At 40.1% G+C, this 121,896-nt stretch overlaps 4 protein-coding genes across 11 annotated transcripts; 3 read left to right on the plus strand and 1 right to left on the minus strand.

Moving 5' to 3' along the window:
- Window positions 1-3,197: 3,197 nt before the first annotated feature.
- On the minus strand, window positions 3,198-103,559 carry LOC121901407 (dedicator of cytokinesis protein 2-like). Of its 2 annotated transcripts, none has more exons than XM_042418175.1 (51): window positions 103,094-103,559; window positions 99,369-99,452; window positions 98,767-98,807; window positions 98,522-98,577; window positions 98,329-98,425; window positions 98,089-98,237; window positions 97,707-97,842; window positions 96,876-97,033; window positions 95,170-95,251; window positions 94,761-94,893; window positions 94,021-94,096; window positions 93,768-93,847; window positions 91,789-92,039; window positions 91,349-91,447; window positions 91,039-91,111; window positions 90,637-90,740; window positions 88,782-88,980; window positions 86,779-86,876; window positions 86,603-86,692; window positions 86,227-86,327; window positions 83,479-83,613; window positions 79,007-79,115; window positions 78,483-78,553; window positions 76,369-76,475; window positions 58,257-58,399; window positions 53,617-53,712; window positions 21,149-21,247; window positions 20,879-20,973; window positions 19,693-19,771; window positions 19,466-19,566; window positions 19,032-19,090; window positions 18,484-18,632; window positions 18,139-18,224; window positions 17,656-17,812; window positions 15,572-15,607; window positions 13,289-13,384; window positions 12,259-12,369; window positions 11,582-11,671; window positions 9,608-9,712; window positions 8,905-9,046; window positions 8,490-8,571; window positions 8,258-8,342; window positions 7,804-7,890; window positions 7,362-7,538; window positions 6,602-6,685; window positions 6,361-6,498; window positions 5,707-5,834; window positions 5,263-5,470; window positions 5,006-5,111; window positions 4,158-4,306; window positions 3,198-3,434 (listed from the first exon to the last, which is right to left on the minus strand). In XM_042418175.1, the coding sequence occupies exons 1-51, from the start codon at window positions 103,134-103,136 to the stop codon at window positions 3,372-3,374; spliced, it is 5,523 nt and encodes a 1,840-aa protein (XP_042274109.1). In that variant the 5' UTR covers window positions 103,137-103,559; the 3' UTR covers window positions 3,198-3,371. The 2 variants fall into 2 exon arrangements, with proteins under 2 accessions (XP_042274109.1, XP_042274108.1); XM_042418174.1 differs by having other exon boundaries at window positions 13,289-13,379; window positions 15,567-15,607.
- On the plus strand, window positions 41,759-53,458 carry LOC121901409 (hyphal wall protein 2). Its single transcript, XM_042418176.1, has 4 exons — window positions 41,759-41,974; window positions 42,014-43,341; window positions 46,164-46,238; window positions 51,043-53,458. Exons 1-4 carry the CDS (start codon window positions 41,759-41,761, stop codon window positions 51,224-51,226), a joined length of 1,803 nt encoding a protein of 600 aa, XP_042274110.1. The 3' UTR covers window positions 51,227-53,458.
- Window positions 99,382-102,145, plus strand: LOC121901412. Of its 7 annotated transcripts, none has more exons than XR_006097285.1 (5): window positions 99,382-99,684; window positions 100,499-100,536; window positions 100,647-100,711; window positions 101,034-101,105; window positions 101,234-102,145. XR_006097285.1 is itself a non-coding variant. In XM_042418181.1 (5 exons), the coding sequence occupies exons 1-5, from the start codon at window positions 99,501-99,503 to the stop codon at window positions 101,474-101,476; spliced, it is 627 nt and encodes a 208-aa protein (XP_042274115.1). In that variant the 5' UTR covers window positions 99,387-99,500; the 3' UTR covers window positions 101,477-102,145. The 7 variants fall into 7 exon arrangements, 6 of the variants coding, with proteins under 6 accessions (XP_042274117.1, XP_042274115.1, XP_042274116.1 ...); XM_042418181.1 differs by having other exon boundaries at window positions 99,387-99,684; window positions 100,499-100,564; window positions 101,037-101,105; XM_042418180.1 differs by having other exon boundaries at window positions 99,389-99,684; window positions 100,499-100,564.
- A 4,094-nt stretch (window positions 103,560-107,653) lies between the features above and the next one.
- On the plus strand, window positions 107,654-117,557 carry LOC121901410 (histamine H2 receptor-like). The gene is made up of 5 exons (XM_042418177.1): window positions 107,654-107,770; window positions 113,176-114,754; window positions 114,936-115,107; window positions 115,398-115,571; window positions 116,867-117,557. Exons 2-4 carry the CDS (start codon window positions 113,749-113,751, stop codon window positions 115,405-115,407), a joined length of 1,188 nt encoding a protein of 395 aa, XP_042274111.1. The 5' UTR covers window positions 107,654-107,770; window positions 113,176-113,748; the 3' UTR covers window positions 115,408-115,571; window positions 116,867-117,557.
- The last annotated feature ends 4,339 nt before the right edge of the window (window positions 117,558-121,896 follow it).

A 121,896-nucleotide genomic window follows, 5' to 3' on the forward strand; every position in this document is an offset into this window, starting at 1 on the left:
TCACCTGAAAATAAGAACGGTTGTGTTTTCGTTAGCTTAGAATGAGCCCTTTATATCTACATAGGGAGCTGGTCCCTTTCAACGGAGCCTGCCATGTTGCACCACCATGTTTCTACAGCAGCCCAGAATGGACAAACCAAACACTGACTCTAGAGAGGGCCTTTTGCATTTTTTTGCATTTTTTGTGAGTTTCACAGTGACTGCATGCCCTCCTACATGCTTGGAAGGGGAGGTGTATTCATTTGGTTGAAATCTGCAACCTCACTGCTAGAAGCCACTAAATCCTACACACTGGTCCTTTAAGGATATATTCTGTATTTATAACAGCTATTACAAAGTTGAACTGGATCCTTCACTGGATCACAGTCTGTTTTCCCCCCATTATACAATCAAAAGGTTAAATTATCCTTCAAAATACAATAAAAAATGCTACGGCAGCTGACATGATAAGTCCTCAATATACAGCAGGCAAGATGCCAACTGAGCACACAAGTAATGCCAGTTAGTATGACATTCAAGAAACATCACTAAACGACAGCTCCAATAAAAGCTTCAACCAAAATGAAGGAGTCTGACGCACCTTCAGAGGCTACAAGTAACATTTAAATAACTTCAAGGGCTGTGTGTCGAGTTTCTGACAGGTTTTCCATCTGAAAACCAAGAAGCTGCTGAGCAGGGCCATTAACTTTGATATGAATATGATGAATATAGCCACGAGCCATTAATAAGGAGTCATATTTTTGAGTAAGTATTCACACAAATCTTTTTTTTTTCCCTAATGCAATACCTTTAAATTCTTCCCTTCACCCAAACAAGATTTTATCTATCAGTATTTTGGTGTATTTACAAACTTGCACATACAGTCTCTGTATTTTTTTATGGGAATCAATCTGCTAATCAGCCGAGCGATGCAGCTTCTTCATTCCTGGTGAGATATACACATATCATTTAATTTAGCTATCAACCCAATCCTCCATCCTTTTCTGCAGAAGTGAGATAGATGTCTGAGGGCTGAAATCACTCAGTGGTCACAGAGCAATGGTTTAATCAGAGGATCCACACTCCAGACTGAAGAATTGCAGTACAGGACTTTGCATGAGTTTTAAAAGGCTGGTCCGCAACTTTAAATTGGCTCTCGAGAAACCTGGTGGTCAATATGGCACCAGATAATGGCAGTATTAATAAAGCACAGGAGAAATGTCTCCATTGTTCTTAATCACCTTCTGACTGTCTGCATGCCAGGAGTACAGAGCGCTGAGAAAACCATGGAGAGAATAAAATCACCACTGGGCAAAAAAGAGATTTTCATTCACATCTGTGAATCATTAAAAAAGCTTAATTTCAGATTATATTTTTCCAACGTAATGACCTTTTACCAATGTAGGTGATACATTAACTCCCCCATTGACTGCAATAGCTACTAATTTATATTCATCATATGCTGCAGCCTGTCTGCTCTTTTAACAATTTATCTTAATATCTTTATTAAAATGTCACTAAAGTCAATAAAGCAAGTAAGACTTAAACTACCCACCTCACTATCTAACAGGACTTCATGTACTCAGAGTGAAGGTTGCATAGATTCAGAATAAGTCCAGATGGACTTGCAGGAGATCATATTTGAGAGAATCACCACCAAATAGAGGGCAAAATCCAAAACTGAAGCTCCGCCACAAGCTTGAATATTGCAATGTTTCTCCTCTTCAGAGAAGTTTGTTTTTACCTCTGGCCCACTACAGTTCCTCTGATCTATGGAGCTGTATATGCTGTACACTGTCCTTGCAGACCTGCCTAACCTCAGTTGTTTTCTTCCACACACTCGCTCACTCTGCAATCAATCAGAGAAGAGATTCTTCGGGGGACAGCTTGACTGATATCTAGCAATATCAACAAAGATTATATAAATATATTATAAGTTATACAGTATTCTGTAACTTTATAAACTAGCTCTCAACAGAACTCGCAACAACCCTAGAAACACAGAGCAACACCCGTCTTCCAAGATTCATGTGTTGTGAGAAACATACCCGTGTTTGTAATGATCAGGTTCAAGGAATAACTTGACATTTCAGAAAATATGCTCATTCATTTCGAGAGTTAGATGAAAAGCTCAATACCACTCTTGGTTAGCTTAGCATAAGGTCTGGAAGTAGGAGGAAACAGCTACTCTGGTTCTGTCCAAAGTTAATAAAATTTCACCTAAAAAAGGTGAAAAGGACAAGTTGTGGTCTTGCAGCGGGTTGCATGTTAGAAGTATTTGTCTCCGGGTACAGTAACAGAGTGAAGCTAACTGTCTTTATGCTATAAGAGTGGTGTAGATCTTCCCATGTAACTCTCAGCACGAAAGTGTATTTCCCAAAATGTCAAACTATTCCTTTAACTTAATATTTTTACATTATAAAGGAGCCAATGGTTGTTCCAAATCATGCACAATATGCATTATGATTTAGATTGAACATACTAAACATTGTTGTCTGAACTCTTGCGTTCACACAACAACTCTGATGTTGTAGCATTTGCACAGTAGCCTCCACAGTTTGTTGCACACTATACTATTTGAATTCATTGGACTTTCTTTGTTGTATCAGGGCAGCACAGTGATGCAGTGGTTAGTACTGTCGCCTCACAGCAAGAGGGTTCTGAGTTCAAACCCACCAGTGTTTCTGTGGTGAGTTTGCATGTTCTCTCCAGGTACTCCGGCTTCCTCCCACGGACCAAAAACATGCAGGTTAGGTTAATTGGTGACTCTACATAGCCTGTAGGTGTGAATAGTTGTCTGTTTCTATACTACATGTTAGCCCTGTGATAGACACAGGGTCAAGGGTGTACCCTGCCTCTCGCCCAATGTCAGCTGAGATCTGGCTCCAGCTCTCCTGCAGCCCTCTACAGGATAAGTGGTAAAGAAAATGGATAGATGGATGTTTGTTGCATCAGTGCCAAGACTTTTTGGCAGCGTATTCCTATTGAAAGTCCCTTGAGAGAACACTGTAACCTTTCTGCTTTATCAAATGATTGTTTTCCCATTAACATAAGTCAGTTACAACAATGCTGAAAACGGTATAATAGGAAGCTTTTTAATCAGGTATGTTGGTGGGATAGTTTGTGTTTACTCGATCTTGTAGAAGCAGAATTGATTGGAAAGCTGTAAGATGGCATTTAGCCTCATTGGGAATCATTTAAATTACTAGGAAAAAAGGTCACTCAACAAAAATAGCTTTTATTGATAGGTAAAATCAATTATATTAAGGCAACAGCAATGCTGAGACTGACAAGTAGAGTGAGTAAGTGCATAACTTTAGTTTAGGCTGAATATTTGTTTGGAACTGTTTGTAAAACAAATGCATATAAATCAGTAAAGGAAATGAGAGATTTCAAAAATGACTGTCACTTTCTTTGGCTGGATCACTGGGCTTCACATCCTCTGATTTGGAGCTCTGTTGAAACAAACAAAAATGTATACTGTAAAATACAAGGTGCATCTTTGTTAGGGGTAAAAAATAACCTAAGATATGTTCATGATGTTAATCTGGACAATTGTGTTGGTATAAATATATACAATACAATACATATAAGTAGATTTTGATCATTTAGACATTGCTTTGAATAATCTAGACTAATGTTGATGATAAATCTGCAATGCTGCCTTTTACCTTACAGGAACAGTTTGACATTTTGGGAAATATTCTTATTTGCTTGCTTGCTGAAAGTTAGATGAGAAGATCTATACTATCATATATGTACATTAAATACAATGCTACAACCTGGAGACAGTTAGCTTAGCTTAGCTTAAAGACTGTAAAGAGGGGGAAACAGCTATCCTGGCTCTGTCCGAAGGTAAAAAATCCACCTACAGTACCAGTACAGATAAAACACGATATAATGTGTTAATAAGTGATCTTAAAAGGTGCTGATAGGAGTATTTTTTTTAATCTTTGGATGGACCTGGGCTAGCTGTTCCTCCCTATTCCCAGTTTTTATGCTAAACTAACTGTCACCTGGCTGTTGCTTCGCGCACAGATGTGAGAGTGGTATCGGTCTTCTCATCTAACCAATAACCAAAATGTCAAACTATTCCTTTAACTGTAGTACTCATTCTTGAATGTCAAATGTGTGTTTCTCTATCATACTGCATTAAAAGTGTCGGTCTTTGTTTCTACCTTGGACTTGAAGAGGAGGTTGATGACGCCCTTTGAGCGTCTGTCTGCTGTTCGGTCAGAGGTCGCACAGACAGACATGCTCTTACTGTCCCTCCTGGCTCTGGTGGTGTCGACCTCCTCTGGTCCCCCCGCCACCACCAAGGAGAGACCTACAGCCAGTGACAACAGAGTATTTATTGTTTGCAACTCACTGATTACCCGGTTACAACAAAACATCTACCTCTTCCTGCAGCCAGACATTTTTTTTGTGAGTAATTGTGTTCTCACAGCTGTTCTTCTGATGAACTGTGTACTCTGGCAACACTGGTGGCACTCTGTGTATGTTCAGTGAGGCAGTACAGCCTGTAGTCAGTGGTGCTAATCAGAGGTAGTGTATTAACACTACAGTCAAGATTGGCTCAGCTGGCCATGTCCAACATGGCAGGATGCCAGTGAAACGTCAGTGAATTGTGGTCTGATGCACTATTTTAAAGTGATGCGTTTTGTAACTGCAACAATGAAATATAAACCGAATGAAACTGCTGCCCATTTCGGAAAAACTACAACTGACATGACTGATTCACTAATTTGCCACCTTACATCAGAGTTTGTGTTAGGTCAGGCTACTACTGCAACACTCCCCAGCATACAGATTTGTTTTCTTCACACACTAGACTTCAGAGGCATATTCCTGTAATGACCTTGTGTGTGTATCTTTGCAGTCAGCTAAAAAACACACAGTACTTCCTCTCAGGACATGACTTTGTATTTTTCACTCTGTAGGCCTTGGGCTATAGGTGTACCTAAATAACTCTATGACTCAGTGATTTAATAGCAGCACTGTGTGGATTGATGTGTATGTTTGTCACCTGTAATGGCAGGCAGGGATCTGGAGTTTGCATTGGTCAACGAGACAGTTCCTTCATTAGGCTCAGACAAGTTGGTGTCACTGCGGAACTCCTGTTTCTTGGACAGCTAGAGGGAGACAGAGATCACACAAAAACTCAGCATCAACAACTCAAGAGAACTCAGCATCCCTCATCATGCTGTCTTTCCAGTTCTTCTCTTCCTCTCTGTCTCATATTCCTCTCTCTCTCATCTTCCTTCCACTAACACTCCCTCTCACCCGTTTGCAGTCCAGCGTACTCGTCCTCTCTCTCTCCTCTGTAATGAAGATCATGCTGCTCCTCTTCTTCTTCTTCTTACTTTTCCTCAGCTTGACCTCTGCATCGCCCACGGTCACCACGCCTTCCTCCACTGTACTTATGCTCACGCTGCCGCTGGAGCGCTGCAGGGTGGGCCAAGAAGACACTGGCGACTCAGGGGGGAGGTCCCTGAGAGGAGGAAGGGGGTGAGGAGTAAATTAAATGGGTTGAATAATGATTGTTGTCCTAAAAAAAATGTTTCATGACAAATACGTCTTTACAGTTTGAGATGAGTTATATGCTTGACCTTGTGCCACAAATTAAGACAAATTGGTGATCATTTTATATACATTTTATATACTATAGTGCTGTGATGTGTCATTCTTGCAATGAATCTGGTTTTTAAAGCTACATCTGTATGCTACCTGTCTGCATGAGGCTTGGTTGGAGTCCCACATTCAGATCCCTGCAAAGAGGAAATTGAGATGACAGACTGACGAAAGGAGCGCAGCATGGAGCGAGGACGGGTGGACTTCCTCTCATCCATGTCTGGCTGGAGAGAGAAAGATTGAGATAGAATTGAACAATAGGTAGAAAAAAACAAAAAGAAAATATCACAGTGGTAGTGCTGTTCATAAACCGTGAAACTAGGCAGCAATACATGCTAGAAAAGCAATAGTAAGTGAAGTCCCTCTTAAAAACAGTGCATCATAACTCCTACTCATCATTACTTTAATCTCTCCTGAAGGGCTCACCCAATTTACAAGTTAATGACCATATTTAGCCCCAGTCACCACCATCCCAGCCCTGTTCTGGTTGTACAGATATTTAAAGGTACAAATCCCATATCAACACTCTTCTCAGAGGCTTTTGTGAGTACTTTGATCTTTAAAATTCGCCTGGGTCAGCTCATTTGTAGCTTAATTAAGCCAACTCCACCACAGTAACTCTGAATACAGCTTTGCAGAAAAGAACATGTTTTGGATTACAGAGAAACACCATGTTTCGGTATAAAGTCTTTTATTCCCCAACTTTTTCTCCTTTCCCTCTTTCATCCTTCCCCCCCCCCCAGTTCTTACCAGCTCTCTCACTCCATACTCCTTCTCCACTTTCTTCCTGAGCTGTTTGAAACACTCCTCCATGCGGTCGTGGAACGGACGCAGATCATCCATCACTCTCTTCCCGTGGAGAGAGATTCCTCCACCTAGTAATGGAATCTAAAAAAGAGTGTTTTGTGTTAATTAAAGTATCAGAACTTCCGCATAAAAGTATATGAGGTGTTATGAATGTGCAGGGAGTTAAGAAATGTGTGTTTGGTACCTGCCATGCGATGAGGTCTTTAAGGCGCAGCAGTTTGTCTCGGTCCTCTGGGTGCTGCTGGGTGTACTCGTCAGTAAAGAACGCCTAAGACCGAGGAAATATTGAAAACTCATTTAAGGAATGACGGCTATAGGTTTCACTTGCTCAGGCAGTTTGTAAATTAACAACTGACTTCTTCACCCCCCGTGCGCTTTCTAAGCACACTGATCTCATCCTATGTGGGATATTAGAACACTGAATGGCGTTTGAGTGTGAATACTAATAATATTTCAAGTTATGAAGACACCAGGCTTTAATAGGTTCATTGCATTTGATGTCATTTAGACAGTAAAATTAGCTTCAGATAATATGCAGAGCTTCAGGAGGTGAAAGTGATTTTTGATACTAAATGAAAGTCAATTTACCACGAGAGATGAGTCTCACAGCGACACAGTCTCTTAAACTCAGATAACTTTTTATGGGCTTACTCTTCACTGGAAAATTTGTAAAATAGTACTGATGTGGTGAATCTTTGTCATTGAGGGAAAAACAAATCAAAGTGCAATGAACATGATTCTATAGGAGCACTACTTAGTCATGATGACACATGTTTATTATAAAGAACCATTATCAACTGTTCAACATATGATTAATAACTTAATTGAATAATTAATTACAGTACAAAGGTCATTCATTGACCCAGACAAGGCTATTTGCTGGCAGCTATAGATTAGATGGATTGGAGAGGGTTTGATTCAAAGGCTGATCCTGGACAGTTTACCTTTTCATACTTGGCAAAGCCACCCATGACAGCAGGGTCCACGATGCCGTTGAGCAGCATGGAGAGGGGGTTGATGGGAAGGGCACTGTCGGCCTGATATTGGTTAATCATGGTCAGAATCTTCTCATTGGTGGACTCCATGGTCTCAATAGCATTCTCCAATGGAGACAAGGTAGTCTGGGGACAGAGGCCCAGAAGAAGCACAAACAGAGGGAAGGGGGACAGAAATAAAAGAGCGAGGAAAGAAGGAATGGACCATGAAGTAAGGGTGGAGGGATGTGAGGGACAGATGTGAGAGAAAAAGAATAAATAATGTAAAATTAAAGAAGGACAACGATTTCAATCGGTGGTGGTGAAATGTGGAACATGTTACACTGGGGGCAATCGTTCACAGCAAACATACAAGTCAAACATGGAGAAAAATACACCCCTACAGACTTACATGTTTCATGTCAGTAGCCTCAAACCAGCGCAGGATCCCTGGCAGTTTATACACAGTGGTGAAGGTGGTGCGTTCGATCCACATAGACTGAAACGGAGGGACGTAGAGGAGAAAACAAGGAAAGCAGTTAGATCAATCTATGACACTTGTGAATAATGTGATATTATATTGCGTATTAAAGTCTGAACTCTTACCAGGCACAATGTGATATTTAATATCACTCTAAAGTAATATCTGAACCTGATTTCACAGAACAAGTGCTCATCAACCTTAAAGCATAACCTGATGTCTTATCATATTCTACACTCTGCTGTAAAATCCTATTATTATAGACAATAGGACCTCATCTTTTCAGGTGCCAATAACAATGCAATACATTGTGTACAATAGCTTCTAAAGACTTTCATAGTCCCTATGGTCATAAATCTTTTCATTTTAAAAAATAGTAACTCACAGCAAACTCGTTGTTTGGGTCCACAGGTCCTTTCCTCACAGGTCTGGAATAGTGAAACCGCTGCACGTAGTTGGACTTGTAGAAGCTACATTGTCAAAGACGGAGAAAGAGGTAAATGTTAAACAAAGAGAAGAGGGATAAATTAAATCATTTACAAAAGAGGGAAATGTGTCACTATAAAAATCATTTCACAGACACTTTATGAAAATGTGATGAATTAAGCGACACTGACTTGATAATCTGGTCAGGGACCGGTTTGTTCTTCAGGCGAGGAGGGATCTCGAGGACAGGCTGCACTGTGAAACACTGGATATCTGTTTCGGATCACTCAGGAATAAAACATCACAACATAATGAGAATATCACTCTATCCCTATGGCCGAGTGAATTACATTACAAAAAATTACATTTCAATCTATCCATCCAGACAGTTTTTGTGTGAATGGATAGATCTAGAACGCACAGATCTGATGTAAAGAGGAAATTTCTGTGTTTAAGGCATTTTTGTTTTTTGGAAAACACTAGATTGAATTTTAAATAGTTTACTTGTGTGCTTTGTGTACACCATGTGTGGCGTTAACATTAATGTGTCTTTCCAACTGTTCATTTGTTTATTTTTGTGTGGGTTTTATGCTGCCTGAAGGATACACTGAAGTGGAGAGTTCATGATATCCTCCCCTGGCATGGTGGTGGTGTTGAGGCGCACGGAGCTGGGGAACTGGCTCATCAGCTGGTTCTGGAAGTCCTCTCTACGCTCGTACTCCTTACCGCGGTGGATAAACACCTTGTTCTGAAGCCATGGGAAATTAACTGGTGTTAATGATGATGAAAATGCACCAGTTTATCCTGTGATCTTCATTGGGAAAATCTCCTTTTATTTTGACCTCATACAGAAGAGCTTGTAATGTAGTTACTGCATATTTTTCTTAAGCACAAAAAGGTCGGCCTGTGACTGTCTCTTCATCTACACTCTGCCCTGCTCCCCTAAGAACTGAGTCACTGACTTCACTAATGAATACAAGAGCTATAGCTGAATATTTTACTTCTGCAGCTTGCTGAAATCTCCAGATCCACAACGTTCCCAAAAGGTTCTTTTATGTCCCATTCTGTGCTAACTATCTAGCTGGTGTGTTTAGAAACTTGCCCACCTCTGCAATGTTAAATACCTTAGCTTCAGTGCTGATAATGGAAAAAAGTATTTTTGAACCTATTATACAAGGAAAGAGAGCCAGTGTTACTTTTGTGTCTGGTGAGTGTGTGTGTGTGCCTTCAAGTCTATGACAAGTAAGAACATTATTTGTAATAGTGTTCATAGATTCTACTCTCACCAAACAGAGATGTAAATACAAACCCTGAGGAATGGAGGGTAGCCCTGTCCATAGTAGCCCACTGCAAAGTAGTCCGGCTTTGGCCTCAAGATCTTCATAATGTTCTCATAGAACTTTGCTTGTTTCTCCTGCAGAGAGAGAGACAAAGAGAGCGACAGAGGATGTGTTCAGGGGAGAGTTTCAGATGTGCACTGTGTACAGCCGTAGCAGCTTTATCAGCTTGGGTCGATGACAAAGCTACGCTCAGCAGAATGCTGGGCCTTCGACGGTGATAGATGTATAAAAAATTAGAGTGCATGCCATCCAAGGGCAATGTCTGTCATTTATATAACCACATAAATTCAGAATTAGCTGAGAAAGCCACTGCTGAAGTCATATAAAGAGATTTTTTTACATGGTTGGGAAAAGTGTGGTTCTCTTTGAGGAGGGGAAAAGAAGAGCAGAGTGAAGGGGAGATATAGGGGAAGGTGGTGCTAAAGCACAAGTAAGGATTTCGGTGCAGAGGGAATCGCTCCTGCTGTGGTGTCTGAGCAAGAGATGAGAGAAACAATCACACTTTGCGCATGGGGTCATATACTGATTATGGAAGCCCAAAGCAGAGTTCCTCAGAAGAAAACCTGATTTGTAGGGAGGATTCATTCTTAAACAAGGACGTTGAATGCTGAATTATTGGTAATGTTTGAGAGTGCAGATGACTAAATTGGTGGTGAAACTGCTTCTTGGGAACACTATGTTCAGATGTTAAGAAAACTTATTACTCCTTGCAATTTAGAACTTGTAGACCGGCTGCCTGACAATTTGCTGAAATTTAGTTCTGTATAAAGGCCGAAGACAAAACCAAATTATATGGCCAGTGCACATATTTTATTTATATCAAACATGTATTAATTATATGCTGCCCCAGGCTTGATCTCATGCAATCTGCATGCCGCCCAAACAGAGCCACAGAGGACGCCATCGCCCACGTCCTATACAGCACCCTCTCCCACCTGGAAGAGAAGGACACCTATGAGAGGATGCTGTTCGTGGACTACAGCTCAGCGTTCAACACCATAGTGCCCTCCAGGCTTGTCAGTAAGCTCAAGGATCTGGGCCTGAACACAATACTGTGTGACTGGATCCTGGACTCGTTAAAAAAGGCCCAACAGCGCCTGTATGGCCTCAGGTGCCTAAAGAAATTTGGCCAGAGGTCCCAAATCCTCAGGGACTTCTACCAGGGCACCATAGAGACCTTGCTGACAGGCTGCTTCACAACCTGGTACGGCAGCTGCATCAGCATGGACCACAGTTCGCTGGGGAGGGTGGTGCACACAGTCCAGTACTTCACCAAGTGTGAACTACCCAGCCTGCAGGAGCTGTCAGACACACACAGAGACATTATCCCCCCACACACAGACACACATTCTACTTTATGTTTATAATTGAGGTCGTAGTGGGTGGCAGTGGTGTACTGGAGTGCATTATGTTGGTTGGTGTTCCTAATATTTTGCCCCCCTCTGGTATGCTAATGCTTCGTAACAGCAGAATTTATGGCAGAGTTGTTGTATTGGATTGCATTAGATTGCACAGCTGTTCCTAATGCAGTGGCCGGTGAGTGTATATTTATATATTTTTTATTGCTTTTTATATTTTGTTATTATATGTCTTTTTATATATATATATCTACTTACTGTTTTTCTGTAATGGAGACTCCCAGCCAAAGTATTTCCCACGATTGTACTTGTATAACCAGAGTGGCAATAAGCATCTTGAATCTTAAATCTTGAATCTATAATAGGGGTTCAGCACTGAAAGTGAGCTTAGTTGCTGCTGCTATAAAAACTTGAATAAATTGAATAATTCTCTTCTTTTTCTTTAAACACCCTCTAACATTAAGGAACAGCTACAGTAAGGAAAGAATTCAAGGCAGAAGGCTGAGAGAAGAAAGTACAGAAACATTGTGAGATAATGATTATTGTGGAAAGGATATGGAGGTTTGAGTTTGTGTCATGTATTACCAGTCTCTTGCTGAGTAGCTCGTAGTCAAAGATCTCATTTTCGTATTGTTCAGCCAGCTCCTTACACAGAGTGATAGCCTCTTCCCACATCTAAAAACACACACCAAGGAAAGAAACAGAAGTGTCACTCATTACACCATCTGCTGATAAATCAGCAGCAGCTGTTGTGGTGGGAATTCATCTCTTGAAAATCTCTGTTTCCAGGTCTCTGGAGAGTGGAGGGAAATGTCTGTATCACTGCTTCAGAGAACATAAAGCAGTCATGGAGAATACAAAGTGAATGTGACACCAACATACCGCACAGAGGATATGACTGCATAATTACAACACTGTCTGATCGTCAAATCTTCTGAATGTATCATAATGAATTGGAGAATTTAACCAAACAAATTGTGCATTGCATGCTGATTTTAATCATCTGTTTAGCCCCAAGTAAAGGAATTCCTTAGCCTCAGGTACTTTAACGTGTTTGCCTTTTTGCAAAAGGAATTCATAAATTTAATTGAAAACAGCAAAACTTTACTGTCTTGTAAAAACAAATTTCTAAAGACAATATTTTCTCCAGAGTGAAAAAATCTTACTACAATTGATTTTGGAGCATTGATTAACTCTCTTTGAACATTAGCCACCGTAGGCATTATTATGAAAACAGAGGCATGATCTAAAAAGATGCTGACCTTGCCCTTGTCGAAGTAGTCGATGATGGTGTCGTAGAGCTGTTCTTTGAGCTGCCGCTGGGTTTGGGAGCCATGGAACTCAAACTGGGGGCTGCACATATCATCTGACCACTGGGATGGAGACAGGAGGTAAGACAAAGATATGGGGGGGGTGGGGGACAAAGACAAAAGATGTGAGAGATACTGTATGTAAAAGTATAGATATTTCTTATTGCTGAAACAAAAGAAAAAGAGTTGCAGTCAAACCAACTCGCTGTCCCATTCATCATTATGCTGAGGAAAGGAAAGGAAGAACTTAGAGCTAAGAGTTTCTTTGCTCTAATAAATCAATATTAGTCCTGAGCAACGTGTACACACAAACAGTTGCATAGTGCTCATTTATTATATAAATGAGACAATAGCTCATCTTCAATTATATTAATTACACAGAAATGTAGTTAGAAACCAAACAAAAAAAGTACCTAATGATCTCCGAAACTGACTTATATTATTCTAACTTCTTTATCTGGCATAGAGCATGCAGTGTGTTACAGGCCCACTCTTTCTATTTGTGTGAAACAAGCATGACATGATTGACATTGGTGATGAATGGAGATTATAAAAAACGTTATAGAGTTCAACTGCTTTGATGTAATGATACTAGACAGAGAGAAGAGGAGACATAGAGCGAGAGGTGCCCCTATTCCTCTGTCCCTCTCTATGAGCCTCCGGGTGTCCCATAAAAAAGATGAAGAGACAAAAGAGGTCAAACGCACTCAGACACATGCATACACACAAACACACACACACACATACGCGTGCACACTGCATCAATCACTATAGTGATGCAGCCACAGTGGCCAATGCCATGCCATAAACTAACCTCGGAGTTTTATCATTTGGAGGCAAGCGATGTAGCAACCATTTATCAGCTCATAAAAAATGGTCTCTCTCGTGGCAGACAGACAAGTGATTAGGCAGAACAAGACACTGGATCCAGCATTAAATGACGCCATTTCACTTTATGTGTGTGTGTGTGTGTGTGTCGTACCTTGAGCAGGCGAGAGTGGAGGAGAAGTGTGTATGCTGCCTCAGTGTAGTTTTCACCCTCCAGGTGAAGGTCCCTCAGCTTGTAAAGGTACCTGATTACACACGTTTACAAACACACACACACAGATAGTCACAGAGGTCAAATTAATTTAATATGCCACTTATACATTGTTCCACCAGATGCCACTGTTGTGCAACTTCACGTCCTGCAAATGAAGCATTAATCACAAGTGTGTCACCGTCTTGCTCACTCTGTCTCTTTCATACACACATGCTCACCCGCCCCTTATACATACCCTGAAATATTCACACACATACACACTCAACAGCATAATCCAACATGTCTCTTTATGAATAAAGCATTGCAGTAGGTCTGATGGTCTTACAGCTGTTTTGTAGCCCAATAACGTTTTATTGGCATGAAGAAGAGGAAAAGGGAACATTGGACTCTGAGCAAACCAACTTACACTTTTACTGAACAGTTTTTAGTTTTGATCTCACTGTGTATCTATCTCCCTCAGTCAGGAGAAAACATTTTGCCACATAGTCAGAGGCTGGACTTTATTGCTAAGGTACTGAGGACAAAATAGAAAAGTGGCAGCACAATCTCTTGACTCTACGATCAACTGGTCAGTCTGTCTACCTATAATATTCTTCTCACCCCGTTCGACCTCATCCTAACTCCTTCCTCTCACTTTTAACCAACTCAATCGCAAAATTCTGGCTGGAGATCTTATTTGCCTGTTCTGGTGGTTATGAAAGTCCAAGTGCTGTTGACAAAATAAACAAACATTCAGTTCTTATCTTGCTTTCCCAAGTCAATCTGCAGCTTCATCTACTTGTTTGACTGACCTTTTTCACTGTTGTCTATTTGTCTCTTTTGCTATTCATTCCTCTGGGATTTTATTTTTCTCACCTTCTCTGACTCCATCCTTCCCCCACTTTCACCCTCCATCTCTTTGCCCGAGCCAATCTTTTCACCACTAATTCTCAAGAGCCAAACTCAGCCAAATGCAACTAGGAGAAAGAGATTTCATTCATTTATACCTTTCCATACAAAACTCATTGTATGGAAAAAAGAAAATCTTAGTTTTGTAGAAATTGGTTGTTCAAGCCGATAAAATGAAGTAAAATGAAGATTTTCGTTATTATTATATTTCATTAATGGAGATATTGGCTTCAAATGGTTCACCAGACACTTTTCTGGTGTATAGTCTATGATTGTAGAAAACTGCAGTCTTTACTTCCTGCTTTTCAGCTACAACCCTTGGTGGGTGTGATGTGATCTTTCTTCACTGTTTAAAATTTCTGTATTCAAAGAAAACCTTGCTGAGGAACACAAGCAAATCAGTTCAGTGCAGTAATTCTGAGACAATAAACAGCCATTTTCCTTTTGTTGGATTCTGTAACACTGATGTAGAACTTTGAATGGGTGAGTCAGAAAATTGCCAAAATGATTTGGATTCTGTTATGGACAGCAGCACAAAGGGGATTTTGAATGAGAGTGTTGTTAAGAAAGTTTTTCTTAGTCAATACTGAGTTTCTGAAAGTGTTTCAGCTTGAAATAAACATTCAAGCATTCAAGATGAGATAGGATTCATAAGTTATGTTTATATTAACTGTTAATATGATTATCAGTGTAAATGAGAGTAATTCAGCTGCAGATTTTAATCTTCCATAATTCACAAAAAGGACTTAGTTTTGGCTTCTATTGGCATTTATAGTAATATAGCTAGATCTTGCTGTAAGATAACATTTTGGCATTTCCATAACATATAAATAGCACTTAAATGTATGTTTGCACTAGACTGTGTTTGTTTGCTAACATCAACTAGTGAGCCAGCCAAATGTTACTATATTCATCTCAACAGAATAGGCGGAGGCAGCTGATCAACCACAGAGCTGAGCTCATATTCACATATACAGATGACTAATTATGTCTATAAACTATTGCCAGAAATGCACCATGGGACCTGACGGGATCTGTATTCTCTTTCTCTCTCTCTCTCTCTGTCCTGCTATCATCCTGTCTTCCTCTGTCTCTCTACCTCTTCCTCCCTCATGTCTATCATGTCTCTCTTTCTCGCTGCTCTCCCCCCAGTCAGACCAAGAGCTGATCCTGTGGATTTTGACATTAATTCAGTGGGACTCATATAATCCGCTGTCAGATTATGGAGCCACACACACACACACATATATACACACATTCAGACACACACATGCACAAACAAAACAGACAAGTACCATTTCAATGTATGTCAGTTTCAGCATGTAAATACCTGATGTACATCCCCTCACGATTGATGTCCTTGTAGAAGTTCTGCAAAATCGAAAGGAGAACTCAGGTTAGTATTTGTCCGCACTGCAGTGACTGTAAGTATGTAAGCAATGTAACTGTGTGACTGTTCCCGTGTATTTGTCTATGTGGCTGTATGTGCATGTGTGTGTGTTACAGTATATTATTTTGCTTGTGTGTGTTAATGTGTGGGAGTGTGTGCATGCGCATTTGTTAGTTAAGCTGCACAAACTCCCAGTTTAATGAGGTTTAATGACATCTACAGAGAACAGAGGAGTGGAACGAACTGATGTAACCCCACCTCCCATCACTAGCATGAGCCAGCAGACACAGTAATACACACAAAATACACAAGAGACACACACATAAACATGAAAAAAACTGCTCAATTACTGTGAGCTTCTCTGTGAAACCAAAGCATATCGTATGCATATTTATATCTCCTTGCTTTATTTTCGCAAAGGTCAGATGCATCAATGTTTGCATCAATGCATTTTAGCTTCAGTAAGCTGATTTCCTGCTAGAGGCTGCCCATCTACATGAAGGTCAGATGTTTTAGCTCAGTGGCCCTTCACAGCGGTCGCCTTTGACAAATCTTTTGAACACAGACGACATAACCTACAACTAACCTACTTCTCACCTTTTATACATCTTTCCTAACTGACAACACAGCAAAGTGGCGGCTGTTTAAAAAACCCCATACCATCTTATATGGGGGAAGTGATAGCTACAATACGAACATGATTCTGTGAGCAGCATAAAGACAAAGTTATAGTGGAAAGTCTTAAGTTTGTGGTTAGCAGAGGTTACTTTAGCCTGAGATGTGTGAGTTTTTTTTTTTTTGAATGTGTGAATGTCTGGTAATGTGTCAAAGTGCATTTGTATTTCTGTGGAAGTGCATCTGCTTGAGGAAGCATAACAAATACTTCATAGGTAAAGTTAACCTGAGGGGGGGGGGGGGGGGGGGGGTGCATGGAGAAGAGAGTGCACTAGTGTCTGCTAGCCAACAGAAGGGATTTTTTTTAGCTGGCCAAACAAATGAAAGAGAATAGTTAACAGCCAGCTGCCACAGGCTACAAGCTAAACACCTCTGCCACGTGCCAGCAGCCTCCTTTCTTTAGGAGAACAAAACACATTATAAGACCCAAACACACACACACACACATCAATTTATCATTAACTGATCCTCCGAATCATTAGCATCTCAGAAATGTCTTCAAAAATGAAAACTCTAAGAAAGGATTTAAATTAAAACTGTAAACATAAAAGAAGTGTTTGGGGAGGAATTATATGATTTAATCTGCGGTGGAGACGATCGTATGGCTGTAGATGAGATCCATTACTAAACCTGAGAATACCGTGGGGGAGAATCTGATTAGGAGATCACATAAGAGAAAGGATGTGGAACAGACAGGAGCTGATGCAATGCTCTGCAAGCAGTCAGAGACCATACACAGAGATGAATATTTTCCTTTAGATCAATCAGCACACAAATTAAAAGTGGAAAAGGAATACAAAGACCTTGGCATGAAAGACATGACATAAAATCAGTGTTCCATAATGAACCCGTCTTCAATTAGTTTGGTAAGGATGAGTTTATTGATTGAGTTCTGTATGGAACAAACTTGTTTACTAGTCTCTTCTAACATTAGTCTTTCAATTAATAATGAGTTTATTGATGTGTGTATTTGTGTGTTGGTGTGTATATGTGTGTGTGTGTGTATCTGAGATCGGCACCCTTTTGCTGTGGGCTTCAATACTACAGCTACAAAGTACATTACATGAATCACAAGGTTAGTGTCAATAAATGCAAATCCATGGTGACGCATGCCGGATTCACAACTTATGGGAGATTTTCAAAAGCTTCACCGAGCATCAACAAAACAGAATGAAAACAAAACTGATGAAAATTCTTGAGAGGGAAACGCTCAAAGCAGTCTGGTGAAATTCTAGGACCCAACATCTTACTTTCTCCTGTACCAGCATTGGTTTCTGCCCTTTAAGAAAGCCCACTTGGACATTTTTTTCAAGGAGAAGGGACCTGTAAAGCTGACAAGGACCACAGTACTTACCAGAAGATTGACGGTGCAGCTCATGCGGTTGTTGCGGCTGTCATCGCTCATCACTGTACGGTAGTCAAGGAGACGAATGAGGAGTCCCTTCACCAAGGCGACAAAGTGCTGCACCTGTGGCCTGAGCGTGGGTTTCTCTGCAGCACAGTCCAGCAAGCTGGCAGACAAGCATCCACAAGTTAATTACCAGAGGTGTCTGAGAGGATTTTGCTTTGATATTCAGTGCTTGGGTGTTGCAAGTTTTGTCAATATATTGCTGTGAAACCAGTTACATGTGTCGAAAATGAACTTCTTAAAGGTTAACAGAAACTCTGCAAGTTTTGGGGACAATAGCAAAGCTAAGACAGTCAAAATATTTTAAATTTAGCCCTTTATATCCGTGGTATACCATATTCGTGCAATACTATCATTTTAATTCTTACATGTTTATCTAGTATACAGGAGTATTATTAGCTCCTGTAACCGTAGTACATTCAGACCTACATGGTTTCCAGTAGTTGCATGTATCGCTCATCTCCTCCTCCACCCTCCACCTCATGGTCCAACTTCAGAATGATCTCATTCTCGAACTGCAGAAGAAAAGATAGAGGGAGAGAAAGCAACAGGGGAGACAAAAGGGAGATGAGAAAGCAAATCAAAGGAGGAATAGAAGGAGAAATCAATTATGCAAGCATAAGTAAATTGATGGAGGAGCACAATGTCTGTGTGCCAGCATTTCTGTGCAAAGGTGAAGTTATGTACGTGTCCACAAATGTGAATGTCTTTACACGGTTGTGTGTTTAATTGTATACTATATTCACATGATTCTGTATGTGTGGGTGTAACTACCTTGAGGAAGTTTCCAGAGTGTGAATTTTCACAGGTGATCATGTCGAAGAAGATGGGAATGGTGGCCCTCCTCAGCTCCTCCTCTGGGATCAACGTCATCTCCAGGATGGGACCCACCATGCCAGGGATGAAACAGATCTTATGACTGCCTAAAAGAAACACACAACAAATAGTGCAAATGTTTTCCCTTCAGAGATAAAAAGGCTCCACAGGACTCTGCCACACTTAAAAGCCAATTATTTCCTTCTGCAATAAGGACTTTGAACTGTGCTTCCTAATTTGAGCATTTAACTCTGCTTTTTTTTCTACATGCAGCATTCTCTGGCTGCCAAGAAATACAACGAATTCTATTTATGAGGTGATATGTTACGGTATATTGATGTCTGTCTAGGTGAAATGGTGCTGACACTGTCAACCTGTGAATGCTGTACTGCAAACAAATTCCACTCTGGTCGCATCAACATGAAAGTAAAGTGAAGCGAAAGTGAAATGCACTCACCCAACTGCACACATGCACACATACACACACACACGCACATCTTTCTTACCAAGTTTGTACCAGATGTCACGTATAGCAAAGCCAATGAGACTTCTCATATCTCCATATCTGAAATAAAAGAGAGAGAGAGAGAGAGAGAGAGAGAGAGAGAGAGAGAGAGAGAGAGAGAGAGAGAGAGAGAGAGAGAGAGAAAATACACAGAAACAGAGGCACAAAGTGAAATCAGACCCTCAGTTTAGAACAATGTCCTGATCAATACTGTTATTTTCACCCTCAGAAACTGAACAGTCCACTGGGACAGATAATGCTGCCCCAACACGAACTAAATTGAATGTCTATCTACCGACAACATACAGTTTTAATAGGCAGTGGGAGTGTAAACAGTAATGCAGATACCAAAATAGATCACAAATCACTGAGTGTTTCATTAGAGCAGGGAGAGTAGGTGTGGTAAATAAGGAAATTATATGGCCCTTCTCTCACTTGGCCAGAATCTTGTTCCTCTTGGTTGGCGAGAAGTGCTGAAGCTGCAGAGACTCCTGGGTAATAAACGCCACGGCCAAATGGAAGTAGTTATTCCACAACTAGACAAGAAGGAGGAGTGAGAGGAGAGGATCAATGTAGAGACAGATGATAGAGATCCATTTTAAAAGCAGCAAAATACACAGACTGCTAATAAGAAAAAAAAATGTTTGTAATTATGCACTCACCTGTACTTCAAAGTCATCATTATTGAGGAACTTTTGGTTCATAGTGTCGGCATAGGTATTTATGGCTCTCAGGAACACCCTAATTGACAGAAACACACGCGCACACACACACACACACGCGCACACACACACACACACGCGCACACACACACACACACACACACACACACACACACACATCGAGTACACACAAACTAAATATGTCAACAAAGTAGCATTGAATCAAGTGAAATGGAAATGAATACTGAGAATCAAATGATGCAAAAAATAACTTCCAAACCTAATGTACTGGTTTGATTGCCGACAAATAGTTATTGAATAAAAAACAACCTTAAGGAAAAAAAGTAACATCTCAGAATAAAAAGATGACATTCTGTCAGTGATCACAAATGGAGCTTATTTGTTTTTGCTTGCTATTTTTTCTGCTGCTTTCAGACAAGACTGTAATATTGTTTCAGATTCTAAACTTGTTATCATGATCTAACACAGTGTGCAGGTATATCAGTGAGTTGTGACTGTGCATTTCTAAAGTTAAGTAGCAAATCTGCTCCCAGTCTTTTTCTGATCCAATACGATCTATCAATGTTATCCAACAGTCAACTGCCATTACCTTTCCCTCCCTAACCTTCTTTGTTTTCTTTTCTGTGGGACTTTGTCTTTCTCTATCTATTTGCAAATCTCTTTCCCAACCACAGTCTGCAGACTCCTTATCAACCTGTCTTTTCCTCTTCCTCACTCTCACTTTTACCTATTTTTTTTTTTTTTTTTTTTTTTTTTTTTTTTTAAATCGCTGTCTGACACAGCTTCAGCCTCCCCTCTAGCTTACATCATAAAAAAAAATACGCCGACAACTTTCACTCCATCTGCACACACACACAGACACATTTGTCACATCAGCCTTTTTTCATCATCATCGCCTTGATCCCAGCTTTACTATTTCTAACTTATCCCTGTGTGGGTGTGTGTGGATGCAGAAGTCACTGCAGATAGCAGCAATCCTTTTAAATTCACAACCACCAAGCCTCATGGGCCTAGTAGCAGGTTGCACCTCAGCAGTTACAGTTACACGGGTTAGAGAAGCAGACCTGGGACCAGTAGGCTGATGGTTAAATTCCACTGACTGTGTGAGTGTGTGTGTGTGTGTGTGTGTGTGTGTGTTTGTGTGTGAGTGCGTGCAGTACAGTACCTGTTCTGTACCATGATCATGGCCATCCAGTCAGAGGGATACACATGTTTCCCAATCAGGTCTTTGAAAAGTAGGAAGGACTCCATCAGAAAGTCCTGCAGTGAAATGTACAAGAGAAGAAGAATGAGTGTGTATATAAGTAGACAGACTGGGTTTGTAAGAAATAATGTCACCATATACAGTGATACACGGTAGCTTGTTAATAATGTATTTTAACTCTATGTTCATCAATTCACCTGCAGAAGTGTGTGTGTGTGTGTGTGCACTTACCACGAGATCAGTGGTACCAGTGAAGGTTTCTATGTATGTGGAATAGTGACGATCATCCATCTGACTCAGGATAGCTGTCATGCAGGCCACAACCCTGGACTACAAAGGTAAAGGATGTGTGAGAGAGAGAGAGAGAGAGAGAGGGAGAGAGAGATGCACCATTACTTTTTGGGCACTCAGCATCTGCTTTTAAACTGAGTGCTATACATCTAAAGCCAAATATATTTAAATCTCTTAAGGTAATTGTGTCTAAAGCTGCCTCAAGAGTACTGTAAAGAAAACATCAGAATGCATGCATTTTCCCATTATAAATCACAATCAACTTGAAAAAGGTGCACATGTGGATGAACCTCATATCCCACCCTCTACACTCCCACAATTAACCATAAACGGTCAATGCAAAAGCCTTCATGACTATTGATGTACATGTTGTTCCTGTGGAAAACAGCAGCAGTAACAGAAGAAAGTTTGAGAGGCTGACAGCTGCAGCAGCTGTCAATGCAGTCGGTGTGACAAACGAGACAATTTCCGAAATTAAATAAAGTGATCAGACACGGAGGTAGATGCCAAGAAGCATATTTCTGCACACTTTCAGGGTGTGGAATAGTGGAGGCACGGGGACACCTAAGCTCACTGCCTGGTATTTGTTAAGCATCTACTCTATATAGACACATGCGTGACTGATGAGACCACACACTCAATATCTAAAATACAATTAACACTGTATTCATTTATATTTACTCCAAAATCCACCATACAGGTGTTTCTCTAATTTACTTAATCCATATATAAGTACAAGTGGTGAAGATATACTGGGTGAGGTGACTGGAGAAGGCAGAGTGTGTGTGGCAGCCATTCTGCAGCGATTTTACACACAAAAACTATATGAAAACTAAAATCGTACTACTACAATCTGGCTTCAGTTCAGCACCTCACCATCTACGTCGCCCATTCTCCTATCAGGTTTGTTTTTATACATTCCAACTGTTTCGTGGAAAGTGACGTATATATCTTCCAAGCCCCATTTTGTGCGTACACAATGGTTATAAATGAGGCCCCAGTACTGTGACTTGCTCGTTTGGGCAACAAACAAGTCCAAACAGCACCAACATAATCACATACTTCCTACATGACCTGAAACAAAAGGGCAGGGCTCTGAACAAGGGAAATTGTTGTGATGTTATTTTTAAATATGCTGTATTCATCAACATGTCATTACCACACAGTTAAATTAGCATAATTACTATAAACAAACAAAACTATTGGCAAGAAGACTGGCAGCCTCTGCAGTCTGAACCTCATATTCTGTATTTCACATTGTGGCTCACTGCTATTAGGTCATGAAAAATATATATATATTCTGAATTACACTATGACTCAAATCAAAAGACAAAATTGAAGCTTTTAGAGTTTATGGTTACAACAAATAATGAAAGTTGCAAAAGCTTAAGGAAAAATCGTTTAACATGTATATTCTAACGTTAACTTTTATTAAAGCAAAAGAGAAGACGCTCAAAATGTGTTTTGCTTATTGTTACTTCACTTGACCTTTACTGTGCAGAATGATGTATGTGCAGAGTTTGACACTTGAAAGCTGTTTTCACATTCCTCTCCTGAAGGTCAGATGCTTCATTGTGCTCACTTTAAATTTGAGTTTCAGGTTTGTACCTACCAGCAAGATTTGTGAAATCACAACTATAGATTCTGGATTTTTGAATGAGGGCCAGAGAGTGGATGTCATTTTGAGGATGTTTACTTTACTTTAATGAAGTAATTGAACCTTTTCTGTGGAAAAAACATCTTAGACACAAATTGTTATTCAATCCAGAGTATTTTTGCATGTTGTAAAACATCTCTGGATGGGGATCTTCATAGAGATGCAAGATTTGGTCAATTTCAATGTAAACACCAAGATATTAAGCATCTAGTTTCCCAAATATATGAATATAACAGCTATGAACAACTATTCCACTTTCATTTGATCCTAAATTTACATACTGCAGGTTTTCAGTGTTGGAGTTTTTAATGAGGTATTTGTTGGCGTTTTTAATGAAGTGTTAACTCCTCATTATGTCCACTTAACTCTGAATATGGCCCAAGGTGAGTACACAAAAACACACAAAGAGATTAGTAGGCGGAAGAATTACAGTTAGAAGATGAAAGAGAGGAAGAGTTAGAGACTCAAGATGAGGAAGAAGGAGCAAGCATTATTATGACAGAAAATAAGACAGATTTGAAGGATGAGGATAGGCAAAAAAAAAATAATTTTAGACAAGTTTGAGGAGAAGTTACTGTTAAGTGTGTGAAAACTACTTATGCTGAAAAAACCCCTCCCTGAGCTTGATTAAAACACATTTATGGAAAATTTGACACAAACCTTTCCACAATCACTGGCTGATTGAGGAAAGACACTGAGAAGGGCAGCGGACAACAGAGTAAAAACTGAAAAGAAAAGAGAAAAACTGAACTGCACCGAGCAGCAGAGAACAAAGGCATGAATGTAAAAACAGTTTGCATATATTACAGACAGACACACAGTCTCATCAACGAGAGTGTGTTAGCGTTGATTGCCTTAGTTGAGCCAAATAGTGGTCATCTATCTGAAGTTGTTTCCACTTTCCTCTTCTGCATATGCTCCAACTGTTTCTTTGATATTACTTTCTCAATCCTTTCTCTCTGTGATTGGTCCTGAATCTTTTCATTTTCTGTGTAGACAACATTTCCTGTTGAGAACCTAAAATCGAACACGGTGCATCTTTTATTAAATGTTTCAGTGGAAAGCTCAGAAAATTAGAAAAAAGAAAATTGAAAAGGGAAATGGACCTGCAAAAAATATGTCTTTTGTTATTTTCCTCTTTCATTTTTTTATTTCCTCCAATCATTATTTTGTTATCTTGAGCTGTATGTTAAAAAGGAGACCCTCTCAGTACGGGCCTGAAAGGCGCCAAGGCACCTAATAGACAGCGGGAGGAGTCTGGCTAGTGAAGAGCACAATGTGAATGTCCAGTTTGGAGCAATGTGCCTTTGCTTATGCCCTGCTTAATGTGTCGTTGTTTTACTTCTCCTGTATAGAACTGTTTTATGTCCTGCATAAGGTTGGTCTACCCACAAAAAAAAAAAAAAGGATTTGCAGGTGGTTTCCAAATCTGCTTTGTGTGTCAGCTCTGTCTTCTGTGCCACCTGCAGCGTTGGGCTCATTTGAACTCTTTGCCCGTTGTCTTATGATTGATGTAAATTTTGACCTGTCACAGGCTGTGATGCTCACAGTGTCACATCACTTGACTCGAGTTTTGAATTAAGTTGGCAGGTTGAATTAGCTAACAGCTTCAACAACAGAACTGTCTCTCCTGCTGCTAACTGGATCGGACCACAGCATCCCCCGCAGCGATCAGTAGCCCCAGATGACCTCGGTGGTAATAAAAGGTAAAACTGGACACGTTTCCAGCTCGAATGATTTCAGGGAAGAAATGGATTTTTGCAAGTGCGTGTCCTGTGCCCCATGCTATTTTCCCCAGTGAACCACTAAAAGTGGCTGCTAATTCAGCCCCTAACTGACCTGCTTGCACCAACTTTCACCGGAGTATGCAGGACATCCGGCAGTTTAAGACAAGTTACAGGAGAGGGATTTTCCATCACTTGTTGAAGTAACTTACTGGACATCGTTAGAGGTGTCCCATGGGATAAAACTTACATCAGGACACCAAGGTGACACACAAAATGAACTCTCAATTATTTGACTGATGTTACTACGTGACTCAGGGAGATGCTTCGCTGTTTCATTGTTTTATACAATGACGATAAAGATAATTGGACTTGGTTATTGGGATATATTTTCATTGAGGATGTCAAGGGTAAGCTACATTATTGTGCATATTTTGGATGAAAACTTAATGGGGTCTGTTACTGTTTCTGCATCACTGGTTTGATAGCTACTGCTTGTCTTTTGGTGCCTGCTCATCTCTATGTATGGTTTAATGCTGCTGTTTGGTCTGCCTGCTCTGTGTGTGGTTATCAGGTGATGCTGGAATATTTGTTGCTTTGAGTGTAGATAGATTTTCAGTTTATGCCTATTGATTGCACCCTGGTGATTGGCAAGTATAGCTATCATTGAAAGCTTACTGCTGGATGAGGCCACCAATTTAAACAATACATATAAAAAGATTATATAGCCTAATTCAGTCTGCAACTATTATTTTACATACAATTAATCTGCCGATCTTGATTAATTGATTAATCATTAAGTCAAAGAAATGTCAGAAAAATAAATGGCCTGCCCATAAAAAACGGGTACGGTATTGCAGACCTGCGCTGGACTCTGTTTTGTATTACTAAAATTACAGCTTCATTGTTGGAATGAAGTTCACAGACCTTTTTTCAGAGGCATTGCAGATTTACAGGTACTAGTGCTTCATCTTAGCAGCCGAGGTTTGGGTGAAATTCTCCTCCAGAGTTGGTGGCAGAAAAGGGAACCGTGAGAAAGAGATGAAGAATGATGGATGGCTAATTGAAGATGAAAGGTAAATGGCATCTGATGTGGAGAAAGCTTTCATCTTATCAAAACGGGCAGTGTGTTTGTGCCTGCATTCTAATAAAAATGCACACTTTTTCATTCATGTACGCTAACTAAAAAATACTTTCACTGTGTACAGTTTTCAAATAATTATCGAGTCAGACAGGCATGTACAAAATTGATACATTACTCTTTAAAGGAAGGTCAAAGTGTTTTAGTGAACTTCACTTCATCACATGAACATCTAACCGGGCATGAATACTGTGCATGCTTTGATGCGTGTGTTTCAGCACAGTGCATAACCACCCCCACCCTCCACCTAACTTTCCTCTTACAGTTGAGCATGACATCAGAGACCCTGTCAGCGCACTTTCTTTAATCTCTTTTCCCTACTTTCCCCTTTTCTCTTTTTCTTGCTCGTGTTCCCATCACACATTTCATCCTTTAAAGTGCCGGGAGATCAATTAAGTGCAACACTGCTGTATGTGAATACATGTGAGGACGTCCAAAGCACTGACTCAAGTCCTGAGAACATTGTTTGTGAGATATTATTGTTAATTTGATCAAAACAATACAAAAATAGTCAGTGTGTTATAATGTTATAATCTAATGTGCACTTACTAAAACATGGGAACAAGGTTTACCTTGAAATTAAAACTCAACATGAAAAAATACTGTTATTGGCATCCTTACATGACAGCCACATTAAAATTAATGTAATTATACTACAGTGTATGGGACAGTAACATACAGACAAGCGTAGCAGACATTAAAAGACAGGAGCTAATGTAATAGCAAAATTCACTAATTCTGAGTCTCTCCTCGTAATTCCTTCCTACCTCTCAACATCTCTCTTTTTCTTCTTTGCCACCCTAGTATGTAATGGTTCAGTAACAGGATTAAGAACACACACACACCAAAACTATCTACATTTTACTACTTTCTGGTGCCATGTTCACTGTGTTTGTGTGTGCCTGTGTGTGTGTGTTTGTGTGTGTGTGTGTGTGTGTGTGTGTTTGTGTGTTGAAGTGTAGGTCACATGACACATTGCCCTACTTCAGTGTAATTGGTCTTCTCTAAGGACTTATGCTCTCAATGTTCTCTAACACCATCTAAAACACAAACACACACACACACACACAAATGCTCAAAGGGCCAAATATCCAACCATCAGCTGTCTGTGCACTTGTACGTGAATGTGTTTCATCAACACGTTTTATATAAATGTTATGACATGCGGAGACATATGGGAGGTGTGCTGTGTATTTTAATAAAAATACTAACAAGTACAGTGTGTGTGACAGATAGGAAGGGAGAGAGAGAGAGAGGGAGCTCAGGGCTTGCTCAGGCGAAGGCCTTACGCAACAGTGAAGAGATTACTGACAAAACAGGACACAGATGCTGGCGAGGTCTGGGATTTCTCTCTCCCCCCCTCCTCCTCTTCTTCTCTCCTTGACTTTCCTTCCATTTATCTCCCCATTCTCTTGCCACTCTTGTAAATGATGTATTAACAGCTGTAATTTCCTAGTTGCATCAAAAGACAGTTGCTTGGAAATGCACCTGCATGACATGAAATAAATCTAAACTAAGCCATGCTATGAACCCCTATAGGCTGCAATTTTCATCACACTCCACAGTACGAAAGTGTCGAGTTTAACAACAACAAATTGACGATTTTGCTGTTTGTGCACCCTGGGGTTAAAAGTATACAGTTTGTTAAAAAAATACAGTTTGTCCTGAGGGTAGTGCTAGAAAAAAGGTGATGTGGTAATTACAATCAAAAGGGTTCAACACTTTGAGCAGCAGCTTGAATTTCACTGCATATCATCCGCTAGCTGATTTGTGTGTTGTGTGATCTAGTGATGCTGCCGTTACTGCGGTGACAGAATCAAACTGAACACTTTCACCGACAATAACAGCAGTGATGTTTGGGTTGATCACGGTTGGCAGTCACCCCCTGTAACAGATGTAAATGTAGAGGTTTTTCAGTCTCACATCATTAGTTTGAAAATTCTTATGATAGCTTTGGAAACATGAATGTTTTTGTCAGAGCTCCACAGTCTGCATGTGAAAATTCTGTGTAGTAATTAAACACAGCTGGCAGTACCTGCTAGCTTATGATTATAAATCAACAAAGCCGGCAATCCATGATGTTTTACATTGTAATCAGATGAAATACACTATTTAAAAAAACCTGAAACATATGATATTGTAAAATTGGAATTTCAGGCAGGAAACACATGCAGCGAATACCCAGCCAAGCTAGCATACAGCAGACAGACATCAGTCTCTTGGGGGTCCTTTGGTTGATCCATTGTCAATATGCCACTCAAGATGCAAATGTGAAGATTTACAGAGGCTTGTGGATATTAACAGCACAGAACAGTCTGTATGATTTTGTTGATTTTCATGTGAAAAGAGGTGAAGCTATCTATTAAAACTGGACCCGATTTTGTTGAAAACTAGCACAGGTTTACATTGGTTTAAAAGTGATGTGCCACAGCCTTGATGGCGGCTTGTTTACTTCAGCCCTCAACCTGGATTCCTCTGTAGGTATGTAGGGAGCATTCTCAGTGATTGTAGCACACTGGTTCCAGCAAGAAAACCGTCACACAACTGTCACAGCACAGCAATGAACACATTGATAAAAGCTTTGAAATCTTTATCTGTGACAACATACTGTACAGTATCACAAATAGAGAAGAGTCATAAAGTCAGCAAACTGACACAGAAATATCTTTCTGAACTGAAGTTTACTAACATTTGCCACCATAACTGCTCATGATAGCACAGCAAGTAAGGCTGTAGCAGCAGCAAATACACTGAGTGTACTGAGTAGAGCAAGAGTTTATTTCATTGCATATAAATTTAACTTTGTAAGAGAAAGATGTGCTGATTCTTCTTTTAAAAGTTACATAAACTCACTTCACTTTATGTCACCAAGTAAAGCTCTGAGTGAAGTTCATTATCCCCATGAGATGCCCAGTGGGATAAACAGGGAAAGACGACTGATGCAATTAAATATAATTAACATATCATTAATTTTAAATTAAGACAGAGCATTAAAGCATTAACTTTGATGGCTCTTATTAGATTACTTAAAGTGGTAGGGTTTGATCATTTAAGGGAACAGAAAGAAATGTTTCCGACATGTTGCATGTCGCAAATGTCACTGAATAGTGTGAAACACTGGTGTAAATCCACCAGGTGCACACGGATGATTTTAGTGTCTACTTTGTATGTTCTCTCCTATTGCCAATATCTACAAAATGCAACCTTTTTTGAGGTCCAGTGGATAAACAGAAAGGCATTCAAGCAGCAAAACAGACCCAACACAGGAATAAATGAGTTTCAATTAAAATCATAGGAGAGCATTATAACACCCATCCATTCAAATAATTCCACATCAGGTCTATTGATGCCTTTCACAGCAATTAATTTAGGTCCGCCTCCTGCCTATATACTCCAGATTTTGCATTCCTCACCAGCATTTCCTATTTTCATCTCCCCTCCCCTCCCCTGTAGTTCCTTTTGTGGCATCCCCCCAGGTGGGAAGTCATTACACTGCTCTAAACTGCGATTTTTCATAATTTTTTTTTAAAATACAGCATCTAAAAAACACAATCTCACTGGAAGCCGGAGGCGTTCCTCAATGTAACATCACAGATACACACTCATCCCTGACCCCCCTCCATTACACACACACATTTTTCCAATACATGGGAGTTGAGGTGGAGAGTGGGGGTGTGTGTGTTTGTGTGTGTGTGTGCGTGTGTGTGTGTGTGTGTGAAAGAGAGAGAGATGGATTGTGTGGAGGTGTAATTAGAGTTGTTGTGTGTGTCAGGGTGATGTCGCTGTGTGTTTGTCAGAGACAGAGAAAGGAAGAAAGAATGACAGAGAGCCAGTATGGGTGTGTGCATACCAGTATATGTTTGCATTTCACTGTGCATGTGAACTTGTGCGCCAGTTTACCATTTAGAAAACAGATCAATGTGTCCTCAGACACCCATTTCTCAGTCAAGTACAAAGACACACAATCATTTGATGTTAATGAAGACGAGAAAGCAAAGGGAAAAAGGGGAGTCGAGGGGAAAGAAATAATAAGATGTAAAGCAGTAAAGACAGATGCAAAGGCATACAATCATTTAAATATAAACAAAATTTACAGGGGGCAGGACTTAGTCTCTTACTCAAACACTATACTTTTCCTCCACCCTCCTTTGAAAATGCCGTGCTTCTCTTCTGATCCTCCACCCTATCTAGTCTCTGAGACCTTACAGCTTTTACACGTCTAGCTTATTGTTTGTGAGCCTTGTATGTTCTTTTTGCACACGTGTATTATTTTTGAAGGACCCATGTGTTGCACTGCACCCTGGCTGCTTATGTAATGTGAACAAACACATTCACATGGTCACACGCAGACACATCCTTTTGCTCTGCTCATCAGAGGTCAATTGAAACACAAGGTGAGTCAACCACTTTGCAGTGGCGCATACATCACCAGTTATTTTCAGATGGAGGAGGGGTCAGGAGGGACATTCACGTGGATGCTGCATCAAGGGGCCGCTCGGGTAACACACACACACACACACACACACAAGCAATAATTAATTGTCCATACACACATACACAAGCACTTCACTGACAATCATAACTAAAAACACAGTTACATAAGCACTTGCACACAAAAGAAACACAACTGTATTATGTGAGAACCTCCACTCCACATTTATTCATTTATTTTCATTTACATATCAACTGTTAAACGTATCTAAATCCTTATCTAAACAAAACCTAATTAAACCTACTTGTACTTAAACTCTAAATCTTAAACTTTTCCATAAAAGAGAAGAGAATACCAGCAAAATATCCTCACCCCCCTGATGAATGATAAATGAGGAAATTCATTTGCAAAACACAATTCCTGCCGTGCACAAGAGACAAAGCACTCATAATTAAGCATAATTAGAACCTGATGTCGTACAGCATTCAAGCTCACTTTCTTTTCAATCTATCGAATTTTTTGTCTCGTTTGTCTCAAAAAAAGAAAGCAGCGTCATCTAAGGGGTATGAATGAGAGCAGAGAAGGAATAAGAGACAGAGAGAGAAAGGAGGAGGGACAGTAAATAGCCAAACACAGAGGGAAAGGTAACTGTGAGAGATGGAGGCATGAAGATACAAGAAGAGGAGGAAAATGGCATGTAGAGGGTAAAGTGGGGCAGAGAGAGGAGAGAGAACAGTGACAAAACAGCTCAAAGTGGGGGAGTGAGGTGAAGCTAGCAGGGACAGGACAAGACAGAGAGAGAAAGCCAGGCGATAGTAGACCGTGTTCACGCAGAGAGACAAAGATATAAATAAAGTCACTGTTAGAAGCAAGAGTGTGTTTCTGTGTGTGAGAGTGTGTTTGTGTTTGTTTGTGTCCTGGCTCCACTCCCGGGAGCAGACACTTCTGTGCTGCCAAAGTTTCACTGGGTCTACCACCATGCCAGGGTCAATGCAGACACACACACACACACACACACAAAACCAGGGCATGGCATGGGATTAGCCAGTGAGAAAGACAGGGAAATGGAGAGGGTGAAAGAGAGAGATGGTGGAGGGACCAAAATCAGAGCGGTAATATTTGAGAAATTGGTGAGAGCTAAAGAGAAGGAGAGAGAGACAGTGAGGATTGCAGTGGGTATAGAAAAAAGACAGAGATAGATCAAGGAAAGGCAAAAAGAGAGGGAGAGAGGGACACAAAGAGAGAGAGAGAGAGAGCGAGAGAGGGAGAGAGGAGGGAGGATCACTGGGCTCCGTGAGCATGCGAGGATCAACAGCAACAGAATGAGACGGAGAGAGAGATAGAGAGCGGTAAAGAGTCAGAGGAAAGCGCTACTGAGGACTAAAGGATTATCAGAGACGAGAGAGAGCGACACCGAGAACAAGGGAGAGGAGAGGCATGCGGACCAAAGAGGAGGATAAGAAAAGGTAAGTGACTGAGAAAGCAATGAAAGACAGTTGTTTGAAAAGATTAGTATGTGTACAGTAGGCGTGGAAGATGCTCTATTATGACCCTCTGAGGAATTTTTGCAGTCTCGTAGCCCACAGCTAGTACTTTATTTCCAAAGCAGCTCATTTAAGATTTAAGACATTGGCCAAAATATGAATAGAGGTGATGCTGATTGTATGGAAGCAGGCACCAGAAAGCCAACTGAACTAATAGACAAAATCCATGGATTTAACCTCTGGACCACAAAAATCAAACAAAACCCACTGAATCTGGCTTTGGCTGGATGTCTGGATTTCTTCAGACTCAGTAGGTTTGATAAAAGTGTGCCTTTACTTCTGGTTATATCAACTGTACATGTGTGTGTTTCATTTCAGGATACAATGTGTGCATTCGTGTTAAACGAAGTAGTCTGATCACAGCGTCAAAACTATGTGTAGATGTACGTGTGTGCGTGTGTGTGTGCGTGCGTGTGTGTGTGTTTGTGTTGCAGGTGAGTAATCCTTTCCATCTGTCACAGTCGGCTTTGATGCATATGAATACGTCTCTGTGCGTTTGTGCACGTGTGTGTGTTGCTTAAATTGAGTGTGTGTGTTGCTTAAATTGAGTGTGTGTGCGTTTTATCATGAAAAATTAATTACAACTTTTGCTTTTGCATTTTATCATGAAACATTAATTACAACTTTTGCTTTTGACAAGGATTCTGAATGTTTTTGACTATTTATGTGTGCGTGTGTGTGTGAGAAAGAGAGAGAGAGAAAGAGAAAGGGTGAGTGCAGGAGAGAATGTGCAGATCTGTTGCCCGATTGCTATTAAAAGCCTCTGAACCAATCGTCAGAACAGCTAGTGTAGCTTTAATATGGGATTATATTGCAATAACCCTTCTCTTATAAACTAATGCTGCCCCTGTGGATCTGTGTGTGTGTGTGTGTTCATGTGTTTGTGTGTGTTTGTGTCTGTGTGTGTATGAAAACAAGTGTGTGCAAGGATCTACAATTGAGGAAGTGTAGATATATGTGACCTGTGCACTTAACATTTATATAACCTCATGAGTCAGTTAAGAACATAATCTAAAATTACAGCCTGTACGTGTGTGTGTGTGTGTGTGTGTGTGTGTCTGTTACAACACCCACTGTCTTTCACCGGCACAGACAAGCACATCAACAAGTCAAACACTTAGTAGGCAAATCATCTTGGTCTCTCTGTCCTTCTTTTGTCACATTTCAATTTATATTCAGATGTGTTTTAAGTGTCAATAAGCAACTTGTCCGTTCTAAGATTCATTCAAAGATGATAAATAAATTATTGTTTGAATCAGATTAGAGATGTTGAAGTGCAAGGTCAGTTTTTTGCTTGAAGAAGATAAAAAAACCAAAAAACAAATAAATATTAGATCTATAGTGATGGAATTTGATGAATAAATGATAAAAAATATAAAAAATGCTGCATATACAAAGAGCTTGTTGTGGTTATGAGGCCATTAGTGATGCATCCAAATATTGCTGAGTGCATTTCTCTGTTTTCATCCTTGGATGCGAGAATGATGCACAGCCAACATATGCCAGCAGGAAAAAGCCTGAACATTTGATTCAGTACTAATCGAATCTCTAAAGATTCCTTCAATTTTCTCATGAAGGTGCTTTATTAATTTAGATCTTTTAATACTTTAGTGTTCTCTTTTCAGTATTCAAGAACATTGTTTAATGTTTCAGCTGAGAAAAAAAGTTTTGGTAACATTTCAAAACTTTTGGTAAAATTTGCTTGAAAGTTGCAGTAATAATTGATGCCAGTAATAAATATTGTACATGCAGGCACGGATACCAAACACATATACTGGAGGACATAAAGAGGTAATTTGAAGGAGTATAATGCAAATTACAGGCTAGAGAAACCTAATCAATAGGTTATGACATTAAACTTTAATTACATCCCTTTTCTCTAGAGAATGACAGACGATGGAGAGAAAGAGAAATAAAGGTTAAAGGAGATTGACAGGAAGAAAGACAGAGTCAAAAGAAATGTGTGTACTCACACGCGCATTCCTCTTTGTGTGTTGTGTGTGTGTGTCACTGACGCTCTGCTAACCAGACAGATTGTTGAACAAATGATGAGATGCGGTGAAAGAGAAAAGGACTAGAAAGTCAGAAGGGCAGGAAGATGGATGAGGGAGTCCGAGAGAGGGCAGCGGGGGCAACAGGATGGAGAGATGAAAGGAGGAGAGATAGATTGGGGGTTAATGATAGAGAGATTGGATGGGACGTGCGGACAGGATGAGTGATATGGCGAAGAAGAGAAAGATGAGATGATAGAGGAGGAGAGCAAGGAGAGAGAGTAATCAGAGGACGAGGGCAGGTGGGAAAAAAAGGGATAAAAAAATGAGGTAACAGGAAGAAAAGGCTAAAAGAGAGAATGGGAGAGCGCACAGTTTGAGCAAAAATGCAAAACCCAGACTATATCACACTCTATTAGCCATGCTGATAGGATGTATGTGTGGTCATGCATCTGCAGCTCCTCCTTTAATTTGAGGCAATTTGTTTTCCCCTGTTAGCTTATAGAATCTAAATTTAAACTTTATCACGTAGCTCTTTGATCATTACATATTTGGTGGCAAATATCTCAAATATTCTGTGCAACTAACACACATCCTCCGGCCAAATACAAAACAAATGAATTAAGCTGGCGGATGGATTTGTCAATAATACACTCTTTGTCTATATTTCACCCCTTTCCCTGTTATAGGTACCTAACTGGTTGTAAATATGCTTACACCATAAAACAAAATAGCATTTACTTTTCTTTTTTTTTTCCTCTGAGGGCCCTCTGACTGGAACAGAGCATAACTTGAATTATGGCCCATTTACCCCTAATAAACAAGTATAAAAGGATTCAAATTTCTTTTTTTATAAGCTGGAGTCTGAAGTCTGGAGTTGTATTTTCTGCCTCTTTTATACCTTGTGATTGGGGCTGCGGAAAAGGAGCCTCGGACAGGTTTAAACACGTCTGCAAATAAGTAATTCACACGTGTAGAGGTGCAAATGAACATGAACGTTCATTTATATTCTGACATTTCCTCTGGAATCCCATAATGGTCCAACGTGCAGAAATGGCCGACAGTGCTGTATCTACGACCATATTCATGCATTCAACATGTAACTGAACAGACTATCTCTTTAAATAAATATAATTATTATCATTATCTGAGGGTTCCTCAGTCCAGGCTAGTCTTCCTCATGTCTAGTGAAGCATTAGATATTAATGTTCTGCGTTTGTCTGATTTGTGCATCACTGATTCCAAACACACACTTGCATAAAGTACATATATAGAGAAGTTTGTCCAGGGGTAAGGTGCTGGGCTAACAAACTGTAGCTTTTAGGGTCTCCAGCTTAAACCAGCACCTTCAAATATGACCTCAGTCAGCGATTAGTGACGCTGATCACATCACTGTGCGCTACAGGGAAGAAACAGAAGCCATAACTCTGAATCCTAAAACTCATGTTAGGTGCAAAATTAAATTCTCATTGGTATAACAAAGACGGTGAGCCAGATTGGAATGTAAATTTATCATGAACACACAGTACACGATGTGCCGTAGAGCACAATCCACATGTACTATTCTGTTGCTCATAAAAATGTTCTCATGGTGCAGGTTTCTCAGACAGCAACAGTTTCTAATATTTTGCCCTCGCTGCCTTTGAAAACACACTTAAGTTCTTTACTATCAGTGAAGCACACACAACCTGCCCCAAACAATGCTTCAATTAGAAGCTAACTTGAATTATGCTGGGCTGGCTAAGATGTTTGGCTTTTGTGATATCAACATTAGCCTTTGTGACTTCTGGCTCTTCAGTGGAAACGCTGATTAAAGTGCACTGTTCCTGAAAAATGCAGTTGCACCCAATTAAAATGAACAACAAAACTGAAGAAACAGCTGAGCAGGTTTCCTGGTTGTTTCGAAGATCATTAGTGAATTCTTCCCTCTGTTGGAGGTGCAGGGATACATTTTATACCATGACACTTAATGAAAGATGAAACCTGTAACCAATTATGGAAACAAAAGCGAAACAGATAAACAGTGCATACATTCTGTATGCAGTGTTTCCCACAGGTTGAGAATTCACTCATAATGGTGGGTGGCGCGGGCGGCGTGTGACCGATGTGCATGCAGATACTCACGCAGTTTAGAGGGGGAGAGTTTAACCCTGGTTATTTTGTGTAGCTACAATTTACAGATGTCCCCTAAACGCCCTGCATGCATCGGTAGACACTACAACTTACCAATGTTCCCTAAATACCTCACATGTGGGCTGGGTGGGTCGTCCAAGTAGAGCCTATGTATGGGAAACACTGATATGTGTGCAATGCAGCATGCAAATATTAGACATCTGCAGACATCTAATATTAATTTCCAAGAAGAAATGAACCAAACAATATGGTACAAACTTAGAAGAACAGATTCAAGAAGTGGAACTAATACTGCCACAAAACAAGCCTGCTTCTCAGACAGTATCTTCACTGAACTGAACTCAACACACAGAAACACACACTATTTATAAATTAGGGGTAAAACACAAATTACCTTTTATTTTCTGAGGATCCTCAGTAATTCTGCTGAGTTTCTTTTCTGTCACAGCGCATGTTCATTGAGGAGAAGCAGTAAACTCATACCTGTAACGAGCTGATCAGTCCGACTGACCTGTCTGACAGCTTGTCAGCTGATCGTGTCAGCAGACTCTTTCATCATCAGTCACATTAAAAGAAATCAGAGAAGACGTCTTAATAATCTAACAGCTCACACTTGTACTTAGCAGATCATTCTGGCTACCTCTGCTGAAATCATTCCAACTTACTCTTGAAATTATTTGCTGACATACCAAAGTGCAAGACGCCTCTGAATAATGTCTGAATTTGTGCCATGATTTCATATTTATAGGAGTATAAACCCTTTTATTGTGCTTGCATACCTGTTTGGATTGACTGCCTTCAAGAGCAGAGCCTTCTTTCTGCCAAGTACTATTGTTGTGATAAATGGTCCTTAATTCTTAGACACAAGTGTCCCTTACTGTATTAAGTGTTTTAGGTTGTACAATCTTAGAAATTGTGGTAATGAAAAATAAAAATCATACAGTAAAATGGATACGATTTCTTCAGTTGCTTTAAACGCAAAAAAAGTGAACATGAACTCTGGGACAACAGAAAAAAAAACTGACTACATCACCCAAAATGCAATGTGTGCCCTGTCTCAAAGGGCCAATAAAGTGCTGCATTTGTTCTGTTCTGGAGGTGAGTGGGCGAGAGATAGTGAGCGAGAGAAGCAGTGTGATTACAGAGCAGTAAAGCGAGTCTCAGCCTCCCTAAAACAGACACACACACAGGGCCCGTCAATCGGCGGCTGAAAAATGAGCCTCACCTTGAAACGACAGGGGACTCGATTCGCTGGAGCATTCAGTGCTCTGTTGCCACTGCAAAGGCGTGGGTGCGCACCCATTCGCGCACATACACATGTGTACACACACACACACACGCGCACACAAGGCCTTGCTGAGGCTGCCTACGTTGAAGACAATTCTTGAATAGCCCAAACCCACCAACTGGTAAATTAAATTCATTGCATGTATAAACAGATTTCAGAAAAAGCTGCACCCTGTCAAGAAACTCCCTGTTGTGTTTAAAGGCTGTGTGTGTGTTTGTATGTGGGGTGACAGATGCTCAAGCACACTTGCGGTGCGTATTGATTACTGGCAAGCAGTGTGTGCGGCTTCTCAGATCCCCTTCTTCTTCTTCTCTTTTTATGTCTCTATACACATCTCTCTCTTCTAGTCTTCTCTCTTTATTCTTTAACAGACTATCAGACACTTTTGGAGATTTCAACTTAGGGAAAATGGGCCTTTACATCTCTTCCTCTGACACACACACTCACGCATTACTTTCATCTTGTCCGTGATCCCTCTCCTTCATCTGTTCTCTTCCTGTTATCCCTCCACCTTTATACATCTCCCTGTGCTGCTGTCTCCCCTGTTCTCCTCTTTTGTTGCCTCCCCTTCATCCCCCCAGCCAACAGTGTTACCTCCCCAGCTCCTCCCTCTTCATTTTGCACAGCCAGAGGTGTGATGTGGGCGAGAGACTATGATTAAATATAGAGACAGGGGGAGGGGAGAGAACGTGAGGGGAAGAAACACACAGTAAATCAAATACAGCGTGACAGAGATGGAGAAGGGGTTGGTGATTGGAAAAGTGTGACAACAAACACAAGTACGACGAAAAATGAGAGCGACAAGAGGAAAATGGTATCCAATAAGAGTTAGAGAGAGAGCGAGAGAGCGAGAAAGTGGGAGAAAGACAGAGAGAGAAACAAGTGTGAATGAGAGAAACTGCTTTCAAGCGGATACGGTGTCACTTTCTGCCTGACAGCCTGCAGGTCAGTGGTGAAGAGTAAGACTTAATATGATAGGCACCGACACACATACTTACAGACACATAAATAGATGGTGTCAGCAGAAGGAGAAAAAAAAAAAGAGAGAAAGTTTGTTGCAGCAGGTGCTTGGGCATCTGGTGTGGCTGCTGGTGGAAAGACAAATGCTTGGAATTGAGCTGCAGTGAAATTACCTTCAATTGACTTAGTCTGAATCCCAAGGCAAACTGCTTGACAACACACACACACACACACATACACTTATTAATGCATGCACATCTGCAGTCCTCACTCAAGCACAAGCAAACACTGTTTCACTCGCTCCTTCGTTCTCGCTTTCCCCCTCTCTCTGTTTCTCTCAAGAAAAATATCATCATCATCTGCAATTTCTTCTTGCAAATAACACATCTGAGTCTGTTTCTCATCCACCTGATCGCTGCTGTTTGCTTTGAAAATAGATTTCTCTCTCACACACACACACAAGACATCATACACAAACACCAAACACCAAAAAGACACAAACCTGGAAGGATAGGTGAACTCTGGGTCAAGACCTGTGTTGTCCACTCCAAGACAATAGTTGCCACAGTTACCATGGTAACCAATCATAAACAGTCTAAGCTGTCAATTATGTGTGACCCCCTGCTAGCTCCGAGGCAATGTAGCAGTCCTTGAGCCAAGCACACTGTCAAGATATTTATATAAATAGCAGCAATATGTCACTGAAGCAGGTATCCTTTGATCTAGAGTGCCTTACGTAAAGACCTTACATTTCAAAACTCTGCTGTCTGTCAGCAAAACTCTTGAGCCATATTATTTACCAGGACCTTTGTCATGAGCACTAACCACACAGTACAGTTGTGACACTTGCTGTTATCTCAGCTAACGTTTGAAAGTTTCATAAAATAGGAATGCAGACTGAAAATGGTCTAAATTTAAAGTGTTTCCATTCCTATACTGCAGCCCACTGGCAGACCCACACCAGCATAATTAACTTTATTCACTTACTTTTAATATTTAATGATTTTAAAACTGAAATTCCAAAGAGTCTGACAATATTAATTACACTTGCTGTCAGGGAAAAATAAAATACATGGCCAAATTGTCCCTTTTTAAAAAACAGCATGTGACATGAGGCTTCAAAATGATTCAATATAGGTCACACGGAGTGATTGGTATGAGTGAATGTGTGGACAACTCTCATCCTGAATACATATGAACTATTGGTGCAGCAGTAAGGCTCAGCACAGTCAGTTTGAGTTAGTACTTGTCCGGTGGTGAGGATATATTTTTAACTACTACAGGGCCACTGCAGACAGGCAGATCTCTAAAACTTCTGAAAACCATGGGAATGAATCTGATGTTTGCCTTTGCTGTTGAGTCACGCTTGCTAATGACAACTTTTTTGTCAGTAATCTCATGGGTTCTTAAACTAATAGGTGAACGAGGTCATATTTAAGTTATTTTGAAAAATATCACAGTGTTCCACCTTTGACCCTGTACAGCAGACATCTGTGCTGTGATATGTGTATAATAAGCTCTCTCTCTTTGTGTGTGAGTGTGTGCGCGTGTGTGTTCAACATCACACACTGACTGCAAAATGTAAGTAGATTGGAAGAAATTTGCTGAGATATTCTGACCCAGACCTACAACATGTCTAAATTGTATTTATTTTATTTGGTGTGCAGACACTTTGAAGACAAACAATAATTAGGACTATAAACCACAGCACTGCCAATTACCCTCAAGAGGTAAGAATGTGTGATGACTTCCATTTGTTTAAATTAAAAGTAATTTTTAACCTGAAATATGGCTCTAGCCACTTTTCCATGCTCTGAAATACAGTGCAAAATGCATAAGTATGTTTGAATAACCTCCATTTAGTCGCTTATTCATTTTTTTTCTTTGATGTACCCTGCCAATATATGCTGCTGCGATGACCCAATTTCCTAAAAAAGGGGACTAATACTGATGTAATATTAACTTGCCCCATTTGTATCAGATAATCAAAGTATCAACACAGTGCAACACTGAAGTACTCTAAAGCCCTTTCACACTGGAGAAAAACCCACTAACACCCACTAACATCTGGCTTTTGTCTTCAGTGGGAAAGAGTACAATCTGTATTCATTCCTGTGTCAAATGACTCTGCAGTAGTCACGGCTATTTATTGGCTTCAGCTCCTATCGACAGTGATGGAAACATGACACCCAGGTGAACACGCTAATGTTGGCTCCCTTTCCGGCGCAATGTTATGACGCATGTCGAAGTTGGGACATTGGTGTTTAAATAGCCAGGAACGTTATTGTTTTTTACAGTCTATGGCAACAACGTGCAACAAATTCCATCCATCTACATTCAAGCAATGCTCAACCATCATCCAGTCAGTGTTGAGTTTGAAAGAGAGACTGAAGTAAAAGATATTAAAAAGTAACCACCGTGACATTGTCACTGGCTTCCATGCTGCTTTTTTTACTGTTTTCTAACCCTGTTTTCCGGCAAGTTTGTGACATCAAACATGACACACCAGAAAAAATAAATAAAAAAATTAATTTGGGGGTACAGGTCAATTCTTAAGTGATCTCGAGTGATTAAGATCAAATAGTTGATTTTGCTCCCCTCCCATTCAATCAAAACATTTTGACCAATGAAGTTATTACACAACCATGTAAAGCTTTAATAAAACCCAGTCATACATCAAAATGTATTTATCTGACCCAGAAACGATGAAACATAAAATTAAAGTTATATAAGCATTGACTTTAGGCAACATGTCTGTTGAACCCACAGAAAAATGAAGAAGGGAACAATGTTGCAGAGCATTACATTATGCTGAACTCATTAGACAAATGTCCAAACTGCTTCCATGAGAGATATCAAGTCATGATGCATCATGAGTTCACATACTGCTGTGGAAGGCAAAAATAACATCATTTGAAATGTGTCATCACATAATAAAGGACTGCAACAACAGCTGTAGTCCCAAACGTATGAGATTTATTGACGTAGGTTCTTGAGTGTGTGTGCAACTTGCAACTTAATAGAGATGTACACTATTAGCCTCAAGATATCTCTAGTCTTTTCTGTTCCTTCAAGAGAAACAGGTTGAGGAGATCTAGAGTTTTGCCTCGTAACTCCCACCCACCTGCTAGTCTAATAAGAGGTTGATAGAGTTTTATCGATCTGCTCAGCGTGTGCATTCAGTCGAGGTCGAAGCTTTTATATGGTGCTTTACGTACCTAATGTCTGTGTCTCCTTGCCAATCTGACCATTTATTCTCTGTCTCTCTCATCTTCATCTGTCGTTTCACTCATTCATTGCCTCTCTCTTTTTCTCTTTCTCTCCAGAGCAAACCAGCAATGTACGGAGACTCCATTCAACTCATCATCTGCGGGCCATTGGTCAGAAACCGAGAGACGCCTTGACAGTGATGTTCAATCGGAGGTAGCTAAAGTAGTAAGGAGGTCATTAATGGAAGGACATTGAGAGTTTATATCCTTATTGGATATCGATTTCCTGTCTCCAGCTTCCACATACCAACAGTTGCACTGCCGCACAAGCGCCTATATTCATCTGGGTAAACAAAAGCTGGAAGTATTCCCGCTTTCTAGTGGATATAATCCTGCTGACTTTGGCTCATGTCACCACATGCCCCCTTCCCCTTCAGCTCCTCAGGGGGCTGAGCCAACCTGCTGAGGAGCATGGGCAGGAGGGTGGCTGACCCAACCAATCCGGTGCCTGCACTGGGGGTTCCCCTGGCAGGGGGGCGATGGGGCCCGCTGTGCAGTGTCGGGGTGCAGACATCTCCTGGACTGCGGACTCTTCCCTCCATCAAACGACACAGAAGCCAACCGACAAACACACAACAGCCCCTCACCATGGCAACAGACAGAACAACGGCAGCGGAGACAGGGGGAGTTAACAAAAGTGACAGCAACAGTCTGCCAGTGTCCAAGGAGACATCTCAGAACGAAATCAACAGCCTGACACAGGACGACATGGGGTCACAAGGGTCAGGCAGTGGAGTTTACTGCCAGATTAAAACTATACAGACAAATCCAAAGGACACTAGAGGTAAAAGGACAGCTAGATATACAAATGGCAGTGTGGTAGCCTCTGATGTGGTAGGAGGGGTTTGCAGTGAGGCCACAGAAGGCAAGGAGTCGACTCGAGAGAGGAGGAGGGTGCAGTCTCTACGTGGGGAGGGCCATCGCTCCGTATTAAAGACAGCGAGTGTTTGTACAACCGTGCACGCCACTCCACCTCGACCCTGTCGAATGATGCCGACTTCCCCGCCCCCGCTCTGTGGGACATGTGGGAGGAGACGTTCGCAGCTTACACAGTGCACAGGCGCATGCCGCAAGAGGGCTGTGACTCAAATAACAGCCAGCCAGACTTTACCTAATCCTGCACGTAAACACTTTGTGGCCCCCAACCAGTCAAGAAAAGAGTCTGCTCTGGACTCTCAGTCTCACAACAAAAACACAGAAACAGCAAGCAAATCCACACACGCGTCAGCAAAGACTACTCAAATACCACATCTATCACACACTATACCAAAAACACACAGTTCACATTCTAATCACGTATCACAAACTCAGAACAAAACAAAAGATTCAAAACAGCAGACAAGGCCACATTCGGCAGACTTTACTCATTACAAGGACTCAGCCACACAAACAACAGACACTCTGACTAACAACACAGACCGGACTACAGGTACCGTGCATACGCGACAAACGCACGCACCAACTGCAGAGGCGACAGAACCACATTCAACAGACAAACCCAAGCATGACCCGGCTAAAATACAGCACACTGATGAACACACACATCAACACGCATCAGTCCGCATCAACTCTAAACCTCCAGGCCCTTCTCTTCTAAATGACACAAAATCTAGCAACACCCCACCTCTCCCACCAAAAAACTCTCCGAAAGAGAGTCGTTCCAAACCGGCCACACCTGTAGCGCAGAACAAAAACACCCAGGAGACTGCAGACATTCCCAAAAAAACGTCCTCAGAACGGATGAAACTCAAGGACTACACAAAACAGAAGAGCAAATCATTTGACGACCACACGCTGCCTTGTAAGACTCATATGAAAGCACAATGTAACGGGGCGCCAGCAGGATTGTTGAGTGGACGTACAGGGAATGCGCCATGCGGGCTGGAGAGGCAGCTGCAGAGAGTGGAGGAGAACCTACAGTCCAATCAGGAGAAGATCAAGGTGCTTCTCAATGTCATTCAAGACCTGGAGAAGAGCAAGGCCCTCAGCGAAGGGTGAGAGAATGTAGTTGGGGAAGAAGGGAGGGAGGAAAATGACAGAGGAGAGATAGGGGGTTTAAAAATATAGAGAGGAAAAGGAAAAGGAGAATGAAGTGTGAAATGAGACAGAAAAGAGGGTTAGACATCGATGACAGAGAGCCAAACGAGGGAGAAATAAATATAAGGATGAAAACAGAGATAAGGGATTGAGAAAAAAGATAAGGGAGAGGTAGAGGTAGTCACTCAAACAGCGAGTGCTTAACTGTGAGTGAGAGAGTGAGCTAGAGTGATAAAGAGGGAGAGAGGGGGGGAAGAGAGTGTGTCGAGGGAGTGCATAAGAATGAGAAGAGAGCATAGTTGAGTTTTTATAGCAATATATACCGACAAGCTTTCAAGTCTGTGTAATAGATTTTAAATGTCAAGCCTGTGGAGAATTGGTGGTGTGTGTGGGCATGGATGTATGTGTGTGATCCAATCCTGTAGGGATATGTGATACCTGCCAGCATGTAGTCAATGCTAGCATCTCCTCTGTCCTTTTATCTCTTATGCCTTATAGTGTTTGTCATCCCCATGGTACCAGTGTCCCTTAGAAACATTGTATTGCCCCCAAAAGCAAACATAGCCTTTCCTTTTCCTCCTTTTCCTCTCTCCCGCTAATTCTTTTATACTTAAATCCTCCTCTCCTGCCCGTACATCCTTTGTTCTTCTTTGTTGTACATCTGAGTTGGCCCGTGTGCTCGCTTAATTTCAATCAATGCCCTCCTCTTTTTCCAGGCTTCTTGAAACCTGTTTCAAGCTATTCATTCCTGTCTTCACCTCCTCCGCCCTTGTACTCTTTCCCCCATCCTTAATTAATACCTTTTTTCTCTCCTTATCTTTCTTTCTTTCTTTCTTTCTAGACCTCCATATATGAATCAGGTTTCCAACTAACAATCTTTCATCCTCTGCCCACAAGCCATTTTTTGATCTTCCCCTTCTCTCTGCCCCCACCAACCTGTCCATCATTCTCTCATGCTGTCATGTGTTTGCTGTCAATGTTTTGTTTCCCCTTCCTATTGCTCTCCATACCTCCCCTCCTTGTCCTCAGAATTTCACCTTTACTGTCAGTAATTCTTCCTCCCACCCCCTACATTTCAAGCCCTTATTCTCACTCCTGCCTAATCTTTCATGCCCATCACTTCTTTTTCTATTCCCAAATATCCTAAACCCCATTCCTTACCATGTTGCCTCATCTTCTCAGAAATTCTACATGTCTACCTAAACCTTTTCTACCACTTTCATCCCTCCTTCTTTCTGTTCAGGGTTAACAGATGTCTCTAGCTCTAGACTAATCCCTATCAGATTACCTTTGAGAAATGCAATTAATGTTTAAGCTGCACAATAAGGCTCCTAAACTCAGTGTACAAGCGGTCCAGCCCTACGTGTGTAACTGTGTAATGTTATGTATTCATATTGTTCAGTGTGTGTGTGTGTGTGTGTGTATGCTTGTTGTGAAGATACACATGTCTCATGCTAAGTGTCTGAGAAATAAAAGGGTAAAAAGGCAGACTGAGAGGCAGACACAAGTAAAAGGGAGAGAGAGAAAGAAATTGAGAGATAGAGAGGAACAGACATAAAAAAAAAAAGACAGAAAAGTACGGGAAAACCAGCAAGAGGGACTGAATGTATCTGATGCTGTGCCAGAAATGAAAGTACCCTAAGTGGGCTGCTGTGATAAAAGTGTCGGCTGAGCTAAAAGGTTGCCGCTGTGCCCAGCTCCTTGTTTTATTTTTTTTCCTGAAGCAAATACTTGTCTCCTCTTGCTGTTGTTGTCTTTGATAAAGACTGTTAAGAGGAAAAACTGATTCCAGTCATACGGTCTTTCTCCATGTAATTAAAATGTCTATTTTATCAACATAAATCAGCTACTCCCTCCTCTACATGGTTCAGAGAAGGGGCAGCCAAAATATCTTGGCAAAATTAAGTGTTTTAATTACATGGCAGTCAGCATGTGCTTGTCAGATTTTTTTAATCCGATTTTATCTTCCAACATTTCTGTGCTCTCTTTAGCTCTGTAGTCTTGCTTAACCTTGATACCATGGTCTGCATGTGCAATTATATCTTTATAATGCACACCAATTTTCAACACAACCTCCTTCTAAAATGAAAAATTCATATACAGATGAGATAATGTTCGCCCAACCCTTTGCTTATAATACATGTCAGGTAATGTCTGGCTCCTAACTAAACATCTGTCAGACTGTTGCTGAAAATAGTGCTTTGTGATTGTTTTCACCTGCCTTGAAAGCCAAACAGACAGGTTCCAACCCACCAGGAGTATTCAGGCGTTTTTGTGCCTTATCACACCCCCTGGAGAACACACCTGATGTTGCTGCATTGTGTATGTGTGGGTGGAGAGAGCAATAACAGTTGTGACACCAGCAGTGGAGAGAACGAGAGTCTTTCCAGTCAAGAAAAGCAAGGCCTGTTTTGCTATTTCCACTATTTTTTCCTGTATTGTTCAATATAGGTGCATAATGATAAGTCTAGAAAGACTTTGGAGTGGAGTCCTGTCAAATATAAATATTTACTGTGACATCACCTAGTCTACACTTACTGAAAAACAAATGGAAATAATACAATAGTTGTTTAAACAATGTTGAAAAATGGTTGTTTCTCCTTGAGCAGACAAAAAAAAAATGCAAATACTACTTTACTAATATAACAACAACACAATATCCACAGTAGAAAATAGTATTAGCTACATTAGATGTGTAGTTACCATCTGCATGCACAGGTCTGTTCAATTAAACTCATTTTAAGAGTGTGTGAATGTTTTACATTTGTCATTTCTGCAGTCGCAGCTCATACAGAACTGGTCAGGACATAAACAACTGCCCCACCTGCCAAAAGACAGCCTGCATCATCTACAGGTAACCTGATCGAGATAATGAGCTTACTGCATTACATAACCCACCACTGACAACTCATCCTTTCCTAGAGCGTCATAAACAGCCCTGAAACGTCTCTTAGATGATGTGCCTAGAAAACTGTATGCCTTTTGTAGCCTTGAAAATGTTCCATTTCTCATTGTTTTCTTTGCTTTTCCAGGCTTTTAAATCACTTATTGCATCGTTCTTTTTTGTTTTCCTGGTATCCTGCTGTCTCTGCCCTTTTGCCTCACTTTGATAATTGTACTACTCAGAGAATATATCCCTATTATGCTGTATGAAAAATGAGAGAGTAAGTGATCCCCCTCATCAATATTGAAATGAATACGTATTCTGCGGATTAGAAAGCGGATTTTCTCTCCACGAAAGTTATTTACACATAAAAGAATGCTCTGCGCAAACAAGCAAATTAATTCAGCACCTAAATGATCCGTCTTTCCTGTACATTCCTGCCTTGCGTGTGTGACCTAAATAAGTAATTGCATTCTTAGATCCTCTGCAACTTACAGAGCAGCGCCCTCACAATCTGATACCACATAGTGTAGTTTAATCCTCCCATCACCTTCATCCCATCCTTCTCTTATTCACATTTTTTCATTATGTAAATTATTGCATCTTTTCATCCCATGCCTGCTCAATCTCTTTCTGCCATTTTTTCTCTTCAGTTTCTCTCTGCCCTGCTGAAAAGCTGGAAATGTTGGTTTTCATGTATAGTTTCATGGAGAACAAAAAAAAAGAAAAGGAAATAAAAGTAATATTTACTTCCTGCAACTGGAATAATCTGTTCTCAAAACCTTTTAGTCCAAAACTTTTTGTGTATGTACTAAACCAAAGCAAGCCTTGAGGCTAATTCCTGCTTGTTTACAATCATATATAAATCTCCTTCGCAGGCCAAAAGGGATAAAGACATATTTTTCAGGGCCTTTATCTTTCCAATTCTCCCTGCACTATAAAGACACTCGCCTGCAAAGCAGCACAACATCTGCAATCCTCCTGTATTTTTACTGTTGTTTCATCTCTGCATCTCTTCACACCCTTCTCCAACTCCCTCCTCATCCTGATCCCATTCTCTCCTCCCCTCGATGTTAATTAACACAGCAGGATCCTCAATAAGTTGTAATGAATACCAAGGGGAAAGGACAGAAACACTCATCCATCCATATTCAAATGCATACAGATACACATACGAGCACATACACACAAGGATGAAGACAGGGAAGCACATACCAAGAACATTTGTTTACACACAATAAAGCCAGTAGAATATAGAATTCTAGCTGAAGCTAATCAATTGGTTAATCGACAGACAATTAATTCGAAGCAACAATCAAGTCAATTTTTTAGAAGCAAAAATGCTAAAAATTCTCTGGTTCTAGCTTTGCAGAAGTAAGAATTTGCTGTTTTCCACATTTTTTTTTTGTTAGTCAGACAAAACGAGGAATTAAAACATTGTATGACAACTTGGACTGTGGAAAACAGTGATGATTACTTTTCACAATTTTCTGACATCTTATAGACGAGAGGATTTATTGATTCATTGAAAAAAATAACTGGAAGATTACTGGATAATGAAAATAACCGTTATTGCAGCCCTACAACTACCATTCACCCGAGCAGGAAAACACAACTGTACATAAATGCACCATTCTGACAATTATTAAATCCATATTCACACAGACAGCAAAAAACTTGAATGATCTTGAACTTGATGAAAAATTGATGAATTTGAAGGAACTGAATTTAAAAGACAAAGTAAGAAGACACAGACAAACTGCTCACGAAACTAAATTAACTACATAAACCTCTACGTTACAGATCAGCAGTGGTAGAAATCGGACGAGAGGGAATTATTTACAGATCATTAAGAACTATTATTTGCTTGTTTTACAAATTAACCTCCCTATAATCTAAGAGTGAACACGCAGTGCAAATAATCCTGTCAATACATACTGTAGTAACACAAAAGAATGTCTAATAACAGTAATTAAAACGTTATAATACTTCAAGGCCTTGAAGTTAGATCATTTCAGATACTTTCCGGAGAGCCTGGGGCTACCCTGATAACAAGTATCGTGTACGAGTATGTTGCTACTTCTCACATCATTATCATCCCTCTTTTCTCTCTTCACAGTTTTCTCAGAGATTCTCTTTTCAGCTCCACTTTTCCTTTGTTTTTTTCTGTACACATGCAAATATAGTCATGGATACACACATGCTAATTAAGCGAACAAAACAAGGGGAATTGGCTTTTATTAGACACGTCTGTGCACTCATTTCTTATGCATACATGCATGCACACGCTCATACAGACTCACAAACAAAGAAATGAATATATTTCACGCTATTTGATAGATGTTAATGACTTGGACAGATATGCAGAATCTACTTCCTAGTCATTTTTTCCCCTAATATATCAGAATAAGCTTCATTACATTACATATGCAGAAAAACAAATTAGCAGTGGTCCAGTGTGACAAACACACACACACAAAAGTCAGAAATACAAGAGCAATTTTTTTTTTTTTTTTTTTGATGGACAGTAACAGCCTGATCAAACTCTCAAAGAGGATTCTGGGTAGAGGAGATGGGAAAAGAGAGACACAAGAGCGGAGGATGATACACATGCGACTGAAACATCCATCCTAATGATTTGTGGTGGAAAAAGTAGGTTTTTATGTGGGCTGGTTGCCTGAAGATGTTTTGCAATTGTCAAGTCCTAATTAATCTGTATGATGAGAGACAAGGGGGAGAAGAACTTTTGACAGCCCCTGTTTTACTCCTAAAGATTAAACAACTCAAACACACACAAAGAGATATATGCATTCACATGTACACACACCTCACACCGAAAGGCATTCTCTCATTTTCTCCTACTCATACATACAACTAAGCAGTAATATATACCAACTATCAAATTTACTTCTATCACGCATCCACACGGATCTGAACTTTACACTACCCACCGAATCCCCTCTAGCCTGAAAGTGAATGTTTAAAAAATTTAACAGGTTCTCACAACCATCGATGCAACAAACACGCACAGTGACGCACGCACTTGCAAAGATGCTGAAGATGACAGCTTGCAGAGTGAATTAAGAGCAGCAGCTTTTCCCACTGTGCCATAATCCCATGAACAATAGTGAGAGAGAGGTAGATATGAGTAGCAAGAGGTAGAGAGAGAGAGACAAAGAGGTAGTTACACAGAATTGAGAGAGGGGGAGGTTGAAACCTAGTGAAGTATGTGGGTGAAGAGAGACCAGACAAAGAAAAGTCCTCCATTCTAAAACAAGAAGGACTGCAAATTAACTGAATGTAGGACAGGTGCACCACTTTATCATTATATATATATATATAAATTGTGTGTGTGTGAATAAAATCTGTGTTATCATTTATTCATGGCAGCCATCTCCCTTTCTCTGTGCCCAGCAGAGCTTTTACTTCCTCCTCTGTTCATTCGTTCGCTCACTCCCTCCATCGCTGTGCTCCTTCTAAGATAGCCAAGACCTTTCTGCCGTCCTCTTTCCCTGTCTCTGGTGGCACTCATACTCTCCTCCTTTACCCCCGTCTGTGTTCCTTCTTTTTTTGTCTCCCTCCTTTATTCTGCAGTGACCTCTCTGCCCTGTTTTATTAAAGCCGGCCTTTCTTTCATTTATCCATCCCCCCATCTCCCAGCAGAGAGGCAGTTTCTCTCTTTCTCCTCTCCCCTTTCCATCCATAACTCCCTGTACGATCCTTTTCCCCCCCTCACTCAGCTGTGAGCTTGCTATGGAAGATGCACACTTTGGAAGTCAGGGGAGCATGTGTGTTTGTACAGTACGTGTGTGTATGTGTGTGGGTGTGGTGGGATGTTTGGATACTGGAGGAGAAGAGGGTGGGTAGTTTTCTCTGCTCTCCATGCTTCATCATGAGGCTCATTAACTCCAGATGCCAGGTCCTATGCAACTCCACCTCTATAATCCACTCAACACACACAAATACAGTATTTTCTCGCGCACGCAAACGCGCAGTTACCAAAGGAGAGAGAAACTCAAAGTCTACTACACTATGACCTGCAGCAGTGGACACTTCAGAGAGATGGTGAGAAAAAGGAGTGTGAGAGAGACGAGAGAGGGAGGGGGGCAATGAGAGGAGCATAGAAAAGAAAGCCAAGAGGGCCTGCTTTGAACACATCACAGGAGCAAAAAAAAAAAGTTCCTCCCTTGCTCCTTCCTTTAGCTCCTCCATTGTGCAAATACTCTTCTCCTCTATTTTCCTATTCTCTCCGTTCCTGCTTTCTATTTCCATTCTCCTCCTACTCCTTTCATCTCACCAGCCTGTGATCTGTTGGTGTATGAAGCACAGAAAAATACTATGGACGTGAAATGAGTGCTGAGTCGAGGCCTGTGTGAAAGTATATGTGCGTGCTGAAGGTGCATATTTACGAGTTAAGAACACAACATGATTTAACGTCTCCATATAAAACTGCATTATGGGTAATTACAACCTCTCTTTAAGGTGTCAGCATTTTGCAACTACATTTTAACGTCACTTAAACTCCTTTGCTCACCTTTTCTCAATCCCTCTCTTTCTAATGTTGCTTCCTGCTCAGTAGATCTACACTTGTCCTCACATCCCTCTGCTCACCTTGTCCCCCCCCCCCATCTAATCTCTTATTTTGTGAAAAATGAGCTATATAAACAAATTTGACGTGATTTGACACTACCCCAGCCTCTGAATCATGCTCCCGCTGCCTATCCTTCATCCCTGTCTCCTTCCCCTTTAACTGCTATCTTTCTCTCCTCTCCAGTGTGGAGCATGATTTCCGACAGCAGGAGGGACGCTTCCATGGGGTAATGGAGGCCTTGGAAGGGGAGTATGATGTGCCTGCAGCCACTTTGACCAAGTCCACGCCAACCCCTTCTTCCTCCAGCCGCCTCAGCACCAAGGCACGTGTCAAGAAACTCCGCAAGAAATGTTTCTGGTGGCTATAAATTTTTGGAAGAACCACAAAAGCCTTTCTGGCCAGCAGATGCATACAAGTGTGTATTATGTTTCATGGGACCCCGAAAGTTCTACAGTAAAGCATCTCTCAAGTGGATCATCAAGTGGATGTGCAGTATATTTATGTTTCATGAAAGTCAGGGGGGGCGGGCATTTTTCCAAACAGTAACCCCGCTCATGGCACTTTATCTATGGCGATCCATTCTCAGCTCTGAAAAAATACACCAGGGGACCATGCAGAAAAAGAGGAATAAAAGACCAAAGGAGCTGCAGAACTTTCTTCTCTGATCTGCCTAAGAGGGAGATTGATTATCCCGCTCCTCTCCCTTCTCTCTGTGGGAGCCAGACTTAAAAGCTAATTTGTGATTAACTTTTGACTGAAAGTTGGGATACTGTAAAAAACACAAAAGATAAGGAATGACACTTTGGATGACAGACAGGCATACTGCTTGTCACTTGGCTGAGTGGCTGTCTAGACAGATGGACAGATGTATGAAGGGATTTATGCCAAGTTGGATTCATACCTACAGCTGGAAATGAATCTTCACACAACAGTTTTGGCTACAGCAATAAACAGGGGAATCAGAATGATTCTGAAATCCAAGGAATTCAACAGCTAATGGGAATACTGTGTCTCTGGACTGCTCGACAGCCAAAATTTGAATGTAGCAACAACTGAAGCGCTAAGAGGATATGAGTGGAAAACAAGCTGATGAGCTCTCGGGTAACAAAAAGACAGCCTGGTGGATGGATATCACAGTTTTGGAGAGCACAGTGGAGATTGTATTAAAAATACATTAAGAGACAATGTGATAGGCAGCTGATCAAAGACTGACAGGCTGTGTCACATAATTAAAAATTCTGTCAACACTGACTGAGAGAGTGATTGATTCTCTCCTTTATTACCATCTAAAACAGAAACGTTTTGCTGTGAGCTCAATCTTGCTTCAAGGATTTTCACACACACGCACACAAATATATACATACGCATACATATATGCACAAAAGGACACTTACAGGCTGTAACGCACACATGCAATGCACTCACTGAAACACAAGCACCTAATCCACCCCCCTCCCACCACCACCATCACCAACACACACACACACACACACACACACACGCATACACACAAATATACTTATGAACCAGAACAAACTAGGGGTAGACCAGTTATCACTTCACTGTTAGTTACTGACTTGTATTCATATTTCATAGATGTATCATTATTGGTAAAATCTGAGCCAATAAGGCAGAGATAAATTCTGTTTGAATTACAGTGAAACTAGCTGTTGATGTGTGGAGTATTTCCTAATTTCTCATTACAAAAATTATGCAGAACAATTCTCTGCTGACCACATGTGGAGAGCACAAAACCATCTGCTTTCATATTATTTAGCACCCACCAACTGTGACTGTCTGTTTCATTCAGTGCATACAGTAAAGTAACCCAAAAAATCTATCCAATCTTTCCAAGCAGTTATTCCAAAATAGCAGATATCAGCTTGCTCACATTAAATTCATAGTAGCTGATCATTCTGTTATCTATAAACCTGGACTGTAGCATTCAGACTGCTACTGCTGACTGGTTACATAAGCTATGATAGAGCAACAAATTCAATGCTAAAAACATACACAACATGTCTACACATCTTGTCAAAATGTAAAAAAAAAAAAATCTATTTTCAGGCCAAGGTATGTTGTCAGATTTAAAAATGATGTTACCAAACATTGTCTATGTAAAATCATAACACAATTAGTAGAAGAAAACAGTATTTTATAATAAAAAAAACTACAGTATATATAAGCAGACTTGTCAGTTATCAGAAAGTAGAACTCAAAAATCTGTGAAAATCCTGTATGGGTCTATCCCTGTTGCACACACAGACACACACACACACACACAAAAAGACACACACCATTTGCACAATGCTTAGTTCAAAGCAGTTTAGAGCGTAAACCATTAATCTCACAAGGGCCTACTTCAGCTGCTTCAGGCTGACGAGTTGCCACCAATTAGAATCCTGGATGATACCACACATACTAATTAACCAATCCATATCCAAAATGCCCTGCCCTTGCATTTTTATAAGCTGTCCCATAACGAGTGTGTGAGCTCCCACGATGCCCCTCTCTTCCTGATCTTCCTCTTGTGTGAACAATAAAAATATGTATTTTGAACAAAATGCGCTGTTGTTGACATACTTTGTGATTCAGAATGAAACTGAATAGCAGACAGGGTAAATAAGGAGTTTGCTTTCTATAACAGAGGACAAAGTGTGAGAGAGACACGAGAGAGAGAGGGGTTTGTAGTGTTTAGAACATCTGTTTATAAAAAGCCAAGAATATAGGCCACATGCCAAAGTTGCATGTACTTACGATAAGAGCATGCTCTCGACCCATTGTGATGACTGTCCGGTTGATGATCCTCAGCAGAGACACCACTATGTCCTGGATATGTTGAAATGTTTCTCCCTGAGAAAACAGAGACAGTGAGCAGGGAAGAGAGTAACAGATAATGATGGAGAGGGGAAAAAAATACAAAGATGAGTGAAAGTTTGTTAGATTTTCTCAGGTGTAAACACAAAAACACATACAGATGCACAACAGTTTCTGTCACGTTCACGCAGCATCAACTCAGGCGTAGCTTTGGCGCTGCTTTCAAGGACATCTCAGAACTTTTTTCTCTACAAAACTTAAGAGACTCGTCAGGTTTTGTTCGTGTAGCCGTTACCCCACACATGAACTATCCTCACTGCGAACACAACCAAGTTTGCATACACAGTCCAAAGCTTCACTCAGGTGCTGAATGGATGGATGAGAGATGAAATGAAACTAGAGAGAGAATAAAGATTTGTGAATCTGAAATTTAAAGTGTCTTCACTTTTCAGAGATAAGCCTCACCAAAATATTCAATTAATCATTTTCAGTGTGGACATTTGAACTGCAAGGGTTTTTTACACATGGGTTTTCTTTTCTTTTAAAGCCACTTTTCTCCCATGTTTCTTTTTTTCCCCCCCATCTGCCTTGAGGGAAACAACGGGGACGAATTGTATTTAAGTCCGTCTTTGTGTTCAGACCCTCCTGAGTCAAATGACTCTTTCCTAATTAGAGAGGGTCTACAGGTTTCAAAGAAACACTTTAAACTGAAATTCGTAACTCATTTTAGTTAAAATATCATAATTAGATGTCATCTGCATGGTCAAGTGTTGTTAGACATTAAGACTGGCACATTAACTATGGTTGAGGCTGTCAATGATCTGCTAGTTGTTGATTACTGCCTTTCTGGCTAATGTCCATTCAACCTAGAGCCTTCCCACAGGATATTTTTCTGCCCTTTGGGTCGTTTCACCCATTGAAAGCAAAATACAAAAAACAGTTTCTTAAAACTAGGAATAGGCGATAAGTTTTCTTTTATTACTGTGACATTATATAATATATGACAGTATACTGTGGGGATGACATTTGGTGCTTTAGGAAACACTTTCAAAATAAATTTGAATCTGAATGTGACCAACACATAGAACACGAAGACCTAGATAAGACTAAGAGACTACAGCCACGCTAGCGGCTCTGTGAGGCTATACTTAAGCACAGCGGTGCTTTGAGCCAAATCCTCACGCCAGCATTTAGTTCAAAGCATCACTGAGGTCAAAAATACTTTAGACATTGTGCCAGCTATTAATGCATTATATGTTTGCAAAGACAAAAATAAAATTGTTTGCTGACCTGTAAAAACTAAAAGACAGAGAAATGAAGTCTTACTCATTACAGAAAAAAAAACAGGACAGGCCGTCTCTCAACACTTTGCATGCATGTATAAAATATGCATCTTTTTATAGAGGTATGGCTCCAATGTAAATAAATTCTACACAGACACACACACACACTAACTATGCTACAGTGAAGCCGGTCAATGGAGGCTGACTCAGAATTGCCTGGGGGTAGTGACACACAAGTGAAGCATCTGCTGCATCCAAACACACCTTGGAATTAATGCTGGTGGGTACATCTGTGTGTGTGTGTGTGTGTACAACCTTGTTACCATAATCTGACCCCAATACGTGAGTGTGTAGTACATGAGTGTAAGTCCTTGTATGAGCTGATCAGTAAAGCAGAGAGATGAAGAGTGAAGGTCCAAAAATAACAGAAGGAGGTAAAAAGGACTCCAAACTTCAAAGTTTAAAACACGCCACTCTCTCCCTCGGTGTGTGTGTGTGCACGTCTGTGTGTGTGATGTGATGGCAGATGATTTTAAGGTCCTGATGAGAATCAGGTAGGCATGATTAAACCACATTAGATGCACTGACTCATAGCCACAGGACACAGAAAAAGTAAACAACTGTGTTTGTGTGTGTCATCTCACGTACCATTTCCATCTCAAACACACAAACACTCTCGCATAGTTAGGTTGAGGCGCAGCTGTTGATCCTAAATAAGCCTAAATCTTTTTGGCTCACTGTAGATATTTTGGTCTCCTGGAAAGCATTTCTCAGACAGCCGTCTCCAAGCAGGAATATGACAGATGAGACACAATGCTCTTTCTCTCTCCTGCAGAACACAAACGCGTTGAAGTCGATACTCTGTTCATTAATTCCAAACTGTAGCCAAGCTGGTTTATCATCTCTACTGGCGATACCAGCAACATTATATAAAGAGAAAAACAGAAATTATTGTTTTGGGATATAGTGGAAAGAAAAAAACGAGCAAGCTTTGAGCCAAGCCTCTCTGTCTTTCTCTGTTAGTATCCTTTATCACACACATGCACACACCCAGGCGCGTACAAACACAAAAGTTACAAAGTTACTTATGAATTCAACACAAACTCTCCCACAGACTGGAGCATCTGTCTATCGCGGTCTCTTCTCTTCCATCTCAGTTTCTCCATTTGCATCTCTCTCTTTCACAAGTTTGGAGACATCTGTGGCGTGACAACTTAATCAGGTACCACCAAAAGAGAGGGAAAGTGAGATGGAGAGATGGGAGAAAAACAAAGGAGAGGGGGTGCAGAAAAGAAGGGGTGGAGAGTGAGGAGGCGAGACGTCTCCCATCACCTCTTCCTCCTCTGCTTCTGATACTTTTCTTACTTCTTCCACCTGTTCTTTCTCACACCCCCACCTTCCAATTTCATACTGTCTTCTCGCTAGCTCTCTGTATTGTTTTCTTCTAAAATCCCTCCACCTTATTGTCTAAGAAATAAACGTTATTACCGCCATCTGTTTAGCTTTTAACCCTCCATCTTGCTTTTTCTATTCACTGTTTTTTCCATTCTCTCTGCATGGCCGTGTGCGTTTTTTAATTTCCCTGTCCTTTTCTGCTCTTGTTCATTTTTCCCCTGACAATTCTGAAAAATAATCCTACACAGTTTGCCTTTTTCAGTCAGATAACACATCTGTGTGTGTGTGTGAGAGAGAGAGAGGGGCTTTTCATTGACAACAACCGTGTCTGGCTTTTACAAAGAGTTGTGCAGCAAGAGCAACGTAGAGGTGTTGAGGTCAAGCTTCCTATTAAACTATGCTAAGTTTACTCTAGTAACATGTATACACCAGACAATGTAGTGTGTGTGGCTTTAATGTTACAAACTGGCACGGGGGTCAAATAGCAATATGTTGTTTGGGTGTAGATTTATGAAAAAAATACTTTGAATACAACAGAAAACCCGTATGAAGCTGTGCGTCACTGTTTTTCTAGTCTGTACATGATTGTATTTGTACCTGTCATGTCCTTTTGACACTCTGCCAGTGCCTGCTTTTGTTCTTTACCTCAACCGACGCAAATTCATCTCATCAAATTCACTCCACTCCATTCATTACTTCTCTCTCTTCTCCCCCCCCGTCTCCCTTGTCTTGGCTGATGCTTCATTAGTGCTATCCAAATAAATAGAGCTGAAAAAAGCAATACCTTCACTTCAAAGACTCAGCAGGCTGTCAACAACTTGCAAGAGCAATTAAAAAGCTCTCGGCTGGATTCTGGCACTGCATTTGTTGCATGTGTTTGTGTCCCTGTATAAGTTTATAAGTTTAAAGTGTTTAGTTCAGGAGCTAACTGGATTTTGATTTAACAGGCTAACATGCAGCAACACGCGTGCAACAAAATCAATTAGATTCTAATTGGTCAAGGGCTGCTTCCCTGCACGACTGGATGACTGAGGACAAAACAGCTTAAGGCTATTTTCTTTACTCTTCGGGAGACAAGTTCCAGTGGGGTGGCCTAGAGCTCAGGGGTAGTTCACATTCATTCTACGATGCTAAAAAGATCAAGGGAACGTCTTTTAATTGCGGGCTGGACAACTTTTCCCCTCACATGTTGCTGATAATAATGCCTTGTAAGGGAGAGAGGTATTGTGTAGCTTCAAATTACATGATGTTTGACGGTTCTGTCACTCATCAGTTTCTCTTGATTGGTCTGCCTCAACTGTAAGCATCCACTGTTCTATGATCTTGGTTATTCAGCTATTTTTATTTTTGACAGGCCTGTTCATCTTTTTATATATGCAAATTGTGTCTGGATAAACTGAGAATTGGTGTTGTTGCTGCTCGCGCCAGGAATCAGGATGAGTCACTTGAGTTGTGCCTCAAGTGACCACTGAGGATTTGATTTTGCTTCCCACTGACATTTGATTATATCTGTGGGAAACAGCAAAGCACGGTTATAAAAGAGAAAAAAAAAAAAAGACATTTCAGGTCATACAGCTACCGCTGAAAGCTACAGAAGATTGGGATGGCTATTTTGCATACTGGCTAAAACTACATAGAAAACCTTAAAATCAAAAATGTTGGAAAGAAAAGGAGAAATGATGTAACAATGTAGAGAGAGAAAGATAAAGACCCTGCCATCTTGCTTTAGGCAGATGCTGAGATTGGGAGGTTGTTGTGCTACAGGCAACAACATGAACCAGGATGTCCTTAAGTCCAGTCAAATTGTTCTCTATGTTCCCTATTCACACCCGTCCAGAATGAACAGAATGAACGAACTGAATCATTTCAATGCCGACTGTAAAGAGCTGCCGAGTGTCTCACCACATTGTTCCTGCTGAGGACCTCCAGGATGTTGTTGAGAAGCTCCAAACTGTTTCTCCTCTCATCATGAGGACCATCAGCCATACTGGCCAGTGCCCCACCTAACTCCCGCAGCATCATGGGTAGCAAAACATCACGGCACTCTGTGAAGAAACAAAAGAACACATGGTCAAAGGTGACACCTTTAATAATCGGGAATAACACACAGTAACTGTACACTGGTTACTTTTTTTTACAGAAGGAAAACTACTCAGTCCGTGAGAAAACTTAGTGTGAGACAGTGTTCACTATGTGAGAGTGATGTTTTATTTACTTATATTGGGCAAAGCCCTAAAACAGAAAAATGCCCTAAGATGTTCAAACACAAGCATCAACAGTCACACATCAAGATTTACTTCAATATGATTCCGCTTTCAAAAATCTTTTAAAGCCTGAACCCCGGACCCGTACATCAATTGGTGCTGCACCTGTGGAGACAGCTGCACCCACACAGCAGAGAGTAATGATGCTACTGCACCCTGAAGAAGAATTCAACCCTAACCCCAGACTGCACAATGGAGTGGTATCAATCAAGTGTCTATTTACAGTTCCTATGCATGTCTGCTGCTCTGTCAGCCAGACAGTCAACACATCAATCACCATGGCCTAACGTTTCCTCTTTCCCATCTCTCTGATTAATCCTTATCTTTAGTTAATTCATTTGTTAATTTGGTCACACATGCAATACATCATCAGTAATTACATCAGTGACAAAGTATTTCTAAGTGAGGGACACTAATGTGAGAAATCCATTTCATTTATGTTAAAATGTACATAGTTAACGTATTTTAAATGAAGTAATCCATTCGATTTCTGTACTATTTACACCTGCTTAACTGCTCTATAAACCCTTTATGGATGGTCACAGCTTTTCTCTGAGGGTTGTCCAAAGTCATTCTAGTAATTATAGGAAATCACTGAAGTACTAGAGTATATGTAGTAGTACTGAAGTAGAATCTGAGGTAGAGGCAGAAACCGTCTACCGATATTCAAGGGTCAATTGTTTCTCTGCATTTTCTTAAGTCTCTCTGAATGGGTCATTAATATTTCCAAAAGGTGTTTGATATTCATTTCAAATTTCTTGCAGATATTTTCTTTATGACGAGTGGACTGCCTTCCAGATTACATACATGGCAGCCATGACTGAAATTTTATGCCATAGTAAGAGTGGTGGGAGATCCTACTTTAAAAATCAAAATAATGTAACTGACCTAACTTAACCTAAAGCAGTGTTTGGACAGTAAAACTAAAAATAAAACAAGGAAGAGCTTAAAAACAGTCCCATCTCACAGTTGCATGCAAAATAACATGTCTGCAAAACCATTTTCATGTCAAATTAATATAACTAGAAAACAACAGCGTCCTGCGAGGCTGAACAAAATGCACGACTACACCTTCTATGTGCTTAGTGAAATGGTTGACTTTGCTTGTAGGTAGTCTTTCTAAACTTTTAACTCTCTTGACAAATTGCTGACACCAGACTAGGCTTCCAAAACTCTGCATTGTTTTGTAAACAATAACACTGCCATTTGATGATTTAATGAGACTAGTGATGTGACTAGGCAAGCTCTGACAGACAATTTGAATAATTGATTTTTAATGGGGCTGTCCTACTCAAATTATCATCTGATATTTAGAAGTCAGCAGAGCTAGTGGCTTTATCACCAAAGACAGACACAATCCAAGGTGACAGCGAATGGATTAAAACAGACACTATCAAAGATGTTGATCCAAAATTTAAGTTTATGTTTTCAGTTGATTTATAGATGTGATGGTCCCATGGCTTGTACTTATACTCTGTTTCTATAATGCAGCAGGTACCCAGAGGTCCGGAAGATGATCATTATAGTTGGAAGCACCTAGGCCCAGTGCTCTCTTCTTATAAGACCCTGCTTTTCTGGCCGAGAGGCTCTCTTCCTCCCCGCGCATTGTTATTTTGTTTTTTAGCCATCCAACACCTTTCCCTCACACCACACCTTCCACTCACGTATGCATGCACCCTCACCACTGACAACCACATCCCATTGTATTCTTAGTTTGTTTTGTGTTTACCGTTGTGCTCCTGAGTTAAATAAATTACTCATTATTCAGCCTACATCCCTAACTCTTATCATGGCCTCAGAGCCACATCGTGACATAGATGTTAACATTACATTTATCTTTATTATGTAGGGTGACCTACTACTAGTTTCTGCTATAGCAACTTACTACAGCAACTCTAACATTATTAAATACTAATAATAGCTAGTGGACACAGTTAACATATAAATTTGATTATCCGACAGGTTCCACAATTTAGCCAAGTTGGTTTTGGATCATGGATCATGATTACATATCAAATGATTTACCTGTCAGATATGAATGTTTAACTGTCATTACAAATGATGTACTGTGCATTTACAAATATATATAAGGAAACTGTGATGGCAACAAATTCTGGGATTAACTGAGAATTTCATTATATTTAAAGTGTATTTTTCCTTGTGTCTACCAGCTTGACCTTTCCCTTTCTTTTCCTCCTCTTTCTCCATCTATCTGCTCCCCCCCTACCTCAACCCTTCTCCCTCCACCACACCATCCCTCTCTTTGTAGCCCCAGGTAGACAGAGCCCATTAAAAGCTCATCTGGGCTGATGCTCGTTAGTTCCATTATTAACTGAGCCAAGACTATGCGCCTGCTGAGTGGACCCTCATCACAACAGTCACTCCATCACACAAACATGCAGAGAAAAAGGGGGGGGGGTGGCGGGTAAGACAGCAAGAGAGAGGGGTGGAAATGCATGAGTCACAAATTGCCCTCAATGACTCAGAAAAATGGAGGGAGGTGAAGGAGGAGGGACCTGGACAGGTAGAGGGAAGCCAGCTGGAAGAAGAGTTAAGTAAAAGATTGGATGAATAACAAAAGTAGTATCTCAGTGCAAAGTAATTTAAATCTATTTGACATAAAATACAATCATTAAAATGGAAATAGGGGGGAGAGCGTTTTAATGAACCTTTATCTTTCTTGAAAATGTACCTCTCTCAGATTTGAACATGAAACTAGGAGACATCCTGGTCATTTCACTGTGCCCTTTAGAGAGGTAAGAGGATGGTGTTTTAGATACTGCAAGCTTTGTATTTGAGTAGATACCCTGATAAATCTGTTTAATCCATCAAAGCAGAAACTCATCATCTTTTGTCCTTTCAGATGAAGAAAACAATGGGTTGTGTTTTGTAGCAATATTGTTGTGTGCGTGTGTGCTTGAGAATTAATCCATCTGCCTTCCTGGGGGGTGGATGTACCATTAAACCTGTGAAGGACTCCATTCCCTGGTGCAATGACCCCAAAGCCACCTGCTTCTATATTTCTATTGATCTAAGAAATAAACCCAGCTGATATTTCCTGCTGCAACACATTCAGGGGAGAGAAAGTGAAGTAGATAGCTGGAGTGGGGTTGAAAGGGTATCCTGTTGTGTGTTACATTGTGTGTTTTGTGTTTTTACTCTGTCAGGAGCCAGGAGTAATGAAAAAATAACCGAGATTGCAAGTTTCAAGGTTTACGCCTACCTTGACCCAGTGTGAGTGTGCAGGAGGACAGAGGAATACATTTACTGAAGGTCCACACATTACCTCACTGCAAAATTTAGAAAAAATTAACATTGGGGCACACCAATACTTGGATAGACTGGTATCTAGCAGTTCTGTAAGGAGTTTTACATCAGAGGATGAGTTGCAGACACATTCTAGCACATGAGAAGTTGCTGTTTCTTTTTTAGGTCTTTTTAGGTTTAAAAGCTGTACATGTCTTGGTTTAGGTGTGACCTGTCTCACTTCCTCTAGTTATCCTCTTACATAACATACAAAGTGCTGCCTTTGTTGAAAAAGAGGAAAGAGCTTGAGATGGAGATTAACAGAGCATCCAAACAGAAATTGAGACTTATCTGTACTTCCTATTTATTTGTGGTTATTTTCTAAATTAAAAATAAAGCCAAAACTTTCAGCAACAGTCAGGTAGATATTTTCAGATTTTATATACTATAGACTGCAGCAATTTTATTGTTCACAGAGACACAATCGGCTCTACTCTGGTGGTATTTATCAGCAAAGAACCTTTCTACAGCAGCTGCTGACACAGGAAGAGTGTATATTTTCACCAATTTGAATAGTGATGGAAAAACAACCTGAGTCTCATGCTTTTTGAACACCCTGTAAATCCTGCCTTCTTCTGGGATCATGTGTATGCAGAGTAAAACACTTTTAGTTCAGTCAGCAGCTGCCTCTCATCTTAAAATTCAGAAAACATATAGAAAACCCATGAGCAACCTAATAGCTTACTCATCTTCAGTATCTTTCTACTTTGACAGATCTGTCAGGGAGCATATTGTCTGTTTTGATTTTACCTAGATTCCCCTTCCCTTCAAATCGCCTGTGGAGCTCCTGAGTATGAGCATCAAAAATTATGAAGTACAGGTTGCCTTGGTAATGCTCGTCCAGACTGTCTTCAGTCACTGATGCGGAACGGCGCCTTCAACTTTGCAGGTATTTCTCTGTGTTTTGCCGGCCCCGAAATAACATCAGGAATGTAAATATCTGCTGCTTCAGCCTGAATGATGGCTTTCTCAGACTTCTTTGAACTGCACCATGGTCCTCAGGGCTTTCAGTCTTGTAAGAACACCAGCTACAACCGTGTGCAGTTCTCAGGTAGTTCATTCTTTAAGAGGGCATCTGAAATGATTGCTATTTCAAAGAACACTGGGGAAAGCTCTGGGGAACATACCATACACTCCAATCCTTGTGAAGAAATAGTGTATGTGTGTATGTGCTCCAATTGAGGGATATGAAAAAAAGTCTTGCCCTCTGATAAGTATTTTCTCTTTTATTTATAGAAACAAATGATGCCTCCTCACAGTGGATAACATTGTTGATTTAGTAAAACATTAGTCAAAAGTGAGTGATGCCTCCAGCATTTGTTCTTGAAGTTTTTAAAAGCAGATATTGCAAGGACACATATTGTGTTTATTAAAAGAATGAAAGAAGACCCACCTGAGGTCATTTCAGTGAGCTTTTAATTATTGACTCAGTCAAAATGAATTCAAAGAGTACCATCATTGTTGCTGAGTAGTTTAACTACTTGTAGAAACTTCTTATTGTGGAAATGCAATACATGTCTTGGCATAACTATTAGATCTACTTTTAAAGGCAAAAAGCTTGAAAATGAAACTCCCTTTCTTCCATCAAATCTATAGCTTCTGTCTATATTTCCTGTTCTCACTCCTCCTGGTTTCTCACTTTCCTCATCTGTTATTTCTGTTCTTTCTGTTCCTTGGTCCTCTATTGCAAGCTCCTTCCTCTCCATGTCATTTTCCATCTTGTTTCTTGCCCTCTACTGACCCTTTACATGTATTTTCACATCTTTCCTCTTGGTTTCCATTAATTGTCCTTGACACATAAACCTACTCCTCTATCTCTCACAACTCTACTTCTCCATCTCAGCATTTCAAAGACATATTTCTCCACAAGCCAACAGTATGTATCAGTTACTAGCAGTGTTCCCACACCTTCTTAAACATCAAATTCAAAGACTTTTCAAGGACTTTCCAGGCCCAATTCCCTCAAATTCAATGACCAAACATGGCATAATTTGAGACACGGATCAAGGTTAATTACTGTTACAACACAGAATTCTTATAATGAGAACTAGCAGGCTTTACAGAAGCTCACAGACTATGTGGTCTCTTGTCTTCTCTAACACAGCACAGCAAAACAACATTCTACTCTTGCACAAAATATATAAATTCAAGCACTTTCAATGACCCATGTTTATTTACGTCTACTTTCAAAAAATTTCAAGGCCTTGATTTTTTTTTCCCTCTCAAATTCACAAACTTTCAAGGATTTCAAGGACCCATGGGAACCCAGTATTTGCCACTTATTAATTCGTCCAACTGATCACCGGTTTTATGTTGTCACAAGCACAGAACAGTCCTACATGTGCTGCGCTCTAGATCTGCTCTGACTTGAGCCTCTCAGACAGAACTTCCTTTCGGCCTGCATACAAATCCGACATCTTTCGCTAGGATTGGCAGACTCTAACCCGAGTCATGGCCCTAATCCTATAACCTTAAACCATTTTTGCAGAGGTCTGTTTGGTGAAGCTTGCTTGGGGCTGCTCGTGACGAAGCAACCTAAAAAGCCTGAGAGGCTCAACTAAGGGCAACAGGGGGAGCAGTGTCAGTGAAGAGAGAGAAGTAGAGGAAAAATGAAAAAGGCACCAGAGAGAAAAGAGACAAACAAGGCACATGAATTGATTCAGCAATTATCAAGTTGTTGCTTTTTATTAATATTTGAAGCAGTTTGATATCAATATTACCTGAAAAAAAATAAATAAACATGATTTACGAGCTATTTTGTAACAGAATAGTGTAGTTTGACACACACACATCCTCGTGATTGACAAAATTAATAAATGAATATTGGTGCACAGACATGGTTCCTGAGCACACCTGTGTTTCTATACTCCACACACCTGTGTGATTTAGTTGCATGTTATGCGTTACAGCCTGCGGTGCAACAATACAGTAAATCAATTTTGCCATGCTGTGGAAGAAGGCTTTGCCAATAGGCACTGACAGAAAAATGGAAATCAAGGTCTTGGGGCAAACATTGGGAAGCTTTTTAACTTTTTTTCCACCTAGTTTTCACCATCTGCAGACATACACGTTTGTACAAAGAAAGAAATACACAAAACAGATTCAGATTCACCACCTGAGCTCCAAGTACTCATCTATATTCAATTCAAAATTGGAGCTGCAACGATTTGTCAATTAATCGATTAGTTGTCAACTATTAAATTAATCATCAACTATTTCAATAATCGATTACTTGTTTTAAGTCATTAAAAAAAAGTCCAAATTCTCTGATTTCAGCTTCTCCAAGGTGAATATTTTCCAGTTTCTTTAGTCCTCTTTGACAGTAAACTGAATAATTTGGGTTGTGGACAAAACCAGACATTTGAGGACGTCACCCCGGGCTTTGGGAAACAGTGATTTTATGGACCAAACAACTAATCAATTAACAGAGAAAATGATGAACAGATTAATCAATAATGGAAATAATCGTTAGTGCAGCCTTATTCAAAATATCTATTTATTTTAGCTGTAATCTCAGCCTTTGATTATTAATACCAATGTGTGTCTTTGTGTCCAAGTGTGAATTGTCCTTTCTGTGTCTGAATTGGTGTTTCACTGCTATTTGATGTGTAAGAGCTGGTATCTCTTTGTGCCTGTGTGAGGGTGTGGTTAAGTGTTTGGGTTACCAAGTTTGTGAGAGCAGACAGCCACCAGTGCTGGCGGGCCAGCACACAGAGAGCAGCTTTGATGGCTCAGCAGCTAACTCATCCCTTTTCTGTTCCTTTTTTTTCCATTTGACAGCCAAATACAATAAACTATAGCACATGGTAATAAGATGCAATCTCAGTTTCTAAGAGGCATGTAAATCAGAAGTGTCTTCCTCTTTCTCTCCATCCCTCTCTTTAGACGTCATCCCTTGCTTTTGGGAAGATAAAGTGATAGAAAAGATGATAATGAGGAGGTTTGGAGGCGCAACGACAAGTTAATCTTCCGAGTTGAGGAAGGGTTGGGACCAAGCCAACTATATCGCCGCTTGGTGATGACTAAATGTCTCTCTCAGCAGGTTTTTCATCTTTCCATGTCACTGTGGGTGTCTCGTCTCATCCACTCTCTCTCTGTCATTCATTTGTCTTCCTCTCGCCCTTCTCACTTTTTCCTTTGCTCCATCTTTAAACCCCATCTGAAATTTAAAGCTCCATGCCTCTCTAGTTTTTAATTGCTGGGTTCGTGTGTCAGCAAAATATATCTGACAGGTATGATTTGTAAAGGCAGAAAAGCTGTCTCAAAATGGTTCTCTTGAGAACAATTGCTTTTCTTCATGCTAACTACCAAGTAACCACACACACACACAGAAATAATAAGAGTATATCTTACTATAACAAGGAATTAAGGCAATTTAGAAGTTTAACACCAAACATGTTGACATTTGCTCATTAGTCAAGACAGAATCGAGCCTTTTTGTCATGTTTACCACAAACACAAACATTTGTTGCATGGATAACAAGTACTAGATAATGTTGATACTATTCAAATAATCCAATGAGTGTTGTTTTCAGATTCTGCTTTTGTTTATACCCTGTGTTTGATAGAGCATCTTGCTCTTTCCACCTGTCTTGGTCACTTTTTATGAGTCACCCACTAATTGCCATCCCTCATCTCTGCCTTCCTGCTCTGCTCTGTCTTCCATAGGACCATTACATTGATTGAACAATTAGTCTGTTGGCAGCATTAGTTGCTACAGAGTTTTGATCAATTTAACCAAGGCAGATCAATTGTACATGAATGCCTTGCAGTGAACCATCTTATTGCTTTGACTGATGGGCAGGCTTATTCCCAGTGTCCTCTGATAGGAGAGTAATATATCATGAAGCTGCTGGCTCTGGTTTAGGCTATACCTGATCTTGATTTTTAAATCCAGATTTGTATTTGTTTAGAATTCATAATACGGCAACCGTATAGCTGATATATTTGCTCAATCTGTAAATCATTATTCACTTACTCATTATATTACCTCCAATTTACTGAACCGTGGTAATGATTTGTCTAATTATCTTCACTGCCATCTTCTTGTTATGCTGCTGCTGTATAATGACCCACTGTCCCAACGGGGATCATTAAGCTTTTAACTGTTATTTTGCAGTAACCTGAGAAGTAAAACAGAAAGGTCCTGCTTAGCTGTGCAGCGGAAACCAGGCTACTGACAGCGCCATGCTGTTCGGTCAGGTTTCTCCCATCTCGTTTACGCTCACATCTGTACCAAATTAATTAATGGGTGAGTGTGTTGGTACAGTGACTGTTGTGTGCCTCTACTGTCCTTGTCTGCATTCAGTTTCCACCAAGATCACCCCACAGACACAGGAATGGATCAGAATATAAATAAGACAGAGAGAGTGTGAGTCAGAGGCATTACCCAAAATGATTAAACTCCATTCAGTTTGCTCCATTAGTCTCATCCATCCCTCTTTCCTTCCACTGTTTCATCCACAACCTCCCAAAGTGCCGTCTCTGCAGAGACTGAATGACAGTGACTACTTCTCACTCTCATTAACCTTCTGGACCCATCAACCCACAGATCTACAGTAAGCTCAGCTATTTTGGGTCAGCATGTACAACAACAGTCAAAAAACATTTGTGGCAGATGGCTCATGTGCTGTCAAACACACAAACACACCACACACCCAGGCACCACATCTTGGACCCAATTTACATTCATAATTCTCAGCAAGGTATGAAAGGTGGTTCCTGCTGGGTGATCTTACTGCAGTTGCTATAAGGTGTGACATGAACTTTAATATGATGTAACAAGAGCTAATATAAAGGAACACAGCATAAAATAATATATTAGAGCATGACACAGCAGGAGGTAAGGAGGGAGGAGAAGAGAAGAGAAGAGAAGAGAAGAGAAGAGAAGAGAAGAGAAGAGAAGAGAAGAGAAGAGAAGAGAAGAGAAGAGAAGAGAAGAGAAGAGAAGAGAAAGGAGGAGAAGAGAAGAGGAGAGTAAACAGGTATGGTACGCTGTATTTTATAAGGACAGAATGGAGCAGAGCAGAGAAAAACACTGTTTCAGAGCCTGAGGGGACACAGAAGCCATATGACTATTACATTTTATTATGATTCACACAGTCCCTATAATAAAGCATATGGGCACATGGTGGCTTGCGGGACCACCAGCAACCTGTTACACACATGCAGACGCACACACTCTGAGCAGCAGTAAAGCTGACAGCTTTGAAATTACAGCTCAACCAGCTGCTTTGGGAAAGGCTAGGGGAAATACATAACAATAAATGCAGGCCCCTTGTGATGCATGCAAACACTTGCTTACCCTCAGGTTAACCTTCACATATTTATCATATACTCTACCATATTTCCACTACTAAAAACACTGCTTTTTCACATCTGCTTTTAAAAAGAGATTTATTTAAAGTAAGTTATTAGCACAGTCTAATCTTGCTTTAGACCACATGGAATCTACATTTGTAGGCCAGATTTTGCTTGGTTACATGGTAATATCTTTGTCATCTAAAGCTCTCTTAGAAGCCAGATGTAGAAAACCACATTCAGTATCATAACTAGGGCCTAAAGTGACCTGTCACTAATGCTGATTGGTAGAGAATGTGGGGACAACCGAGATCACTCAGCACTGATTAATTCCTGACAATAATAACTGTACAGTACATCACTCATCCATATTCATCAAGCACTGACATGCATCTGTTAAGTAATCACAGCGAGGGAAATATAGACATGGGTGTGAACAATGTCAACAATCCTGTATAATGTGCTGCAGTAAAATGGAAGCAATTTAAGTAATGAAATTGCTGCTGTTTATATGGATTAATATGAACGATGAATTTGAAAAAAATACTTTTACACTGGAGGTCCTCGCAGCATTTCTGATTTCCTGAATTATGGGTTATTTTAGGTCATGTTACAGAGATACGTTATATTGGCCCTTACACGAGCATTACACTAAAACGTACGGTATGGGATTTCCCTCAATATGTTTAGTATGTATTACAAGACAGGAAACATGACTGTAGTCTTGTGTCCAACTGTACAGATGGAGGACGGGAAATGGCGGCCTGGCTGAGAAGATATAGAGGGTTAGTGGATTGAATCAGGGACTTTGACCAGCTTTGGGGAAATGAGTGGGCAAACAAAATGACAGACTCATCCCTCTGTCCCTCTGCTCTTTGCTCTCTCTGATCTCTCGTTCTATTTTTCCCTTTATCAGTACTGATGCTCTCAATCTGTCACAGTGATTGCCTCACGGCATTATAATTTGCCTAAATTGAGCCATAATGCGCCTTGTAAATGTAATATTGTCTCAAAACCAGATTAACCCCGTATGACAGGATGCACATGTGTGTCTATTCACGTGTGAGTATGTGTGCATTCTGTGTGTATACAGTACGTGCTTGCCAAGAAGCTTAATCCCAGGAGCATATGCTGAATAAATCAGAGAACTTTCGAGTCAGAGAAATCAAATCCTTTCAAACATTGCCCATGGATGCAACCAGTCATGAGAGAGCCAAGCACATGGACAGACAAAATCAGCATGTTGGACACATACGCATGTATCATTTCAAACCCGGGTTATAGAGTAAATGATTACATGTAACCATGTGACAGGACCACATTATAAAAAGTGTTTCCCTACTGCAACAAAACAACCTAACATACAAGTATGCAACAATCTTACATAGAGCATGTGAGAGTATACAGTAGTTAAGGCTTACAGTTTTTGTTTTTTGCATGTTTGTTACCAAAATATATAAACAGTTTTCCAAAAAGGAGCGGATTAATATAAACCGATTTTCATCCAAATTTTATATCCCCACAAGCCCTAAAGTTCTTGTGTTTTCTACTGAAAAAAGATGCTGACCATGATAGTTTGCAGTAAATGTCCACTTGCTATGAGGACAGCTCAGAAAATCTTGCAGTAAATGTCATTATACACCTCCAAGTGAGTAAAAAATAAAATTACAAGGTTAACGGTTAAACTACTGAGTGGTTTCATTGCAAATTGTACTTTTACAATACAATATTTTTGTTATGTTTTATTAATTTTTTAATATCTAAAAAATAAAGGGCTTTTAAAGATATTTTTTTATATCGTCAAACATGGACAAGCAAGTGATTGTCCATCTTACATTGTCACACATAAACAGACACACACACACACCATCCCCTTCAATCGTCTAACCTCTCCTATTCTGTCAGTGGCTTGACATTTTTCCCTGGAGAGTAAGCTTGGCAGGCCTGCTCAGACAGACAGACAGGTAGGGTTATTAAATATGTACTGCAGAGCAGTGATAGGACACCGGGGGCCATTAGCCATTATAAATATATAATTTAGATCTGCTGCATATTTAAGCCTCCTGGACGAATAGCACCCCAGCATACAAGCCCTCTGATTAGCATCCCAATGCTAAAATGCATCTCAATTAGACTGAGTGTCAGCCCTCATTTAGTGAGGCACGGTTCGAGATGGAATGGACCAATGTATAAATGAATTAATAAATAAATAAGCACGGCGCCGCAGGGTGGGGAGAAGAGAGCAGAAGAGGGGCTGGGTGTCACTGACCAACTGCATGCAGGTTTGCTGACAGATCGAGCGTGAGCAGGCCTGAAACCTTAATCACTTCTGGATTGTTTAATAGCAAAACAAGACCAGTCTATCTCTTTCTCTCACGAACTCTGTTTTTTTTTTCACTCTCCCAAAGCTATTTTGTGTTCTCTCAGCACCACAGTCCATCTGTTCCCTCCTTTCTCTTTATCTGTCTCAAATCCCCTGTTTCCTCTTTTCAAGTAGCCTTTGTCTCTTCCCCATTTTTCTGTCATCCATCTTTCCCTCCCTTTACTTATCTCTCTGCCCTGTCCCTCCTTTACCAAACGCCATGTCATCCTTCTCTATTCCCTGTCTCAATTCCCTTTACTTTTCTGAGATTCTTCCCATATGACTTCCTGTTGAACGATGTAGTGGAAAGGCGTGTGGTGTTTGCCTCCTGTGCAATTTTTGTATGTTTTGTTACTTATGTCTATCTTTTAAGTCCATTTTCAGTGCAACAGTTTGTTTTAATTAACAATACATTTAATTTGCACAGAAATTAGTAAATCAATTCAAGCAGGCGTTAAAAGTCAGGCACAACAGGCGTCTCTCACTTCCGGAGGCGAAGCTAGCATGATGGCGTCCACATATCAGACTTCATTTGTATTGGTCAGTGTTTATGCCCCTAACTGGGACAACCCAAATTATATGACCTCCCTTTTTTCCAATACCCATCATTTCATTTTACGAGGGGGGACCTGAATTTAGTGACAGACCCCAAGCTTGACCACTCACAGCCTAATAACTTACATCCTCTGCTATGTTGAAGACACTGTCATCCCTTACAAGTCAGTTAGGTTGCATAGATCCCTGGCGCTTTCATCACCCGGTCACAAAAGAATGTTCCTATTTTCTAAAGGTATACCAAGCTTATTCTCATACTGACTTTTTTTATGTAGACGGGGCTCTTTTTTCTTTTGTGAAATCTACTGAATATTCTGCTATTATTATTTCTGATCACACCCCACACAGTTTAGATTTAGTACTCTAGCCTAATACTAAGACAGTGGAAATTCAATACAGGGGTATAAGCTAATGACTGATAATAATTCTGTGATTTTATCTCAAAAAGAATCAGTGTTTTCCATGAGATTAACAGGACTGAGTCAACTTCACCCTCTTTGTTATGGGAAACTTGAAAAGCTGTAATACAGGGAGAGATTATCTCGTAGGGCATACATTTGGCCAGGAAAAATAAACAAAAGCAGCAAGAGCTGATAATGCAATTCTCAGCATGGATACAGAGTATTCCAACTCTCCTAGTCCAGACCTGTATACCAAAAAGGGTTACAATCTGAATTTGACTTGCTTTCCATGGGTAAAGCAGAATATCTTTTAAAACAGACTAAAGTGACAAACTATGAATATGGCAATAAAGCCAGCCGCCTCTTAGCTCTCCAACTTAAACATTGGTCAGCCTCTCTCTTCATATCTCAAGTCTATAACTCCTCCCACTCCCTAACTACTGATCCAACTAAAATACACTTCACTTCCTTTTATTCTAATCTCTATAAATCTGAGCCCCCTGTAAACAAGATTACAATAGATTTTTTTTAGATAGCTTAGATATCCCTACTGTAGATTCTAATGACAAGTAGGATTTGGATAAACCTATACAGTTAGAGGAGATAGCCACCTGTCTTAAATTGATGAAAAATAACACGCCAGGTCCAGATGGACTTCCGATTGACTTTTACCATAAGTTTTCTCACCTACTTGCCCTTTTATTATTACACATGTTTAATGATTCACTGGAACAATGCTCCCTCCCACTAATTTTAAATCAAGTTTCAATTTCACTTATTCTCAAGAAAGAAAAAAACCCTGAAGATTGCAGAAGCTGGAGACCAATAGTTTGTTAAATTCTGGTGTAAACCTTCTAGCCAAGGTCTCGGCATGCTGTTTGGATCCTTGCTTGTCATACATAATTTCTGAAGATCAAACTAGGTTTGGTTAGAGGACAGCCAGTATTGTCTAATATTAGAAGACTTTTAAATATTGTGCTTTCTCCTGACACCTCTCATGATGTCAGGTTGTATCATTAGATGCTGAGAAAGCCTTTGATTGGGTTGAGTGGTATTATTTGTTTTCTGTTCAGGGGAAATTTGGTTTTGGCTCTGCCCCTACTGCTTGTGTGATAACTAATTCTCAAAGGTCTGACTACATCCCTCTAACTCTACTCCCCTGCTCTTTGCTGTAGAGATAGAACCTCTTTTCATTGCTCTCAAATCATCTTTACCCTTCACTGGTATTTATATAGCTGGACTGGAACATCAAGTATCTCTTTATGCTGATAACCTTTTGCTTTACGTCACAGACCCCGGTAATTGTGTAGACAATATTTGACAACTTTTGAGTCATTTTTGGGTTGTAAGTTAAACGTCAGCAAAAGAGAGTTTTTCACTATTAATGAGGCAGCTAAGCAAATTCCATCGGGTGCGCTGCCATTCCTATTGGCCCACAATAGTTTCCGTTATTTAGGTGTCAACATGGCTTGCTCCCTCCCTTCTCTCCATAAAAATAATTTCACAAAGTTGGTTGTGGAAATTAAATCTGATCTGAAGCGTTGGGACTCTCTCCCTCTCTCTCTGATGGGCAGAATCAATTCTAATAAAATGAACATTCCCAGACTCTTGTTTCTTTTCCAGTGTCTTCCAATATTCCTACCAAAATCGTTTATTCGATTGTTAGACAAAACAATTTCATAGTTTATTTGGGCTGGCACGAACCCAAGAGCATGTAGAGCAGTACTGCAAAGAAGCAAATGGGATGGGGGCCTTGTGTTGCCTAACCTTTTATTTTATTATTGGGCAGCCAGTCTTCGAAAAAAATGATGCTTGATGTAACTCTCTCAACCTTGATTGGTGTATAATGGAGGACAATTCTTTTCGCCCATCATGTCTGGCGGCTCTGGTCTGTGCCCCTTTGACTTGTTGTCCCAAACACATTAGAAACCCAGCTGTACTCTCTTCTTTGAATATTTTAAATTTGAATTTTTCCTGGTATTTTCAAGTTCGTAATTATGCTTACACATATTTTACATCCTTCTCTCAGCTTTCAGCAGGTTCTCTTGTCGTTGAGGAGCTTTCTCTCCCCAAGGCACATGGTATGATCTTAATTTTATATGATCTTATATCATCCCCAGGTGTGCTCTCTCTTGCAGTGTCTAGGGGTAATTGTTAAAAGGAGCTTGAGCTTGATATGACAAACGACGTTTGTGTGTGTGTGTGTGTGTGTGTGTGTGTATGTATATATACGCTTTTTTCTTTATTTAGTTTTTTGTATGTGTGCGTTTTCTTTTCTGTCTCCTGAGAGTTTGGGATGGGTGTGGGGTTGAAGGAAGGTTTTGTTTTATTTCTCTGTTTTAACACACCAAAAAAAAGATTAAAAACTATTTTGGAACAGGGATTTGTACTTTGTATTTGACATTTGTATAATACTGGTTTCCAATAAAAAATATATGGCAAAAAAATGATTCCTCCCTTCGTCTCTCTGTCTTCCTCCTTTGCAAATTGTTCTTTTTCTCATCCTCTCCTCCACAGCTTGTTCCTATCTCATTGGTCTCTCCACAACCTCTGTCTGACTCCATTTCCATCATTTTTGCATCTGAAGTGTTTCTCTCCAAAATAACACATCTACCATTAAAAAAATGGCAAACAGTAAAAATGATTCTACTGTAGGCATTAATTCAAAACATTTTATTCATGGGAATATAAGTCATTTCAGAACCTCTCTTTCCAAAGTGGTTGCAGGACAGTCATCTGTTTTTCACATGACTGAACTCAGAGATCTCAGTTTGCTAAAATTGATATAGAGCATTTTGGCATGATGCCCTACATTCCTTTCCCCTTTTTCACTTTATCCTGCTCTCTTTTTTTCTACCTGACATCTATTTCTTCCCTCTCTCACTCCTTTCCTGGTGACAGAGTGTGACTCTGACTGTGCTGACAGCTAGCCAGAGGGGTGAGCCTGTTGACTCGGACCCTGGGGGATCAATCATCTGAACCAGGATCAATACCAAAAGACCAAATCCTGGAACAGCTACCGACTTGGCTGGCAGCGACTGACTGATGAGCGGACCCACTGCTACATTGGGCAAAAAAACATTCAAGGCAGTGCACATACCCTTTAAGCATGAACCACAGCACAAACACTGAAATGTACAACTACACTCACATCCAGATATAGTGTCAGTCACTCTGCAACAAATTCATACAATCGTGTTTGCAGTTTATGTATGAGAATACATTCATGCACACCTGGAGCAAAGTCAGTGATGTGACTGAATCTGCCTAGCACAGACCAGCATGTATCCCATCTCAGTCCCGCTCAGGCTGATTTCTGTCTCAAACCAAATTTGGTCCACCACAATCACTCACAGTCTACTTCCAATTCTTTGGTTTGCACTGCAGAAGCCTGATTATGCCCCCCCTTATCAAGTCTGTATTACACAGAAGCACAACATTAGCCCACTCTATCCATCATGGCATGGTCCTCTGCAGGGGAAATCACCACTTATCAGCCCACTACGAGCAAATTAGGCAGACATAACAGGGCTGAACAGCGGTAGGGGGGGAATAAGATTGGTGTAGAGTGCATGATCATTAAAGTGTAGTGCACTTTAAAAGGTACGACACACACAAAATCATGTGTCCCTGGCAATTATGCCAAATCTAGTGAAAATCATTTAAAAGTAGAGTAGGCATGGTGTGACAAGTGACACATTAATGACTGCAGCGCACTGAAAACTCTTCCTGTCTTATCTAACTCAAACTTATGATATTACTTCTTTTGCAGATGGTAGGTATCACCTGTGACATTAATATGGATAACACTACCAAAACCTACTGAGGCGTGAACGGTGTACTCATTTTCTGCTTGCAATGAAGTTCATGGACATTTCCAGTCTGGGTAGAGAGGGAATGTAAACACCACAAGGACAAAAGAAAAACCACCAGCTATTGCCAAAGATTATTTTTTTCAGTAATATCTCTTTAGGTTGATGTATTGTAGCCTAAAGACAGTTTAATCCAAGCAGGAATGACTGTAAGTAACCTTTGCCATCAGTGGAGTGGTATGTCAGTAGGTGCCACTTGTGCTGATTGTAATAAGATGGTATCTGACTGGAATCCATTGCACTGATTGTAATGTCAGTGGAGGTAAACATAGCACCACTGTAATTGTGAGTTATTCTTTCCTTTATCTTGATAGAATATAGCCCCCAAAGAAAACACTCCGAATATCCATGTCTTCTCAATGTCAGTGCTAGCTGAAGCAGAAAATCATTTTAAGGTTGGTGTAGCCTTTATTTCTTTTAATCTAATAACAAACAAATAAATAACAGTGTTCTAAAATCAAAAAGGTACTGACGGAAATTATGTAATGTGTCAAGTACATTGTGTAAATATATATATATATATATATATATATTATATTGACTTGAGTGCAATCTGTGTGTATGAAGAAGTAAACCATTTATAACATAAATGCATAAACATCAGCATGCTCTTTCACCATTTGGCTGATGCCTTTAACCAGAGTGCTTTACTGGACTGCCCCAGAGGGAATGGAACATTGCCCTTGCAGTATTAGCACCACACTTTTTATCCAGTGTGCTGTATGAAGATAAAACCTTTAAAGTAAAGAACTCCCTTACTGGTCATAAAGTACATGATAACAGCTGTCTGTCTAATCAGTCCTGTTGCTGGGCTGGAATTACTCACTGTATAATAGACCTTCTAACTTTTAAGTAAAAAGCAGTTAATGCTCTGTAAGGTTTTTCACACAATTGTGAAGTCCACAATTGGTTAGCAGCTCAGTGCCACCTTGTAACTGGAAAAAATGTACGCACCTTGTCTCTGGAACAGTTGGCTGCTGACAATTTCAGTCATAGAAGACACCTTCTGTTTCTGGAGTTTCTCAGGGGGAATGCAGGCATAAAAGTCATGCAGCAACTCACTGGAGAGAGCGATTGGGGGTAGAATAAATAATTAGTACAATCATTACCAGGGAAGAGCAACATGTTTGTTTTCTTGAAAATGAGCATCATAAATATAATATATAATTTAATTTAAACCAAATAATTCTACAGACTAGAACAGATTCCCACCATATAACTGATTTAAAGATAGAAAAACACAACCACAACTTTGTAAGTCGAGCTTTAAATATCTATCCTTAACAGAAATAAAATATGCAAGCACCAAAGGCAATGGTTGAATCAGAGTGCAGCACAGACATGAGCAGAGCAGTGTATGCCCCATGAAAACAAATGAGTTTAAGTCCAAACTTGCTTTAATGAAGACACAGGTTTGAGTCATCCTCTGCCCCAAATTCAATTTTAGAATAATTAAACGGGCTAGTTGCAAACCCTGATGCCACTTAGAAAGATTGAATGCTCAGAGCATGGAAAACCCTCTGTCTCAATTTTTTGTCTGTCTCTCACTTTGTCTCTGTCTCCTTAAATTATGCCACACAGGCCGCGGTAGCACTTCCAATAATTGTATAAAAGAATGAAATGCATCACCTATGCTCCAAAACACAACAAAGTTTGTGTGACTTTTGATGTGCATAAGTTGGCACAAGGAGATGCTAGGGCACGGTGGCTCAGTGCAGACTTATCGGGCCCACTAATCATCTGAGAGAATCTAATTAAAACTCAAAATGTCAGCCTATACCCTATGGACATGCAAAGGACACAGAGCAAACAAAACACATGCATAGCTGACAATATCTGTGCTTGCACCACCCTGCAGATCACACTGAGTTTACAAGGTGTACAGATGTGACTATTCAGGAGAAGAGACGAAGCTTTGATGTCCACTTCATGCACAATGATTGTAATTCACACAGCTTGCTCTTGGAAATTCTACCCGAGGCAATTCTGAACAGGGACATAATAGGTACCTTGCATTCAAGTTTAAATGGCTTGGGTATGTTTGTGCATGCGAGTGTTTGCATGGTTGTGTGAAAAGAATTGCAAAGGACAAACAATACGGGTTAGCAAGAAAGAAAGAGAAAATGAATGACAGAAAGTGAAATTATGTGCGCTGATTTCTAACTCTATCCCTCATCACCTTTCTATCCCTGTATGTGTGCAATGCTTGTGTATGTTTGTGCAGCAGGTGTTACAGGTAGCACCTTTGTGACACTGTGTTGACATCCAGCCACTCGAGGGACTGAACTGGCAGATATGGATAATCCACAAACACACATGCGCACACAAAAACACACAAAAGGTCACAGATAGGTGAAGAGAGAATTTATGAGGATGAGGGTGTTTGAAACTGAATGTGGCAAGTCAATAAAACATCAGTTCAAATCTACTCTCAGTAAAGTAATAAAGTCACGCTAAGTCAATGGATCCATGTTTGGTTGTGGAATTGAAATAGAGGACAAATAAGATGCTTTAAATTTCTAGTGAGGAAAAAAAATCTGTACACATCGTCCCATTCAGTTGAATGTAAAAGTGTGTAAAAACTGTACTGTATGTATACTGAGGTAATATCCTGGGCTAAACAGTATATTGTAAGTATGATTCTAGGTCAAGGAGGGGTTAAACAAGCCGTTCCATGTCACTTTGCTCTTCAAGAGGCTGAGAGTGAAGCTCAGAGACAGAGTTTCAAATGGGTTTTGTTTGATCGTTTCGCTGTAATTGTCAATCCTCTCTGAGGTACATCAAGACGCTACAAAGTGTGTTTGAGTGTGTGTCCTTGTGTATATGTCAGTTTGATGAGATTTTTATCACCTGATAAAGAAGGTAAGGCTCGACCAGGATGGAATGTGTGGGGGACAGAAGGATGGGGGTCACTGAACAAAGAACAGAGCAAATTTGGGCTAAGCTGAAAGCTCCCATATATCTTCTCTGTCAGTGTCCCTGAGTGAGACCAAAGATAAGGTAGGTGTGTGTGTATGTGTGTGTGTGTGTGTATGTATGTGTGTGTGTGTGTTGAAGGGTAAGCTCACCTAAGGAGTTTGGCATCAAATACTTTCTCAACATCATGCAGGACTGTTGGCAAGTACTTCAGAGCAGCAACCTGGTGACACACAAACACACAAACACACACACACACACACACACAAGTTAACACTGTTGAATTACTATCTTGAAATCTTGTGGAAGTTGTTGGTGAATACAAGGTGACTTTGCCATCAAATAGGCTCTCATCACAAGTGTGTGAAAGGATCTATTTTATTTTTCACAGGGTTGCCTGTCTGTCTGCCACACTTTTGTGACTGGGTCTGTTTCTATGTCTGGCTCAGTGTATGTAGTGAGAATGAGAGGAAGACATTCAGCAGCAGAATACTGATGTAGAATCAAATTGAGAGATCACCTTTAAGAAGTATGAAGAGGAGAAGGAAGATGAAGAGCAGAGAAGACAGGAAAATATAGAAAAAACAAATGAAGGTGAAAATATGTGAGGATGAAGATGAGAAAAAAGGAAAGGACTACTTGGTGGTTAAGTATGGGTGCAGCAGCAAGTGATTACCCTGAGCAGCAGAGTTGTGGTGTAGTCTGTTCTCATCAGGTTGTTGATGGACTCAAAAAGCCTCCTCAGCGACTCCTCAAATTCTGCCTGCTCTTTCCCCTCATACAGCCTAGGAGGGCAGGAGGAAATTAATGAATGAAATGAGAGATACATGACATGACATGATTGGCAAGGGGGATATAGGAAGGGATTGAAAGATGGGAGAAAACAACAGGGGAGGTGAGTAATCAGTGAGAGTGGGATGTGAAGAGACAAAGGGTCACAACAAGGCTAGCTGACAAGAAGCTGCCTGATTTTAATATTTTTTTGTGTATGATTGCGTTAAAGAAAACATAATTCCAAACAATATTCTCTTCTGTCAGTCAATCTGTCTGCCAGCACATATATAAAATTACTAAACAATATGGTCATATGTTGGTCATTCTTTGTGCCACATGAGCACAGGTCCTGGAGGCCCTGTTTCTAATAAACACATCAGGTTGGTTGCAGCAATCTTTTAGAGGCACTTTAGGCCTTTAGCCTTATATCCATACATTTCATAACCTTTGAAATAATTTCAAACCTTATTGTATCAACTCCTTCCTGTCATGTCAGCAATCTTTCCTTATAAACCTTTTTTTTTTTTTTTACTTCAATTGTGACACTATTCCAGAACAAGCCATTTTTATCTACTTGACATATTTTATTTCCTGGCTTTTATAGATTTCATGATTTTTTAAAAAGTGACTCCACTGGGACACAAATTATAGTGTAGTAATTGTTTTTAATCAGAGTTTAAATTGATTCTAGGTTGGTAATGGCCTTAATCGAGCCAGCCCCAACTTTCTCTGCTCTGACTCAAAGTCATCAAGGAACAAGAGAAAGTTCACCAGAGTCCTTGAGTTTTTGTGGAAATGCTGCATTTACTGAATTGGTAGCAGTTCCTCATATCTTTCAATATGGTTGAAAATGACACCCAACATGAAGGTGCTACACTTCACTTTAACCTCAAGTCAATGTTTCATTTTACACTTAAAGCAGAAAGAGCATGATACCACACTGGTCCTACTGCTTAAGTAATTGCGGAATCAACCCAGTACACACTTAATTCAATGCACTACTGTAAAGTTATGAAGCAAATAAATGCACTACTATGTTGACAACATACAACTGCATCACACATGGATAAGCACTGACTGCTGTGTTTACAACAATCCTCTAACTTAACAACAAAAAATGGGTTATCTTTGTTGCTGCTATTCACAACTCATGCACACACCCACACATCCCTCTAAGATCCCTTCAGTCCTACTTCCTCCACCCCCAGCAAACTTTTCCTGCATCAGCCTCTCCACCCCCTCCCTGTCCAAGTCTCCTCACTATCTCCCTGTGATTCAGTGGAGCTGTGCAGTTGTTAATTACAATAGAAATTATGAGTGCTGTAGGGAAGGATTAGCATGTGACACACAGCGAATTTAGCATGTGGGGGGAGGGATTAAGCGGTAACACACAGAGGTATTATCACTGGGCTCTTTGCAGAGTAGTTATGATTACAGACGCATTGTCCTGCTTAATCCACCAGCCCTGTCTGTGCATGAATTTGTGTGTGTTTATTTGTGTGTGTGCGTGTGGGTGCAGAATATGTCTAGATGTGTGAGTGTGATAACATCAGGTCTTGCACTCACGCCACACACATACACTTCAGTAAAATAGTTGTGTCCCATACTTAGTACAATATAGCCTGTTACAGCCCGTAGAGTACCACTCTTATCCAACTCAAAAGATGTCTGTGGAACTAAAAACGACAATAAGCTGTTGCTACAACTCATCTCCACACACACACACACACTCATGAGCACAACAACACAAGTACGTAATACTAGCTCAGCAAACTAATACTGAAGACAGATGGAGAGGAGAGTGAGAGGGATGAAGGGGAGACAATAAGCAGGGGGGAGGGAGTAGTGAGGGATAGTGAAGGAAAGTGAAAGAGAAAAAAAAGGAGACAACTAGGCAACACTAAACATGTCTCCCATGAATCATGAAATCCCTGTCTGAACAAATCAGTCACGAATGTCACCTTGTTTTGATGTATAATTGCAGTTCCCTCTAGCACCAATCAGTGAAATGTTCACGGCTACAATTCAGCAGTGGGATACAAGGTTTCCTCAGGTTTGGTCAAATTTGAAATGCAGATATTTTGAATTCCACATGGCGAGTGAATAAGTGTTGCAATGACCAAGGTGGCTGAGATAGATCACTTTTTAAATTCTTGGCATAATAAACTAAATATAATCAACAATATACAGTAATGACAATCAGTGAAACTATTTAAAATGCAAGAATGGTACAATAAGACAATTACCTAGACAGTGGTTAAAACTTATTTGTTCATGAAGACAATTAACAAACAGGTCCTGCCTGTTAAACAAACAGTGCAGTCCCCCCTTAGGTCTATCAGTATAACTGTTAAAAGGCTTGAATGCCCAAAAGGACTGCTTGATCTGTTAAGTTTGAGGTTTTGTATAAATGGAATGGAGCTTTAGCTCTCCATGTGATGAATGTTATGTTATGTTATTATAGGCAATTTGCATTTCTCTAAGACATGATTTTATCTTTATTATTATTACCAAATACTATTTCTTATTATCACCAGGTACGATCTAAAAATAATGAGATAAAATAGGCAAGATAACAAAATTAGAAAGGACTAAATATAACCTTGGAAAGGTCTTGTGATGACTAGAAAAAAATATTAGATATTAGATTAATATTAGATCTCATAGGAAAAAGAACTGATCTCATCTCATAATAAGATCCATATCACATTAATGAGAAAAGATCTTCACAGTGGAAAACATACAGATTCTAGATTAATGCAATCTTCTTCTATAGCTGTGAAAAAAATAAAAGGAAAATGAAGTTAAGAGAGAAGATTAGATTTAAAGATGAGGGGAGGGATGAATAGAAAGAGGACGAGGGGAGGAGAACACAAAGGAGAAATATAGAACATAGCAGGTGCTTGGGGGAAGGAAAAAGAAACAGATACAACTGATGAAGTAGACTACAGGGAAGTAATGAAAGCTATAGGGCGTGAAGGACAGAAAGAAGGTGAAAGAAAGAGCAAAATCTGGTACAGCGTGCCTTACATATTTTCGCAGTAAACATCACACGTTCCTAATAGACTCTGCATGAACATGGAGCTAGTTTGACAAGCTAATAAATCTTAAATGCCGCCTGTTTAACTATTAATGACTGCTAGTCTTGATGGTGATGATGATGGAACTTTACAGATGCACCTACAGCGCAAGTGGCTCCCTTGAATACCTGATTCTCTGCTGGCATGACAACACCTTATAGGAGGAGTAATGTGATGTGAAAACTTTAGATGCAGAGGAAGTTGAAGTTGTCGGCGGGAGGTAGTTGGCGGACGACAGACAGAGGAGGAGAGAGGAAGAGAGAGGAAGAGAGAAGAGAGTGAAATTTATCGGTTCAGAGATACCCAGGGGAGGCTGGCGACTGGAGCTCAGTCAATCCAGGAGCAGTGGAGCGATAATGTGTGATGCACACACACACATACACACACTTAAGCAAACCTGTAAGTGTATATTATATATATATATATATATATATATCATACATAAATATATACAGTGGTTTCAGACTTTTGGACCCTATATATTTTATACCAGCGCATCCACACAAATCCTCACAGTCTACAAATAAATAAGCAAACAGACCCACCACATCGATAAACAAATACACCAATTTCGACAAACAAAGCCCACAATGCCCTCTAGAAGATTAAAAAGACAGACCTTAAGTGACCTGTGGACTTTGAATGACAAACAGCAACACGCATAGAAACACATCCGCTCCCAACTCTATATTGCAAACACTAATATAGTGCTCCCAACAGAGACACACACCTGATTACATAAACCTTGCAGTCTTACGTGAACAAACACTCAACTCCGCAAATGGTTGTATACTTGTACATACACACAAACACACAGACACACACACACCGTAGGCACTCAAGTCACCTGCAGGCAAGGCATATAAGACAATTGTGGTTCATGTTTCTGGTCTGTCAGCATCATTTTTTGTGCTGCAGTGACAAATGGTGTTTACATTTACTGTATCATTCAGTGTAGCTCTCAGCTCAGCATGGGAAATGTCATAAGTCTCTCCTGCTGGAACTTTGTCTGGCTGGTGTATCTCTGGCTGCCCATTCAGCAGACCTGCCCTGTCATTAGCTCTCATTCGGACACTGCACTTAATCATCAATGCTTATTAGCAGCATTAGTGCTGTAATCAGCAGCCTTTTCTCAAAGAGCTGTCAAAAATTATTACTCTGGCACTCCGTCACCGGGCTTTGTGTGTGTGTGTGTTTGTGTCTCTGTGTCTCTAACAATCTGTATTTGAAATTTGAAGAATGTAGAAGTCATTATCATAATGATCAGTCCACAAAAAGCTACAAAAACACTCACTGGGAGTAGAGCATGCGTGATCGAACGATGAACTTGAAGATGTACTCAAGGGCTTTAAGAGTTCGGAGGATTGGTTCACACTGCTCCCCTCGGCTGGAGACATCCAGATACCTCTTCAACACTGACATCAGCTTTCTGGGAGAGAGTGATAGGAGAAAACAGGGGAGAAAGAGAAATAGAGAGAGAGACAGAGAATAACGAGAAAAAAAGAGATTAAGAATAACATCAAAATCATTCAGACATGTCATTCTTTTTCTGATGTCCCACAGGTTGGAAAGGTAATCGTCAACTCCATTTTTCACTTCCATAGAGCAGAAAGAAAGAGTGCAACAGAGTGAGAGTGAAAGAACGAGAGAGAGGAAGACTGGCAGGGAGGTGGAGGTGGAAAAATGGAAAAATAGTATTTCACACCTCAACAGATGTACCTTTCACACAGCTCACAGACATTTTATTTGCCCTCAGATACAAGGTAAAAAAAATAGTTCTCCAACACACCCCACAGGTATCTTTAGAGACGCACATAAATATTCTGATGTGTCAAAACAGTAGCTGGAGAGAGATGTGTGTGTCACAGAGTTCAGTCTAAGTTTATGACCGGATTGTGTTTTTTAGCTCTTTGCCCAATCTCGTTCTCCATTATCTCAACAGAGCCTGTTCAAAAAGTGCCTGTTTGGAACGGGCCGATTGCTTATTATTTCTCGAGAACTGTATATATATATATATGTATCAACTGACAAACTTATCAATTAAAACAATAAGGATTTAATCAATTAAATGGTTTTCATCCAGGCAGAAACTTCACCAGTGAGACTAAACTGAGATTGAACTGTAGAAGCAGTTTGCGTTCTTCCATTGGTTGATTCTGCTGCCAATCAAACTTGTCTGCGCTCCAATTGGCTAGTTTTACTGCCTCTGCCTATGGTTTTTTGTTTTTTGTGCTCTATATAGAGATATAGAGATATAAAGATGGCATGCAATACTAACATATTCATAATGTAATAAAACAGTAGGCCTACAGAGGGCTGAAATTTTTGGCTTTGTGGCAGCTCAGTTCCAGTGAAATGGCAAAGGGGGGATCACCCACTAACTGGTTTAAAACTACTCAATCCTCTTAAACAATAAAAGTCCCCTTAAAAATGAACTCTGATCTGGCCTCACTGCCATCAGGCTGGCCTTGAATATATTACCATTTAGCCTTCCCTAGTTTTGTTTTGGTGCATGGCTGAAAGGCAAGCACAGGAGGATTTAGAGTTTTTTTAAGAGCAAGAGATAGGGAGTTTAAAATATAGTGAGAGGGAGTTTTACATAACAACGTCTGGGTTGATGGGCGTTAAGCTGCAGTGACCCTCTTAAAGAGGGTGAACATCAACACACTGGCAGGGGAGGGATGGAGTGATGATGGAGAGACAGATGACTAGATGGAGGTAAGAACATACAGCATAAGAGAAAAACAGGAAAAGGAGGGGGAGAGTGGTTTGAGATAATTGGGTAAAGGAGGTGGAGAAGCAGTTAAGAAAAAATGCAGAACAGGAGTCAGACTTGTTTTTAATTTCCAAACAAAAACTTTGGCAATGCAAACAAATATGTTCTCTAGCGGCCACTGAATCAAGTGAAGTGCATTAACAGAGAATAAGAAGCAGACACAGGGGTTTGTGGTGTATGCTTGAGTGCTTCAGCTGTTGCTCCACAGAGAGGCAGGGTTAAAATCTGGCTGGCTGGGTGTAAAGTAAAGTAGTGAACTCTAATCTTGTTCAGTCAAGTGCTTCAAAGGCCAACACACACACTGACCTCCAGTGGCAGCTGGATACAGTGCAGTACCTAGTCTCTTTACATTAGATGTTCATGTGACATTTAAACTTACTGCAACAGGTTAAAAACTTGCATACCTCTGGTAAGAAGAATGGAATTTCATCCCTACTGGGACAAATCTCACTAATAGTATGCACAGTTCTGTCCAACTTTCAAGGTCTGTAAACAACCTGCTTTTTGGCTTGATGACAAAGCATTATTGAGGTGATCTGCTGGGATTTAGAAGATTTAATAATTCCCAAGAAGTGGAGGAGCAGCCTAATGAAAGATCATAGAATAGAATAAAATAGAACTTTCGTGTACACCAGAGTGGAAAATAACCATATAACATAAGACACCATATACATATAATCCTTCATTTAGAATACAAAAAAGAAAACTAAAAAACTTGTTAATAGAGTGCCGTTGTTTTCTCACAGCAGAAGTGTATTTGTTATGTTTGTTGACATAGGATCTAAAAGTGTCCTCAGACAAGGTCATAACCTAAATTAAGTACTCAGCTGACATTTTATGAAGCCAACAGTAAAATAATTTCAACCTTAAATCTCTTATATCTGACTTGTTGAGTTTAAGTTATAATAAAGAGTCTTGAGGCAGATTCAATAAGGAGCTGTCTTTGCTTTCTTTAACAGGTTTGTTGCATGAGCATACCGATTTGCAGCTGCACTTACTGCTTTTTTACTGCACTTATGAAGGACAAAATTACTTTTTTTTTTTCAATCTGCTATGAGACTATTTGACATTTTTTATTTTCATACATGTTGCTTGTTTGTTTGTCTTGTTGAGTAGAAACCACGGTTATCATGTGCTGTAACTGTTAAGATGTGCTGCAGGCAATAAATTGAAAACAGTGTTGTTGTTCTGTCGTTAAGCAAACTCATACCAAAAGCAACAAGTGACGGGAAGTGGGTTGTGATACCAGGAAATACAGTAACTTACTTGTATGCCAGTGTGGCACTGAAATGCTGCTTGATGTAGGCCTCCAACACTGTGTTGAAGTGCTGAAACTTCCTGTCAGCAATCAGACCTATTATGTATATCTGGCAGACAGAAGGGAGAAACAAAAAGACGGCGTGAGTTACATGTTTACATAGCAGCAGACATTTACAAGGCAGATGAGAAGTTATGTACTATCATCTGATAGACGTGTTTATTTGGAACGAGATGGATAGGTAAACACAACAATGTCAGATTCGATAGACACAGAGGCAGCCTGTCAAGAAATCAGCTGCATCAGTTGACAAGTAACACACAGAGTCAGACACACAAGCATTCACAGAGGAAATAAACACACCGCAACCTCTCGCACACTCACCAATGCGTCGAACACGAGGATGTCGTAGTCGTCAGTCTGAGAGTGTTCCATCATGATGTTGAACAAGGCATCCAGAGTGTCCTGCAGAAACTACTCACACACATACAGACAAAGGAAAGGTCAAGTGAGGGCGCACACATGCCTGTCTACACATCACTTGTAATCACACCACTGACCTTGACCACCTCCTCTCCATCAATCATTTTGAGTTTGTCCAGGTTGTCTTTTAGGAGTTCAGGTCGAGTCCTCCACTTAAGCAGACCCAGCAGGCCCACTGCAGAGGAGAGACACACGGAGATTATTTTCTGTTTTAGTTGCCTTAACTGTACATAGACACTTTGTCTTGCTTGAGAGTGGAAGCTGATCGAAGCTATTGTAATGGAAATGTCATCTTAGTTGACTATTTAAGTTTCTTTATTGTTTGTTAGTTTTTCCTTAAAGATTTAACAATATTTATCTCCTTCTGTGTTGCACGCGCTGTATGTGGTTGTTGAACTGAACTGACCGGTGACTTGACACTTTTTTTATGTGATGCAAATGTTAAGAAGTTGAAATTGATAAGTTGTAACATTGTATCAAAAGTAGAGCTGAAACATTTAATCAATTAACTGATTACTTGACAGAAAATAAATCTGCATCAATTTTGATAATTGATCACTTGTCTCAGTCATTTATAAAGCTTAAATACATAAATGGTGGTTCCAGCCTCTCATATGTGATGATTTGTGGCTTTTATTTGGTTTGTATCACCATAAATGAAACACTTTTGGGTTTTGGATATACTGTATTTATATTTGGAATACTGTTCTTCAGACAAAAAAGTAATTTAAAGATGTCACCTAGGATTATGGGACACTGTAATCAACACTTTTTACTATTTTTTGACGTTTGATGTACTAAAACAATTATTCAAATGAAGTAACCAATAGATCAAACAATAATGAAAATAACTGTTAGCTTCATTTCAGTGTTTTCATCTCTGACTGATGAGCAACAACAAAGTAGCAATTTGTCAAAGGATGATTCGTCATGTGGACAGTCCCGGTTCCTCTGGTTAGTGAGACTATAAACTGACTGTTTAAATCCACAGTTTCTGTCATTAATTCTGCTACAGTTTGACATGGGGCAGATTTCCATGTCTCTGAGGGGCTGCCCGCTTGAAGCTCACTGCTTTCTCTGTCCAATAATTTCCGACACACCAAGCCAAGCTGCACATCTGGTGGGTGGCCCTAAACGACACTGTGTGCGTGCATGCCTGAAAGACTGTGTGTGTGTGTGTGCGTGTGTGTGTTTACACGCGCAAATGGTACAGGTGATTAATACTGAAGGATAATGTTCATTATAGTGATGGACTGGCTTCCTCAGTAACAGCTGTTGCACTGCACCTGTGTCTGATGCACTTTACTGTCTGGAGTGTACGTGTGTATGAATCTGTGGATGTGCACTTCAGCGTGTGCGTGTCTGCTTGTGTGGCTGCCTGCCAGAGTGTGTAGGACAAAATGACGACACTCCCCACTAATAAAACCGGTGTATTCATACCGTTCTCCCAATCCTTTGCTTACTTTCCCGTGACCATAACACACACACATACCCGCTTGTACTCATGCTTTGGGCAACAATATCCTAATTAACATATTGTTGAATCACCATTAATTGGCTGAATGTCTCCTTTACCCTTATCTAACCTGACCTTACACTTTAATCATCCTAACTAAACCTTTAACCAGAAATCTAAAAATAATACTTTGCTTAATGAGGTCAGCAAAGTGTTCCCTGTATTTCACCACCAGTTTTCTAGGTTTTCACAATTTTTAAACCATTTAGGCTACAACTTGACATCTATATGCACACTGAACCAGTAGTATTTTCAGACTTGAAACTCTTAGATCTGCATTGTCCTCAACTAACCGATGATTCATTGTTTTGGCTTGGCCTAATTACTTTGTTGAAGGAAGGTGTTAATTAATGTTTTTTGACGTGTCAGGTTTAATTTCAAACACCCTCCCCTCATAATTTCCGCCCTGACCTTTCTTGTGCATGTGGGTGTGTGTGTGTGTGTTTCTGAATTGAAACGTCCTGCCCTGCCAACTTTAAGTCTCTAGAGTGGCTTAATGTCAACACAGTGTCACAAAAAAAAACTATCTGAGCATTGTAACACCTGTCACACACACACACCTACCATTCTGGGTAAGCTTGGTGGAGCAGACCAGGGTTGAGATGGTGAAAGTGTCTCTAGAGCTGACTGACAGGCCTCCGCTCCCAGACACGCTGCTGGAGCTGCGGCTCAGCGTTGTCCCTTTGTGGGGGTCGCCATGTTGGTTGCGGGTGGAGGGCAATGACAAGTAGCAGTTCACATCCTCCATGCGTTTGCTGTCACCCTGAGGGGACAATGTAAATGAGTCATTTTTAACCCATTATGCTGACACACCAGATGTTTGGCGGCTGGTGTAGCGGCAATGGGACAAGAATTATATGTCCTGCATTTATTCAAAATGTCTTGATGCAAATATGGAAGTAGAATGCATAGGGACAGTGGGATTTGATACACTAGCAGTAGTCATTTTTTAGGCCAGCCCTAAAGGAAAAAATGACAAGCAATGATTGAAGTTGCCACCCCCACAGCGGTTGTCCCCTGTGATCACAATTTCTTATCTTCTTCTGCACAACACAACTTCGGCTTGTAAACTCATAACTTTGGAAACAGTGGGGCCAGGACTGCTTGAAAAAACAAAAACAACACTAACTATTAGAGTATTTTTCTTCTTAGTTAGGAAGTGCTGAAAAGATAATACTCAACACACAGGATAGCAGTCCAAGACATATATAGAGAGAAATATCCTAGTATCCAGTTTTGATTTTCTACTTTATCAGTTTTATTTACTTGAACATACTTTACTGTACATTCTTCCATATATTCATCTTGAGGTCATTGATTCATTCATTCAAAACTCAACTCTGCCCTCTTTAATGCCAAACCAGTAAGTAATAATAAGTGAGTGGGTGGAAAATGGGAGTAAGAGATTGAAACCATGAGTGGCACAGAGATCGAGAGGAATGCAGGGATAATGAGAGATAATCAAGAAAGAGGGCACAAGGGACCCATCCATTTGGTCTTTGAGTGAATCACGAGTAATTAATCTGCATTGCGTTTGGCATTTAATCAATAATGGGATTCAATCTTAGCTCTGGCTCATTTGGCAGGAAATCTATTTGGATTCACTCAACCTGTCTGGGTGGCCATAATCTCCTGTCCAGACTTACTGTATGTTTAGTTCTGCTTTGATGATATGATGGTTACAGCTGTGCAGATGTCTTCAAATTCTTTCTCCAGTATAAACTTGTTTTTTTCAGTCTGTCTGTTTCTGATCTGCCTTTATCAAATGTGTTTTGAAGAAATCACCCAGTAGGATTCAGTGCCTTGTAAAGTCTACCATTCATTTCTCACCTCTATATAAATGAAAAATGTCAAGAATGAACTGGGGAATGGCATTGAGCTTTTGTAGAGTAAGAATGAACTTCCCTCTTTATTCATGCCTGATTAAGAATGATGAATCAAAATAGTCCTGTAGACTGGTTGTGTTATTAACCACCAGTTGATGAGTGGTCACTTTTATTTGAGGCAGGATTCCAAGATATTGTAGATTTATTGTTGTTTGGCTGTTGATTGCAAAACTGGTTGGTCCAACAGCGATACAAACTGTGACCCTTTCTCCTCATAAAATGCTCAGTATGTCATTTATTTCTCTCAGAGGCTCTTTTGCATCTGTATAAGTCTGAAAGCTTTGCAAGCTGATCCGCTATTCAGTTGCATAATAGCATTATTCTGAAACTTGGTAGTCAAGGAAGGTGAGATTTAGGTGAAAATGAATAAGTAGCACCTCTGCTCTTAAATGAATCAGCTCTTCGGGGAACTGAAATGTATCTCATTTATTCGTTATTTGATTCATTTAAAGGGAATTCGCTAGAAAATACACTGAATCCATTAATAAATTAATCTGTTTTGTTTCTGCAACCGTTTTATTTTGGGTTCTGACCTTGAAAACCACAAGGTCATGGAGTCCATCCTGTAGAACTGTCCCATCATCCTTCATCAGCCGCACAAAGGCCATGGCAAAGTTCTTCTCACTCTTGTCCTTGGCTAGAGATGAAGGAGAGGGACGTGCAAACAGAAGAAGGGAGGGTCAGGGGAGAAACACATCAGGAGAATAGAAAGGGAGGAGGGAGGGATGAGAATTCAGGCACGGGAGGAAGAAAGACTGTTGATTTGTATAATCAAGTGTGTGTAATGATGCCTTTGGTAATTTTTTCCAAATTGCTTCCAATCATTCGGTCCTTTCAGTGTTACATTATGCTTAGAGGATCCAATGAGAGGAGAGGACTTAAATGTGTGGATGTATAGAGAGAACAGACAGGCAGGGAAAGAGTCTCATACTCACACTCCTGGGAGGAGCGGTGCCTGAACATGAAGCGTAAATGAATTTTGTGCATCTCTTCCAGAGTGACTGCCACCTGGAGGACATTTCGTGTTATTAAAGAATATAAAATAATATATATCTTCTTACATTTTTAAAATGGACACAATGACATTGCAGGGTTTATATTCTAAAAGTAGTAGCTCAAATGAGGAATAAAAATGTTGCATTATAAATAGACATCTCCAAAACTGAAACTGAAAAAAGTTAGTGTCTTGTAAAGAAGGAAGTAAAACTATGACTGGCTCACACACATACATACATACACACACACCTTAAATGTCTCCATCCAGCGGGGCTGTTTGACTTGGTAGTAGATGACGGATCGGTACTCACCGACCGCCTTATCCCCTGCTCCCAGACAGATGGAGTTCTAGGAAAGTGGAAAGGAGAGAAAAAAATACATGTCATACTGAGCTGAAGGATTTGATGTTTGTGTGTATGTGTGTGTGTGAGAGATTCCATGTATGCCTAAGATGGATTTTTATACTGGGATAAAGCCACGTCTGTGTGACTGTGACTATGAGAGGCTGAGTAAGCGCTTGATCAGTGCCGTGCTTGCTCACTGGCCCATGCCACCTCAATCTCTTCAACAATGCACACACACTTTCGCACCTGCACACACCTCCCTCCATTTTCACACACACATACCAATTTCCACAAATCCCTTTTACGCCCTGTCCCTCCTCAACCTCATCTCTTCCTGCTGCTAACCTGTATGACCTTGCCCTCCTCATCACAGACCCACATGATGACCTCCACGTTTTTCTGTGTCGTCTTGTTGTACTTGTCAAAGTCACCGCCCTGCAAGGTGAGGTAGATGTCATTTCGAACATCTCCTGGCATGATGATCTCCGGGAAGCCCAGCTTCCGGGCCACCACAGTGCTGCGGTCCACCAGGTGAGGGTATTCCTTCCGAATCTGAACTATGTCCCCTACCAGAGCCTTCATGGTCACCCAGAGACCTGCAGGGAAGTGGGGTTAGAGAAGGAGGGAAGGCTGTATATTAACATTTGACCAGTATACATTTTGCAGGTCCAGGATTAATAACAGAATGCATGCAGCTGTTTAAAGCTGCCTCAAAATTTACTGGTGGATGAAATTCCAGGATATGTTACTAAATAAGTCGACAATCTGAAGAATATTACATTAATAAAATCAATAGATACATTAGTTAAGAAACTATATTTTATTGTGGGATTTCATTGAGGGATGTCCATTGTTAAAGATGAACTTTCATTATAACAACTGTACTCAGCAGTAACTGGCAAATATTCGACATTTATTGGCAGTTAGTTCCTGATTTATTATTTACTTGCTCCTTGGCAGTTATTCGAGGTTTTGTGTCTTTGTGTACAACGCTGCAAAGAGTCACAGGCTTGAAAGAAAGAAATATCCTCCAGTTATATGTATTTTAAACGCAACCATGGTTGATCACATAAAACAACTCTGGTAAACACAGTGTATGTTAAATCCACATGTAGGGTTAAATTTAAAATTTCACAATACTTTGTAGGGGCAAATATTACTAAATTTAAGAGCATTTATTTGGACAAAAAGGTGCCATTACAGGCTAATTTAAAGAGGAGTCAAAAATAAGCCAAATGAAAGAATAATACATTTGAAGGCCGGCTACTATTAAATCTGAATTTAAGACCGTTTCAAAACCTACAGAAACCTTGAAACATGATGACTGACAGCTTAGCTTTAAGTGTGATCCACTTTGTGAAAAATGTCAAGTGTTTATCTACTGGGAACATCATGTCATACTGTTCCAAGGTCAACCAGGAATGTAAAAATGTCTACTGTTGTTGCAGACTAGACTGCAATCAACACTACAAAATTTCTAGGCCCTGTTTGTGAAATGGGTTTAAGATAACGGAGTGAAGGGCACAAAGAAAGCGTGAAAGTATTACTATATTAGGCAGAGACTTACTCCTAAAGTATCTGAGCTCTTACTGCTTTCAGAGAAATTATGTAAGAAAGCAAAGACAAGGAATGGACAGAAAGGGAATAAAGGGTGAGCTATTTTAGGGAAATACATAGTTGGTGAAATCTAGACTATGTCACAAACCCACATTTTTAAGGCTAACCACATACCTACAGGGAATGCTATGTATGTGTACGTGTGTGTGTGTGTGTGTGTGTGTGTGTGTGTGTGTGTGTGGTGGCAGAAGCATCTCAAAGTGAGAGGAAGGAGAGATTAAGGGTGAGTAATGTTAACAGAAATCAGGTGGCCTCAGGTGCTCCTTTCATATCTGCTCATTCAGGTGCTCTTTTCATATCTAGGTTATGCCCAGGGCCTCCAGGAGCGAGAGGAAAGATAAAAGCTGAACGATATAACAGCACAGTCCCACATGTGGGTTTAGTCTGTGTGGAACAAGACAGTGTCACCCAAAGGGGCTGTCAAAGTTAACTATAAACATGAGGTAGTGGGCAGCGAGACTGGAGGCTGGTGAGGGAGAAATATAGGGTAAGTAGTATGAAAACAACGGCTCAAGGGAGCATGCTATCCATCAGGATAATGTCCTTCATTCTCACCCACAGAGCAGAGAGAGGAATTGAGGATACGATGAGAAACGGCCATTTTATCTGACCACAAATGACTGCAGTGTACACTAACTTTGGCAGAGAAGTCACGCGGCTTACACATTTGGAAACAGACAGCAAAGCCTGTAACTGCAGAACAGTACCTTGGCCACCGCTGTCTCCTCGTAAGGTTGTTGTCCCTTTGTTTAGCAAGGTGTGGAGAAAGTCATTCTCAGCAACAACCCTGCAGCCAAACAAATGCCCATAAACACAAGAACAAATTGTGCTCATACTGAAGCCTTCAAGCACACAAAATTGCAGTAACACTATTTTAATTCCAAGGAGTGTCTGTGAACAAAGATTTAAGTTTCTAAGAGAGGAAGACAATGGAGAGAAGGAGAAAAAAATGGGACATACGGGATGAAGGGAATGAAATACTGCTTGTCCTCTTCACATTCGACCTTCCCTTTGATGATCTCACTGATGTCCATTACTGCAGAGAAGAGAAAATAAATATAAATACATATAAATGTGTATGTGATGACAAGATCAAAGGAACAATTTGTGTATAAAGCTCTCTATCACACACTAATCTAGCAAAACAGGCCTCACCACACATCATAATAGCAGTTTTGTAAGGTTATATGAGTACATTGGTAACTTATTTAACCTAATGGAAGAAACAATTGCCTAAAGTCTAGAAAAAAATACAGTAGACCATCAATATTTTAGTTTTTTTTTTTTTTTTTTGTCCAAAAGATGACTGCAGCTGTATTGGGAAGCTCCCAGGTGTAAATATGGACCATAATACCTGAAGCAGCTGACAAATCAGACAAAATTAAAGTGACCTTCAGGGAACAACATTAAAATTGACTGAAGAGGCTACTGCAGGCCATTATCGAGGCAACACTGGTGAAATTAGGAAATGGCATGAGGCAAAATAGCCGCTTTCTGTCGTCAAGTGTATTGCAGCTTTCAGAGTGAGGTTCATAAAAGCAATACCGGTAAATATTGGCAATGAAGATAAATCTGGTTGATTAGCTATTTGGTAAGTCTAATAACTACAATAAACACTTTGCAGATTGCTTGATTACTAGAATTGACAATTTACTTTTGACCAAAGCTTTAAAAAAAACCTTAAATGTCTACTCAAGTACCTGCCACCCCAAATGGCCGCCTGAGACCCTGAGTGCATTTCTTGTTGGTCTCTTTCAGGTCCATCCTGCCCACTCTCACTATCTGACAGATCAGATAAATCTTCTCCCTGCTCAGGTCCTTGTTCCCCAAGTCCTGTTAAATAAAGACAGGGAGTGGGAGAACAGCGAGAAAAGAAAGCAAAAGAAGAAGTAAAGGGAGGAAGAAAAAACGAGTAACAAATAGAAGAATTAAATGGTGGAATCAGAAGACACAGGTTCAGTGGGAGAGAAAGAGGAAAAAACAACATCAAAACAAAGCGGATTATTTAAGTGCAATCTTCTAAGAGATAATAAGTACATTCATTCCTATACTGCAGAGTGTTTGTAGTGCTAGGAAACAGTGTGACAGTACCCCCCTGTGGTCACTTACTGTAAAGACAACTTTCAGGTTGTTCAGCATGTCAATCTCCTTGGGGAAACCTTTGCTGCCCCAACGTACCAGGTAGTTCTCACTGCACAAAGGATGGGTGTTAAAAGAGTTAAATGATACAAATCACATCTGTTACATTACTGTTCTGTAATGCCATTACACAATATTTTGACATAAAACCACACACACTATCAAAATTGCTGTTGCACTGAAGATTAAGACCCCCATAACTGAAAATCTGCTAATTCACTCAAGTTGCCCAGCTGAAATTCAGTTTTGGCTACAGCTACAGAAAGTGATGAATTCAAGAGATAGAAATTTTATCTCTGTCTAATCCTGTTAATCTGGACTCGCTCACATACCCATATGTACATTGAAAGGATTACTGGTCATTGTAATGCTTCCTGTTGTGTCTACTGGCCACAAAGATCGCTTCCTTAAGTGATTTCAATGTAAGAGATGCAAGACAAAATCTAGTCATTGTTCTGTTGAAAAATCTTAAATTAAACTGAAGCTAATATGAGGTTTCAACAGTCTGAGTCTGAGAACCTATCCTTTAAATTGTTTGCCTCTCTTATCTTTCAGTACTCTTTGGGGGAGAATCACAGAGCAGGCTGGCTGGTGTACATGAGTATACTGTACGCAGTTCACCGATGTGACAGTACATAATTTTTGTGAAACTGAAGTTTAAATGACAGGCCTGTGGACCCTAACGTTACCCGCTGCATCTGCATAATAATCTAGGTTTAAGAGCTAAAAATACAACCCTGCTATTCCAAATTGCATTTTTCCTGACATACAAGCATGTATCAGAGACTGACAGAGGGATGAATAGAAAGATAGACAGACAGCAAGATAGGCACATAGATGAGCAGCTACAGTTGGATGAATCAAAGCCGCAAAAAAGTTGATGCTTTCCCAAAAATATTTCTGTCATAAAACCCTACTATCTGCCAGTTTTTTCAGAGAAACACACAGAGATAGACATGGTGAGGGAATTAACAGTATAAAAAGAAAAAGCTGAGCATTTAACCAATCAAACAAACAAAACACAAGAGACGGAAGAGAATTAGACTGAAGGACAAACGTCAAGAAAGTAAAACACTATCAAATTGTGGCGAATATAGATTGAGAAAAAGAGGATTGATCCAGGTCTGTTTTAACATTCCCAGCTGTAGTGGCTGAGACATAGAGATACCCAGTATGACAGTGAGTGACAGGGCTTAGCATCAGCACTGTCAGGCAGCACATATTGCTGCCAGTCAGTATGTGCTGCCCTATAATTTCTGTTTTCTGCGTTATTATTTTGGGTGTACCATTGTTCTAATTTAGTGAGATTCAACAATGAAGGAGAAGATAAGTGAGGAAACAAAAGGAGGAGAAGTACATAGACATGAAGAAATGGAGGAGTAAGGAGGAGAGTGTGTGTGGGTTGGATTCTTTCACCCACCTTGTTTTCTATCTCTTTGTGACTCAACACAACACCCCAAAATTGATTTCAACATTAACATCAGTTTATCATTTATCACAGTTTAGATGCCTAAACAGACACATTTTACATGCCTGTCAATTAAACATCATATTAATCTTGGGCTTCAAGTCCTCAAATCATCCTGAAAACAATAATACAAATCCAAAACATGAGCGTGTACCACTGTATGAGTCCAGGGACTAAAGCTAAGAGAGACGGACAATAAGAGTGACACCTGATGATGGCCTGTTTGATGGGGTCATAAAGGGACATGAAGAGCTCCGAGTCTTCTCCGATGCGACAGACAAAGTTCCTGACAAAGACGTAGAGGCTGTGGGTGGGGGAGGACTGGATCCGTGCTGATATCCCACAGTGATCTGTCTGGATGTTGGACTGCAGGGGAGGACATTAGTTTTAGAGGGTTAACTTGGGACAAGGGTTTAAGAGAACAGAACATGAGCCAAAACCCTTCACTTCAAGGTCTTGCTGCTATAGTGCTATAGCCTAATTGGAGTTTGGTAAGGGAGAATAAAATCACTGAATAAGAAATTCTGAATAGAATAAATTCTCTTTCTAATGAATTAATGTTTAATTGTAAAAGAGGCTGTAAGAAGCTCAATTTAAGTCAGGCCCACATGAGGAAGTGAAGACTTAATTAGGCTTTGCTGGCAGATATGATTGGTAAGTAAAATTTATTAACCATGACATTTTCATGCAAATGTATTCGATTTTACTATCTTCTTTTCAAAAAATCCAAAACAAATGACTCAATTGTGATTCCACCCATATCCATTTCACGATAGCTTTTTACTTAATGTGATCTTAAACCATGGAAGGGGAACAGTTTCTCATAACAAATCCCATGGTACACATCTCTGGGAAGCCTGGGGCAGACAAACCACAGAAGCAATATCAAAGGAGTTGCCAGATAACTTCAGTTGTAATTGCATCCACACCAACCAATAAGATCCTCTCTTTGTCCCAAGAAAGTGTGTGTATGGCCCTCCTCGTCCTGGGTTCTGTAATTTTGGCTCCCTAGTGCACTGCATTCTTATCCTTCCCTTACCTGCTCCTCTTTGATGCGTTCATTGATCTTGGTAGTGGCCGCCTCATGGGCCCGAAACAGGCTGATGACACTAGCCTGCTCGGGGTCCAAGATGTTTCCATCCTCGTCTCGAACCACCTGGTCCAGCTCCAGGATCCTGAAGTAGGGAGTAGGAGAGTTGAGGAGATTTATGGAAGACAGACGAAGCATAGTGGACAAAAAAAGGGCATCAGGTGGTGGTAGAAATCGAAGAGGGAGGAGGACAGAGGGGGTTTAAAAAAAGAGGAGTACAGCAGGTGAGACAGGAGTAAATTACCTTGTGTTACACATAAAAACTGATAAAAAAAAAAACCCCACTTTGAACATTGAAAATATTAAAGTGTGACTTTTCGTGCAGACATACTTGTTGCCATAGTCAATCTTGGAGGTGACTTTCTGCTTGAGCTCCTTGAATTCGTCATTAGGCAGAGTGCCAGACAGGAGCTGGGAACGCCACTCCATCAGCTCCCACATCAGCCTCTGGACCTCCCTCACACGTGGCCGTTTGTTGGCCTGGAGAATTAGACATATGCTGTTAGATACACTTCAACACATTAATTTGATTCATATACATAAAGAGTGTTTTTGTTTGTTTTGTTTTTACCACAAAAAGCTGCTTCCATATGCTTCCCCACTCTCTCAGTGTGGTGGTCACCTCCTTCACCAGGGGCATCTCTGCAGACACCACCACCTCCTCATCTCTGTAGTCACGCACACACATAAACATTACAGTGCCATTGAATGAAAAAAGAAATCATACGTTTGGAGAAGGATGAAGACTTTTTAATTCCACTTACCCTCGTTTTTCAACGATGACCTCTTTAACATGTACAAAACTGGCAGGGAACACTCCCTATGGAGGAGTATGTATTAAAAAAAAAAATGTGTTAGCTCTCACCTTTCCTAGCCACAGAAACTAGAACTGAAGATCTCTCTGTTGAATAGAGCTGTCTGACATGATGTGTTATTATCACCTTTCGGTCCAAAATCAATATGATGCACAGTCTGGTGTAATAACTGGGTTGTGTGTATCAGCTCTTACCTGTTGGGCCCTGTTCCTAACCAGGTAGCCCTTATACCATCCTGAAAGATAAAAAGGCCATTTACTTCTTACTGTCATCACACCATTTTGTCATCTCTATCTGAAATGTCTTAATGTCTAGACTGTTTATGGGGAGACTGAAACCTGGCGGGGAGCTAGGATTACATTTAATCTTTTGCTGGTGTAAAAATATTTACCATAATAACTGTATTATATATACATATAGTAAACATATTTTTTACATCAATTATCCATCACTTTTTCTATGAAATACCAAATAACATTTGAATTACAAACGATAAGGACTGTAAAATATAAAACTTTAAGCAACTTTAAATAGTGCCAATTCCATAATATGTAAATTTCAGAAAGTAGTATTTAATCAGTATATTTTAGTTACAATATTTTAACATTGCTATGCTTGATATGGCTGGTTTACAATGAGAAAAATAACACATATACAGCAAATTATCAACATATCTCAGTTTTTCCACTAAACATGCTGAAAAAGAATATAAAACGGTGTCCGTAAATGAAGTGAAATGTTTCATATAGTTAATAGTGTCATGTAGTTTTTTAGAATAGTTTGGTGATATTCTTACCATCGCAGGCCTCCAGGATGTGGACTGCATCTCCAACCTCCAGAGAAAGCTGCTTCTCTCCTTTGCCAATAAAGTTCCACTTGACTAAAAAAAAAAGAAATTATTACAGTCTTTAATTTGAAGCGATTTGAAATGAGGCCTTTTAACTTGACACGGATACAGGAAGTGGTGGCAAGACTTCGTTGGTCAGTCAGTCACGGACATCCAAGGTCACGGACTTTCAGGTTTATAGGGCTGGCAAAAAGAAAATATTTGGCTGGACATGAAGAAAGAAAAAAGAAGAGGTTCGAAGAAGAGAAGAGGCAAGAGGATAAAGGTATGTAAGCCTAAACCACAGGAGAGCATTAGCCTCTTACCTTAGCCGCGCTTGTATGCTAAAGTTGCTAACATGCTAACGCGCCAAACGCGATTAGCATCACAACTTTTATAAACTGCATTAAGTTGGTATAGTATTAAAAATACACACGCATGCATGTACCCAGATTCTGTATCTAGACTGCAATAGGTCCCCATTCAAGTGGTAAAACTGCATTAACCATGTTACAGACATATCTATTGTAAGACATGCTAACGCGGGCTAGTATGCTAACGTGGGCTAGCATGCTAACGCGCTAATCGCTATTAGCACCACACACACTACAAACTGCATCAAATTGGTAACGTTACAGTGTTAAAAATACAGAAGACTTCTTTACAGAAGAGTCTTACAGTGGGGACGGTAGTCTGTATAGCATAGTCTTTATAGCGAAGCCATAGTTTTAATAAATAATTTACAAAGGTATATGAATGTTTTGTTTGTGATTAGTTCATCATTAACTAATGTCTATAAATGACTTACTACTGATTGCTATTATAAAGTGTTACCCACAGAAATGATAAAAGTCAATGATTAAAGTTAATACATTTAATGGTACAAGTGTCTTCTTCAATTTAAGCCATCATCTAACATTATCATGTAAGCCATTACCTATCCATTACTTATCTAATATTATCTATGGAGCTGTGATGTTCACATCTGGTGTTATAAAGCATTTAACAGAACAATACAAGTTTAGGCAGAATTAGGTTGAGTTTGGCCTCTGCACTAAAGGGCTAACATTAATAACTCACTCTTCACATCCCCTTTCCAGGAGCACTATTAAAGTACATGATTGGAAAAGGATCACAGGTGCCAGTAAACACAGCTCCTACTGTTGGTGGGTATAAAGATGGTGTAAAATGATAGCCTTCTGCATTTAAAAAAATTAAGTCAGTGTTTAATTCTTTATTTCATGGCAGGTCCACCAGCCACCTCTACTTCTGGTGCAGAGGTGGTCATGTCACCCAAGAAGCTGATAATGCTGGTATTTTATGTGTTTTAGTTAAACCTATAGCAATAGCTACATTTCCCACTTGTTATAGTGCCCTGTTCATCGCTCATAAATAAAATCTGTCAAGTGGGGGGTGTGTAATACCTGTTTTTAAAGGCTAGAGCAACATTATGAAGCTATTTCCAAAGCTGCCAATGTTGAAAAGGCATCTTATCTAAAGTCACTCTTTAAAAGCAGATGGCATCAACCTCTTGCAGATTGTCTTGCATCATAAGTTCCTCCAAGATTTAATGCTAACAATGTAAGTCATTTCAATTCAGTCAATTTATTTTATTATTTATTTATTATTTCATAGCAGGTCCATCAACCTCCACCTCTACCTCTACCTCTCTCTCTAGTGTCATCCAAGAAAGCTCTAACAATGCCGGTAAGTTTAGGCCTAGATCAACAATATATTTGCAATAAATTAACAATTATTTACCACTAGGAACATCCAACGTATGAACATGTCAACTTACTAAACTTAATTGTTTTCTATATTAATCTTCCCCATAGGTCTTTATATGCCTATTGAAGTGGAGAGCAGTGCCAACATGCCTACCACCACACCTGGCTCTCCAGTTCCTACTCCTCCAATGGATCCAGCTGACTGGCCATCAGTCAATCAACTTTCTGTATTTTGCCATGACCTATGACCAAAATAGTGATACATTCTGTCACTGTGTTACTTATGGATGGAATTATAGTGAAATTAAATTATTCCCCTTTTTGCTTGGGGACCCCCCCTGGAACCACTGATTTAGTCAACTGAAAGAAAATTAATCTGCAACTATTTTAATATTATTTTTGGAGAAAAAAAATTCCAGAGTTGTCCGGTTCAGTCCCAACTTTTCAATGAATGACTGGCAGCTTTTCTTTGTCTTACGTGTCTTATGTGATAGTAAACTGAATATCTTTTGGGATTGAATTGTTGGTGGTTGGTGATGATGATGGGCATTTTCACTATCCTATGACATTTCATAGACCAAACCATTAATCAGTAAATGAATCCTCAGATTAATCGATAATGAAAATACCAGTAATCGTTATTACAGCGCTAGATTTAGTGTATATAAGCACCAGCAGCAGTGGTGGCAGCATGTTGGCAGCAGCAAATAAGTAGGTGGCAGCTGCACAGCAGAGCAAAAGAGTGGGCAGAGCATTGGCAATAAAATACACCGCCTAGTACAAATGGTGTATTTGATATGGCCCCACATGTAGCAGTGAAAATGGAGTCTGCACTAGCTCACAAGCTCTGGGCACTAATCATTAAGAGGTTACACAACTGACTGCTAAATAAAGTCTTATGACTGTATAAGAAGTGGCACACTTTTTTTTTTTTTTTTAGACCAATACAGTGAAAACACCTTGTGGATAGCCTGTACACAGTTCATAAAATGATGCTGTCTCTGCTTTTCTAACAACTTATTTTACAGTATTCAGCGATACAGCTTCACCCTACTTCCGTCCTCCACTTCCTGTGTTGTCTTGTACAGACCAGGAAGATATTCAGTTTAGATACAATAGATAAACATTTCACTGAATAATCATACTACAGTATCAGTAATTGATGCTTAATGGCTTTTATAAATCCAGTGTCATTTTGTCAGCCTTAATATAATAAGCAGTAAATTATCTTCACTCTTTTTATATGACATAAACTATACACCCAACTTATTACAATTACTGTAACTGAAATCAATGCATCGTCTGCAATAGGCTAGTGAAACTCTGCTATTTTAATGTATGTCAGAAGTCAGTATTCTTTATTTTTTGTTTTGTCTGTTTCACATATCGAACAGCAACACATGCTGAGGCTCTGCCATGTAGCGACGTCATCACACATACATAAGCTACAGATTGTGCTGAGACGTTGCGTTTCCACAGTTTAGGATTTATTCCTGGTGTCAAAATCAATCTTTCCACATCTGAAATTGTCATTTTCAGGATTAATTTACATTCTAGCTTCTGTGTCAATGCGCTGCATAGTGTGGAATCTATGGTGATTGGTCACTGACTGCCGCTCATTTCTCCATCAGCCTAGGCTAGATGGTAATTTTGTTTATATTTTATCCCTCACACATTGCACTGTAGCCCTTATAAGTTTTGTTGCACTGAAGTTAAATGGCAAATATCATTTTTGAATATAAGTTCTTCGGTGGAATTGCTTCTTCTTATGTGTTGTGTACATCCTGAAAATCTGGCTGTTAGTACCTGCTCACATCCTGTTAAGCAGCATTTCCCCACCCTCATTTTTATACACGGCAACTATAGTTTACCATCATAACTAAACAGACAGACACTATAGAAATATGCATATGCACTCACACACAAACACACGCACAGAAACCCACAAGTGGGCACACACTGACTTACCTACACCATACCGTTCCGCAGTGGTTGTCGCCCAAGGAGACATGACTGCATGTATATCCTATCCTATACCTACTTTGTATTCTTTCTAATTTCTCTCTCTCTCTCTCTCTTATGTTTTTTTTTTAGAGTGTCTGCTTAACTTCTCACTTCTGCATTTTTTTAAAAACTTACAATGAAAGCAATAAGCCCATCCCCCCTTCGCCTCTTCCTCTTCTGTCTCTCCTCTCTTCCTGCCTTCAAGCGGTTAAGGGGAAGTGGGTGAGTACAACAAGGTGGAGTCCTTTATATCATACAGGCCTGCACAATGTGTGAAAACTCAATTTTAATCATTTGGACTGAGTGAATCACCTCATCTGTATTATAACTGAACATTAAACATCAGTAACATGTGAGTCCACTTATACAGACTGGTGTCAGCAACCTGCTGCAGAATCGTTCTCATTAGTGCAAAACTGGGCTTCATGTCCTGTTTTCAAGATGCAGATGTAATTACATGTGCTAGAAAACAGTGATAATTGTAAACCCTTCTCATATCTGATCAAAATATGTACTGGATGCTACGCAGTGTAAATAGTTGTTGAACCACAGATGACTTCTGTCATACATTGTGCCCTCACCTCTTCTCTTTCTGCATCAGAGGAAATAGCTTGATTTCGTGTTCATTTATAGACAACCTCAACTCACTCCTGTTTAGTCCTCAACTCCACTCCTCTCCCTACAGCAAGAAGAAAAATAAGAATGGAAAAACCCCCATGATTAGATGTTTGAACTTCACTGATTTCAACACTAGAAGGCTGTTTTCACATTCATCTTCTGAAAGTGAAAAGTTGCTCTGTGCTCTGTGCTGTGATCTAACACTCCATGTATAATCAAAAAATCATTACATCAAACTTCATGATCAGCATGACAATCCCAAGGCGATCAAATCCTGAATTTAGAAATTTTAGATTTCATAAAATGTGCCAATTTAACCTATTTTAAGTGTTAAATGTAACTAGTCTCCATTAGTTGAAATCTGGCTATGATCAGTCTGTATGACAGTATGTTAAGTATCTCCAGTTTACCCAGATGGACAGAATAACAGTTCATACAAGTGACTATTCCTCCATGTCCTTAGCGTTGTCACTGTTAATACTATTACTAAGACAACCAAAGTAGCATTAGGAATGCAAGAAAGCTGCTTGGTACGTTGGCTCTTAACCAATAAGGCTGTCAAAACATGACAGAGTTGATATATTATCAACAGTTGATGGTTAGCGTGGGTGATGAGTTTCATTATGCTCATGATTGAAGAGACAAGCTTTCACCACAGCAAAAGCTATTAGCTACCCCCAAAATGATGGAAGAAAAATGTACAGAATTATTTACCACAATTTTTTTTTAGCATGTTCACTACAGCATGTTATCCTTCTGTTGTTCATTAACAGGCACAATACTAATGGTTCTTTTCAATCTTGATTTAAATCTAACTGGCTGGAAAGTTTTTAAGTGAGGCACTCTTCCTCTGGTTCTCCACAGGGTTGCTGTTTATCCCCTCCTCTTTATGTTTTGTATACTAATGACTTCCAGAGTCTGTATAAGAATCAGGATATTGTAAATTGTAATTGTCAGCCATTTACAGGGGGAGGAACAAGGTAATGGTGGTATAGTTGAAGACTTTGTATTATGGTGTCTTCAGTCATTCCTTCATCTTAATGTTACCAAAACAAAGGACATGATTGTTGATTTCAGGAAATCCCCCTCTCGTCCAGAATTAACTGTCATACGGGGCTCTGAAATCAGCCTGGTAGATAATTACAAATATCTTGGAAAAGTTATTTATAGCAAACATGTTGATTTTGTTTACAGGAAAGCTCAACAGCATCTTTATTTTCTTAAAATAAATGAACTCTTAATGTTTGTGGATCCACAACGACTGTTTTATCGCAGTTTAATTGAACCCGTTTTTATCTTTTTGCAGTGTGGAGTGGTATAGGAACCTCAGCCTGTCCAACAAAAATAGATTGAACAGTCTTATCAAAGTGTCCAGTAAAATTACTGGAGTGTGCCAGGTTCAGCTCTCTGACATCTATAATGAGCATATTCTTAAGAGAGCTGAAGCTATTCTGGCTCGCCCAGATCATCCTTTTTTCAGGGACTTTAAATTGCTTCCATCTGGTCATCGTTTTAGGGAACCAGTTGTAAGGACAAAAAAGTTTTAATCGTCCTTTGTTTAGGTGGCCATAGGCTGGTTAAACTCATCTCATACCTTTTCTTAAGTGGACTCAAGAAGTGTTTTACACTTTGGGTGTTATATAATCTGGTAGGCTGGCTTACAAGGAGCTTCTTCCCCAGAAGGAAAGTATAAATTATTTGTTATCTTGTTTGTGTTTTACTGTATTGTGTGTTTGACTATTGTTACTGTTTTTGTATCTTACCTAATTTCCCCCCTTGGGGACGATAATGATTGATTGATTGAACATACAGATGTTAAACAGACCAAGTAGGTCTAGTGGAGTAGCTACCTAGCTAGCTAAGCTAACAACATGCAACTATCTTAAAAATCTTCTGCTGTTTTGTAGCCACTTGAGGTAATCTTTATATTATATATTATAAAATGACCTATAGGAAATTCTGGCATCAGTTGGCAGTTGTTAAAAGTAGCTGTATTATGATCATATTTGCTCCATGCTTGCAGAGTTTGCTTGGAAATTATATACAAGAAAACTAAAATGCTTTGAAAAAATTGTTACCTTAATGATATACTGTATATTTAGTTTAAAATAAAATACTGTATTGTAGTTTTTGACATTTTTTAAAACACTTATTAATTAAGTTTGGGTGTGTCTTAAGTTAAAACATTTCATATGTGGACACTTCCCTGTGTTTTCCTGTAACTAAGTACTGTTACAGTACTGTTAATTTTCAATAGACATTAAGTAATTCCTTTGCAAAACCAATAGAGGGTGGTAGAGTCCTGATTGATTTTTCTTTTCTTTTTTTTTTTATACCCCTGGCATTACATCATCTTATCTTATCAAGATACAGCATATTTTAAAGCACATTGTTGAAATAGTCTGGGAGCTGCAGTTTAACTTCCCACAACAAAAATTCATTTTACAATGCTAATGGAATTTGAGGCACCACTGCCAACTTTTTACACATTACCAGTTTAAATAAACGGTCCTTTTCCTTACTCTACCTTGCACTGAGGCTCATTGGCATCGAAGCCAAAGAACTCCCAACCATGGTTGTAGTTAAACAAGAAATTAGTTACATACATAGCCAATTGACAGATAACATATTGACTCAGAGTTGAGTGCCAATCAGGTATCCTCAACCAAGTAAGACACATGGGAGGGTCAACTGAAAGTCCTGTTGTTATGGGAACACGTGGCGAGACAGAGTCACCAACAGAAAGGGGAGTTTAGAAACATTAACAAGTAGATGCATGTGAGGAGGTGACACTTAGAAATAAGTCACAGAATTTGTGTGCATTAGGAAAGAAGAGTGAGAAAAAGAGAGGCAGACAGATGAGGAAAGAACAAAGAGAGGGATTGAAAAAAAGAAAAAAAATGATAAAGAAAGATATGTTATCACATAGCTCTGTGTAGTGGAACAAAACTGGAACCTTGTTGCTGTGACTCACAAGGAGAAATTGGGGTGGAGCTTAAAGATGTATGGAGACAAAGAAAAAGAAAGTGACAAATGTAACAAATATAGCCAGAGAGGTGATATACAGATGAAGGAATAAGAAGAGACAGCAGGTAGAGGGACAGTCAGAAAAGGCACAAAAAGAGACAAAGGAAGATTACATTCAGGACCAACTAAGATATGAACAATGCTACAGAAACCAAGACCCAAAGACAAATAGACAGAGACGAAACAGATAAGGAAAAGGGAAGCAAAAATGGACAAAGGGTATGAAAAGAGGTAATGACTTATGAATGTTAGCCTGAAGCATAGAAGATGAATTGACATTGGGCAGGAAAGACTTGCCACCAGCCAAAGCACATGAAAAATAGATACAAAAGCAGAGTAAAAGGCTGGACCAGAAATAGGGGGATAGATTTAGAAATCTCTCCGACCTATCGGGTCATTGACATCACTCTAGCCAAGCTGGTGCCAATTCTCAGAGATTTACCCAAAAGCCATTCACTCGTGGAGCTTTTAAAGAATCCTTAAAAGATTCAACTGTATATTTAGAGAGCAGAGGCATTAGACATGAAAAGAGAGGAAAAAAATACTTGGGTTTTATGCATGAATCCCATGCCTTTCTGTGTTTCTCCCCACTATAAACTGGACTTATTTGCCAGCAATTCCATTAGGGCTGATTGCAACAGGTTGCTTGGATTATTCAGGTAATACGGCCCAGTCTCCAAAGACAACACTTTGTTGAGGAGGACGTGTTTTATCGCAGCAGCTGGTGCATCTAAGTTAGAACGCATGATAAGAGACTGGAAGAGCTATTAAAATCATGTCAAAAGCAAATTACCCTAAAAAGAAAGAGGAGAATAATAGGAGGAGACACAGAGTGAAAGAAAAAGAGAGAGAGAGAGAGTTGTGTGTGAGTCACTGGTGCTCCCTCGCTCTCTCTCGCTCTCTCTCTCTCGTCTCTACTTGTGGTTCTCTAGTCTCACGGTGAGCAGAGCAGAGCAGCGGTGGTGGGTGTCACAGAAAGTGCAAAGCAGCTCTGAGGTGAGTTGATCAATTCATACTTTATACTGGCTAGAAACATTTAATATCTCATCAAATTTAGAAGAGTCGTGTGTTAAAACCTAGTCCTCTCAGTTGTCTTTGTGGTGTGACAACATAATTAACTTTGACTCAATATTTGCCCTGTCTGCACTGATTTGGTGTTGCACATTTCAGCAGCCAAACAACAATATTACAGGAAAATGTATGTGGATAACTAAATTCATACCCTTTATTTATTGTATTAAACAGTACAAATCAATGAAAATATAGTTTGATTCTCTTTTAACACTACTTCTGATATTTACAGCTATGATTAATAATTTATAGTTAACTGCAGTTTCAGATGGGCAAAGGAAAATAAAAAGATGCAATAGATAAGCAGTATGTCATGTACAGCATCAGAAGTTCTTGCTATGTTTGTCTGTTCAGTCATTTTTAGGGAACCAGCTTCAAACTATTCCAAATTCATAGTTTTGCAATGGTGGAGAGTTTAACTGAGAACTGAGTCACTCCTGAGCCTGGTGTGAATGCTGTACAATGACAAATATACAAAGAGGTCATTTAATCAGTCCTGCAAATGAGGAAGTGAGATTATTCTGTGTTTGAGAAGGAATTTTATCTTTTTCGTGTTGTTACATTTGTGTCATACATTAAGGTTGTTCTACATATGAGCTTCACCTTTTCACTTCAAATAAATACACTGAATTGCCATAGTAACTCATCTACAAGCAAACAGACAGACAGGTCTATTCGTGGATACATACAATAGTTATGCAGAACGAAAGATAGAGAGCTTATTTCCATATAATAAAGTGCTATAGTTAGATCAGAGTTTGCAAATTAGCAGAGATGAAGGGTTTACTAATATAGCCATACTTGCTCAGTCTGAATATCCAAGCAAATCATATTAGAATTCTCCACCCTATCAGAGTTTTAAGGAGAAATATCACACGCACACAATTTAAATTAAAAATCAGTTCGTCCTGCAAGAGATTTTCATCTCTGATTGTCTTTTTTTTTAAAGTGGTTATTCACAAATTATTTCATTTTTTTCCATTTAGTTATTATATATTTAGGCCACATCTAGCAATTGGCTAAATGTTTATTATGATCTTTTTTTTTCTGCACTGGCTTTCTGAGAGATCACTGAAACAATCCAGTGATGATCTCTTATCTTTTTCTCTTGAATTTCATGTTGACAAAGTTACTGGAGGTGACACACTTTTCTTTTCATGTTTGGCCATTGTGGCTTTCACTATTCATGTTGACTAGCTCGTTCTTCTCTTTATTCCATGAGATAAAAATCTCTGCTGATACCAATCAATAGGCATCAAATCTGACATCAAATATTTAGAACATATGTAAAATCTTTCATTAATTGGTAATAAGATAAATCTCTATTATAGGTAAAAAGAAAACACAAAGGCGATAGGAGGCTATAACCAACCACATAGCAAAAGTGAATCTGCAATGACTGACTGAATATATCAGCTGAAACACTGAAATAAAATGAGAGGATGTGGTTAAGTGTCATGGCTTGGTCAGTGAACCATCTGCAGTGCAAAGCAGTTCAAAGGAAAGTGTCTGCCAAAAGAGCGACTTGGAAGTGCAACTATGAGATATGACAGGATATTTGTTGATTCTGGTCCTGGGGGAGTTAGTGTTATCTTTACAAATGCGTTTTGTGTGTGTGTGTGTGTGTATCTACTTACACACACACAAATAGGCATTCATTAAATTCAGGCATGCTTTTCAGAAGCTGCAATGTTAACAAAACAGAAGTGTAGTCATGTGTGTCTATTTATGTATGTGTGTGCTACAGCAATGCACACTGTTAGTGTCTATGCATATTTTATGTGTCTTATCCCCCCCTGCCTGTGTACCTGTCTGCAGTCGCTTTTGTCAGTTTCGTTTTCACATTTTGTCAAGATTCCACAGCTTCCCTCTGCCAGTAATGACACACAACTGTTACCAAGCAACCGACCATCATCTCAGACCACTTCCCTGGGTCTCTCTGTCAAGGACCAAAATGATGGCAGACAAGACGACAGACGCTCACATACACACATATAAACCCACACATAGGCGTTGGCACATTCATAAAAATGCAGACTGCTATAGATTTCTTTGCAAAAGCAGAGGAAGCAAGTGAGCCAAGTATTTGCTGCTTAATTGAATTATATCAGGATAAATGAAGCATTCAAATGTCTGATTGCATTCTGTTGCTCTCATGGACATTGCATGCTGAGAAGGAAAGTTGTTTCCAACATCTGTAGATCTTTTCAGTAATATACTACCCACTAATTAAATGTTTAATGACCTAGTTTAAAAGTTATGCAGAAAAGTTCAAAAGATTGCAGCATCAACACCAGCTACTGACCAAATGCTGGTTCCACTCTGCAGTTGATCAACCATTGCCAAAAAAAATCCCGTTGTTGAGAAGTACATGAAGTGACTACATGTACTTGTGCTGTGCAGTATTGTTGACACAAAGCTCTACACACATTTCTGCAGCATTGCACAGACGGGGCAAGTGATTTGGTTCAGTGAGTCACCATAGGGCATTGCCATACTGTCTATCACCTATTGGGTGGCAGATATGCTAAATGTGATTGTATTTTAATGGACTGAATTAGTGAACGAATGAATTAATGACTTATTTCCTGGATCCATGACTAGTCCAGATATAAAAAGGTAGATTTCGTACCCTGCTGACATTTCAGAGCTTATCCCGATATTGCACTGATTTTAGAGAGTAGAAGTAACCAATTTCCTGTTCCTGTTACATGTTAACATATTCAGATACTCCTTAGCTGTTTATTTCTATAAAGTCACATCTGGCTGGTAGAAAGGTCACAAAATGAACACTTGGTATTTTGAGAATTTCACAAATCAGGCAGTGAGTCCCAGCTGAGGGGTAAATAACCTCATTACTCATCTCCGAGCTCAGACCATGTCTGGTAAAGAGCCACTGTACAAAGTTCTTTTCTGCCCGCCTTTCATCTCAATACCCAAATTGAGCTTTTTCACCAGATCATTTACTGAGTAATGGAAGGTCTAGATGGCGCAGAACGAAGACTATCCAGCTCATTTGCATCTTCCTTGTGCTGGAAAATACGAGGACAAGGGAAGGAAGGAGCTGCTAAAAGTTAATTACTTCATATTTCATCTTTCTTACAGTATGCCCATCAGCTGTTGGGTGTTAACCTCAATTACACACAGACACATTGATAGACAAGTCCCGTAGGACTAGACCCTACAAGCAGCGCCCTAAAACCCATAAACCCTTTTTTGTTTCTTGAAAACAAGAAACAGCATCTGCAAAAAGTAGAGCAGCTCTCACATCCTGTAGCAAACACAGCACTCAGCAGTAATTACAATCCATTACAGTCCTCAAAATCCATTACTAAAGTATATATTTTAAGTTGTGTGCTCGAGTGTCCATGCACGCCTTCGTGTGCATGTGTGTATGTCTGTGATTATACAGTACCAGTCAAAAATTTGGATACGCTTTCCCATTCCCTTGAATGAGAAAGTGTGTTCAAACCTTTGACTGGTACTGTATATACAAATGTAGTAACACTCACCATTGTTTTCCATTAGGGACAATTAATGAGAAGTTTGTGACAGAAAACAGATGGTCAGTAATAAAGTAGCACACTGTCTAAATGAGCAATGCTTTATTTACTGTGGGAGGATATCGTATTTCTCAACACTGATGGTGAATGACTGACTGTTATATTTTACTGTAACTGTAGTCTGCATGCCACAGTGGCTTGGCACTGATGAAATGCAAATGCATTAAAGTAATGTCTTGTTCTTTCTTGTGCTGCTTTATAAGTGAGTGCACAAGATTGTATATTAATATGGTTTTTATTAAAAACACCAATGTTTATGCTAAAATAAACACAGGAAGCAAATATGGTTATGCTCTCATACACTGTAACATGGGAAAAGCAACTAATGCATTTAGCTTAGGGCAGATAACAAGTATGCCTGTGTGAACACACACACACACACTCACAGACTCATATACATTATATCCCACGGTTAAGACAAGGTTATCCTTGTTGAAAAACTTCTACATGTCCATATGCGGACACTCCTCACAGACACGTTGGGTCAAAGCCAAACGTCATTCCAACTGTTTGTTTGAGTAAGTGTCTGTGTGTGTGTGAGAGACAAACAAAGCGAGAAAGTGACAGGGAGCGAAACAGATTCTGATGATGAAAATAGTTGAACTGTGTGGTCTCGGTCAGTTAGTCTGCAGTTCTGTGAAATATAAAGCCTGAGATGTCATGTGTGTTTGAGAGCTGCACTTGATACGTTAGTGGCTTTGTTATCAGTGTTTGCTCTGGATGAAGTTCAAAGCAGCATGTCGGTGACAGAAATGTGTCCACCAGTGTGTCAATCTCTCGACAGCTCTCGCTCTCTTTGAGGTGATAAGTGAGTGGCTCTGGACCAAGTCTGGCAAATGTCCCAATATCCATTACTGTTAGAAAATAGAGGAGCAAACATTACCCACCACCCACTGACGCAAACACATGCACTCCACACACACACTTATCAAGTAGTTATCCTCATTCCACCAAGCACACATTAGAAATTCATGCCTGCATGCCATTAATGAATGAATTCACAGAGGAAAAATAACACTCTGTTATTCTCTCTACAAGGTCTGTGGAAAAAAAACTAAAAATTTAACAAAATCCATTAGGACATGATTTTTGTTCAAAGTAGCTTGAGAAAAGTTCTCACCTAACAAACTAGCAAAAATTATGTTAACACCTTGAGGAATCTAAACAGGATTTTACTTTAAGGCTTTACCACATTTCTGCATAAAAATGTTCAAAATGTTTGTTAGCGGAACAAATACTGTGCCCACAACAAGCATGCTCTGTCTTAGTTTATTATAGGATAATTTATTTATTTATAATTGGAATTCCCATTAGCTGAAATGGCAGCTTTACTCTTGCATGTTTTATTGAGAAAATGGCCGTCATAAAATAACTGAACAATATCAATTGCTAATGCTGACACATTTTGTAGACACGTGCATTTCAAAAAACACCACAGTCCTAGTCATGATTCAGAATATGGTCTCTAGATTAACTGAAATTTGTTGACCACATGTTGAATTCTTTAACATCATAAATCATGCATGCACAGCTTGAGGCTTTAAATTTAAAGCACACATGAACTACATTAATTTTTGTTTCACATGCATTGTAATAAACTAGCTATAAATTATCAAAACATCATACTGTATATAAGCGGTTACAGGTATAATCAAACCAAAAGAAAATAACTGCTCTTTGTTGTTTGATGCATGGCTGTGCAATATCTGATATTGTAGGATACTGTAGACTGCCCCAATGACTGTGTTACTCATTTTTTTCCACTAGGTGTCACTACAGCCATAGAAGATGATGTTGAAGACAGCGTAATGCCATGGATCTCTGTCAGCCACACAGACAGAAAGCTGTTCAACAGCCAACGCAGACATTTCAACAGCAAAGCATAGCGCTGATTTGCAGTTTTCAGTAGCAGCATTTGTTGAGAGACAAATGTTGTTCAACCAACTTCTTGCAAGACTCCCTTGATGAATATACTGTCAGGAGTGTGAATGGAAATGCTGGTGTGGTCCAGTTGCAGCACAGCATAGATTAAAAGCTAGAGTTGGTGGGATTCAGTTCCAGAAACAACAGCTAACAGTCAAGTAAATTAGCAGGAAATATAGGAGAGAGAGGGAGACATAGGGATCACATGTGGCCAAGATATTTAGTCACATTTCACCATGGAAACATTGAGATTAGATTGTATGCACCTTGATAAGTCAGAGTACCCAGGCACTCAGAGCAAACATATTTAATAACATTATACACCTTTTCATCTAGTTTAAATCTGAGAAGAAAATGGTTCAAGTGAAGCTCTAGCCATGATGTCATCAGGTTATCTCCAGTGAAGCACCAGCAATAATGTTCTCAAAAATGGTACTGGGTCTCATCCTATCCCTCCTCATCCTTCTGACAGTCGGTGGTAATGTGCTGGCGTGCCTGGCTGTATGCGCCTCTCGACGCCTCCGCTGCCTCACAAACTGCTTCATTGTGTCGCTGGCTATTACAGACCTGCTGCTTGGCCTCTTGGTCCTCCCTTTCTCCGCCCTCCTCCTGCTCACCGATGACTGGCCCCTCGGCCCGGTCTTTTGCAACTTCTACATCTCCATGGATGTCATGCTCTGCACTGCCTCCATCCTCACCCTCCTGGCCATCAGCGTGGACCGCTACCTGGCAGTGACTATGCCCCTGAGATACACCTCACTGGTGTTGCCTTGGAGAGTTGCTGTGGCCATGGTGAGTGTTTGGACAGTGTCTGTGGCAGTGTCTTTCTTGCCCATCCAAATGGGGTGGAACACTGTTAATGGGACAGTGCAGAACCATGGGCCTTGGGCTCCAGAGAGGACATGTCGTTTTGAGCTGAACAGACCCTACGTACTGACCGACTCTCTTCTCACCTTCTACCTGCCTCTGGTGGCTATGTGCTGGACCTACCTCAGAATACTTCACATTGCACGGGCACAGGCCAAGCGCATTGTCAGTACCCGTCCCATGTGCGGCGCCAGCTACGACTGCAGGAATCACCCTTCCACCGGCACCACTGTGGTTTCCAGTGTCACAGCGGTGGCTCTGCGGGAGCACAAAGCTACAGTGACACTGGCAGCAGTGATAGGGGCTTTTGTGGTGTGCTGGCTGCCTTATTTCCTCCTGTTCACAGTGTTGGGCCTAAAGGAGCATCCAGACCCTAACACAGTACCAGAATTTCCCATTGTGTTATGGCTGGGTTACGCCAACTCAGCCCTCAACCCTATCCTCTATGGAGCCCTCAACAGGGACTTCAGGTCAGCCTATGCCCATCTACTGAGATGTCGATGTCCTTCTTACAGCGGGTGGAGAAGCAGACAGCCATGTCCCACTGTAACAGCAGGTAAAGCTGTAGAAGGATGGAATTAATATACAGAATCTGCACTTTTCAAGTTCATCGGTTCAGTGATCTGTCTGTGTTATTTATGAGAAGGCTCATTTCTGACAAACAAAATGTGTTCTCATAATAAAATACGTACCCCAAACTTTCACACCTTTTATTCATCCTCTCCTCTCCATCTCAGCTAGAGACCAGCTTACAGAGGTGACACTGCTGTGTGGTCACACCCCTGTTTCCTGCAGGGCAGGTCTAACAGATCAAAACTTCATGCTACAAGAAATGAGCAGCAGGACAGCCACAGCAACTATCCAGTTTGCAAATGGCACTGCTGCCACAGATGTCAATGGCAATGAAAGGTAAATTATTATTCAGCATAGTGTCTCTGCAAGGCAAGTCAGCACCTGCATCTAGAGGCACAACCCAAAAATGGTGAAAATGCTTCAACACTCATATTCAGACAACAAAATGACTTGTTTTGCTCAGAAAGGGCCTTGATAGTGCATTAATCTGCCTGTGACACCTCACTCTCAGTATAGTTGCACATGATCACATATTCTATCACTGACTTACTCTAAAACACAAAATCCAATAAATCACACAAGTGTGTCTTTCTTCTCTCATCTTTAATCATTGTCTATGAGCCCAGGTCATGCTGAGCCTGTGCCGGTGAGGTGGATGCTGTGTTCACTTTATTGTGGTTACAACCCACCACCAGAATCCATCAGCCTGAGGAGAAAGAACACCAGACAGACAAAAAGATGGACAGAGATTTACAGACCATCTGTTTGGAAGCCTTCAGTGCCACAGCAGAAGCACCAATGTAAGTGACAACCAAACACAACTGTGTAAGTAGATACATACATAGGCAATACTGACATCCCTGTAGGCCCCACAGTCCATGTGTGGCCCAGAACAAATGAACTGTGACACACTGATCCTAGCGGTGTCATCCACAGCGCATCAGGCCATATGGCATTATGCTTATTAGGCCAAGAAATTTGCTTTCAGCAAAGAGGAGTTACATTACCTTGTTTAACATCCTGCTCTCATTTCTTTGTTCAGCTTCAACAAATTGGTTTACTTGTTGCATGTGTATGTTTGTAAAGTGTGTATTAGTTAAAGCAACAAAACAAAATCCTATAATAAAGATTATATATATATATATATATATATATACACACACACACACACATATATATATATATATATACATATACACATATACATATAGATATATATATATACACACACACATACATATACACATATACATATAGATATATATATACACACACACATACATATACACACACACATATATATATATACACATATACATAAACATACATACATATATATGTATGTGTGTGTGTGTGTATTTATAGTATCTCCACATTTGCTGCCTAGTATTTATTGCAGTCAGTCTTGGGCTCACTGAAGCATTTTATAACTCACTAAATCAAGTGCAGCATCGAACGACACTTTCCAAAAGTCACCATGTCAGCCAACGTAAGCATACTCTTGTGAACGATGAGAAAAAGCTTACAAGAAATTAGTCATATTTGAGCCAGATATGGTTTAAAAAGAAAAGTAAAATAAAACAAAGTCACATCTTAAAAAGGATAAATCCTTACAGCACTAAAGGCTCACAGATCAAGGATGACAGGATAATTCATTGCTAGCCATGTTTTTTTTTGTTGATCTCTCAACTTCTTCTGAACTATTTGTTTCAATCTTTCACTTATGCATTTACTGTTTTTTTATGTTTAAACTTTTTGGGCATTTTGTGTTTTTAAACAGCTAAAACTATGAAACCGTAAATTAATGTGATTTCATGTTTTAAAAAAAATGTTATTATAGCAGTTTGCTACAGTATTCTTGTATGTGCACATGACTTTTAATCTCTCTATAGCACCAGTCCTACCTCCTAAAAAGTTAACGTGCAGCCCTGTATTGAATGTGATTGTTGATACAGCAAACTGAGAGCTAATCCACACTCACTGTAATGTTTAAATATTTTCTCCCTGCATACTTGAAGTGTTTCAAAAGTGACTGAACAGAATAGAGCAACAAAAATTTTGATCCTCTCACTTTTTGTGTCTCTTTGTGTGTTAGCACTCACTCTATCCATAACTTAACAAATAAAAACGGGAGAAAGTTGGACCTCAGCAACTCCACATCTCATCAGCAAGAATCAACTGTACACCCGCAGCAGGCCTCAAACCATCCGAACAATTGATTATGTTCCTCCTACGTCCTAAAGTGGATGGAGCTCAAGATTTCTAATACAAGTCATACCACTGCATCCAACCATCACACAGGGGGGCATGTGGCCCTAGCATGCTCTTGAACTAACTGTGGATAGTATTGAAGCTCTGAATGCAATCTGAATGGATGACTGAATGAAACCAGCCAATTAACTTGTTGATCGTCAACCTCATGAACTACGTTTTTTTTATGCTAACTCAAGAGTACACTCCAGTGGAAGCACGAAGTATCACAACTTTAACCTGGACAAAATAAATGGACGTTAAAATTAAAAATGGATGTCTCACTGAATCAAAGGAAATGGACAAATGCAAAGGGACAAAGTGACACTGGGACTCATATACACTCATTTCATGTAGGATCTCTTGAAATGTGTGACATTTGAATGTGTAGCATGCAAAGTAATGTTATATTTAAATTTCAAAGAACGCAGTCTCCTCCAGTTTTTGCCTTTACTGTCCTTCAGTGACAAAGCTGGCAATTGTATGTATTATATTAAATTGTAAAAGTAACTGAGGACTTGAAAAAAATGGGATGTACTGTTTCTTTGAAATGAAAAGATACAACCACACAAATAAAGAGCAGCTTAAATAAAGAAAACAATGATATACTAACACTTTTTGGAGGCAATAAAGAAGAACTGTAGCCAAGCATGAACGGGGATTATCATATGCGATGATGAGGAAACCCCTGTGTAAGTGGTACACAAGTACATTGAAAACAATTAATCAAAGCTGTCAGCAGACATCGCCTCAAACCATTGCAACATTAACACTTAACCTTCTCCATACTTCAAGCTAATTCCTTCGAGGACTGACACAGAGGTGTACATAATATCTTTCTGCATGTCAAGCACCAGCTGGAAACAAGTGATGCAGGGGATTTTACACAGAATTCAGATCATTCAACAGCATGGATACATTTATCGAGGATAGATTTGCTGAGAATGAATGCTATTTTGAAGACTTCTGTAACAGCCTTATCTGTTGACCAATAAATAGCACCAGTGGAGTGATTGGGGATTAAAGATTTTTTGCAAACCTATCTCAATATAGCGCTCACATGCCATATGTATGTTGAGTAACTTTCTGGTCACTCCAAATATTCCTCCTCTCTGCCAGGAAGCGACTACTTCTTCTCATTGCACTTGTACCTGGTCAGCTACTGGAGAGTTTGTACCACGGCTCTTTCGGAGTCACTGTCCTCTAACACTTCTTGCCTCACTTGTAAGTTGCTTTGGATAAACTCATGTGCCAAATGACAAAATGTAAATGTTCTTCTAACAAGACTACACTGTAAAATACGGGGAACAAAATACACAGTCCTCATTCAGTCAGAGACAATAGCAAATTGGTTTACAGTTAGATTTGGCAGAAAAGGCTCTGCTCCCTCTTTGAGGGAGCTCTCAGAGCATCCGAGCAGCAATGAGGATTCTGCAGGCAGAGCTACTCCCACCTCCCCAAAAACATAATGGCAGAGAATCAAAGAGAGATGTAAACATACATTAACATTACAGCTTAGCAAAATAGCAATTACTTACCATAAATCATGTAAGGAGGTGGTTGTGTGGTGTTGTGCATACAATCTGGCGCAGTGTTGCGTTAGGAATCAGCAGGGTAAAAGTAACATCTTCAAATTCATAAAGGCTGCTTAGCATATTTGTATAAATGTCATGAGATGTTACTGGTCAGCTGGTAGCCAAAAACATGACACATCAAAAACCAATGATACTGAGCATGAATGCACCCAATTGCCAAGCTAATATAAGGCTTAAGCTATTTTAATTAGCCATCTTGGCCTGGCAGTTTGGAGCTTTATTGCCAGTATTGCGTCCTGGAAAATACCTACATGCAACCACCAAGACGTATTCCTGCATCATGGCTCAATACTGTCCATGGAAACCCAAGGAAGGAATTTCATACTAAAGAGACTGTAGCTAGAGAGACTGTAACTTTGGAAGATCAGACTGAGACTGCTGGGGCCTAATATTAGCCCCAGCTCATGTTTAAAATGCATTTTTGCACAGAATAATGACTGTGGATTTTGTCCCCTATCCCAGTGTAGTTTTGCTAGAAGGGATTGCATCTTGAGGAGGAATGATTACAATGAACAACAACTGTTTCCATGTAGGCTATGTATGGCATGCAAGTATTTTAACCAACAATATCAAATCCAAATGTATCGTTGAAGTGCCTAAAGGGCTTTTAAAAATCTGACTTGCAGTGTGAAGAAAATTACAAACACTTGCAGTAAATATTTCATTGACAGTTTTCAGGGCTTTAGTGGTTAACATGTTCAGAGAGTTGCTCTTATCTGTACTGTGTTGTGTCTACCCGGACAACATTTATTATGCTGTTATCTCCTTGAGCCTCTCTATTCCTACAAAAATGTCATCTCTCTCTCTCTCTCTCTCTCTCTCTCTCTCTCTCTCTCTCGCTCTTTTTCTCTCTCTCTGAGAGTGACCATTGACAGCTTAAACTACATGAAAACCATTCATCATTGCTTCTTTAACATCAAATTAATGTGGAGAAAAAACAGAACATATAAACTCTCTCTTTCTGTCACTCTAATACGCAAACACACACTCACACAAATACAATACACACACCCGACTAGCTCTGTATAAGCTATCAATCATGGATATTGTCATTATTCAACTGTCATTGACAAGCCCCTCTCCTTCTTTCTCTCCTGTCTCTGTCTTTGTCTCCCTTTCTCTTTTTCTCTCTTTCTATTCTCTCTCTCACACACACACACACACACACACACACACACACACATACACACAAACAGAGGAAGAGAGAGAGAATCATGAATCATAAATCTTATGAATGCCATCTAAAGACTGCTCAGCACTATGAGAAAGAGAGATGATTGATAGATGTGAGGGAGGGTGGCGAAAGCAAGGAAGACGGACAGAAGGTTGTAACCAGCAACACCGAGGTCAGAAACTGCAGTTCAGGGGTCAAACGAATTGGAGGAGGCACAATATGGCCAAGAAGGAAGGAGAAAATGGGGAGAGGAGGAAGAGGGGGGAGGGAGGAGGAGTAGTAAATGGTTGAAGGGGAAGGAAGAGAGAGAGGGAGGAGGAGGAGGAGGGTGTGGGGGGATGTTGCCACAGTGAGGCTAAAGCCATAACTCATCTTTTATTAAAAATAATGAAAAAACTTAATGAGTTAATAATATCTGGAGAAAGAGATAGGGAGTCAGACAGAGATGGAGGAAGGGACAGGAGGATGGAGGAAAGGAGGGAAAAAGGAAAGGAAAGGAGAACAGTGCAGATAGAAAACAGAACAGGGTCAACATATGTCTCTTTTCACCCGCTGGTCCTTTATTCCAGCTTCCAAAGTTCAACACAAGATCCATTAGATAGGCAGGACAATCATAGCAATCCCTCTCTTTTTGCCGACCCAAATCCCAGAGCCTGCTTGGTAATTAAAGGCACTTAACAACCAATTAACAGTGATGAGCTAAATTAGCAGGATATTGTCTCCTTTGACTACGCCACTGCATTATCAGTGTATTGAAACAGCGATGAACAAACCTCAGTGGCCCGTGTTTGCATGTAGGCAAATGACGGATTAATTACTATTAAAACATCAGCATCTTAATGAGCTTGGAAACAATTAGAGAGGTCGTTAGCATGTGGAGAGCGGCTGAAAACAGAGGAAGGGGGGGGGTGAGCACAAAACAAGAGAGAAATCTTCATTGGGAGGCAATACTGATTAAATGGACGTACGGTCACACTCATCGCCCAATATCCATGGACTTATTAAATACATGACATCACCATTTGTCTTTTCTACCATCAAGCTACTTTTCTCCTGCCATTATCTTTCCCCCCCTTCTTCTGCGGCTTCCCCAACTCTCTGCCTTCGTTTCGCCTCTCATAAAAAGCCTTTTTCTTGCTCTTCCATTCCTTTCTCCACTTTCTGCTTTTTAACTCCCATTCCTTCCTTCTCTCCTTCATGCTTGGGGGGCACAGTCCTGTGAAGGAATTTAATATGCAACTTTTATATGAGAAACCAATCCGCATACGTCTGGGTCTATTGGGCTCGCAATCTATCGGCCCCGGACGGCTAATGCAATAGAGAGAGCCTGGGCTATTTATCACACGGGGAGCTATCTTTTCCCCTCTCTCTCCCTCTCTCCCACTCTTTCCTCGCTCTCTCTGTCTTTATTCAAGCCCAGATTCCTGGCTGCCACTAAATCAGGCCAACTATGAGCTATGGCTGCCCAGAGGGCATCTCCTCTTTTATAGGGGGATTTGGATTTTGTATCTACTGGTTCCTCAGTGGTCGTTGAGACTGTGCTAACGGAAGCTATAAACACTCAACAAACAAAGGCAAGAGCTTAAATGTCCCTCTGTCCCCGCTGTAATGATCATGAACGTGTGGAGATATATGGAAGTGGGAGGAGGTATGAACCTGATGAATAAGATATCACTGGCATTTACAGTGATGGTGCAAAGATTTGTTTTTGTGCACGTCTTCAGTCAGACAGACATATACAAACACTCCACAAGCACAGACATGTACACATGCTATTATTAAAATAATATGCTATAATTCACACAATGTGACTAATAATTCACGCAGCAGCAGCACACCTTCAAAAGTTTCCTGCTGAAAAACAAAAGTGACAGTGTGCGGAGGAAGCTGCCCACCTGCAGCAATTAAAATGCCTCCAAAAACCAAATTAATTTCAACAAATTAGCCACATTACTGGCCACTGTGTAATCGCTGATGGCAATTAATAAGAAATTAGTCACAATCAGCCCTATATTAACATCTCACCCAGGGGCCATGGCTGGAAATTAATAACCGGAGATTCATCTCTCTTACTGTCTTTCTGGCTCTCTCCCTCTCTCTCACACA

This window comes from Thunnus maccoyii, chromosome 8, assembly GCF_910596095.1.
Source record: "Thunnus maccoyii chromosome 8, fThuMac1.1, whole genome shotgun sequence".
Lineage (NCBI taxonomy): Eukaryota > Metazoa > Chordata > Actinopteri > Scombriformes > Scombridae > Thunnus > Thunnus maccoyii.

Bases quoted from the DNA above. Each gene is read 5' to 3' on its own strand.
- LOC121901409 (XM_042418176.1), top strand. From the start codon at position 41,759: ATGGGCAGGAGGGTGGCTGACCCAACCAATCCGGTGCCTGCACTGGGG. The intron at 41,975-42,013 runs GTTAACAAAAGT...CCAGTGTCCAAG, and splicing joins CGGCAGCGGAGACAGGGGGA to GAGACATCTCAGAACGAAAT. The intron at 43,342-46,163 runs GTGAGAGAATGT...TCATTTCTGCAG, and splicing joins AGCAAGGCCCTCAGCGAAGG to TCGCAGCTCATACAGAACTG.
- LOC121901412 (XM_042418180.1), top strand. From the start codon at position 99,501: ATGAGGCCTTTTAACTTGACACGGATACAGGAAGTGGTGGCAAGACTT. The intron at 99,685-100,498 runs GTATGTAAGCCT...TCCCCTTTCCAG, and splicing joins GAAGAGGCAAGAGGATAAAG to GAGCACTATTAAAGTACATG. The intron at 100,565-100,646 runs GTGGGTATAAAG...ATTTCATGGCAG, and splicing joins AAACACAGCTCCTACTGTTG to GTCCACCAGCCACCTCTACT.
- LOC121901407 (XM_042418175.1), bottom strand. From the start codon at position 103,136: ATGTCTCCTTGGGCGACAACCACTGCGGAACGGTATGGTGTAG. The intron at 95,252-96,875 runs GTGTCACTCTTA...TCCTTTGTGCAG, and splicing joins ATCAAACAGGCCATCATCAG to TGAGAACTACCTGGTACGTT. The intron at 15,608-17,655 runs GTAAGTACTGTG...TCGATTTTGCAG, and splicing joins GCTGCACCGTCAATCTTCTG to AACTTCTACAAGGACATCAA.
- LOC121901410 (XM_042418177.1), top strand. From the start codon at position 113,749: ATGTTCTCAAAAATGGTACTGGGTCTCATCCTATCCCTCCTCATCCTT. The intron at 114,755-114,935 runs GTAAAGCTGTAG...TCTCCATCTCAG, and splicing joins ATGTCCCACTGTAACAGCAG to CTAGAGACCAGCTTACAGAG.